This window comes from Sander vitreus, chromosome 22 (genome assembly GCF_031162955.1).
Source record: "Sander vitreus isolate 19-12246 chromosome 22, sanVit1, whole genome shotgun sequence".
In the NCBI taxonomy this organism is placed as follows: domain Eukaryota; kingdom Metazoa; phylum Chordata; class Actinopteri; order Perciformes; family Percidae; genus Sander; species Sander vitreus.
In genome coordinates this window covers 12,358,289-12,462,939 of record NC_135876.1, presented here as the reverse complement: position 1 = coordinate 12,462,939, position 104,651 = coordinate 12,358,289, and the positions used below count along the sequence as shown (strand labels likewise).

The 104,651-nt window shown below is 40.1% G+C and overlaps 6 protein-coding genes across 8 annotated transcripts; 3 read left to right on the top strand and 3 right to left on the bottom strand.

The window, feature by feature from the left end:
- Positions 1-2,658: 2,658 nt before the first annotated feature.
- On the top strand, positions 2,659-22,848 carry ppp1r16a (protein phosphatase 1, regulatory subunit 16A). Its single transcript, XM_078280622.1, has 11 exons — positions 2,659-2,760; positions 14,498-15,667; positions 16,325-16,395; positions 17,989-18,134; positions 18,504-18,607; positions 18,782-18,906; positions 19,444-19,569; positions 19,657-19,732; positions 19,971-20,100; positions 20,227-20,389; positions 20,521-22,848. The coding sequence occupies exons 2-11, from the start codon at positions 15,421-15,423 to the stop codon at positions 21,049-21,051; spliced, it is 1,719 nt and encodes a 572-aa protein (XP_078136748.1). The 5' UTR covers positions 2,659-2,760; positions 14,498-15,420; the 3' UTR covers positions 21,052-22,848.
- Positions 22,849-24,862: 2,014 nt separating this feature from the next.
- On the top strand, positions 24,863-40,465 carry LOC144536852 (alanine aminotransferase 2-like). Of its 2 annotated transcripts, none has more exons than XM_078280134.1 (12): positions 24,863-24,983; positions 25,080-25,264; positions 28,864-28,953; positions 29,103-29,211; positions 29,394-29,527; positions 31,284-31,527; positions 31,621-31,700; positions 32,241-32,377; positions 32,548-32,722; positions 38,745-38,900; positions 38,999-39,111; positions 39,358-40,465. In XM_078280134.1, the coding sequence occupies exons 2-12, from the start codon at positions 25,118-25,120 to the stop codon at positions 39,446-39,448; spliced, it is 1,476 nt and encodes a 491-aa protein (XP_078136260.1). In that variant the 5' UTR covers positions 24,863-24,983; positions 25,080-25,117; the 3' UTR covers positions 39,449-40,465. The 2 variants fall into 2 exon arrangements, with proteins under 2 accessions (XP_078136260.1, XP_078136258.1); XM_078280132.1 differs by having other exon boundaries at positions 25,076-25,264.
- Positions 40,466-40,582: 117 nt separating this feature from the next.
- pdia4 (protein disulfide isomerase family A, member 4) lies at positions 40,583-46,962 on the bottom strand. Of its 2 annotated transcripts, none has more exons than XM_078280130.1 (10): positions 46,668-46,962; positions 46,009-46,198; positions 45,684-45,889; positions 45,430-45,568; positions 44,960-45,165; positions 43,275-43,433; positions 42,931-43,082; positions 42,541-42,697; positions 41,576-41,809; positions 40,583-41,244 (listed from the first exon to the last, which is right to left on the bottom strand). In XM_078280130.1, the coding sequence occupies exons 1-10, from the start codon at positions 46,741-46,743 to the stop codon at positions 40,829-40,831; spliced, it is 1,935 nt and encodes a 644-aa protein (XP_078136256.1). In that variant the 5' UTR covers positions 46,744-46,962; the 3' UTR covers positions 40,583-40,828. The 2 variants fall into 2 exon arrangements, with proteins under 2 accessions (XP_078136256.1, XP_078136257.1); XM_078280131.1 differs by having other exon boundaries at positions 46,009-46,189.
- Positions 46,963-47,327: 365 nt separating this feature from the next.
- On the bottom strand, positions 47,328-89,675 carry pkd1l1 (polycystin 1 like 1, transient receptor potential channel interacting). The gene is made up of 56 exons (XM_078280479.1): positions 86,791-89,675; positions 85,968-86,096; positions 85,672-85,841; positions 84,515-84,676; positions 84,084-84,406; positions 82,367-82,453; positions 80,570-81,716; positions 79,847-80,012; positions 79,327-79,566; positions 78,495-78,627; positions 78,184-78,387; positions 77,899-78,080; positions 77,579-77,782; positions 77,256-77,419; positions 76,929-77,171; positions 76,721-76,774; positions 76,225-76,446; positions 70,722-70,793; positions 70,467-70,646; positions 70,308-70,385; positions 69,825-69,967; positions 69,149-69,269; positions 68,900-69,032; positions 68,375-68,567; positions 68,065-68,121; positions 67,609-67,950; positions 67,247-67,504; positions 65,788-65,901; positions 65,533-65,684; positions 65,282-65,382; positions 64,478-64,676; positions 64,231-64,314; positions 63,664-63,871; positions 56,397-56,503; positions 56,100-56,199; positions 55,870-55,998; positions 55,588-55,761; positions 55,307-55,493; positions 54,603-54,697; positions 54,036-54,520; positions 53,743-53,827; positions 53,391-53,576; positions 53,188-53,306; positions 52,989-53,099; positions 52,799-52,907; positions 52,500-52,568; positions 51,687-51,859; positions 51,306-51,534; positions 50,928-51,032; positions 50,439-50,579; positions 50,020-50,154; positions 49,259-49,471; positions 48,952-49,113; positions 48,330-48,497; positions 48,122-48,219; positions 47,328-47,994 (listed from the first exon to the last, which is right to left on the bottom strand). The coding sequence occupies exons 1-56, from the start codon at positions 86,985-86,987 to the stop codon at positions 47,634-47,636; spliced, it is 10,203 nt and encodes a 3,400-aa protein (XP_078136605.1). The 5' UTR covers positions 86,988-89,675; the 3' UTR covers positions 47,328-47,633.
- On the top strand, positions 56,940-60,329 carry LOC144537467 (complement C1q-like protein 2; the record flags this gene model as incomplete). Its single annotated transcript, XM_078281239.1, has 7 exons — positions 56,940-57,015; positions 57,363-57,425; positions 57,798-57,860; positions 58,120-58,161; positions 58,327-58,389; positions 58,919-59,047; positions 60,046-60,329. Coding segments are annotated over 7 exons (720 nt in total), but the record flags the coding sequence as incomplete, so codon positions are not given.
- Positions 89,676-98,635: 8,960 nt separating the features above from the next.
- On the bottom strand, positions 98,636-103,969 carry skida1 (SKI/DACH domain containing 1). The gene has a single exon (XM_078281214.1). It carries the CDS (start codon positions 103,967-103,969, stop codon positions 101,432-101,434), a length of 2,538 nt encoding a protein of 845 aa, XP_078137340.1. The 3' UTR covers positions 98,636-101,431.
- Positions 103,970-104,651: the final 682 nt, after the last annotated feature.

The window sequence follows — 104,651 nt, the reverse complement described above, 5'->3', positions numbered from 1 at the left end:
TTAAGCTTTACATTTCCAATTAACAGGGCAAATGGTAGACTCTGTTTATCAGGTGATTGCAGAAATAGAGAAGACTATTTAGATTTGAGTTGTCTTGCACAGAAGCATCTTTTCATAAATAATTCCCCTGTGTGGAAAAACTTACCAAGAGGATTCAAGCTTTTGTAATTACTGCAGTGAAACACAAAATGTTTGAACTTGTTTTCCAGGTCAGATGGCGTCCCTACCATGGTGAGCAACAAACCTCTTTCACCTGCTGCAATTTGCATCAGTGGTTTTCTTCTCTGGTTGCCACACACTCTGTTGCATGGTCAGAAAGTGTGTCCCCCTCTAGTGGTTTCACTCAAAATGAAGTGAGAAGCTTGACACTTGCAGAGGGCCTTCTCTGTTAAAAAAGTGAATTTGATGAAGTTTCACATCAATGAGAATTTTCTTTTTTTTAAATGAGATGGAAAGTTAAACATGTACAGGCAAACCCCTTACCCATCATACACAATATTTGGACCTGATTTACATGCCCTCTTGGTGTATAACACACTGATTTAAATACAAACTGTCAATCTATCTCTTCCTGTCTACTGGAGTGCCAGTTAATAGGTTGCGCCTGGATTAGTGAGCCACGCATGAGAAGAATGGGACACTATGAATAGAATAGCATCCAGGACAAGGCTGTTCATATAGGCTGATTGTGTCTGGACAAATCCCTCCTAAGCTGCCCTGGGATGCATCCTGAAACTTAGATGGAGAGGAAGACTAAAGTTTAGTCCTTTGTGATAGAGACAGAGAAAGTGAGAGTAGGTTTTTATTGTGCTGTCACAGCTTTATTGCTGCAAGAGCGTTATAATCTAATAAACCTTTCCCCCTGTTTCACAATTTTTTTGTTTTATTGTATTGTATTTAACATCGACAATGAACAATACATTTACGGCACCAGATATAGCTAAAAGCTGCTGCAGTAGCTGAGATGCCACCAGTGATGTGCAGGTTGACAAAGTATTATGATAAACACCAAAAATATGATGTTCTGGGTATTAAAAATCTACATCAAATGTTCTTGATTTTTTTTCTCTAAAATTAAGAGACATTTGTGGAAAAAGGTTAGTTTGAGGTACCTGGCAGATGCATCTGCATCTTGCACACTCTATTAGGCTCCATTGTAAGAGTCGGTTCACTCAGATTATGAAAAAAACAACTCCTTTTTTGCTTTCACCTCAGTCTCTCAATCTATTTTTGCCAGTAGAAATGTAGGTAGTCAGAGCGTTAAAAGGTCACTTTATTTAAAAAATTCAACAGCAGCATCTCTTCTGAGACATAGTGTCCCAGTTTATCCGGACAAGCCACATACCACATACTCATAGTCACTATTTCTTCAAAGTTCCATTGAAGTAAAGTCTGTAGATTATTTAGAGTACTCTAGACAAAGATGCATTGCTGTTGAATTTTTTAGATGTCATTTTTAAATGCTGTGAGCGCCAAAAAATGTAATTCCATTTACCTCCATTCTGTTGCAGGGAATGCAGACATCTCAAAGATGGATATCTAAAAAAGTCTGGGCACATAAAACCAACACTATGCGCACAAATCGGTAAAGACCACCCTTTAAAAAAAAACAAAAAAAAGCATCAATATGTTTTCTTTGGTCTTTTGTTTGATATCACATTTCATGCAAATGTTCATACATTTCTAACACTATAAAGGCAATGCATTGTATCTGATCCTGAGGACCAGAGATGTAACAGTAGCATGCTCCCAAGCTGTTTCCTCATTGCGTCTCTGCAGAGTGTCACTGCTGGTTGGCCACTGTCTATCTGTTTAGCAGCTGATTCTGATGCTGCATCCTTTGGATTAAGAAACCAGTCAGACAATCCGACTACTTTGTTCAAAATTGTGCTTCAGTGATATAACAATTGTTTGTGTACATTTGTTGCAGAATGCAGTAGCTAGGCTTTTGACAAACTCTAGATAAAGAGAACATCAATGCCTCTTCAGTCTGGATTACATCAGCTCCCTATTCATTTTTTATTTCAATTTTTTTGAAATTACTTTTTAAGCCCTACATGGTTCACTTCCATTATATCTGATCCTTCAACTCCTTATTCTGCACCAATACCCCTAAGGTCTGGCAACAAAATGTTGTAATTATGTTAAGTTCCACAGTCCAGGTTTGTTTTTTTTGAAGACAAAGGGGAATTATGCTTTTCCTGTTTTGGCTCAAACTATGTGGTACAAACTCACCCTTAGTATCAGATCAGTGGAGTGAGTCTGTATATTAAAACCCTCTATAGGCTGGTATTTTCTATAATGTATTACTCCAACAGTTTTAAGTTGCTCCTTTTGCTTTTGTTTCTATGTTTGGCCATTCCCTGAAATTTTTGTTTTATTTCATGGTATTGTATTTTATATTTATTTTATGCAGGGTTTTTTTTTATTTTGAAAGGTGCAATATGAATAAAGTGTATTTACTTAGCATAGGCCCACTTAAATATCAGTGGACTAAATTGACACTCAATTGAAAAAGCAGCATACATAGCCTACAGGAATTTCACCAGTGTGAGATTAATAAAGTCTACCTTATCTTACATCCATAGACTGTTAATATTAAGGCTTGCAGACTTTGCCGCCCTCTGGTGGAGTGTGTCCTGCGGGAGGAGAGGGCGCAGCTCCGGTTGTTATGGTGAAGCATTTCCCCAGAGGGCTGGCAGGAGCAGGAGCAGGAGCTGGGGACAGCAGCAGACCTGCAACTTTCAGTCAACTCAACAGGTAAGGTGTCGCCACATTGTTTTCTATCATTTCACGTCGATATTGTACACCCTGCTCGGTTTAACTTGTGTCAGTCAAAGTAAATTGTCGTTGAGGCGACGTAACGTTTAATTCACTTCACGTTAAACACCAGCACGACTCTGGCTGTCGTGTAGCTGAAAAGTAGGCTAACCTGAGGCTAAGGTAACGTTAGCATGACACAACATCAAAGGTAGCCGACTTTATCGCTGCTCAACAAGTGTTCTTACCATTTTAACAATTAAGACACAGGCAACATGCTAGGGTAAACCCGCCGGTGTTAACTTGATCTGCACCTGGACACGATTAATGAAGCCAGGTAGCTTAACGTTAAACGAACTGCTTCCTGTCAGATCACCTGTTGAGCCTGTCTGTGGACCACAAGGTAGGTTAGCTAATCTGTTGCTCACAGTTAATCCTACACAGAATGGGGACAAGAAAAGCAAACGCATCTGTTGTCGCTGTCTTTTTATTTACTGTGATCGTGCCACACTGTTAAAGTAAAAAGTTACATAGAAATTTCCGGTATCTAATCTAGTAGCTATATCACAGGTTCGTGATAGGGCAATGAGTGCAAAGTACTATCAGGTACAGGCTGACATAAATCTACAGGATGACTTTTGTAGTACAAGCTGCTCAGCTAGCTAGGTCATTGTCAAATGGGTCCAATGCCAGCCAGTGCTATAGTCCTGTTGTTATATTATAAGGTGGGTGGGGAAATTATATAAAACGAGAGCATGCAGTTCAAATAAACAGTTTTTATAGCATGATTATTGTATTGTTCTTGTGCCAACTATTATCTTCTGTAGGGCTGAAACAAATATTGGATTCATCAAGTAGTCATTTGACAGAAAATTTATCAGCAATTATGTTGATAACATTGTCGTTTCATACCAGTCATTTATTCAGCAAAAATGCCAATCATTCTCTGGTTATAGTAAGGTTGCTGTCTTTCTTTGTCATGATTAAACTCACTCAATTAGTTGATTGATCAAGAAAATAATGAACACATTAATTGATAATGAATTGGTTGCAAACCTAATCTTCTATGGAGATATGTTGTAAGTAAAGAAATATTGATTTTTGTTTGTCTTGGTGCTTGTTTTCCCTCTGATGATCACTGACTGCAGGATATCTATATCCTGAGGCTACTCACTGACTATTTGACTTGAAACACTGAATCACTGACTTATTAACCTAAATAAATTCACAGTCATCAATTCTTGTCAAGCCAGTCTTGCGGTCTTGTTCACAAGTATTTCCATGTGTGATCAAAGTACTTCTTCAATAGCATTTCCCTGTATGATAAAATATTTGCAGGTTTCACAATATAGGTCAAGATTAGCTTGTGTAGACCCCTTAATAGTCTTAATATTTCAACATTGTACTTGAATTGTACTTGGGTAGCAGTAGCTCAGTCAGTAGGGAGTTGGGTTGGGAACCGGAGGGGTTGCTGATTCAAGTCCCCATACGGACCAAAGTATGGTGGTGGACTGGTAGCTGGAGAGGTGCCAGTTAACCTCCTGGGCACTGCCAAGGTTCTCTCTTGAGCAAGGCACCGAACCCCCAACTGCTCAGGGCGTATTTCCATGGGCAGCCCCCTCACTCTGACATCTCTCCATTAGTGCATATAGGTACTGAGCATGTGTGTGTAATTCAGGCCTGAGTGTGATGTATATAATTAACCGAGTGAAAACATTGTAATTTCCCTTGCAGGATTAATAAAGTATACATTATTATTATTATTATTATTATTATTATTATTATTACTTATACTCAACCATTGTGATCTTGCACTGAATTTAGATCCAAGGTGTGCATTCTCCATTGCGGCAACGATAGGTTATCTCAACTGAACAAGCACTTATTCTGTAGAAGGACAAAAACCTGAACTTCGTGTGTAACTTGAGTTAATCATTATAAAAAGATTTCTTAGTCATCCTAATATAGTTTTCTTTCTTCATGATAAGATAATTCCAACAAGTCAAATGACTCAAGCAGTTTTTTTTAAAGGTCAAACTGAAACGTTTGGCTCTCTGTTACATTCCTCCTCTTGTATAAACTCCCCCTTGTTTTTCGCTGTCTTTTTGTACTAAGACATTTCTTTACCATCACATGTGTTTTAAATGTGAGAGATTCTGCCTGCAGATGTTGTATACATCATCTCATCATGTGGCACTATTTAAATATTCTTTATCCCTATTTTTCTCTCCACCTCTGTGCCTGCATGACACGACCCTACTTCCTGATTCGAAGCAGTCAGTGGAGTAACGTCTGTCTCCTCCCCATCCTTCCTCCTCCTGCTCATACTTTCCTCTATCTCCTTCACATTCTTTCCTCCACATCCTCTTGCCCTTTTATTCCATATCCTGTTCTCCAGAAAAATCAGCAGCTCTTTGTCTATATATCCTCCAAATCTCCTTTATATCTCCATTAAACATGTACACTCTCTGTTTTTTCCCATGCTCCCTTGCTCTCTCCCTACTCTGGCTACTCTGTGGCATTACTGAGATTGCTGAGTGCTTATATGGAGCAGCTCAAACCATGACACATGACAGGACTTAAAGTGCCCACCTCTTCTCAAGTAGATCCCCCTCCCACTCTCTTTTGCAGTCATTTGCATTCTGTCCTTCCCACGAGGGCTGCAACTAATGTGAGGATTATTTTCTCGATTCATTGATTACAGTTTGGTCTATACTATGTGCCAAGGTGTCATCTTAAAATACTTGCGAACCATTTAAGCTCTACTTCCTTTATACGTTAATTTTAAGTTGCACATTAACAGAAAACAAAAACAAAAAACCTTGTGAATATTAGGCAGGCAGTTTAGGTCACTTGGCATTGGTTCAGATAGCATATGGGATCATTCCAGAATTATCTAGCAGCTTTGACTCAGCATTGTTTGTTTCAATCAACAGGAAGGTTCCGCAGGTCACATCAAACAGCACACTGGGCTGCTGGTCGTACATAACAACAGCTGAGCAATGTTATTTCATGATGGCAAACGATGAATGAAGCAGCACATAGCGCTGTTTGCCTATTTCCAGTATAACCAGATTCAGGGCTGAGCACACATTTTTTGTGTTGTGTTCTTGCATGTTCAAGCACAAGCTTTTACACTTCTCTTAATACATCCATAGGTAACACCCACTTGATGAATGTATGAGCCTCAGTTTGTTTTAATACTGGTCTACTCATTCCAGCTGTTGAATGATATATTGATGTATATGTTTCTCAGCAGCTGTAGACAGCCCTTCCTGTTAGGTCATGAGGTGGAAAAAGTCGACAAATGTCAGATTGATGCAGAGGCATTTTTCCAAAGACACAAAATGTTTAGTTGTATTTCCCACGTGTGCGTGTGGTGCCGTGCCAGAGTTTGTATAATATCAGTGATCTCGCCTCGTCTTTTCCCGTCTGTCTGGGCTCTGCCTGACTCACAGAATCACAGGGCTCTTACACAGTTTAGCCACCAACAAATTCCCCATTCTGCATTTGTGCAGGGGCTTAATTTATAAGGGACAAAACTAACTCAGACTGATGAATTGCTAGCTTAGCACACACAAGTTAGACCACAAGTTCTCATCGACCTTAGGGTACAGACTGTTGATAAGAGCTACATTTGTCAGCCACAGACAGATGAATGAGGTAAGATCTCAATATCACAATGTTGACAATTAAATTTTTTTGTTGTATTTTTACCCTTTACTGTTGAATTGATTGAATTACTTTCACTCAAAGTAAGGAACCATATGTTATCGTTATGTGTGGGTTTATAATATAATGTTTATAATATAGTTTGCTAATAATAACCTTTGATGTATTGTTGGTGTTGAAAAAGCCATTTTGGCTTCATTTGTGGTGGTTTGTTGAATATTTTCAGCAAATTCCAGATTTAGAAAAGAAACTCAGGCTTTTTGATTTTGAGCATCTGACTTTTAAACCTGATTGAATTGAATCACTGTTGTTGTGCTGGGAATATTTTAGCATGGCATTGTGACCACAACCAACCTTAATGTACCCAGAAGTGTGTGTGTGGGTGTGGGTGTGGCGAGTGGGTGTGGGTGTGGCGAGTGAGAGATGTAATTTAGCTCCGGAGCGAGTAGCGACTCTAGAGTCATAGTGAGAGAAATAAAGTGTCTCCCCCGTGCTTTCTGACCACGGTGGGAAATCTGTAGCAGGAAAAGTCAACCATCTCATTGATTTCATGTTGTTTATGGAGAAGGAGAACCAGGAAATGTGTCGGGGGGGGGGGGGAATGTAGTATCGCTTTGCCAAACCCTCCTCCAAAGCGCGCTGAAGGAGGGTCTGGCTACTCCACATAGCATTCCAGGATGGGAGGAAAACATGCTCTGGTTTATTGGCATTTCTTAAAACCAATCAGAATCGTCATGGGCGGTGCTAAACTCTGCACAAAGCCGCTGCAAAATAGTTGTGCGAGAGAAAACTCAGATTGGACAGATAGTCTAGCTAGCTGTCTCAATATACCATGGAGAGATCTGAGAAGCAGTCAACAATAGTCCTCATAAATCCACCGAATTTAAAATTCCAACACAAAGAAAGCGGAAGGAAACGGAAAATACATGCATCCGGCGGAATTTCCTGCAGCACCGGCGCAATCCCCGAAGTGGAACGCGAAGGATATAGACAAGGGCGGATTGGCCATCTGGCATACCGGGCATTTTCCCAGTGGGCTGGCGTGCTTTTTGGGCGACGTCAGGCTACGGCGTAGGGTCTGGCGTAGCGTAGGTCCGTGTCTCCTCGTACTTGCGTAGCCACGCCATAGATGTTACACAGAAGCATAAATAACTCTTCCAGTTTGCTGCTTTAAGTGAGGTAGAGTAGGCTGATTAGTGCCAGACAGCAGGCTGAGACTGACTGAGCTGCTAATCTGTCAGACCAAGACACAGGCCTTTAACAACTATTACATAATTGTCTAACTGTCAATTTTTTTTACATATTCGCGGTTTCTTTGTTTAACCTCAATTAATTGCTAACATTAGCTATGGTCTTAAGGCGTTTGACTGGTAATTGTTGATTTTGTTTAGATATGCCAAATTGTAATTATATAAGTGATTATTGGTCGGACTATATGTTTTTATTATTATTTGAATTGTTAGTTGTTGCCACTTGACCCTATTCACGTTCATAGCAGCAAAAATGACAAGGAGGGATACATTTGGGAAAAAATGTTTTATTATAATAAAGAGTTGTGGTTTACTTTCTAGACTGTGTATTTGTGTTATTACATTATCTGGGTCACATAACAGTGATATATAGCCAAAAGATGTAGGCTATCCTGGAATTCATTCAAAACTTCAATTTGTTTAAAAAAGTAATACGTGAATACATATTTTTGAATTTGACTGAAGGAGACAATTATATTGTTGATCGCAATTATTTCTGAGACAATTGTACAGCAAAATTTGGAATTATTACAGCTCTACCAAGACAACAATCTCATGCTGAGAGGCTCTTGAAGCTTTTATTTATTCTTTTTCACCACACCCTGGCTTTCACTTTGTTTATTTACGCCCAAATGATGGCCTGCAACTCCAACTCCAAGAGGCTACTTTCAGACTGCTCTCAACTGTCAGGCCAGAGCACATACGGTTCTGAAGTTAAAGGTTATAGTTAAGAGAGAGAAAAATAAGAACACATGGCACTTTTGATGCAAACACTTGTGTTAAGTATTGGTTTACACAGACAGAGCCCACAGAGGAGAGAGAGAGAGGATGAGTTGTTAAAGGCTCCTACGCACAGCCGGAGTGTTTAACAAGTTACACAGATACACACCAGTAGTATGCTTTCAGGTAGTTGTCAGCATCACCCCCAACGACTTCATATTGCTTGTTATTTACATTTGAATACGTTTATTTCATGTATGTGTTCTTGACTATGTAAAAATAAAATATTTGCTCTAATTCTTAAATTCATCAAATTCAGTGCTGTCTTTCAGCTGTCATGTAGACCCCCAGTGCTGGGTCTAACCTGTTTAACCTGATCCGGCGGGGAAGTCATTTCAGTAATCCAAGTGTACTCAAGTTTATCGAGGATTCGTTACTTTCAGCCCTATTTGATACTACTTTCATGTTTGGATACATAATGTTGTGTATAAGGATTTGTTTGGTGGTGAAAATTCTGGTTTGCAGTCCATCACTTCTGAGTCAGTGTGGAAGCAATGACAGTGTGTGGTTCATATACAGTGGGGAGAACAAATATTTGATACACTGCCGATTTTGCAGGTTTTCCCACTTACAAAGCATGTAGAAGTCTATAATTGATATCATAGGTACTCTTCAACTGTGAGTGACGGAATCTAAAACAAAAATCCAGAAAATCACATTGTATGATTTTGAAGTAATTAATTTGCATTTTATTGCATGACATAAGTATTTGATACATCAGAAAAGCAGAACTTAATATTTGGTACAGAAACCTTTGTTTGCAATTACAGAGATCATACGTTTCCTGTAGTTCTTGACCAGGTTTGCACATACTGCAGCAGGGATTTTGGCCCACTCCTCCATACAGACCTTCTCCAGATCCTTCAGGTTTCGGGGCTGTCGCTGGGCAATACGGACTCCCTCCAAAGATTTTCTATTGGGTTCAGGTCTGGAGACTGGACCTTGAGATGCTTCTTACGGAGCCACTCCTTAGTTGCCCTGGCTGTGTGTTTCGGGTCGTTGTCCTGCTGGATGACCCAGCCACGACCCATCTTCTGCAAAATCGGCAGTGTATCAAATACTTGTTCTCCCCACTGTATATAGACAGTAGTAGAGTCCTGTTTAAGGCATGTCCAGGGAAGAATATTAGTATATTTATATTACTTCCTGCTACAGTGTGTGTGTGAAAGCAGAGCTGGTGTACTTCCATGATGATGGTGATGCCTGGATTGTAGGATTGGGTCGACCTGACAGTTAAACAACAAATAAGTGTGTTTATTTGGACCTGTGTTCTTGGTAGGACGTGATATGTCTTTCATGTTTGTGTACATGGACTAGCCATGTCTCCGCTTCTGTCTCAGCTCCATTTCCCCGATACCCTGCACTGATTGGCTTTGGCCGAGATTTAAGTTGTCTTGCTCGCTCTGCCAAAATGGCTAATTAGAAGATATTTGTTTGTTTGTTTGTTTGCATGCAAATGTATCATGAGTGGGAGAATGAGAGTAAGTTTGACTTTGCATGTGTGTATGTGTCAAAGTTGGCCTATATGTAAGCAAGCAGGGGTCGGTCAAAAATGTAAATTTTGCACCTTTAAAAAAAATTAACTATTAAATTAATAATTATTAAATAATAAATTATTAAATATTTTTCCTCCTTAAAACATCTAAAAACATTTTCAGTGCTAATAAAATGCATATTCAGTTTTAGTTGGTCAAATCAAATTACCCTTACAAAATCATTACTGGCATGGTGGGATGCTGTTTTTTTGTGTGCAATTTTTTGTTGCTGCTGTGTTTTTAAGGCGCTGACACACCAACCCGATTATCGGCCGCCGGACAGTCTGGCGAGGTCGGTGACTTGAGTCTGTTCGGTGTGTTCCGTGCCGTCGTCAGTTGGAGGAGCTGTCTGCTTTAATTTGGGCCAATTTGACCTGTTGAATCGGCCAGTGGGCAGTCGGACTCAATGACCAATCTGATTGGTGGAGTGCTAGCCCTTGACTAGCGAAGCAGTGCACGTATGTTAAAACACTTACTGGAAATGACGAGCAGGATGAGCGTGACAAACGCCTCTCAAAATCTGACGAAAATCTTTCAAACTGACCTTTGTCGATCAACAAAACAGACAGATTCAGCAACTGCATGGCCCGTTTCTCGCTTAAAATGTTTTCAGAAACACGTTTCGGTGAACTATTTTCGTAAAATACGACATCGTATTCCGAACGAGCCGCCAATATGGTCGGCTTTGAGAAGTCAGACCCATGTGACGCGTTCGTCATTTCCGGTTTTCATTTTTTGAGCGACAGTACAGATTAGCGCCGCCTGCTGTTATGGAGACATATTACGTCTCACGCACGAGCAGAATATACACTCAAGTCGGCATCGCTTTGGTGTGTCCGAGGTACTTTTTGGACCGACGGGAGCCGAATGATCAGTCCGACTGCCTTTTCTGCCGACGGTCAGCCATCGGGCTGGTGTGTCAGAGCCTGTAATCAAAGGCCTCATGGAGGACTTTGCTCTTGTAACGCAAGATTCAAGATGTTCATCTTTCATGTTCAATGTAAATAAAAAGGCATAAAAGCTCCATTATCCATAAATCATCATTAAAAAAACAAAATATTTTAAAGAAGTAATCAAAAATATAATCAAGTAATCCTTGACAATTTTACTATAATCTAATTGCAAATCTTTTCAAACGCAATTTGTGTTGATTATAGTTACTTATTTTTGTAATCTGATCATGTAATCCTGATTACAGGTAAACCGTTACTACCCAGCCCTGTAAGGGTGCATGTCTCGTAACTTTTTCCCGTTAAAATTTTACTTTTTGCAATATGTAAGCCTATTTAGTGTTGCCACTTACCTAACCAATGACCCATGAAATGATTTTAGAGATCCACATTCTTTGAAGGCTCTAATGCCTGATTTATGCGATGTACCAGCAAATCGATGTACCAGCATATTAACAGGTATAATCTACCTTGGTTTGCTGACACAGCCTCTGTGAGAAACGCTTAAAGGAGTCTATGGCTTTTAAACTAAAAAACTTGAGTTCTTGATGAGATTTTTGTCAGTCAAGTAAATCCAGAATAAGATTGTTTGAAACATGATATTTGGACCAAAGATTGTTCAAATGGACAGATAGAAAAGATCTGTGTTGGTTGTTGCTGTCATTTAGATTATCCGGATGCTTTTAACACAGGGCCAGAAATTAGTTTATATGTAAAGGACTTATCGGGTCAGGGTGGAAACACTGTAAACCGGTTTAATTGTCATGATCACATGATTGGCACTAAAAGAAAAGTAGATGGAGACAATGGAACAGCGTCCCATTTCAGTCTCCAAGCTACTTTATGTACGTTTGTAGTAAGTTTATTTTAGATGTAGAACACAGAAATCTCATTCACTTCTAACAGAACTTTATATATTTCCAATAAAGGCAGCCCTTATTGTCACAGTGGTCACAGGTAATATTACAAATCAAAGTAAGGTAATATTACAAATCCACATCAGGCACACTATGCCAATGCAAGGCCATCAAATGAAAGGAGAGATTTTCTAAAATTCCTGTGTGCACATGTCATTAAAATGAAGCGGAAACGACATTTAACACTGCTTGCTTGTTATAATCCATTCATCTGAAATGATAATGTACTCCAGTCAAACAATATAGTTAGCATTGGATGAGTCTTGTTTGCCAAAATGTAAAGATTTATTGAATTTTCTGATTTGCACAAATCAACAAAAGTGCAGATGACCTAAGCGGTCGTATTTTAAGTTGCAGATGACTCAATCCGTTTTTGTTTATGTCTGGGTCTGTTTGCAAGCTATTTTTCACTTTTGTATTTGACATGAACTCTAATAAAACACATTTTGTTATATTAATAAAGTCTGAGTCATCTGAAATATGAGTCAAATGCAGAGAATGAATTCTTTAAAAAAAAATGAGTAGTTGAATTTGTGAGCCACACAATACTAACATTTAGGATTGGGATCTTTACTCCACTGATCTTTCAGATTGTGTCTAGCATTATCCCACTAATGCAGCAGTTAAGTTCCTGCAGATATTTTCCCTATTTCTCCAATCCTTTCTCCCTTTTAAAGCCTCTTAAAATGCCACAAAACATGTTCCCCTTTTCATTTGTTAACTGTGGTTGAAAACACCGACCAAAAATAGGTCAGGCTACTAGGACTAGCCTTAATTGTTCCTTAAGGGTTCCTTAAGGGTTCCTTGTTTCCTGTTGACCTTTTAACAAGCACATGGACTTTGGACACCATGTTTTTTTCTTGTAGGAGGAAGACAGGTTGAAGAATTTACCACATGGATTATTGGCATTATAAATTAACCTTACAGCATTCATCATCCATGTATGATCCTGTGCATTCTTAGTCCATGTTTATGTATTGTTTGAATGAATGATCCATGTAGTAGCCTGCAGTCTATGGGGGAGAATTAAGCTTCAAGCCTCAATCTAAGGAAATCCTAACATTGTAGCTAGTTACAGATATCGGTAGTTATGCTGCAGATACTACATGTTATTCTTTAAGTAATATTAGTGTCTCATGTAATAGTACTACTTTTAAATAAGTCACCATTTACAAAAGATTTATAATTTGTAACTACTGACTTTATGGTTAATAACTCGTATACTAATGCTATATATATATATATATATATATATATATATATATATATATATATATATATATATATATAAGCCATCAGTAAGAAAAGGTTTTGGGGTTGCTGGATTGTGAAAAATCCCATTACCTGGTTTCTAAACTCCTCCAGCAGGACACTTCATTTATATTTCTTAGATAGTTAGTTATTTAGTTCATCAGGTAAACATTTTAATTGACCATGTGCCTTTTTGGAAAAACCTGAAAAGTTACTGGACTAAAATAAATGTATTAACAACAATTAACACGTATTAGTGTACGTAACTGCATTATTACCAAACGGGATAAACAGCAGCCAGAGATAATTCTTAATAGTGGTTTATAACTGGACTATAAACCATTAGTAAATGATTTGTTAACCATAGTAAAGTCATTAGTTAGAACTTTTAAACTCTTTATATAGTTGTACCTACCAATTGTATTGACTTGCTGCTCGGTTTGCATCCCCACCAGTCCAGTTATCAGCCACCAAACAGAGTAGATGAATCACCAGGTGGAACTTATTCCACCTGGTGAAATTTGGATGCTGGTTGATCTAGATGTCTCTAACAACCTACAGTAAGTTCCATGTGATTATAGTTTTAGCAGGCTACACTAGAATTGTATTATTTTAAATTCATCTGTTTTTATTCAAACATCTGAAAATGAAGCACAAAAGTCAACAAATGGCTTTATTTGTTGAGAAAGAATCGTTGGAAAACTCCATTAAATGTAATTTGTTAAAAACAATCTTAAATCTGTTAACTGGGATATAAACCAAACCCTGTAACTGCTACCTGGTTGTTATGAATCGTCCTGCATCCGTTTGCTGTGTAATCTGCTGATTTATAGAGCGCTGTGGTCTACCTCCCAACTTCTCAGGTAGTTGGCTGCTTGCTGCAGTGGCTCTGTGGCCCAGGACTACTGTCTTGTCAGTCACTCTCTCTATCTCACTGAGTGCATCTAGTTAACCTTCCTCTCAGCGCTCACAGGCCCGGGCCTAAATAATAAATGAGTAGCCTGGAAAGAACCAAGTGCGTGAGCCACGTAACTCGCCTGGGAAGTTAACGAAAGGTAACAAGAGCAAGGTTGCCAGAGTTAGTACTTAAAGCACTGAAACATGTCTCATACCAGCTATTTAACCGGTTCTCCACCACATCACTCTCTCAGTCTTGCCCCGTGTGTATGCCAATAGCAGCAAAGTGTGTGTCGTGCTGCAGCGTTTGTCAATCATTAATGAAAAGCCTCCCAACGTCTCAGGTTTCCTTCGGGACAGGAATGGGAGAGAAGGGAGTAGGTGGAAGGAGCTCAAGGGTTGAAGATAACGGGTTAGGAGAGCAGCGTGTGTACATTATACTGTAACAGCACTCACATTTTCTTTTCCTGCCTTTTCCCTTACAGTTTGAAGACAGAAGACAATGTTGTTGAGGGACGGATCATTGAAACCTTCGTTCACAGCGCTCTTCTTCTGAAGACCTGCCAAAAAAGTGCAACAACAACAATAAGAAGGAGAAGTTGACTTTGGAATAGTCTCAACTCACCACTATGGGATACATTCATCCTGTCACTTAAAGTAGGCCTTATGTAAATCCTACAGATGCCCCTTTTTGTTGTTGTTGCTTAAACTCACTACTTCTTCCTACCATGTGGATTTCTTGTCCACTGGCACCATATACTCACTATTGATTCTCAAGGTCTTGCCCCTCTATTGGATCCAATTCTTGGACACAGTCACCACCACTTTGGATTAGAAGCTCAGATGGCGCATCCAACCTGGAGAATAGTTTGACTCTGCCTTTCTAGCACTACCTTTTCTCTCTCTGTCTCTCTTTTCCCTCAGTGGATCATTGGCCACGGCCCAACAGTTGATATGGATGGGAGAACTGACAGTTGGTTACAATCCACAGCTTGGATGATAATGTTTTGGACATCTTTCTCTATCCTTTTCCCCATTACACCATAAGAGTTGTTATCATGAAAGACGGGAAAGAGACATTGCAAAAATTCTACATGTTGCTTACTTCTGAAAGCATGGTGATATCTGTCACCTGATTGCGCAACATACGTTGTTTTGTTTCATCATACTTTACATTTTTGCTGCTTTGTCCATACATTTACAGATAAACTGCATTATCTGTTTGTGCTCTTCCACAGGCCCTAACGTAGGCCTGTTTGGCCTTACAGAAGGGCCTCTTTGGGAGGCATAAAGGAAGTATATGATACATTTAGAAACCTGAAACATTTTATATTGAATATCCTTTTGGACTAAGAGAAACAAACAGTAACAGAGAAGCCACTGTGACAGTTCATAGTGTTGTGGTGGCATGGCATCAGAGCACAGCGAGCTGCTGGCTGAGATGGCCACAATCGGGCGTCTGAGTGCCACCGAACGCCTAAAGCATGCCCAGAAGCGGCGCACTCAGCAGCTGAAAGGATGGGCGCAGATGGAAAAGGATGCAACACGAGGGTCAAGGGCCAAAGCAGATAAGAAGAAGCCCCGCACCACCAAAGTTACGTTCCCAAAGGCCATCACCCTGCTAGATGCAGCTGCACGCAATGACCTGGACGAGGGTTGGTAGAAACACACACACACTCTCTCTCTCTCTCTCTCTCTCTCTCACAGAGAAAAGTCATTTAGAGAGCCTTAAATGTTGTGGACTGAAGAGCTTTAACACTAATCTTTAATAAATTGGAAGTAAATCAGTCAAGAGAACTCAAGACAGGATGACAAGTGATTTCAGACTATTCTAAAACAGACTAATGCACAACCTTCCTGCCTAGACCAATCAAACTCCTATAACTTGTAAAAGCAGCCTCACTCTAAAAGTCAGGGGATACTATGACCTCTACATTTGGCTCCTTTGTCTTGTGTTGCTGTTGGCCTTTCCTGAGACATAAAGCCCTTATCAGCTGGTGCATTGTGCTCCGTAAAATGTGATTCAAAGAAAGTTTTTCATGCATAATTTATACTTGATACGTCAAACTTAATTGTAATGAGAAAGGCGTTTTGTGTTCAATCGCGTTATTGTGAGCTGCAGGATCAAGGCTAATTATTGTGGCAAACATTGTAAGTTAACACACACACAAACACACAGACACGCACCCCGCATGGGTATCATTTCTTAATATATTTAGGGCAGACAGATATGTGCCAAGTGTATATGTTTATGTTATGTAGGTGTTTGTGTTTGTCTATAATGTCAATGTGTATGCTTGTGTTGCTTCTAGTGAGGGAGCTACTTAACAGTGGTGTCAGCCCAGATCTGGTCAACGAGGATGGACTGACAGCTCTACATCAGGTACACACACACACACACACACACACACACACACACACACACACACACACACACACACACCTAGCGTGAGTTCACGTGCTGGATGTCCCTCTGCTTCCGCTCTCTGTGTGTTGCAGTTCTCAAACTCCCTTCACTTCGGGAAACAACAACATACTTCGAGCTAGCAAGCTACACGCTGAAAATGGCAAGTTTTAAAGGTAATCTGGATCATGCAATAAGGAAGGTCTGCTTAGTTCTTTCAGGGAATGATTGTAAAGATTTACAAAGAATATGTTTACGACATTTACTATCTAATGTTTTGGAATCCATTGGTGGGGATTGCTGTGGACGAAGTAAACAGCGATACACTGGTAAGAGCAAATTACATTTAACCATGTATCCAGCTAATTTAAATAGCTCACATTACTCTATTGTGTTAGCAGTTAACAGTTAACTATATTTAATATTTTATGTGGCTTTTTCTTTTGCGCGGTGCAAATGTTCCACCAAAACAAGTTCCTTCCTTGACCATTTTGCAGAGGCACCGTCTATGTGTCCGGAGCTTATTGCCGCCCAAGACGATTGATTTGAGTGTTTTTTTTTCTCCTATCCCAGAATGTATCTGTGGTGTAGCCAAACATTACTCCACAGCGCTGTGGAGATAGGTCTGGCAATGCGAGAAAAAAAAAGACAGGGAATCAAAATGTAGCCCCTGTGCCACTTGTGTGCCCCACCTAATTATTCCCTTATACTCATCAAGCACTTCACTCACAGTGCACCAGAAAAACTACAACGTCACACATACTGTACACACACAACTGCCTGCATTTAGGCCATTTAAGTGCCTACTCAGGTACCCACTCACAACAGCAGCTTACACAAGCACAGCCTTGCAATAGATGGGACAAGGTTACCCATACAGTTTAACACCAACACTTGACCGAGTATGTTTATGTAATGTGTGGTCACAGCTCTGAGCTCACCAAGTAATGTTTCCCTTTATTTTGTCTGAACCGTAACTTATCTTAAGTTAGTTTACATCCGTTTACAACACACTGATTCATTCCCACCATTTTAGTTTGAGGGCCAAAGAGTGTGGGCAACTTGCTTAGGGTTACATTCCTTTCCTGGACATGCACAGTCAGATTTAAAAGAAACCATGATAATATTCCTGTGTTTTGTTTCCCGTGACCTTGAAGGACACACATCTATAGCTACACACAGATCTTTACAGTTCAGATGGCCACTTCTCTTGTGTCATTTATTTCTCTTTTATAAGTGACATACACATGCTACTATAAATTCATGGGAGGGGTATTTGAGGGCACAGAGAACTCTTTATGAAAGCAGTTGACTTTGCTCTTACTCTTGGAAAATGTGCTGTTTACACAGCAGAGGGCTGGGCCATGCAAGCAAATGTTTTCTTTTACTCAAGACAGTGTATTAGTTACCATAAATAATTATGCAATGGTCTATCCATGTCTCTTTATGCTTGTTTGCCTATAGTATAGGTTTTCTATCATTGTCTATGCCTGTTTTGTGCTGTCTGTTCTTCCTTTTGTATTCATACACATTTTCATACATGCAGTATCTACATCTGCTCTCTATTCTCAGTGCTGCATTGATGACTTTGTGGAGATAGTGCAGTGCCTGCTGGATGCTGGTGCCTGTGTGAATGCCTGTGACAGTGAGCTGTGGACACCACTGCATGCTGCTGCCACCTGTGGACACACTGGATTGGTGCAGCTCCTGATCCAGGCGTGAGTTTTCCCTTGAATTTCAGCCCCGCATTTATGCATCTGTCATATCATAGAATGTTTCTCCTGCTTCTGGTGGGTAATCCAAAGTGTAGAAATGAATGAGCTGATATATTGTGGAGTTTTGTCTCAACTGTATTATAATACATGTTGCTATATCCTTACATCCAGGCAAAGTGGAAATTTAATTTTAGACAAAAGTGTATATATAGACTGAGATCCTGCTTGAGACAAGTTTACATAAACAATGCAAATATGGCTGCAGCTTGACCTAATACACTTTGCAAGTGTATGAATATTCTTGAGTGGCTGAGCACATCAGGGTGTGTCACAGTATGGCACTCAAATCTGTGTGTGTGCGTGTGTTTCTAGTGGGGCTGACCTGCTGGCTGTCAATGCGGATGGCAACATGCCCTATGACCTCTGTGAGGATGAGGCCACCCTCGAGCTGCTGGAGATGGTTATGGCTGAACAAGGTCAGTAAGATGAGTCGAATCCAAGCTGCAGAAATTGTTGTAGTTTATTTTAATGGCATTTATTTAAAAGTAATGTAGTCTTCCTCTTAAAAAAGAAGGAACATGTAATATATTTCTTTCAAAGTTAACACATCTCCATCGTGTGTGTGTGTGTGTGTGTGTGTGTGTGTGTAGGGATAACTCAGGACCGCATAGATGAATGTCGAGGGGCTAAAGAGGCGGCAATGCTCGCTGACGTTCAGGCTCTGGTTCACAGCGAAGCAGACTTGAATGCACAGGACACTAATGGAACAGCACTGGTGAGACGGGGGCATGTACTATATACATTAAGAAAATTAAAGAAGGCCAGGGATTTTAATCATACTTATGATCCTAGGGTACATTCACAGATGTTTGAATAACCAATCAATCTCTGCCAAGAAATTACAGGCTAGACAAAGTCTGGACTTTTGAAATGAATGATTGGTGTATTTTGGTTAATTTTTCATTCAAGATCTTGAACAGGGAAAACACAAAGCTTACCTTACATTTTAAAAATCAATATCAAAACAAGGTAGTGTTATTAGTCAGCAGCTTAGTCAGTATCTTACTTTGAATGTCTCCAAAGAAGGTCTAAATCAGGAGTATACATGTAGTTTACATTTGCAGTAGAGCTTGCAGCAATGCTCTTTCTATTAAAGAGTTTGATCCCGTTTTCTAGCTTTTTCTGAATGCATTTGGACATAGTATTTTACTTTTAAGTGGTTTTTTTCTGGTGAATTTAGTAAAACCCAAACTTTTGAAGTGCCTCCCCCTAGGTCAGCACTTTAATGATCAATGTTGAACGTCTCTCCCAGCTCCATATAGCGTCTGCTAATGGCTACATGTCTGTGGCGGAATTATTGCTAGAGCACAGAGCTCTGGTGGAGGTGAAGGACTCTGATGGCTGGACGCCACTACACGCCGCTTCCTGCTGGGGACAAGTAAGTGCTGCACACGGACCAAAAGATAAGAACCTTCCCCTTTTCTTAAATGACCCATTAATAGGGTTCATTGTATGTGTTCCATAGATCCAAATGGTGGAACTGTTGGTGGCCCATGGAGCCAGTTTAAACACCAAGTCTGTCCTGGAGGAGACACCTCTGGGTAAGACCAGAAAGGCCTTTTTGGTCCTGTATTGCCTAATGGCAAAATTATGTAATTGACAGTACCTTTCACCTTTAGTGATATAATGCTAATCCCCTGCTTCAAGTGTAATACAGCCTCTTTTAGGAACTAATTATCCTGATCCATTCCTTAATTGTCTCTCAATTATAGCTTTCTTGTTAGCATCTTTCCTTTCATACTTTCCAGTGTCTAACCTTTGCTGCTGCTGCCATTTCAGACGTGTGTATGGATGAAGAGGTCAGAGCCAAACTGATGGACCTGAAGCACAAACATGATGCCATCATGAAGAGCCAGGACCGGCAGAAGGGCACACTGCAAAGACGAGCCTCTAGTACTGGCAGCAGAGGGTGAGAGGGGACACTAGGCCAGCGAACTCAAGGGAACCAGAGGGGGAAAAACATACACATAAAATTGAAGCCGGTTAGCTTCACTGTTCCCCTTTTCTATCGTTTGTCTGTACGTTGTTTGTACAGTAAGGTGGTACGTCGTGTCAGTGTGAACGAGCGCTCCAGTCTGTACCGGCGGGAGCACCACAAAGAGGCCATGGTGTGGCAGGAGCGCGGCCGACAGCCAGAGCCACATGACGACGACGAGGACAGACAAACAGACAATGAGCTGAACCAGCATGCCACCGTGGTGAGCGAGCTCAGTGTTGTAGAAAGAGAAAATTTTAAGAAAATGTGTCTGGTTATTGCTGTTTTTGTCACATTTTAGAGTTAAAGCTGATTAAACTAGTATGTGTTCTTTAAAGTTCTCTTTTGTTTCAGGTTGCTAGTGGTGGAGCCACATCACGTTTAGAGGAACTGGAGGCTGCAGACAGGAAAATCATGTCCAGCCTAGGTAATGGAGGCACCTCTGTTTCTCTGTCCTCCTCTGTACCTGGAGAGCTGAGGACTGGTGGAGGTGGTCTCATGGATCGCAGCGCCTCGTACCAGCTCAGCCCTGCATCTGGGTCAGGGTCTACAGAGGGAGAGGGGGCAGACAGTATGACTAGAGCGAAATCACACCATACCCTGGCTGACCTGAAACGCCAGCGGGCAGCTGCCAAGCTCAATAAGTACCCAGCGCCTCCCCCGCCGCTGCCCCCTTCCTTGGAGGAGGAGCCTTCTGTTGCAGTGGCCGAGGTGACAAACACTCAGGCCCAGCCAGAGCTCCAAATGACCCCCAATGCAGAGGAGGTAGCCTCCCCGAGCCAGGTGTACTTCACCCCAGCCAGCGGAGACCCTCCGCTGCTGAAACTCAGAGCCCCTGAGGAGGACCAGTCTAACAATAAGGAGCCTTGCTGTGGACTCATGTAGACAGCCTGGCACACACAAAGACGCACAATTTTTTTTTTTATTCTAGAAGGCACGGAACTCTCCAGATGCCTCTCCGTCAGCTCCGCAAAATGTATGCTGAATTGTCTGTTTTACAAATTAGTTGTGCTTTATATGGTTGACGTTACACGGTGATGGCCTGTGGCGATAAGTCCCTCATCAAAATCGGGAAATCAACTTTCCAGTCTCCTGCCGACTCTGCTAGCCTGGGCTAGCTAGCCTGCTGGCCCATGAAGTTTTCAAATGTAAACATCAGAGTAAACGCAGTAAAAGGGGAAGATGGCTAACAGCTACGACCTATGGCTACGATCCCGACTACATGGACAAGCAAGACCATCTCTGCGTCCATCTCTACATCAGAGTGGGCACCGAGGCAAGCGTGGAGGAATTAAACACCGACTGGCCATCTCTCTGCTGGGCATCCTGCTAGCCAGTGTGCAGGCGTCGGATGGTGAGCTAGGTGGCCTCTGTCAGTTTCCAGCAAGATGTCCGGAGCTATAGTGTCCTTTCGCCGAGACTTTGGCTGGATCCAGGAGTGCCATTTAACTAGGGGGACTATTTTTGTGTGTGCCGATCTGACGGCCACATTCTACTTAATGATGAATCATGCACAAGTTTAAGGAGCTGAGTGGATAACATTTCATTGGAATTGTATCTTGTACGATTTCATGTGACAAATACAATGGATTGATTGATTGACACATAGTGCCTATAGAGTATAGAAGCTGGGCATTTTACACTCCAAAAGTGGCAAAAACCTTTCAAAACAGAAATGCTTGAAATTAATCATTGAAGACTGTAAGTTAAGGCGACATGCCAACGAGGGGTTGATCTACACTGCATTTCAATGAACTGAAGTGCAATCTTTTTGCTTATTTCCTATTTTGCTTATCTTTTTTCAATATGATACACACTTTACACTAAAGGTCCTACCATTCACTGTTGCTCCCTCTTATTTATCGACTGACCCTCTGTTGGACGGCAGGTGTCCATCTAGTGACGCAGTGAACTACAGATTCCGGTTTTGCTGTCACAAGAAAATATTTACTTTCCTCAGTCTTTATTCAATACTTTATTTATATCTTACTACACCACTCAACTAAATTGACATTTCATTAAAAAGCCTTAGAATTGTGTAAAAGTTGATTTATCCATATAAAGCTGAATGAAATTGAATAGCTAATAATATAAGATGATCTGTTTTAAATTAAGAATGAGGTTAAAGTTCTGTTTTCTTCACTGAGTGCTATAAAGGGTACGTGATCTACATTCATATACATTTACATTATAAGCCAGTTTTTTCTGGTTGGGAGATTTCTTAGTCACGGGATAGTTTCAGTATACAGTAGAGCTACAGTACTCTGAATGTACACATTCACACAAAGATGAAAACAAGGACTGTTTCCTTGCTTGATTTTTTTCTTGGATTGAAAATATACTGAATTATTTTTTTCTCCAGTGCACAGAAAAGCCTACATTTCAATATTTCTAATGGTGCAATTTGTAAATTAAATGTTTGTCTCTAAAAGAATGTGAGATCATCTACAAATATTTAAATCAGTAGATAATTTACTCAGCCCATCATTATCATTTCTAGATTTCTGTCAATATTTCAATTTTTCTACCCTCTGAATGGAATCACATTATTTATTGGATCTGATACTGTATATTGCTGATGGTGTACAGTTCTATTTTTTAAAGATAAAAGTGTGAAGGCAAGATTGTGAAGGCAAGATATTTATCAAAGATAATATATAGTTCTATTGTCAAACCTGGTAATCTTGTCATGTGATTATTTGTCAAAGTTTGGGGCCTTCTTTAGTGCAATGCTTGCACAAAGTCCCACATGTAAATTTGGTGAGCAGTGGGATAAAATGATCGAACGGACATGGACTCCAACCTGATGTGCATTCTAATTGCTGTATTGCATTTCAGTTTTGATAGTGAGTTTTACTGAGCCCTGTTTAGAAAAAAACAAACATAAAAACAATGCTTTCACAAATGATTTTTGTATTTTTTTTTAATGCAAAATTATTTATTGAATGGATCTAGACATCATAGTTGTTTATGTCTCTTATGGTATTGTTTATAGGAAGTTGACTCAGATGAAGATGTTTGTAAAGAAACATCACATTTAAGCTTTTTATACATTAGATAGGGTCAAATAATAGTCTTATGGTTAGAGAAAGGAGCCAAGACACTGACGTTTATTCCTGGACTGTCTTGTTCACATAAAGTTAAGGATGTCTTCCCCTTGTGGTAAAATTGTGCACTACACTACATCCCCCCCCAATGTGTTTTCCCTTCCTCTTACGTCAAGTGCTGTGAATGACTGTCACAGTCCGTTCTAATCCATCTGCCAGGGCAGCACGTGATACTCATAGTAAACACTCCAGTACACAAAAGTTATAAATAATTATAATATATTACATTCAGATAAAACTTGAGAACCTTTGTTTCAGGTTATTAATAACATTTTTACATTATCTTTGAAAACTTGTTTTAGTGTTTTTTCCTTTAAGGTGCACTTACCTAGAATTTCACTTTTACTCAGAATTTCGGCTCTATACACACACACACACACACACACACACACACACATGAACTGAAAGCAGGTGTACTAACAACAGGAACAACAGTACATGACAGTGACATACAGATAAGAATGAAAGCATCGTATTGCGACATGCATAGAGAGCATCAGCTTCATACAGTAAATTAGTGACCATTTAAAGCATTAATGGTACAACTGATACTCTAAACTCTAAGATATGCCCACACACACACGCACACACACATTTGAAGAACATGGCCACACAGCAAAACATATTTTAGCCACCTAAAAAAAAGGCCCACCTAAAAAAAATCAATATTGGCTTAGGTGTACGCTATATTAAGAATATTTTCACCCCTTCACCTTGCCTTTTTAAGTACCTCATGCAACCCCACTTCAACACCATCCAGGACATGGATGATGAAACCTGCTTTTGTTTAGACATGTTTGGACTGTGAGCCAAGGCTGCTGAGTGACTAAGAAAGAGCTGTGTTATATATTATGTGATGTTGATTTGACTTTTTAAATTAGGTATAGGCTTAATGCAACAGACACCGTCGTGTGATGCTGCGATATTACACATTGCATGTGTATGACACATGACGGTGGCCGGGACATCACATGCTTGTAGGTGAACTGTTTTAGTTTGGGATATCAAATGTCTTTCCCAAACCCTTTCCAAGACATCTGGGGGGGGTTATCTGTCTCACACTCACAGTGACAGTCACAGAGCTCTAAATGTAAAGCTCCTCAGTGTTCATGTTTGTACAAATCAGCCAGTTTGACTTGTTAACATTATAGGCTACAATGTTGGGTTTTTGGATGCTTTCAAGTGAAAAAAAAAAAAAAAAAATCAATGTGATAAAAGTTTTGAATGCAGCAGTGTTTCTAAATTGTTGTATTAGTACTTTTACTTTAGCTATAATGAGGTGCTTTGCAATACTTACTACTTACTTACCTACTTACTTACCTACTCAACACGACTGCAAAACACTAATAGAATAGGCCGTTTCATCTATTTTGCAGTGACAGCTGGATCTCATTGCTCAAGTATGCCAATCTTTCAGTCCTAAAAGTTGCCTCCTAAAGTGTATCTGTCCCATTGCTGTACGCGAAGGGCCCTTGAGATAAGCGTTTATCCGACAGCATATAAAGGCGTCATTTGGCACGCTGATGCTGATAAGAGTCACATGCGAAGTCACTGAAGAAATACAGCCAACCACGAGCAAAGGCGAGCGAAGGCGTGGCGGTCGGGTGGGAATATGAACTCTGCTCAACGGTGTCTGCCGGACCTCAGAGGAGTTCGAGTAAACGCACGAGCCGGACTGACTCCTACTCCGCTGTTCCTGCTGAAAAACTGGTAACAGCAGATGATACACTTTTACCTGCTCATGTATGTAAGGTTAGTTAAGGTTCATTCTTAAAAATGTTAAATCTTCTTTTATGTTTCAGATAGCCAGTCCAGTGTGACGGAGTGCGCGTGACATAACAAACATGTCCCAGCAGGCAGCGAACGGGGTCCCGTGCAGGGGCAAGGTGCTTACTTTGGACAACATGAACCCCAATGTGAGGCGGGTCGAGTACGCGGTCCGAGGTGCTATAGTCCAGCGGGCTGGGCAGATAGAGAAGGAGCTGAAAGAGGTAAAGCCAATTAAGTGTGGGGGTGCAACATATGTACGCCTTGGTGCACGCGGACCGGAGTTAAGTTTGATAATGCACGAAGAAAAAGAAAAAAACGCGAGAAAAAAAGACATTTGGCTAGTGTATTGTGGCACACTTAGGGAGTTAGGTTTTAGTTTTGAAAAGCTGTTTTATTTATTTAAATCATGATATCAATGACAATATGCGGCACATCACATTTGGGTTGGGTGGGTTATTCATAGCGGTAAAAGCGAATATATAGTAAATCAAAGAAAATTGTGAATTCAAATAGTGAGTATAGGCCTATGTGTATGTGACAGATGGATGATAACGACAAATATTGAACCACTTCAACAGCTGGAATTTGACTTCAGCAAACAGCCAGATACTCGTCAGATACTAGATACTAGTTGCTTTTTTTGTTGCATGAAGCTTTTTCCGTTACGTATTTCCAAACACCTTTTGTAAATTAGTTCCCCCCCCAAGTAAAAACACTGCAGCTCCAAAAACATTAAAAGTGCCTCAGCTTTATTTTGGTACACATCCAGCTACTGTGGACAGTTAGCAAAACAAGTTAGTTTCCTGCTCTGTTTCCTCAAGATATGGTCCTCAAGAAATAGAAAAGGGAAATAGGTAGGCCTGATCAATAAGATGCTTGCCTTGGACAGTTTTTGCTGACGGACTGAGAGAGTGGGATATAGTAGGTTGACTTTTAAAAGCCTGCATGACGTCAGTGGTGGGCGTTAGTTCTGTGCAGCACTGCTCATCTCATATTACACTCTGCTGTGGTAACATGGATCCACCATGCTTTCTTAAGGAAGGGCAAGAATGTTGAACAGGGAGTCTTTAAAAGGCTGTAATGCAACCTCTCTGCAGAGACACATAGTTCAGACTGCTAACTCTAGCCTGAAGTGGCCTGAGAGGATGTGTATGTCGTGGAGAGTTATTATGTAAGATGAGAGGGTACATTCTCTATCCAACTCTTTTGTCTCTCTGAGTTTGCTTACCTCCTCCCCAATGGGGAAAGAGTTCATTGGACAAAGCTGCAGCTGTGAGGCCCAGCAGTGTCACAGGCATTTCTCTGCAAGGAGGTTTAGTACAAGCAGCCCCAGTTCTGTTGAAAGTGCCCGAGTTCTTGGAATCCACTTTTTCTTGTACTTAAAAAAGGAAAAGAACAAAAACGGAACCTATGCTCAATGTTTGCCTGGAATAACTAGAATTATTTGCTGCAGCACCATAAAATGTTTGCTTATGAATTATACCAGTTTATGTTAGACAGGTCAAATCCAAAGACCAGAAGAGAGTGTAATTTAGACACATACATGAGCTTAGATAAACCTGCTTTATACATTAGTTACACTTGCCGCAATGCAAATGAAAACAATCTGCAATGTGAATTCCAGGAGTTTTCTGGGATCAGAAGAAGGGTTTAATTACTGCAGTTGCCTTGTCATCTGTTGGTGTGCTTCCTGTCCGATCTCTGACTGGAACACTTTTACTGATGGCTCAGCAGGTTTATACAAGTTTGTGTGTGTTTTTGCATGCATGCGCTGGTGTGATGATGACTCTTATAAATCCTTGCCCAGACATCTGGCATGACAGAGCCTGCACTGCAGTAAGCTTTTTCAGGCTTTGGATCTAAACTGCTGGCAAGTCTACATTATCAGCGACAATAGACCAAGAGATCAGAAAGTAATTCATGTTAACTGTGGTATTGGGAGGGTTACTTTCATGTCTATTTGTATCTTGTTAAAAATAGTATTGAGCAAAGCAGCAGTGGTTATTCATCAATCTGCATCAGATACATTTTAAATAGTACAGGTCACATTATTCTAGCGTGACTGAACATTGTTGGAGGGATGGGAGTTTGACATTATATCATAAGACTAAATGAAACATGAATTCAGGTCAGGCTCTATTCAGCCTGGTGACCTAGAGGGTTTCTTGGCCTGGCGGGCTGGTCTGGCTTGTGTAATCCGTGCTGGGCGCGCTGCAGAACGCAGCGCTGAGCCGGGGAACCGACTGGCTTCTCTATTTCCCAGAGAACAGAAGCCTCTTTGTTGCTCGAGGACAAGGCAGGGACGGGGACTAAAAAGGAAACTTGCTGCGTCCAGTTACTTAGATTTCAAACAAGCTCGTATCTGACTTAATGCTAACCCAAAGAACCGTGTAGGCCTTGCTCTTTCTGTCATGCAAGGACATGGAAATGTTAATATTGATACAGTTCTACCTGTGCCCTTGGATGCCTTTTGCCTGGTATTTTATCATGTAGAAAATCATATTGCATTGTAGTTTTTGTTTTTGCTGTCCCAACCTCTCTGGAGTGACTCGATAGACAAGTATTCTTAAATGTAGCTTGCTATATTGGTGAGAGCAGTTCCTACTGTAGCTTTCTGTTGGTTTGACTGGATCAAATGAGGCGTGAGTTTGATAACCCCCATGACATGTTTTCACTCACAGCAAAGAGATGGTTACATCAAGTTCAGATCAAGGGCATCCACAACAGTCGGGCACGATATGCAAATCCATTATGACAATATAATGTCCTCTGCAATAGCGTTTACTTCACAATATGTCCATTGTGAATTTCTTTGGACATATTTAGTTTTGTTGGACATTGTAATTCCACTGTATTTCACATCAGCATGCAGTGAAATGTAATAAATATATTGACTATAATTCACAAAAGCCCAGAATTATCAATGCTCAGCCCCGGTTAAAAGTAACAGGGAATAAAGCGTGACTATCTATTGTCACATTACCTCATGTGATAAACAGCAACAGGTGCAGCACGTTGTGACCAGCAAACAGACGTACAGGCACCAAACAAGAGTTTGCCGGTCCAATTAGGCCAAAGAGATGAAAGGCTTTCTAAATCCATAAAGATGAATAGTGAGTTGAGAAGAGAAATGTAATAGAAAAGGACTCAAGCTTGTCACGCAATTGGATTAAGCCAGCAATTCTTCTGGAAATACATGACAAGAAACGGAAGGGTGCTCTGTCTCCGTGAGCCCCAGCAGCAGCAGCAGCGTCCTCTCTGCCCAGGCCAGCACTTCCTGCTGCGCATGCCAAACCAGACCCTTTGCCAGGATGCTACTGAGTTTAGGTGCATGTGTGAAATGAATATAGTTGTCTTTGGTTTGATTTACATGCTGAGCCATCAGGTGGTGTACACAGATGTGATGTAGTTATTAACCATCTGTGTCTGGAAGATATTATTTTCCCACAACCGAAGTCCTGTAAGGGACAATTTGAGGCTCTACAAATGCAAAAAGTTCCTTATCGTGATAGCCTTTTACAATTTGAAGCCTAATTTGTTAGGTTAGTAATGTAGCCCGGCGGTAATAGTAGTTTTTCTTTATCATATAAAGACGGCAAAAGGGAGAAAGCGGGACATATGAGGGGAAAAGGAAGTCTAACTCTCAGTGTAGAGAGAAGTTTCAACTGTATCTCAACTCATATGTCTCCCACTTACAGTACTCCTTGTTACATGTTCACACACACTCCGGTTGTTGAGGAGCTGTTGCTTTTGATGTAAGATCAAGACTTGTTCCTTTAATTTCTGCTTCGAGATTCACCTGACCAGTTCTCTGTCCTAGGGAGTCAAGAAACCTTTCACAGAAGTCATCAAGGCTAACATAGGCGATGCGCACGCCATGGGTCAGAAACCAATCTCATTTCTCAGACAGGTAGGACAACTTTCTACCGTTTTGAGTGTTTGTATTTAATAATCAGGTAGCATTCATTGTTCCACGTGAAATGGGACTTACTATATCCATACATACTGAATGTACCATGGTGCCTGTTCTTTTTTTTTTTTACCCTCCTCCTTTCTCAGGTCTTGGCTCTGTGTTCTTACCCTGAACTCCTGGAAGACAACAAGTTTCCAGAGGATGCCAAGCACAGAGCGCGGCGTATTCTCGAGGCCTGTGGTGGCCACAGTATAGGTCAGTCATCTCCCCCTCGCTCCACCAACCACATTTATACCCCCTCCTTCCAACACACACGTCACCAGCATCCACCTTCATTAATCATTCATTTGGACATTCTGTACACTATTGAAACCGAGCATCAACTGATCAATGTAGTGTGTTTTGTTTGAATCAAAGTTCATTTTCATGTGTTCAAGGGGCCTACAGTGCTAGCCAGGGCATAGAGTGTGTCCGTCAGGATGTGGCGCGCTACATAGAGAAGAGAGATGGTGGAATCCCCTCCAACCCTGACAACATCTACCTCTCCACTGGAGCCAGTGATGCCATTGTGGTATGGGTTTACACTTTTTAAATTGTCTCTTCTCCTGAGTCAGACCTCGAGTTCCAGCACATTAGACAGTCACATACTTTTGGTATAATTGGCCAATGGCTCTCTTCTTTGTTCAACTTCTGTTAATTATATACTCAGCTGTACTTTGCACATCTATGACTTTACTCCACCCACAGACCTTTGTAACTGTCAATACAGCTTTCTCTCGTTTTATGCAACCTAATCAGGCTACTGAATGACCTTAAGATACACTCAACTGTATAATTACAAGATATCTACTGTTGACTGCCTGCAGTGTTACTGTGACATTTTGGCCCTCAGTGTAGGTGTGTTTGTTTATTCTGCTGTCCTTAAGTAGATCTGCCCATCTCCAGCAAGTTTGTCTTGTATTATGTAACTGTCTACGTGCAAAATCACCAAACGTGATTGGTTATACATATACCTGCTTTAATAAATACTGTACAGGGCTCCAGACTAATTATTTTTATTGGTTGCACTGATGCACCTATCTTTTTCATTTAGATGCACCAAAGATTTTTCACTATGGCTTTTGGGTAGCCTGGTCCTACCAGACTCTCGTACATTTCAATTGTACAGAGTCTGGCCACTCTCCATTGACAAGTGTTAACTTCCTTGAAGACGGGTACTCTGTTGAAGTCTTTGTTGGATCTGCCCAGAGCCACTCTGGTAGCCTGGCTCCGCCCTCCTACGTACTGTCTGGTAGGACCAGGTTAACGAGGGGGGACGACGACGACGACAATAACTATCGGCTTAGCATCGCTAACGTTCGCCTTAGCCAACTCCTTCACCACTAACGGAGCGAGCTGGAAAATCAAACTTTTCCCGAACCCCGTGGGGAGGAGGGCCATGACATCATGGCCACCAACAAAACTCAGCAAAGATTGTTCTTGCTCGGGCTTTAACGTTGCGTTGCCACAACGGACCAAACCCAAACCCAGACAGAGTGCTGAAGGAAAATGAAAATTGAGTGGAAGTACATAGGAGGGCGGAGCCAGGCTAGCTTTTGGGTGCTGCAATAAACTCAACTTCAGCTGAAAGGCTGTGCTAACTCTGTTAAAGTGATCAATAAAGCGTTCAGAACTTTAGTGGCATCCTCTTGTTTCTGTTGTGGACAGCATGTCTAACCACTTCATATCTGTTTAATCTAGAATAGAAAATGGATCTTTCGTATCATTTGAATGATTACTATTTTAAATGTTGTGCATGTCTTATTTCTGCTTAAACCATTACTTTACTTATTACTTGTGACGCATAGTCTATTTATTTTTTTGCGGAGCCCCGGCACGATGCACCGAGCAGATCGAGCTGGGCAATGGTTTAGGAGGTGGTAAGGGCCGCAAAGCGCCACAAACAATTAAGTTCTCGGGTGAGGAGTAGCCTGGCTGTTCACGGCAGAATTGCAATTATTCAACGGCGGTTAGCAAGCGAATCGCTTCTCTGTACTTTTCTAATTGCACATAGAGCTCTCTGTCGGGCAGCGCTTTGGGGCACATCAGCCTCCTGTCTGGACCCAACTCTACACACACATGCACACAGAGACAGACCAACGAAAATGTTGGGTCGCACTCTGGAGCCCTGCTGTAGATACTTTTCCGACACTGAAGGGAACATCCTGCCAGTCCATATACTGTATGTTCTTCCACATTTTGTCCTCCAGTACTACTACCACCTCAACTTTCATCATTTCTCTTTTCCCCTCCTTTCCTATCTTCCTCCCTACACCTCCTAATCCCAGACCATGCTGAAGTTGCTGGTGTGTGGCGAGGGCCGTGACCGGACAGGAGTGATGATCTCCATCCCCCAGTACCCTCTGTACTCGGCCGCCTTGGCAGACCTGGGTGCCGTGCAGATCAGTTACTATCTGGACGAGGACAAGTGTTGGAGTCTGGATGTCGCGGAGCTCAAGAGAGCCGTCGATGCAGCCAGGCAGCACTGCAATCCCCGCGTCCTCTGCATCATCAACCCCGGAAACCCCACCGGTATGTGCGGTGATAGCAGTTTATGTGGGTTTTTAAATGCTGTGTGTATACGTCCAACTTGCATCATAAACTTCTGGTTGCCCTGTGTGATAGGTCAGGTCCAGAGCAGACAGTGCATCGAAGATGTGATCCGATTTGCTAAAGAGGAGCATCTCTTCCTCATGGCTGATGAAGTAATACGTCATTTCACTCCGATTCTTCTGCGTTTTTAAGAGCAAAAATTTTTTTTCGCCTTCTTTCACATCCCTGTTTGGGATTCGACCACAATTATAAGAACCTTCAGAATTTCAACCCACACACAGAGCAGGGTAACAATTTTCTGATAGTTATCTGATGCATTTACACTGAATAGTGGTTGACAAAAACACCTCAACATAATGCCGTCCGGTACAGCACCACCACTAACTACAGCTTTGAAAATGATCATACAGCTTTGAAAAAGTAACTAGACAAAACTGTACGTATCTATCATCCTTGTTGATGACTGAATACACTTCAAATTGATTTCAAAAATAATTAAGGGTAATTTATGAACATGGTAACCTATTCTCATTTAATTCATTACTACAGAAGTTAAATACAGTAAATTTGTTATGAGCACATTTGCTCTTCATGACCCCTTTTCAGTAAACTATTGAAGATATACTAATTGCACATTTCAGTTTAATCTTTTTGGATAATGTGTTTTTTAATAAGCTGTTTTTCTATGTCAGGTCTACCAGGATAATGTGTATGCAGAGGGCTGTAAGTTTCACTCCTTTAAGAAGGTGTTGTTTGAGATGGGACCAGCATACTCCAGTACAGTGGAGATGGCCTCCTTCCACTCTACCTCCAAATGCTACATGGGAGAGTGAGTAGCTAGAAACACACACGGACAAGACTTTCTTGTATATTTATACTTAAAGACACTTGGAGGTGTTACTTCTACAAACTAAGCTCCCATTGGTGACGTGTACATCACCTGTACTAAGAGTATGCTTTGTATTTGACTTATTCTTTACCTCTGTTTGCTTTTGTCAGATGTGGATTCCGTGGAGGCTACATGGAAGTGATTAACATGGACCCTGAAGTGAAGGCTCAACTTACAAAACTGGTGTCTGTGCGTCTTTGCCCCCCCGTTCCAGGACAGGCTCTCCTGGACCTTGTGGTCAACCCCCCGCAGCCTGATGAACCCTCCTACAACACATTTATGAAGGTCTGCAAAACACAAAATGTATTTATGTAAACACTAATATACACCACAGCATATAATCTCTGCACACACAGCCTGCATTCAGTGTAAAGAGGTTTGAGTTTTGTTAAGAGGAGTATGTATGTATGTGACTTAAACGTAATTTACTATGACTTTTTATGACATTTTAATGGCATATTATACTATGACTGTTTTGACAGGGTTAGTGTGAGTGAGGGTTGTTGACATTGTTTTTTTTTGACATACTTTTCAATTTATCTATAGTGTAAAATCATAACCGAAGTTATCTCAGGACACTTTTCATATAGAGCAGAGGCCTGTACTACGAATCAAGATCAACATGCCTGCCTGGATTGATTTCAGTTACCCGGCTTCACCTAGCCTAACAACCGCGGTCCCACATAACCTGTGTCTGCCTATATGTAATTCCCTCCCATTAAAATCTATATATTTCATAAAAATTCCCATCAGGGAATGTTAACGGGGTTGTCGGTCTCTAAATGTTTTAACTTTTATGAGCGCATCCCTCTTTCCCTCTCTCTCTCCCTCTCCGCGCACCGAGCTCCGCCTGATCTTCTAAGAACGGTGACGCCGTTATCAATCGAGTATTGATTGGTCAGTAGGCGGTGCTTTTACACCGGTTGATCTCTAATCTCCAACATAACCTGCTCCCGACCAGATTAGGTGTTCAGCATAACTTACCACGGCGATTGAACCCGGTAACAAGTGATCCACCATCGTGGTACAGAAAATCCTGGGTTGAACCTGAAGTTACCTCGTTGACGCCAAATCTTGCTTCGTAGTACAGGCCTCAGGTTAAGACCATACTATAATTTACAGACACCCTCGTTCCCTCATATCCAAGCACTTGGACTGACGGTGGCGAGGAAAAACTGCAGGACTTTTTTCGACATCCTATACTATGAGCTTTTTCGACGTACTATATAACTTTTTTTCGACATACAATACTATGACCTTTTGACATACTATGACTTTGTTTCCACTTTATTTTTATTTTTTCTTGAATTTTCCACTTTTTCGACATACAATACTATGACCTTTTGACATTCTATAATGACTCTTTAACATATTACAGTCATGTGAAAAAATTATTACACCCATTCTAAAGTTGACTAAAAAGAGGAATAAAAAAAATCATCTTTTGGAAAGTAATCTTAATGCCTTAATTAAAAAAATTAGGAAAAATCCAATCTTTAAGGACACCAATTTTCTTTGTGAATGAATAATGTATCATAAATAAATAAATGTTCTTCCTTAAAATACAGGGGGCATAAGTAAGTACACCCCTATGTTAAATTCCCATAGAGACGTGCAGATTTTTATTTTTAAAGGCCAGTTATTTCATGGATCCAGGATACTATGCATCCTGATAAAGTTCCCTTGGCCTTTTGGAATTAAAATAGCCCCACATCATCACATACCCTTCACCATACCTAGAGATTGGCATGGGGTACTTTCCATAAAATCATCTCTCAATGCAAATCAAACCAGCTATTCGGCTAACTGAAATAAAACCATTGGTGTCCTTAAAGATTGGATTTTTCCTCTTTTTTTTTTTTTAATTAAGGCATTAAGATCAATTTCCTAAAGATGGATTTTTATTTTTTTTTAAGTTTTTTTTAATTAAGGCATTAAGATCAATTTCCTAAAGATGGATTTTTTTTTTATTTTTATTTTTTTATAAATATTCCTCTCTTTAGTCAACTTTAGCATGGGTGTCCTAATCTGTTCACATGACTGACTTTTTTCAACATCCTATACTATGACTTTTTTTTTTCCACTTTTTCGACGTACTATGACTTTTTTTTCGACATACTATACTATGACACTTTTTTATACTATAGTATATATTCAGTTTTTTTTACTTTTTTCAAAATGCTATTTTGTTTTTTTCCGACATACTATACTATGACTTTTTCCACTTTATTCAACATACTATGACTCTTTTTTTGACTTTTTTCCACATACTATACTATGACTTTCTTTCCACTTTTTTCGATATACTGTACTATTGACAGACTTTTTTTCGACAACTATACTATGACCTTTTGACATACTACACTAAGACTCTTTTCATCATACTATACTATATACTAAACTTTTTTCCACTTTATTCAACATACTATACTGTAACTCTTTTATGACTTTTTTTCCACATAAAATACTATGACTTTTTATCACTTTTTTCGACATGGTATACTATTTTTTTTTTGTTTGTTTTTTTACTTTTTTCAAAATGCTATTTTTTTTCTTTTTTTTTTCGACTTACTATACTATGACTCTTTTCAACATACTATGACTTTCTTCCACTTTTTTGACATGCTATACTATGACTTTTTCCACTTTATTCAACATACTATAGTACGACTGTTTTCGACATACAATACTATGACTTTTTTTTTCGACATACTATGACTTTTTTCTACATACTATACTATGACTTTTTTCGACTTACTATACTATGACTTTTTTCCACTTTATTCAACGTACTATTACTTTCTTTCCACTTTTTTCGACATACTATAACTTATTTCGACTTTTTTTGACATGCTATACTATGACCTTTTGAAATACTAAACTGACTCTTTTTATCATACTAAATACTACACTTTTTTGACATACTATGACTTTTTTCGACATACTATACTGACTTTTTTCCACATACTATACTATGACTTTTTTCCACTTTTTTTTGACATACTATACTATGACTGACTTTTTTTGACATACTATAACTCTTTTAAACGTACTATACTTTTACTTTCTTTCCAGTTTTTTCGACATACTATAACTTATTTCCACTTTTTTCGACATAAATACAGCATAACTTTTTTCCACTTTTTCGATGTACTATGACTTTTTTTATACTTTTTTTCGACATGCTATACTATTACCTTTTGATATACTAAACTTTTTTTCTCACTTTTTTGACATACTATGACTTTTTTCCACATACAATACTATGACTTTTTGACATACTGTACTATGACTTTTTTCAACATACTGTTGTGTACAGAATAATAGCAGTGTGTTTTAAAACAGTGAATAATGCCCAAAATCCTTTAGAATAGCTTTTAATTCCATAATATCAATGCATTGGGAACACTGCACATTCAATTCCAAATCAAAATATCAAAATCAAAATCATGTTTGTGCTATACCTTTACAGAAAGTGAAGAAGGAATATTAGGCTGTTCAAAGAAATAGCAGTATTTGCATTTTTCTTTACTATCTCAAACATTTTACTGTATAAACTGAAAAATGTTTCAAGGGTTTGCTTTACTTTGAATCACTGCACTAATATTTAGTTGCATAACCATTATTTCTGAGAACTGCTTCACATCTGTGTTGCATGGAGTCGACCAACTTCTGGCACCTGTGAACAGGTATTCCAGCCCAGGACGATTGAACTACATTCCACAATTCCTCTGCATTACTGGGTTTTGCCTCAGAAACAGCATTTTTGATGTCACCCCACAAGTTTTCTATAGGGTTTACTGGTGTGTTTTGGGTCATTGGCTTGTTGAAAGACCCATTTCAAAGGCATTTCCTCTTCAGCATAAGGCAACATGACCTCTTCAAGTATTTTGATGTATTGAAACTGATCCATGATCCCTGGTATGCGATTAAAAAAGCCCAACACCACGGTATGAGAAACCTCCCCTTAACAAGATCTTTGCACCACCGTGCTTTATTGTCTTCACAGTGTACTGTGGCTTGAATTCAGTGCATGGGGGTCGTCGGACAAACTGTCTGCTGCCCCTAGACCCAAAAAGAACAATTTTGCTCTCATCAGTCCACTGAATGTTGCCCCATTTCTCCTTTGGCCAGTCAATGTCCTTTGGCAAATCTCAACCTATTCAGTACATCATCGTCTTTTTTTCAGCAATGGGACTTTGCGGGGGCTTCTAGCTGATAGCTTTGCTTCACATAGCCTTCTTCTGATCATAACAGTACTCACAGGTAACTTTTTAAGTCTTCTTTGATTTTCCTGGAGCTGATCATTAGTTGAGCCTTTGCCATTTTGGCTATTCTTTGATCCATTTGAATGGTAGTTGACCGTTTTTTCCCACGTTGTTCAGGCTTTGGATGCCATTTCAAGGCATTTGAAATCATTTTGGCTGAGCAGCCTATAATTTTCTGCACTTCTTTAGGTTTTCCCCTCTCCAACCAACTTTTTAATCAGTCCGCTGTTCCTCAGAGCAATGTCTGGAATGACCCATTTTGCTGAGTATTTCAGTGTGAAATGCACTATCACCAGCATGCCAAACATTTGCCTCCTTCCTTCCTTCCTTCCTTCAATATGGGCCATAATTGACACCGGTTTCTTCACAGAATCGATCACCTCACTAATTAAACAACACTGCTATTATTTTGAACATGCCCCTTCAATTACAGATTCAATTACACATAATGAGCAGCATTCATGTCATGACTGTTGGGTCTGTTGGTTTTCTATGACTCTACAACACTTACTAGTAAATTATTTGCCATGTAGAAATATCACTTCTACCAAAAAATGTGATTTATGAGGTTAGTGATGTTGGACTGCTATTATTTTGAACACAACTGTACTATACTATGACTTTTTTTCCACTTTATTCGACATACTATATAGTACGACTGTTTGACATACGATACTATGACTTTTTTCCACATACTATACTATGACTTTTTTCCACTTTTTTTGACATACTATACTATGACTGACTTTTTTCCACATACTATAACTCTTTTAAACATCCTATACTATTGCTTTCTTTCCACTTTTTCGACGTACTATACTATAACTTATTTTCCACTTTTTTGACATACTATGACTATTTTCGACATACTATCCTGACTTTTTCCCCACTTTTTTTGACATACTATCCTGACTTTTTCCCCACTTTTTTTGACCTACCATCCTGACTTTTTCCCCACTTTTTTTGACATACTATCCTGACTTTTTCCCCACTTTTTTTGACATACCATCCTGACTTTTTCCCCACTTTTTTTTTGACATACTATACTTTGACTTTTTCCCCACTTTTTTTCAATGTACTATACTGTGACTTTTTTCCACTTTATTTGACATACTATATAGTACGACTGTTTTCGACATACAATACTATGACCTTTTGACCTACTACATTATGACTCCTTATACTATAATATATACTAAACTTTTTTTTCCACTTTTTGTCATACTATGACTTTTTCCAAACATTCTATACTATGACGTTTTTCCACATACAATACTATGACTTTTTTCGACATAATGTACTGTTACTTTTTTCAAAATGCTATTTTGTTTTTGACATACTATACTTTTTTTTTAATACTTTTTCCCCACTTTTTTCAACATACTATACTTTGATTTTTTTTTTTCCCACATGCAATACTATGACTTTTTCCACACCTTATTCAACGTACTATACTATTACTTACTTTCCACTTTTTTTCGACATACTATAACTTATTTCGACATAAAAAATATAGTATGACTTTTTTCCACTTTTTCGACATGCTATACTATGACCTTTTGACATATTACAATAGGACTTTTTTTTTTTATCATGCTATGTACTAAACTTTTTTCCACTTTTTTGACATACTATGACTTTTTTTCAACATACAATACTATGACTTTTTCCACATAATATACTATTGACTGACTGCTTTCCACATACTGACTCATTTGTGACTTTTCCGACATACTTTACTATGACGTTTTTGTCCATAACATTTTTGGGACTTTTTAACATGACTTTTTAATGACATTCTATACTTTTTATGGCAAACTATACTATGGATTTTTTTATAACATGTTTCACAAGAGATTTGGTTTAAGTGGTAGTATACAGTATCACACTGACATAACTGTTAAACCCACTTTAGAATGTAAAAATTGGAAGCAAGACAATATTTTTATTACCAGCATGGATATGTTAACCACACGATGTTGAAGATAATCATAAGAATATACACCATAAACCTTTTTAAACTTTTGCTTTCCCTTCAGGAGCGGACAGCAGTGTTAGCAGCTTTAGCAGAGAAGGCCAGGCTGACGGAGCAGATCTTCAATGAAGTACCCGGCATCACCTGTAACCCTGTGCAGGGGGCCATGTACACCTTCCCCCGCATCGCTCTGCCGCAGAAGGCCATCGACGAGGCAAAGGTCTGATAGACACACACCCCTACCTCTCAAGAATAAGCCTCATCCTGATTTACTCCTGTGTTTTAAAAAAAAGTGTGTGTGTGTGTGTCCATCCGTAGGAGGAAGGCCAGGTCCCAGACATGTTCTACTGCATGAGGTTGCTGGAGGAGGAGGGTATCTGCCTGGTGCCAGGTAGTGGCTTTGGCCAGAGAGAGGGAACCTTCCACTTTAGGTTAGCACAGCTAAACCATCTCTGTTCAGGGTCAAAGTGTTTGTTCTTCCTTAACTTCATGGTGGAAAAAGCCTATTGCAAGCATTCTGTGCTATAATCAGTACATACAAGATCATGTTTTTTTTAGGTCATTTAAACCTGACAAGATATTGTTTCCTTTCTACTTATACTGCACCATTTTGTCTTGTTGTAAAAAGTGTATTTTTTGCTAATAACTCACATCCTTCTTCCTGCCATTGTGTCCAGGATGACCATATTGCCTCCTACTGAGAAGCTGAAGATTGTGCTGCAGAAGATCAGTGACTTCCACGTGCGGTTCACACAAGAGTTTTCATAACGATCAGGAGACCAACTCATTCAGTGCCAGTATCTTTAAGTGCCTTTTTGTTAAGGAGGCAGCAGTAAGGCTGCAGTCGAATAGTAAAAAAAAACAACCTTTTCCTTGACGTAGATGGAAAATGTCCGAGCCGTGTTACTGTGTCGTTCCATGCAGGCTATATAACCGGGACAACCCAGTGCAAAATATTACTTCATTACCAAAATTGGAATTAAAATGATTATAGGCTACCAGTCCCATTTTAGAATGGTTGCTCAAGCTCACCCTACTGTCCTCATATTTACCTGCATAAATCCAAATTAGGATTGTCTGAAAAATTGTTAACTTTACGCAAGATCGGCATATATATATTCTTACCAGCCGAATGAGGCAGCGCTTTAAATGTTGGGACAAGATTATCATCTTTCGTAAGAATGGTCTGGTTTATCCTATGCTGAAGAAGATAAGAAAGCATTGATGCACCTTTCCAGAATTCAACCATCTCTGATCATTGCTGCCAGTTAGATACTTCCTTTCACTCAGCTAGAAACCTTTCCAAGCAAAAAAGACTATTCGACTGCAGCACGTCACCTCCTGCAATACACATCTCTCACCTCAATGCTGTAATTCACTGAATCAGATGTTTTTACTGTTTTGCATCAGTGAAGAACCTTGAACGCTTTGTTTAGACTAGTGAGAGATGGATGCCCTGCTCATGTGTATGTACAGCATGTGAAGATGTTATGTTCAGTAAAATATATACTTTCATAAAGCATTACCGAGCCAGGTTTGTAATGATCAAATGTGCCTAGTGCTGCTGATTGTATGTTATATAAAGAGTTTAAGATAACTTGCATGTCCTTGTCACAACAGGTGCATCCCTGTCCTGCCAAGACTCATACAGCCAAATTAGTTGAAAGTATATTTAATAACTTGACTAGCTGTAGCGAATGCATCATGCTGAGGCCTAAATTGTAGCCATTTGTATTACTGATATGTAAACTGTTAAATGTGATTAAAACACTTGAATTTCTACAACACCCATTATGTGAAATGTATGCAATGTCAGCTGTTACATTTGGAATATATTTGCAAAACATTTTCTAGCTTATGATTTACAGTAACAAGTCACATTTGAGCGCTGGCCCACAAAGCTGTCATCATTTTTAGTTTTATTTAAAAAGACTGAAATCTTTGATAGTGCTTAAATGCTTTTAGAAACAGAAGAAAGCTGAATCTCTTGGAATGAACAGAAACTAAAAAAAAAAAAAAAGATTAATCAATCACAGCAACTCAGTAACACCATTCAACTCCAGTGTTCCCTTCACCTTCCCAGAGGACTCATAAGACAGCCCGAGCACTGTTCAAGTTCTTGGCTACTACTCGTCGAGAGAGATGCTTTCAAAGTTCGTCTCTCTTCTGTGATAGCTTTGTGGCATGCTTTTCCAAGAACTTGCTTAAGGCCTCTACTGTTCTGTCTCCACTTTCAAATTTGATGGGGCTCTGCTTGCTGTTGCTTGGGGCAAAGTATATGGTGGGGAAGCCTTCCGCTTTGTAGCTCTCGTTTGGCACATCGTTGGCGGTGCTGTCCATCTTGGCGATGACCAGGTTCTTCTCCCCCTTGTACTTCTTGCCCAGAGCTAAATAGTCAGGCTCCAATTTCTTACAGTGGCCACACCAGGGAGCATAAAACTCAATCAGGACATCCTTCTGGGTATCCAGGACGATCTCATCAAAGGTCTTTCCTACTACAACCTTAACTGGTCCTTTGTTGTTCTTTGGCACTGGCTGGGACTTGATGATAGGTTTGAGCTTTCCTGTAGACATGAGAAAGCATTTTTAGTGGGAACAGTTTATACTGAGCACAACATTATTCTCTTAACATTTCTGTAGATTTTCCTTCACGTTTATAATTCACTTTGAGTGTAATTCAAGGTTTTGGTCAGCCCTAGACTAAAGTGTCAATTACACCATATTGTATAAGATGATTCTGAATTATATGATCAAATGAAATAGATTATGGCAGTGAATCTAATTAAATTTGGCACTTTCAAAAGTAAAAGTTGGGCTTTCATAAAATTGTTTTAATGCAAGCCACGCTCCTTTTAAAATTTAAATAATTTCCTAAGACAACAACTCAACCCTCACCTTTCTTGAAAGCCATAACAAAGTCTCTCAGCACGTCAGAGTCAAACTCCTCTGGCTGCATGGCAAACTTTTTGCCTCCATCTGCCAGAATTCCCACATTCACTTCCTCTCCACTGTCGCTAAGGCCCAGGCTCTTCAGCTCTTCTGCGTAGTCCTCCTCATCACCGATGGCAAATGTGTACTCTGGGAAGTCCTTGGCCACCTCAAGCACCTTGGACCTCCAGAACTGCGTAGCTAAAAAATTAAAGACTGCATTGTAAATCCTCCACAGGTGGTAATTGAAAAGTCATAAAAATGTCAAAGTGTAGTATGTCAAAATAAATAAATTCATAGTACAGTAAGGTGTTAAAGTGTAGTAAAAAACAGTCATAAAAATGTCTAAAAGGTCATGGTGTGTCATAAAAATATGTCATAGTATAGTATGTTGAAAAACGTATAAAGTATAACGTTAAAGTCAGTAAAAAGTCAGTTTGTCGAAAAATATTTTTAAAAAAGTCAGTCGAAAAACATGTCATAGTATGTCAAAATAAACAGAAAACAGTTATGTCGACAAAAGTCAGTTTGTGGAAAATAGCATGTTTCTAAAGTCATAGATAGTAAGTCGAAAAATATAAGTCATAGTATGTCAAAATAAACAGAAGAAAGTCAGTATGTTGAAAAAAAAGTTATAGTATGTCATAAATCATAGTATGTCGAAAAACATTAAAAAGTCAAAGTATAGTATCTTGAAATAAGTCATACAAAGTAATAGTATGTTAAAAGTCATGTTATAGTATGCCAGAAAAAAAAATGGTGTAGTATGTTGAAACAGTCAAAGTATAGTATTTCAAAAAAGTCAGAATAGTATGGCGAAAAAGTCATAAAAAAGACATAGTATAGTTTGTCATAAAAATGCCATATTAGATTACTAGCTGTTTAGCAAGATCCCAGTCAAAACTATTAACATAAAAATAAGAGAATCTCACCTTTCCTGAAGTCAAAGCTAAAGTCAACTCCATAGTACACAACCACCAGGGGTCTTTTGGTGTAGCGCTTGGCATCATTGCTTGGTTTTCTGTGGCCCACCAGAGGAGTCACATGCTTTTTGAAGAACTCCTGCACTTCTGACACCAATGTAGAGTCCTATGTAATAAATGAATGTGTTTAGATCAAACGCAACTCTTCTAAATAAATAAAAAAAAAAGTGTAAGAGTCTCAAGCACTTGTCAGGTTAAACCCCTTATTGCTATTCTAGTCTTTTTCCCACTGATACTAGAACTGAAAGAAAGCAGTCACGTATGATTGAGTTTCACACCCTATGACACCAATTCTAATCACAACCAGTGGGGGAAAAAAAAAAAAAAAAAAAACAGTACCTCGACTGCGAGTGTGTGCGACGCTGGCTCGTGCTTTGAGCGGAACTTTTCAGGCTGAACGATGACAATCTGACTGGGCGAAGCTTTGAGCAGTTTGGCCACTTCAGAGCTGAAGGAGTGACGGAAGGTGAAGTCTTCCCTCAGTGTATTACCTGCAGGACAGACAGACAGCATTGAGAATACTAGCCACATGTCCAACAGCTTTCAAGACAGTCAGGCAGAGATATTAGAACTTTGACATTATGATCGATTACTCAACTCAAGCAAAGTTTGATTTATGTCGCACACACACAGGCATGAAGTGAAGAATAACTTGAACGTAACTCCAAGCTCATGGTACTTACAGGCCTCAATGTAGATCTCATAGGCTGCATCCTGTTCACTGGAGAACACACCAACTATGACTGCATCGTCACCATCCTTGATGAGTTCCTGCACCTGTTTTATTGCCTGGACCTGCTTGGACGGAGGCCCTGCCTGCTCACTCATGTAGTCAACAATGCCTAGAAGGAAAGAAGGTGGATCAACTGAGATGGATAACTAGAGATAAGATGTGCACACAGGCTTGCATGCATACAAACTAGGGCAAATGGCAAAATGAACGAGATAATATTGAGTTAACGCAAATTCCTTTTAACCTGTTTTTACACAGATTAACAAACACGCATCCTGTTATTCGGGCCTCAGGCCACTCAGTAGTGTGGAAAACCAGGAAGCGATGCAGTAGTAACGTTGTGGATGGCTAGCAGAAACCGTTAAGTGCTACATGATAACATCCAGGGCATCGCCAAACCCGCCATCCACCGTCTGGCTCGCTCGCTGTGGCGGACTTAAGCACGTCTCCGGTCTGATCTACGAGGAGACCGGCTGTGTGCTCTGTGTTTCTGGAGGATGTGATCTGTGATGCCGTTACCTAACGCCGTGCACGCCAAGAGGATGACGGTGACTGCCGTGGCTGTGGTCTACGCTCTAAAGAGGCAGCCTGCATCCTGTACGGCTTCTGAGTTTAAGCCCGATCCTGAATCACAAATAAAAGGCTCTTTTAAGAGCCACACACTTAATCTAAAGATCAAGATACAAAAAAGGAAACAAACCTCCTTGCCATTCAAGAGACCCTTTTCTTAATCCATTTCTACGCAAGTTCCGTTTCAAAGCCCTTCCGGATGGTTCTCTTGACTTAAAGTGCTCATATTATGCTTTCCTTTATTGTAATTGTATGTATATATATATATATATATATATATATATATATATATATATATATATATATATATATATATATATATATATATATATATATATATATATAATCTATTATCTATCTTTTTTGTGCATGTAATAGGTTTACAAAGTGAAAAAACCCAAAGTCCACCCCAAAGGGACTTACCATCTCCAACAGAAAACACTGTTCACAAACTCCTCCAAACAGCTCTATTGTAGTCCAGCCTTTACTTCAGAGACAAACATGCGTCACTTTGTAACACGTTATAATGCTCGCCTAGCTGCTAGCATGGCACGCCCTCATACTCTGCTTCTGACTGGCTGGTAGTGCTGACCTAGGTACTGCGCATGTGCGACTCCCAACAAAGATGGAACAGAAGTGAGATGCCTCACTCTGTAGCTAAAACAGAGAGCTCAACACACAGGGGGAAAAGAGGAGTTGCAGCAATGTGCAGTACAACAAAAATAGTGGTTTTTTAAAACCACATAAACCTATTATGGTATAACCTCTAAATACAATTCTGAACCTGAAAATGAGCATAATCTGACACTAAGTTATTTGCATGTACTGTCGATGTGAATTGAGTTACCACTGGAGTACATAAAGTCTCAAAAATCACTTGAGCATTACAAACTTGAAAAATATTCCTTTTAAAGTACATTTAGAACGGATAACAAATGTGCAATTAATCGTGAGTTTACTACGGAAAAAATCATGCGATTCGATATTTCCGATCGATTTACAGCCCTTATACAAAGAATACATGGAAAACAGCGGCTCATATTAGTGACCATGGTGTCCACCTACCACGCTGCTCTCTGGGCCCGTTGTAGTCGAACATCTTGCCTTTCCTGAAGATCTTGATGGTGGGATAGCCCGTTACGTCAAAACGTGTGGCTATCTCACTCTCAACAGTGGCGTCCACCTTGGCCAGAGGAATGGGAGGAGAGCGCGTGCTCAACTCCTTGGCTGCCTTCTCGTACTCTGGAGCCAAATGCTTACAGTGTCCGCACCTGAAGGGGAGTTATACAGGCAGCCAATGATGAACGTTTTTTAGTCTTAACAGCAGCTATTGGAAAAACTCAACTACCACTGCAAAGGATGTCAGTGTCTCACTTTAAAGCAACACTAGAGAACTTCTATGTAATGTAATGTAATGGACAATTCCACTTCCAACCTGTAGGGGGACCGAAGTGGGAAAAGTTCTCTAGTGTTGCTTTAAAGCCAACAAAACAGTGACTATTGACGTTTGTATCTTATAACAGACAGTGACTGACCATGGAGCGTAGAACTCCACCAGGATGATGTCAGCATTGTTAACCGTCTCATCAAAGTTGTCCTTGGTCAGCACCAGAGTCGCCTCAGGAGGGGGCTTCCAATCTGGCTGAGCTACCTCTTTTACCCGGGCGACAATAGCTGTAACACACAGGCATTCAACATATTACAGCCAAAAATAAAAAATAAAATAAAAAGGAGGTCAGGTTTGGTTTAAAAGGACGTGATGACGATTAAAATAATTAAATGTCCCTACCCTTCTCTGTCCTTTCTCCGTCGTAGTCCACAGCTTCCCCATTTTTCATGATCTTAATGGTGGGATAGCCAGACACGTCAAACCTGCTCGCTATGTCACTGGCTACTGTTGCATCCACTTTGGCCACAGGTATAGGAGGGTCATTCTCCTTAAGAGTCTGAGCAATTTTTTCATACTCTGGGGCAAACTGTTTGCAGTGGCCACACCTAAAAGGATAAACAAAGAATACAGACATATTACAAAGTTTGCAGGGATATGGAAAGTAAGAGGGATGCTGTAAAATCTTTGCGAATGGGGAAAGGCCAGGAGGAATACCAAGACGCACCATGGTGCATAAAACTCAATCAGAACTGTGTCTCTGCCCTCCATGAAAGTGTCATAGTTGTTGTTGGTCAAAACCAGCACTCCATTCTCTTCTTTCACCTCTGTGCCGTCATCATCCTCCTCCTCCTCCTCCTCCTCATCATCGTCGTCACTGTCCTCTTCATCAGAATCCGCCTTCTCCTCTGCAACATCTCACAGCAGACAAGAAAAGGACACAGATTGATTTCAGGAGTACAAGCTCAGACAATGTTTTCCATCACAATGCTGCTTGTTTTAAAATATGTGATAACATGTAGAAAGTGTTAGCAACATATATCCTGTTTGTACATGAGAGATACACCTGTCCTTTCACAATGCTGCACATTAACAATGTAACGTTACGACAGAAACAGCTAACGTTAACCATTAAGATTTTGAATATGCCCAAGACTCGCAATCCTGGCGCATGCGTACGTGTGTGGCAGCCCTGATAACATTAGCTTTATCTGTCCTGTTAGCTAACGTGCTAACAGAACTAGCAGAGTTTCTACAGTAACTTAGCTAGCTAGTTTGCATAATAATGAATAGCAGGAAACACCGCGCAGCTGCGACCTTGTTCCACTTAAATAACTCTTTCAGATGCAATAAACACATTAGGTTGTAAAAATTACTAAGACTTACCATCTTCACATCTGCTGAGAGTTGCAAAATGTGCAACGCCGAGCAACACAATCAACAGCAGAGCAACCTTCTTCATTGTGCACAAATGATGAGGCCCGGTGTTAACGACGTGTTTCTCCGAAGTAGCCGGCAGCTAATTAACTTAGCTAATAACGCTGATGAATGTCATCAAAATACTGTCGGCTGAATAGACCCACTGTCCGGATCAATACTGACGTGTAGCTGTAAACGCCTTTGGCTAGTGCTTTCATACAAACTAATCACATCCGAAATTACTCACACCGCCTCCTTAGTCTGGAACTTGTCTGACTTGCCACGTTGTGATTGGTCCTCATCATCGGCTATCCTCCAATCACAACTCGCCACTCAATTCTACGTTTAACTATGCTATTGGATACTTCTATTGATCGTTTCTCTCTTTCTATGTGTATATAGGCTAGTGGGTTAGAGAGACCAAATTTGATTTAAAAACCTTGTTTTGTGATAGACCCTATGTCTTATGTCAGCTCTTAGTGAATCAGGATGGTCAATGCAAAGCATCTAACCAAAAGACATTTATTGATAGCTAATTAATATGCCTAATTGCATATTTGATTCCCTATTGTAAAAGGTAGAATAATAACTTTATGAATGACTTTTTACCCCCACCTTGCAACCAAAAACATTGCAGAGGTTTATTTGAGTTTGGTAAACCATTAATAAAATGGTCATTACTAAACTACGAAGTCATGAAGTATACTGAGCAACAATGCAAATACTAAGTCTCAAAAACTCTTGGAAAACTTATTTCAAATGGTTATGTGATCCCGGTAATATTATTTGCAAAAAAAGGAGATGAAATAAGATGCTGGGCACATACAGTAAAATACAGTATATGTTAATAGAATAGAAAATACAGACTTTGCAGATCTTGTTTTTTGAAATGCTTGCAGTGTCCCAGACACAACTGTTATCTCCATAAGGACCCTATTGTTCATCCGGCTCTACACTCCCAGGCTTCTCATGGATCAGAACTTCCACCACCACCTCTGTATGTGTGGCCTGCGTTTTACTTAAGCAGCAACTGTCATTTGTTTTAGTCCATTGGTCAACTTGCTTGTCCAGAACATCTTCCGTCCAAACCCTGATGAGTGATGCCGACTCTGGGAGGGGTAGGTAGTCCTGTGCCTTTAAATAAATCTGGAGCTCTCGATCTTTTGTTTTTTTTTCAGCTCTTGTTCCAGGTTGTTGCAATTTATCCGATGCCACTACGATGTCTGAGGGGGAATGGTCACCGCTTTGGCCTCTCTGCTTCAGGAACTGCAGTGTCTCCAGTTCAAGCTTGGACCTGGTAATGCAGTGAGTGGTATGCACAAAAACGGGGAAATTATTATCATTTTGTAATTTAGGATATTTAAATGTTTGCTTAATTATGGCTTATAGCCTTATAGTAGACTCTCGATAAATGTCATTACCCGAGCAGGTGAGATGCAGGAAGGGTTTCTTCATGGCCACTGACATCTGTGTAATCTTTCACCTTTGTCTCCTCTGTCATTTGTGTTCTTACCAAATCCTGTAACAGAATCAGTGTTCAAACAGCATCGGCTTTCCACAGTACACCTTTTTCAAATAATGTATTGTATGTGAGAAATAGGTATGGGTGTATGCATGTATCGGGCTCACCTGTGTGTCCATGTTGGAGGGCTCCTGTATCATGGGTGAGATGACAGGACTGTCCTCCCTGTAGCGATGGGCATTCGGGGTCAGAGTGTGGTGCAGACTGTTTGAGAGGGTGTTAAGTCTGAACAATAGTTCATCTACTAAGCTTTCAAACTCCTCAAAGTAATACGTCTGAAAAACCAGAAAGCATAAGTACAAATAGAATTAGGTGGTATGATGTGTAACATTTGAGGAACTATGATAACAGATAACAGGATAATAATCCTCACCATAGTCACAGATGGTCACACCAAGGTTATTTAACAATGATATACGTACATGTATCTATATATTTTTTTTAAGATTATTTTTGGCCATTTTAGGCCTTTATATATAAAGGACAGCTGAAGACATGAAAGGGGAGAGAGAGGGAGAATGACATGCAGTAAAGGGCCGCAGGGCGGAGTCAAACCCACGGCCGCTGCGTCGAGGAGTAAACCTCTATATAGGGGCGCCTGCTCTACCAGGTGAGCTTGCCAGGCGCCCGACAATGATACATATTTAAAATGATACACAGAAACTTGAATCGTCTGTTAAATGTATTTTAACAGTGCTGATTTTTTGGACTGAGCAGCGTTTTCCTTACCCTCCCTTGCTCGTGATTTTCAATCCATGCTCGTCTATGCTGCCCAGTAAACTCAGAGATCCTCCGTCTGATGTAGCTGGCTAATTCTGCTACGGTGAAGACATTCCTCCAGCTTTGAGATCTTTTGGCACTTCTGACCAATGAGGACACCACACTTATCACCTACAAGAAACAAAGATGGCTGTTCAAACACAACTCTGCAATAAGTTGTGCAAAGACTTAATGTATGCACAAATCAGCCAATCACATCTATTCAGTTACAATTCTTACAAAGAAAATAAAACTTAATTATATAGTATATATGTACCACTGCTGTCCACACCACAGAGGACAGATAGAGAACTCCACGGTAAAGAAAATCCCACCCAGAGAAGAGGAGGCCCCTCGCGGCCCTGAGACCCCAGCAGTGACAGAGCAGGGTCTGAAGGGAGCGAGACAGTGAGCTGAAGGCCCAGGAGCTTTGTGTGAACAGGAGATTCCCCATGCAGGACAGCGCTACCATCAGGATAAGACCTGAAACCTAGGATAGTATGAGATAAGATCATTCTTATATATTATAGCTTGCTTTTTGTTTCTTACTAAATGCCCACTTTAGAATAATAACATCCTGACATTTTAGTGGGAAATACTCATATAAACAGGTCTTTGACAGCTGCTTTAAGAGGGTGAGAATCTAGAATAATAATATCAGCATTTCATGTGTAGGGAGGACACTTCATCCACAGATGAACATTTTCCAAGTCCTCCAACTGGACAGGAATGTAGTATATTAATACGGCTAATGACAATCTGGCAGAGACAACATACACCATTATGTTATCATTGCCACAGGAACGATCTCACACTGTAGCACACCTAAAGGCAAAACATGTGTCATACCACATTGATGGTTATTATTTATTATTTCCCTACGAACAGCACTATTTCTGATGATATAATCATACATCATTTGTAAACTGGGACCTATGCCTGTGAGCTACCTAATACTGTTTAAAATAATATTTCAACAGGTAGTGCTTGGAATGAAGACCATTCCTAACTGCTGGTATTGCTACACAATGTGTTTACCGTTGGCCAGAAAAGGCGGGAGAGTGATCGGGTGATCAGTGCAGCAGAGGTGGCCAAGGTCCTGTTCACCCTCAACACAGTCACACACTTCATGGTGAGAAGGAAGAGCGTAACGCCACGCAGAGTACGAACACACTGCAGACACAAAAGACATCTTAATCCCTTTTAATCATTGCCGTCATCTTTAAAACCCTCACCATGACCCCTAGGACTTCTCAACCTTAAAGCTGGGCTTCCCCTTAGTATTTGCCTACAATGTTGTATTAAATGTAACATTTTAATCATGTTAAGTACTCATAATTATCTCCTTAAAGCTAAGGCTCTTTCATTTACCAAGGGAGGGTACTGTAACAAACTTAAGCAGGACAGACAGTTCTTAACATTAAATATTTCTGTTCCTGTCTCTTTCTTTCTCTCACTTGTTCCCAGGTAGCCAGGAGGCTGACATCGACATGTCCTCTGTAGTTGTGTCTCTGCAGCTGCTGCGCAACCTCCATGATAATAATGGAGTGATAGATGTAATAAACATAGTACATTAAAGATACCGTCAGCAAAATGACCTGCAAAACGCAAAGAGAGAGAGAGAGAGAGAGAAAGTAAGGTATCAGTAACAACATTATCAGGTACATTTCATGATTCTCTGCAGTTAAAACCATGCTGTGTGTTTGACCTCCAAATTCACAGGTATGTTAGTTTAAGAGCTACAGGTTACTTTAACCTTTCAGCGAGGGCCTTGTGATCTTGTTTGCATTGGTGTGTGGCCGAGTGCGTGTGCGGCCTGTGCCTGTTTCCATGTGTCTAATGTATCTTCAAGCTGAGTGCATGCAAGTCTTTTACTCTTTTTTTGAATTATGTTGGTATTAATATTTTTGCCTGTGTGTGTGTTTCTGTATATGTGATAGACTCACTTCCAGCCAGTTGCAGGGTGTCCTCAAGTATCCTGTCAGCCCTTGCTGCCCTATAGCGTACACTTGACCCCAGAGTTGAAGCAGAGACAAAAGAAGGAAGAGGAGCTGAAGGGGAGAAAGAAAAAACTCAGTAACCTTAGGGCTTCTGACAAAAACTGACAAATAATCTCATGAGATGTTGCATGTACAAAATGTACAGTGTTAGTACAGAGTTAGAGTGTGATTAAGTCCAATTTGTTTTTCCTTTTAAAAATCAACTCAATCATTAGTATTTCATTTAGTAAATCATTGTCTGTAGATTTAGCTTCTTCAGCTGTTGAGTAGCTTTATGATGGTGTTGAAGTCTAATTGTTTTTACAGATAAAAGGTCATTTTTACCTGGCACAACATGACAACATAGTCCCTTACAGTAGGAATGTGATACACCCTAACTGACTGGACTTTGGCAGAGGGCAGCAGGACACCGGTGGGGCTCTGCTCAGCGAGCATGGTCACACTGGTGAACAGGTTGGGTGCAGGGCTGAACAAGGTGAAGTGGATGGCCACCGTCTGTCTGCCCAGCCAGCCACCTGCATGCAGGAGCTTTAGTTTGGATGCTGCGCCAGACCTGCAGAAGAGCAACGCACAACTGAACGATGATCGGTGACAATATTACAGACATTAGAGTTGATACCGCAGGAAATCATTTCAGCAAAGATCACATTTGGAAAAACTCAAATAACGAGCATTTCCACTATGTGTTCCACTATATGTTCTCACTTCATGTGGCCCAAGCCAAGTGTGGCACTTGGTCCAAAGTAGCAGCCTAGGTGACCACATGTCCTTGGAGGCGTTGCAATAGTAACTAAGTCTTTAGATTGTGGGTGAGTGGATGTTTTGCAGCCAGACATGAACAAGCGAAGACATTCTGGCACAAGAGTCCCACTAGAGACCTGAGCAGCCAAACACAGTGCATAGACAGTCAGAATACAAACAAGTCAGAACAAAAGCATACATCAAGGTAACACTTGAAGTAACTGTGACACAATGGTAGCTTTTATAAACAATACAACAATAATGAATTCATCTGTCAATGTAATAAATTCTGAACCTTGACAAATGACTCAAATCCATCACTGGACTACTACAGTACATGTGGCCTGGGCCCATGTATGTCAAACAGCGCTCTCTACAGGGGGAGTTAGAGCAAAACACAGCAGTCTACTGATGTCTTGAGTGAGAATACCATGTGATTGATTATTTGCTTTGATTAAAATCAAAGCAGTACACTGGATCATTTACGAAAGATGTGGTTGTTTTGCTGTTATTTCACAACACAGAGAATATTAAAATATTACAAACTTTAGTTATTATGAAAAACCACTACCAATATGTTTTCATTGTGTGCAAAATCAGAATTGTTTCCTCTTCAAGCACATTTGTGTCAATCTAACATTTAAAAAAAAATCATCATAATCATTTTCCCAGTAACTGAATTAATGATGGCACATGTTTGTAATGACATTAGTGAATTTAGTCTAAACAGGTGGTGGAATACCGCATGTGAATGCATGTCTCATTTTTGTTACTTACCTGGCCCTGAAATGAGCTGGACACCTTCGTCTTCCACAGGATTGGATCTCCAATCAAAATGTGCGAGTGCTGGTGAAAATGTTTGGTTTCATAATGATGAAATATAAAATCAGATATTTCCTTCACAAGGACATTCTTTTGAGTGGGTCATAGAGACTTTCATAGATTGCCATGGTCAATTCTTTTCATATTTCACTGAATGACATTGGATGGATGAATCCTTTTCATTGTATTTTATGAATGTGAATTCATGAATGTTTCATGGAGTGATGAATCACTACAGAGCTTTTGTAGCTTACCTCAGTTGCGGCTGATGAATTCTTGTACAGTACATTAAGAAGACTGGTCTGTGCCCACTTCCACCAGTGCTCATGCTTTTGTATGGACATAAATGCATTATCATGACCCCTGTTGAAAGAAAATAAATATATTTTGGAGTGTGTCAAAGAGCAATAGGGACAAAGAGAGAGATGTGTATGCACACAATACCTTATAAACTGTTTTCTGACAGCTTTATTGAGGTGGTAATGGTCAGTGAATGAGCTGCCATGATTTATACACAGCATCAGGATGAGCATGGAGCCACAGACAGACAAATCCCTGGATGAAAAGAGAATATAATTCCTTATACAGCTTTAAAGTAGGCGCACACACACACACACACACACACACACACACACACACACACCTGAGAGTGTTATGGATAAGTGTCTCTCTTCTTTTCTTTCTGCGGGTTTTCCTCAGCTCTGCTGGTGTCGGCGGCCGCACAAAACGGAGGTATCGGGCTCGCTGACGAGCTCCAAGCAGCTGTCAATCAGAGATAATTGACTATGTTTTAACAGAAAAATACAGGCGAGAACACGATAAAATATAATAGAGTCGGGCTATCACCTTTTCAAGGTATGAGCATCTTTCCTGGGGAAAGGCAGATGTCCCAAACTGCTCTTCTGTCGGCTTAGAACCAAGGTGGCTCTGAAGTTTTGAAGTCTCTATCTCAAACTCTCTTATACTGAAGAAAGTATGAAAGTCTGATCTTTTCCTGTACCAAAAGGAGACAGTCACTGCCATTGTAATTATCTGGAAAAGAAAAATAACATGCTTTTTTTATGTACAGTGCAAAGCGTAGTTGTAGTAAGTGTATTTAAGAGTAAATTGCTTTTATTTTCTAGGTAAATTTCATACAGGATTATGAAATATGTTTATTTATTGTAATATAGTTTACAAAAGGCTGGTATTAGTTTACCACGGCTGGCTGGATGAGGAAGATGCAAAACATCAGGGAGAAAAAAAGAGAGTGTATCCATAACAGAGCCTCGCTGCTGCTGAAACTGACACATGAAAACACACACACACACACACACACACACACACACACACACACACACACACATATATATATAGTTTTGACTGTGAGATACAGATATAACACAAGATTATGTTTCCAAAAGTCAGTGTTAAAAATAAATAAAGCATAATCCACACCACAGTTCATACATCTTCACAATCATCCATTTAATGCCATCACATGTCTACTACCTCATTCCCAGCACTGCAGAAAGCAGCAGACAGGAGACAGACAACAGCAGACACAACGACCAGGCCAGATAGTGACACCACAGAGACACTGGTCTGAATCCTCTCCCTTTCAGCATGGCGATGAGATAATAAATGCTGTGACCAGCAGCCTGGTGATGGCCGTCTTCCTCAAAGCTGCAGTCTAAAGAACACTTTCCTTGAAGATCTTTCTCCTTCTGAATAGCTTGACCTCCATCCCTCGTACCGGACAAAAGAGCACTCTGGGTTCCGTGAAACCAGCTGCTTTCACTTATAAGATCAAATTCTTTTCCCTGAGGTGCTTGATCAACATTGTTCCCCTCAGTAATCAGCAACACCTTTTTAAGCGTTGGTCCCATGTTGTTCTCAACTGCTAGAGCTTCCTCCTTTCTTATGATCACATCAGGTTCTTTATCTGCGTTTTTATTTTCCAGAATCATAGAGGACACTGACAGCAGGTCTGTGCCCTACAAACACAAGAAGAACAGTCAGATAGGGATGAAAAATGTTGTGGGAACAACTATGATATTGAGAAAGAGCGAGTGTAACCTGGTATTTCTTCCTCCAGGCTTCCTGTGCCCACTGCTGGAGACTACTCCAAGAGAGATGGGGCTCAAATATACTGCCATTCACTGAAAGGGCATCTGTGAGGAGACAAAACAACAATGAAATAAGGAGAAATAGAAAGGGAGGTGAGCAGACAAGAAGAAGAAAAATGCAAAATTCTTATTACAAAAATCAAATTGGTAATTTGTCAAACTGTTAGCAAACTTATAGAAGATATTCTGTGTTGAACTTAAAGGTGTGGTGCAAAACGTTTGTCTCCCCCCTCTGGCAGTGAAAGTAATTACACAAACACTGTCGACGTGCTTTAGAAAAGCAGTGGGAGAGTACTAATCCTGCGATGTGGTCACTCCTGTGAAGAACTGTTAGTGAGTGAGTAAGGTTGGTTGACAGCACTTTGTGTACTGCTCATGTAACAAAGTTAATAAACTACTTGTTCTGAGTAGAAATAAGCTGTATCGGCATCCTATCGGTGCACCAGTGTGGGAATGTTGGCACAGACACCACAACTCCTGCATACTGAGAAATACAGAGAGCTTTCTCTGGCGGTGATAGCCTAATCAGCATTGCGTGAACCCATTCGTTTGGCCAGATTGTTTGGCAAGGGCTTGAATGTAACAAACGATTATTTCCATGTAAAAGTCCTGCACACTAGCTTTAATCTCCCTCTATGTAAGTACAAACCTCACCTTCAAAAAAGTCCTTTTCAGTCTTTCTGCCCTTCGTGTGTTGGACTCCTGACCCCGTCAGCCTGACCTCACACAGTCGGAACAGGAAGGATATAATTGCTGCTGCTGGCAATGCTGCCACCACACTTAATACTCCTGTTGTCACAGAAACAGCTGATACATCTATAATGCCCAAGTCCAATGGCGACTGCAAGCAAGGGATAAGGAACAACAGCATTATGGGTAACATTTTGGAACTCTTGTACCCTGAATCTCAAACATTGAAGGTTTTATTAACCTACCGGATTATTAATTTGTGATATGATTACTGTGTTGACACATGCGTATCCCAGCAGTAGCAACAGGCTCACGCCAAGTCTTTGAGTGCGTGTGAACGAGTTAGGGCAGGGGCAGCTGTACACAGACAACCAGACGTGGTGGTCGGCCAAGTAGTCAGATAGCTTGAGACACAATATCTGCAAGCATACAGGCGGAGACCCAGGGTCACATGGGAGAAGAGATTAAAAGATGTTTTAATTTTGTTTTTTTATCCAAGTGTTCATATGGGTACGTGAGCGCTCTACCTTAGCAAAGCCTATTCCCTTAGTGCAAACTCGCAGCATTCTCTCCACCCGGCCATCACCTTTGTTCACAGCCAACCAGCATCGAGCAACAAAGAGCCAAGCACGTCCCTCCACATGCCCTCTAGTCACCTGTATTCAAAGTAGACAAAAAAAACATCTTGATGGTCAAATTAAAAGTCCACGCACAGAAGACATAACACATTCACAAACACTTCATAGGTGGATCTTACCTCAGATACCTCCACTTGTTTGAGGTACCAGTTCGGGGAGGGTCCAGAGTTGTCATGCCAGATGTGAACCCCCCACACTGGGCCCAGGCTGTCTGCTGCACTGTGGCGTCAGAGAACGAGAATACATCAAAGTAAGAGTTTAGCTTTAAGTTTGGTTTGCTCTGAATGAGCAAACCAAACTTAAAGCTACTAAGTATGATTGCATTGTGTATTGAGTTTAAGCAAACTAAAAACATGAACACATTGTCTTTTGTCTTGTTTTCAATGTCTCCAAATTTGGAGATATTTGGATTTTACCTGAATATAAAGGTATCTTTAGAGTTCCTCCTGAACAGAGTACATCCTGGGACTTGTAGTTCTCTTGTCTGCGAGAACCCATCATCACCATGCAGCACCATGTAAACCTGGTAAACATGTAGAGAAGGTTTCCCAGACACATTAGTTCTGGACTTAACTGGCTTTTAATAAGGATAACTTAGTTGAATCCAAGTCTGGGAAATCAACCGACACATACTTGGAAAAAGATTGAACACTTTACTCATTAATGTTATGTTGAAAATATCCATTAGAAATGTTCTGTAAAGAACATAACTCAAATGAGTTTAGTGTTCACGGATGTTTGGAGGTATTTTTAAATGTGTTATCAAAGACACCTGTTTGATTCTCATACGCCTCTTCAGTGACCTGTTTTTCGCATATATAAAGACGGGAATTGAGCGATTCGTGTCAGACTGCATTTTGCGGTCCAAACAGGTGATATTTCAGAATGAGGAGTGCTGCAGTTTCATGTAGACTCATGTAGTGTTTTTATATTACAAAAGAATTCAATATTAACTTTAAAATCGCTTCGCAGTTTTGAAGGCCAGAATGAGCTCCAGTGAAAACCAGGTGAAGGAACTCAAGAGAGAGAATGCAGGTAAGTTACAAAAATCAAGAAAATGTAAATACAGTCACAGTGTATAGAGATTTACATTAAAGTAAGAATTATAATCAACCTTTTGGTGAAAGGATTATCTAAAGCTCCAGTTTTGTGGTTCATATCCTCAGTTGGATATTCTCTATCTATTTAGCATCTGGCTGTTGATCAAGTATTAACTTACTTTTTAATTTGTTTTGCCCTCTATTGCAGATCTTCTAGCCAGAGTAACAGCAAGTGAAAATAAGAACATAGGTAAGATTGTTTTTTAAAAGTAATCGACAAAAAAAGGGGAAACTGATGATCATAATTCTATTTTACAAGAAAAATGTTAAATGTGTTCACAGTATTGGCGGCCAGAATGAGATCCAGTGAAAACCAGGTGAAGGAACTCAAGAGAGAGAATGCAGGTAAGTTATAAAAATCAAGAAAAAGTAAATACAGTCACAGTGTATTCTATGCTAGCAATGAGATTACATTGAGATTTACATTAAAGTAAGATTTATAATTAACCTTTTGGTGAAAAGATTGTCTAAAGCTCCAGTTTTGTGGTTCATATCCTCAGTTGGATATTCTCTATCTATTTAGCATCTGGCTGTTGATCAAGTATTAACTTACTTTTTAAATTTGTTTTGCCCTCTATTGCAGATCTTCTAGCCAGAGTAACAGCAAGTGAAAATAAGAACATAGGTAAGATTTTTTTTTAAAAGTAATCAACAAAAAAAGGGGAAACTGATGATCATAATTCTATTTTACAAGAAAAATGTTGAATGTGTTCACAGTATTGGAGGCCAGAATGAGCTCCAGTGAAAATGAGGTGGAGGAGCTCAAGAGAGAGAATGCAGGTAAGTTATAAAAATCAAGAAAAAGTAAATACAGTCACAGTGTATTCTATGCTAGCAATGAGATTACATTGAGATTTACATTAAAGTAAGATTTATAATTAACCTTTTGGTGAAAAGATTATCTAAAGCTCCAGCAAGAGAACACAGGTGACACACATCATAAAACATATGATTGTCAGTCACATAGTGCTGCAGATTCATGCAATGCTAATTAATGACATTAATTACTTCCAGGACTAATTTATTAATTCAAACCCAGCCACACAGGTCAGACTGACAGCCAGTGAAAGCAAGAATGCAGGTAAATATTTTGTTTACTATCCCTATTTGGTCAGCACCAGATTAAAATGTAACTACACATAAGGTTTACAGTGTGTATCTACTGAGATTAAGATCTAAGATTCAAATTAAACATTTTGGTCACTATAAACCTACTTTGCAATAACAATGTTGAATGTATTCACAGTTTTAGAGGCCAGAATCAGCTCCAGTGAAAAAGAGGTGGAGGAACTCAGGAGAGAGAATGCAGGTAAGCTACATTAACTATAACTATTAAGTCTAAATGTCTTAGCAGTGAGAATGGAACTGGTAAACTGATGAGCATATTTAAAGCTGCAGAATGCTGTTACTGATTCTACTGGAATGGCTGACTATCAGCATCCAAATGACTGCATTGTCACTAAGCTGTATGGTTGAATATTAATATGTCAATGAGGATATATGTATACAATGTTTTATTAAACAAAAGATGTAAATGTCAAAATATGTTAGCAGTGAGAATGGAACTGGCAAACTAAGAAATATATATAGAGGAGCTAATAATCAGTGACAAAATGTACGACTGTTGTTATTAAATTAGGTACAAATTATGTTATTCAGCTGATTCTACTGGAATTCAAAGCCTGCTAGCTGCATCCAAATGACTGCAGTGACACTATGCTGTATGGTTGAATATCATATCAATGAGGAAATATTCTTTCAACAAGAGATGAACAGTTACATTTGTTTATAGACTGTACATCGGTGAAGTTTTCTCTGCACCTTCTACATTCACACAGAGCGTCCAAAGGTGGCGTTCTCAGTTGGTCTTACTGATGCGGGAGCAGTTGGACCCTTCAATACTGATACTACACTTAAGTTCAGTAAAGTCTTCACCAATATTGGCCAGACCTACAACCCAACTACAGGTACTCACCTGTTTTACCTACACACACACTTGAATTATTTTATTTTTACTAAATGATGGACTTATAATAATGTTGTTTGACTTAGTTTGTACCAATTTTTTGTTAAATTTTTAGAATGTTTGTCCTCTTTTTATACAATACAAATTTCTCAAAATAGAAAAAATATCCTTGCTTATATTGAGAGATATGTTACAGTTTATGAGCTTTAATCCATTTCTCTGTGGAATGCTCCAAAATTGGACCGGTATTTGTGCATGGTACACTTTTATGTGACAATGCCTCCATTGGCATCTGATTCTATGCAAGTTTATTACCATTTATATTATTCCAATGTTAAGCCAACTTTGCCATTTAAAATTACATTCTATACAATTCTAAATTGTCTAATGCCAGTCTTCCTAAATTCCTGGTAGTGTATAGTTTGTGCATGTTTATTTCAGGGATTCTTCCATTTCCACATACAGTTTCTAATCAACTGATTGAACTGTTTAAAAATCTCTGGATGAGTGTTGACTGACATCATCATTGAAATATAATGAAACTGAGATGCAACTATGTTCTTAATAATGCTTATCTTTGCATATAAACTCAAATGCATTAGTTATAGCTGTTTTATTCTATTTAAAAACATGTATTAATGGGTTGGTTTGTGAAAGCTTTGACTCACTACTTTTTTGTTTTGTGTTTTCATTGAACTCACTACATTAACATGACTATTTACTATATCGTTTATTTTCAGTCTACCACACAGGGATTTGGGAAGGCAACAAAACCAAATCAAGAGCTTTTGCAGACAATTCCTATAGAGTTAAAGAGGCTATATGAGTGTATATAATAATAATAATAATAGCTTTTATTTATATAGCACCTTTCATAAAACCCAAGGACACTTATATATGGTAAAAGACATTAGAAACACTTTTCCTACTGAATTAACAGAAGATGTAGTTTATCCGTGAGAAGGGCCAAAGACTCAATGAATTTATCTGTTGTTGCAGGTATCTTCACAGCCCCAGTCAGAGGAGCCTACTACTTCAGATTAACTGGGTGGGGTATACATTCTTCAACTTATATCAGCTTTACACTGTATCACAATGACAAGCAAATTACTAGGTTGTACGATGCAAATGATACCACTGGTTATATTTCTGTGTCTAATGCATTTGTTCTTCAACTGGAAAAGGGAGATGTGGTCTACACGGTTCTCAACTCAGGCTACCATATTTTTGATGATTCATTCAATCGTACCACTTTTAGTGGATTTCCACTTTTTGCTCTGTGAAGTCAGCTGTAGTAACACCTACAGTCAATTGCAACATCACACTATTAAAAATATGTGTGCTAATTAATCCAAATAACCCTGCTGTATATGTCTATTTTTGTCTGGTTACATTAACAAGACACAGGAATTAGGATAAGAAAGTCCTCTACTGACAATAACAAACAAAGTCCATATTTTAAAATAAGTTCTGCACAACATTATTCTATGAATTAATTCGTGCACCAAACCTCATTAGAGCCATAAAGCAAACATCGCAACGGTTTCATGAAGGGAGACAAACACATAACTCAGTGGTCACTGCAAGAATATCCTGGTATCAAATTACTGTGAAAATATAATAACAATTACCATAATGAAATCCCTGGCCATGATTGATCATGCTCAGTTATTTAAGAACCTCAGTTTTAATATTATTCATAAAAATTTGATGTCTATGTACAGTTGAAACCAAAATGGAAAATGCTGGTTTTGTAGAACAAACTAAAATTACCGTCTTGCTGTTGTATGCCTCTGCCAACCAATCAAGTTGCATGTTACATCCATGTCTGTCCAGAATCATAACATACGTAGTGAAGACTTTGAATTAATTTAAAAAAAGGTATTAAGTGTAATTTTTGGAAGAGGTCGAGCCAAGAGACAAGTCCGAGTCACGGGTCCAGAGAATAGCGACTCAAGTTGGACTCGAGTCCAGGACTCCAGTACTCCATCACTGCCGTGAACACACAAGTTGTAACACTGTGCATAATAGAGCTTTTCAATCTTTTTTGAGAGTCCATACATTTACTTTAGTTTTGGCCATTAGTGGAGATATGGGATGGAAACCTTCAAACATCAGACATATAAGTCAAATGTTTTGGCTAATAAATAGAATTGTGAAGATTTCTGATCAGAGGGTCACTAAAAGGATATTTAATTGGGAACTTTCGCATGGTCATCCCTGGGCTTTTGAGTTAAAATTCTTATTTTATTTGAACGATTTGCCATTCATTTTTTTCGTGCAGGTAAGTTATAAAAATCAAGAAAAAGTAAAAGAAGTTCCTTTGTTATTTTCATCAGGAGCAAAATATTTCTCATGTATAAACAAAAATGGTTTTGTTGATATATGGTATAAATAAAAATTACAACTTTATGTCTCAAAGAATAGCTAAAGTGTAGAACTTTATGTGAAGTATACTTTAAAACGAAAGACAAAGATCCCCATGTGCACAATTACAGTACGCTCAGAAACATCACCATTCACCTTAGAGACCAGCAGGTTTAATGGAGGACAGACTTGTTTGTTTGGTAAGTTAGGTGAAATTAAGAATTATGTTAATTCTTTTTTATTTTTACTTTTCTTTTATTTATGTAATATAACATATACACATATAACATGTAATTAATTATGTAATTAATCTGACAACCATAATGGGCTCCTGTGAAAACGAGATGGAGGATCTCAAAAGAGAGAAAGCAGGGAAGTTACATAAACCACTAATAAAGGACAAAATGTCATTAAGTTGGCAGTGAGAATGGAACCAGTAAACAAATGAATGTATTTAGAGTGAACGTTATTTCTTGTGGTGGCTTTGTTCTACTGAACATTCGATGTGAAATAAAATATGGACAATAAGGTTAAACGACAGCATGACTGTCTCTAATTTGAAGATATTTAAATTCACATCTGGCGAGGCATCTCCTCATTTTAAATCTTTTAAGTACCTGAATTCTGAAATTATTGTTATTTTGAATGCATGCATTACACATTATTTTAAAAGATCATCATTCTAACTACTTGCTGTTTACTTTTAAATCAGCTCCCTGTTCAAGAATGTTTGGAAGTATTTTGAAATTTGTTATCAAAGACACCGGTTTAATTCTCATACGCCTCTTCAGTGACCCGTTTTACATGTATATAAAGACAGGAATTAAGCAATACGTCACGTGTCAGACTGCATTTTGCTGTCTAAACGTGATATTTCGAAATGAGGAGTGCTGCAGTTTTTCTGGCGTTGCTGCTCTGTCTGCACGGGAAGTGGGCTCAGGGGGAGAGTGGAGGGGAGACAGGGAACCATATCACTGAGACAGAGGAGGAAAACAGGAAGAAAGAGGTTCAGTTTGAGATACAGGATGTCAAAGCAACCCATGATCAGAGCAGCAGCCAGACCAACATCAGCCCTGACATCTGGGCTGAGCTGAAGGAGCTGAGAGACATGGCCATCGAACAAATGGTGGAGCTCAGGAACAGCAAGAGCAAGATAGAGAAGCTGGAGCAAGAGAATACAGGTGACACACATTATAAACCACACTGACTAATGTCAGTGCTGCATAGACTCATGTAGTGTTTTTATATTACAAAAGAATTCAATATTAACTTTAAAATCGCTTCGCAGTTTTGAAGGCCAGAATGAGCTCCAGTGAAAACCAGGTGAAGGAACTCAAGAGAGAGAATGCAGGTAAGTTACAAAAATCAAGAAAATGTAAATACAGTCACAGTGTATAGAGATTTACATTAAAGTAAGAATTATAATCAACCTTTTGGTGAAAAGATTATCTAAAGCTCCAGTTTTGTGGTTCATATCCTCAGTTGGATATTCTCTATCTATTTAGCGTCTGGCTGTTGATCAAGTATTAACTTACTTTTTAAATTTGTTTTGCCCTCTATTGCATAAACCATAACTATCAAATGTCAAATTGTCATATTATGTTGTCATGTGTATAAAGAAAATATTTTATAGATATCTTCTACATTCACACATTGGAGCGTCCAAAGGTGGCGTTCTCAGTTGGTCTTACTGATGCGGGAGCAGTTGGACCCTTCAATACTGATACTACACTTAAGTTCAGTAAAGTCTTCACCAATATCGGCCAGACCTACAACCCAACTACAGGTACTCACCTCTATCACCTACACACTGATTTTATTTTAATTATTATATTGGTCTTATGAATCCTCTTCAGATTCATTGGGTGGGAGGCACGGCCTTCAATACATATTACACTGTATCACAATGACAAGATAATTACTACGTGTTTTGACAATAAGGATGTGTATAATCTCACTGTGTCTAATGCATTTGTTCTTCAACTGGAAAAGGGAGATGTGGTCTACATGGTTCTCAACTCAGGCTACAGTATTTATGATAATTCGGAAAATCGTACCACTTTTAGTGGATTTTTACTTTTTGCTGTGTGAAGTTAGCTGCAAAAAATCCAGTCAATTTCTTCAACTTTCAAAATCACATTATTATATAATACATGTGCTAATTAAATCAAGACAACAGTTGTATGTGTGTTATTTTGTCACGTCGGTTTGAACATGATTCATCAAAATTTGACAAAAAAACAACCTTACCTTTGCACTCATACAAGCTGCAGAGCAGAGACCAGTGTGGATTGTAACAGCATAGAGATATGGGTCACACGGAGAGTTGTCAGAAAGGTAGTGGACTCTCCGATTCGCCTCAGAGACGACGTCAGCTCGCTTACACACCACCAACCCCGGGACGTACAGGCACACACACAGCACCAGCACACCCAGCACTGTCAGATCACCAGACACACTGAGGTGACAGAGAGGGAGAGAGGAGCCACTGGTGGATGTTATACTCAAAAAAAGCCTCTAAACAACAGAGAAAAATGAACAGAGTGACTGTGTAAGACAAATGTCTGCTTCCCAGTCAGTTCATAGCAGCAGAAAAGTAATGTACAAAAAACAAAACAATGAAAGCAACGTTTCTCTCTGTTTACTTTGGATTAATAACATTTCAAAACTCATCACCAAATGATTATGCTACAGTATATGTGTTGTACAGGACCATGTACTCCAAAGTCCACAATCTAAATTACTGCTGCAGTTTAGGTAGCAGAGAGATTTTTTTTCTCTGGTTAAATACATCAAGTTTAACGAGAATGAGGTCACCTTAGGAACGGGTCCAGATCGGTTGTGTCATGGCTGCTCTGGATCTGCTGCTGCACCACAGTCAGCGGCCTCAACTGGTGACAACTGAGACAAACAGCAAACAACACACCCAAAAGCAAGAAGTGATTATTTATATGAACCATGTACAGTATATAGTATACTATGCACAAGTATTTCTAGCATGTGTGTGTTTCCCTCTGTGAAGGTCTCATGTTCCCATGCCCATACACACTAATCGATGCCTGACCTGCAGTTGACTGCAGTAGTTGTGTCTGCTTGCTGTGTCCTGCAGCCGTGGTGAGTCCAGGCCCCCTGGTGGCCGTCCCAGGACAAACACAGGCTGCTCTCCACTGTGAGACTGTAGCTGACCTGTTCACTCAGGGGCTTGTGCCGGGGTCCTTTCCCGAAATCAGCATTCAACAGGGCCAGGTGACCAAGCCCTGCAGCTAGAAATTTTTAAGATTTTGGCAATCCAGTTTTTTTAAACAACCACAGAAAGTACACGATACATTTATAAACAAGTAAATATTGGATTGCGGGATGGATAGAGTACTTTGTTAATACCAGCGGGAAATTGTACAGTTGTATTCTAATAAACTTATTGATCATCCTTGGCCTTTTTAATAACACACAGTAAATGGGCTTTTAACATTTTCATTACTACCATGAAAATGTCCACCGCTAAAACTGAGATTAGCTCTCATATTCAAGTTTATTTTCTGCTTGTTCAACAGTTGTTTGGTAAATTGCTCTTAAACACATTTAGAGAGGATTTGAATTGCTATTTTTATTCTCAATTTTTATCATTTTGGTGCTGGGGATTTTCCTTTGGGGTTGGCTAAATCTCTTTTTTTTGGGGGGGGGGGGGACGACTGTCAGCATTACACGTAACACATTCTGTTTAAAAACTTAAGTAGAGCTGAGGTTGCATTTTAATGGATAATTCATTTTAACTCTATAGAATGATCAGTAATTTGACAGTTTGAAAGACCAGATGGGAGGGGGAGGAACAGAGCTAAACATGGATAGATAGAACCAAGAAATTGTTTACCACTGAGATAGGATGGGGGCACAGTCAAGCGTGTAATGTTGCTCCCCCAGTGGTGGATACTATGCAGATGGTGCATGCTGGGAGTCGGCCTCTCAAACATCCTGCCACAACAGAGACTTCTGATTTGGTTTTGTGTCACATTCTTGCCTTTTATACAAACACTAGTAAAATGATTTTGTTGTGTTATTGAGTTGCTCTAACTATCAGATGATAATGACTATTAAACACAACCCAAGTCACTGCATGTCTACCTGAAGAGCAGCATGATGGGAAACGCCTTGTTGAGCGGTGGGGTGAACACCACACACAGTTGGATGGCCTGCTGCAAGTGCTCCTGGGTAATGTTGAAGCTGTGGTAGTTGACCTGGCTGCGCAGGAGGATGTACTCATCCACAGAGCTCTTCTGCAGAATGATGTGTCAGATGGTCACCCACTCTCATTTAACAAGTGATATGTGCAAATGGAGTCAATTTGCAGCAGACAGAAAAGAAGATATAGCAACATACATTTCTTGATGGTTGTTGCAGCTCAATGGTTATTGGCTGAATGAGGGAGCGAACTGGTATCTTTCTCCTCGTGCTGCACTTGTACAGACTCAGGTCAACCACTGGTCCACTCAGCTGGAAATCAGCAGAAAAAAATGCCTTGCTGTTCAATCACGTATACCCCTTTCATACCTATGGCTCTTCCATGGTTATACCAAGGTTGATTGTGTGTTCAAACAAAGAGAAATGGCGGCCGGGTTGGTTCAGTGGGTAGAGCAGGCGCACATACAGTATACTGAGAGGTTTATGCAGAGGTTCAGGTTCAAATCCGACCTGTGACGATTTCCTGCATGTCTTCCCCTTTCTCACCTAGCTGTCCTGTCAAATTAAAGGTGGAAAAGCCCCAAAAAAATAATCTCCCTTCTAAAATAGTCAATCATACTCATTCTAGAGTAACCTTTTTCCTTTTCCAGCTGCTGCAATAAATATGCAAAGGAGGAGAAATCAGTCTACACAAAATTATCTGAGAAGTGTTGATGGTTATTTATTTGTGCTTACGTTCTAAAAAAATCATGCAATAAGCTTTATTTCTCTCTCCCTACTGTACAATGACAGATTCAAGTAGCTACAAAACATTAATTATTGTGATATACAGCTGGACTTGAGTAGCCTATGTGATTGTTAGCTGTTCACTAAATATGACATGTAAAGCCCTGCCCATTTCTAGCACGTAAGGTAATTGTTATGCATTGCTCCCGGGTTGTGACCCAGGTGATCTCTGAATTGTCATGACCAGGGATTTACCCATGTTGACTGGCTTGGTTTGAATTTCCAAAAGGAGGGTTGAATCCTGATCAGACAACCCTGGCCCAACCCTGGTAGGTGGTGTGAAAGAGGTAGTATACCTTTTCACAACGAAGGCTCAATTAGGGTTGAACCAGGGTTGGCTGTGTGTTTTAATGTGTTAACCCTCGTCCATCGACTCGGCTCCGCGACCCAGGTCGAGAGGTGGGTCGGACAAGGGCCGGACAAGGGTTGATTTCAATGTGAATTGCACATGACCGGGGCGGGACAAACTATGTGACTGGTTGGAAATGAGAGTAGGGCAGTCGTCACAGGTCGCGGCACACTTTAAAATAATAACAACATAGCTTTTGTCATACTGCGCTTTACGCTTTGTTTTCACAGGCAGCTTCAACAACAGCAGAGTGGAGTGGTTCAACTCATTCCCCATGAACAGCCGTGTATGAGCAAAGACCGCTGACAGTGAGTGTTCACTAGCCTTAGGGTAATTATTACGCATTGCTCCCTGGTTGTGACCCAGGTCATATCTGAATTTTCATGACCATGATCAACCCTTGTTGACTGGCTTGGTTTGAATTGCCAAGAGAAGGGTTGAACACTGGTCAGATAACCCTTGTCCAACCCTGGTCCTTGGTGTGAAAGAGGTATCAGTGTCATCATATCATGCCGGTCTTACCCTTCCAGGATAGTGGGCCCAGGTGTAAGGGCTGTGGGTGAGCTCAGTCAGCATGCTGAGCACACACGGTTGATGCGGTCTGCTCTCAGTCTCTCTACTGTGATGAAGAAACAGAAGCTGGATCAGGGCGGCAGGCATGTAGAAGGTGGTAGAGCCACTGCTGATTACTGGGGAGGTTTGGTTTTGGTATGTGGCATATAAGGCGATAAGACCGGTGCTGACTCTGTGCTCCCCAACCTTGTGGAACAAGATGTACTTCTGAAAATGAGAGAATTGACAGTAAAGAGATTAATGTGAGACACAAATATAAAAAAACAAGTTCATGAGTAGATATGCACAAGAAAATGTTTGTTTTCTCTCACCAGCATCAGATCTGAAGCAGTCTGCAAAATTTCAGCAACAAGCTGCGCTGCATGCTTTGTTGAAATCGATTCTCCTTGTTTCATGTAAACACCACTGGGTGAGTCTTGTATTTCATCGTGTGAGTCTGATTCTAATGTCAGTGTAATGTCAGAACTGGTAGACATTTCAGCTGTGATGTCATTACTAGTGACAGCAACTTGCAGGCTGTATGAGAGCAGGGCCAACAGGGTGTTGAGTGTCTTCTGCTCCAGATAGTAGCGGACTGGAGCACTGGACTCCGAGAACTGCTCTGAGATGACCTGAACGTGAACTGTCACTCGTCTTGCACTCGCTAAAGTCACCTAAACAGGATAAAGTGTTGTAAGAGAAACTATTTTTACCTTTCAGCGTGCATCTTTCAGTGTCTCTTTGTCAATGAAAATCAATGAAAGATGAAAAGATGACCTTCCACCTACCTGACTTGAAACTTGTAAAAGGTTTTTGAGAATGCAGATGTTGTCCACCATTGATGCCTAGGATTAAATGACATGTCATTAAAATACTGTAAAAGGGGGAAATGTTTGTTGAAATCCAGCTGTGACTAAGAAACAGAAATGGAGAGTAAAGTGGAGAGTATATGGTTCTGTTAATCCTGAGGTTTAGTATAGGTCTCTGTGTGTGTGTGTGTGTGTGTGTGTGTGTGTGTGTGTGTGTGTGTGTGTATGTGTATGTATGTATGTGTGTGTGTGTGTGTGTGTGTGTGTGTGTGTGTGTGTGTGTGTGTACCTGTCCACTGCTCTCAAGCTCACACAATGTGCTAATGAGCACACTGCGTGTGTGTCTCTGTGCGTGTGTGTTGGCCTCGGTGTCCAGGCTGAGTCTGTTCAGGATGCTGGAGAGGAGACTGACGTAGTAACGAATCTCAACACTGTTTCCAAGATGCACTAGAGCTGACAGGTTCCTCAGACCTGACTCTGAACTGGAGAGAAAGAGATATTAATAACAAAACAATATACTGTAAAATAGTACTTAATAATAATAATAATAATAATAATAATAACAAACTACAGACATGATGGCCCTGTGTTATGAAAATATAATACATTGATAAGATTTTTTTCCTCTCATTAATATGTAGTAAACTCCAGCTTTCTGGCTCTTAAATTATTCCACTGAAATTGTCCATTATGGTCTGCAAAAACTATTGTATCTCGGTCTGTAGCATAGTTCACAGAGTACACCTCTTATAAAACCCTGCAACATACACATAACCATAATGCTGATGTGATGTAGTGACATAGTGATTCTTACAGCTCCAGATCAGGATCAAGATGGGAAGAAGATGAGGTTTCTCTGAAGAAGCTTGGTTGGACTCGAACAGTAACAGGACAGGGTTTAGTGGCCGTCCGATACGTGCTGCTTCTGATCTGTGTGTAAATAGTTACTACAAGCACAAAAATCAATCACTCACTGAATAAAAAGGAAATCTCTGCAATAAGTTGTCATGATAATAATTAAATAAATCTGAATAAATCGGTGTATCTGTGTGTTTGAGTTTACCTTTATGGTCATCATTGGGGTCACCAGGAGGAAGGCTGAAATAGTACTGGAAGTCTCGCCCCTGATACAGCATCCTGGGAGGTCCGTCTCCTACACTGATGCTGTACTCATACAAAAAGTCCTTCAGCACACACACACACACACACACACACACACACACACACACACACAGACATGAAGGAACAGTGTTAACAAATCAAAGAGGGAGTGAAAAGGTGGATACATTTGTAGTTTGTCAAGGTACTTGTTTCTGTGTATGTTGTAATTATATGATGGACTCAGAGAAACTCGCTCACTTACACAAAGTTAGAGTCCCTGTCCCATTTTTCTTCATTATTATATTATTTATACGAACCTAAACTGTCCCACTGAATTGTATGGCCCACACAGAATTACAATGAAACAATGAAAAGAGCAAGAGATGTGGAGGCGCAGTAAAAAATGAATTACAAAAAAATATTGCCTTTTTCAATAACAAAATGTCACTACATCATAGCATTTACTTGCATCTTTAAGCATTCACAACAGTACAATGAGTGACATTATCTCCTTTAAATGATCTAAATATGGATCACATACAAAGAGCCATAATTAACACCCATCTGGTACAGTATGCAGGGTCAAATAAGCAATATGATTATGAGAGTGTGTGTTTACTGTATGAGACAGGAGATACCTCTTTCCCCGAGGTGCAGAAGATGCTGAAGTGTGTATATAACTCCATTCCTTTGACTGGTTGCACCTGGCACGTCATGCCTTTAGGAGCAGGGTTGGTTTTTAAGAATAGCTGAGTCCGGCCCAAGAAACTATTAGGAGATTCTGAGTAAAATAAGTAACAATCACATTAGGATGAAGATCCATCCCTTCAATTTTTATGAAAAAAAACGATGTTCTTACAAAAGGCTGATGTTGTCATAATTATTTTAAGTTTCAACACCACTATAAACGTAGTCCACACTCCAGAAAATTACATTACATCTGTTCTGGGTTCAAACCCCTTCCTCATCTGGATTATAACTAATTTAGGATTTATATTGGACTGTACATAATCTGTATTTCAAGTTTATGTTTGTCATCCCATCTATTCATTCTGCCATGATTCAGTACTGATAACACATTACATTTTGGCAAAAATGTCAGTTAATGTTGTAAAACTTACTGGCAGTGACCTCCAACATGTATCTGCTCCCAGACCTCAGACTGAACGGTCGGAAGCTGATTAAAGGGGAGGAAATACCTAAAAAAAGAGCGAGAAATATAACTAAAGGCTTGTGGATAGAGAGAGGAAATGTGTGTCTGTGTTTCCTGAATAATGTACCTGTATAAGTGTAGGCCTCAAAAAGGCCTCTGTCAATGGGGTCTCGAAGTAAATCAAGCAGGATTGGCTCCTGGATCACAACAGATGGCCTGGAATGTACTAGATTACTCCCCTCATCTTCATATAATGACGGATCAAACACTGAATCATCTCCTGGACTGAAGCTCTCACCATCCACACCTGGGGATATGCATGGCATTAACACACAACCTCCCACACTAGTGACACTGGTGAAATTACAGACATTTACTGTACCTGTGGGTCTTCCTGCTGAAATCCCTGGGTCTCCTTCCTCTGCGCTCATCAAGGGAACATCATAATCTGAATCTGTCATAAAATCAGCTTTAATGCACATTATAATATAGCCTGGAAATCCAGACCCAAATCCGAGCAAATTCAAATTGTGCTCTCACAAGACGTCTGGATTTCCAGGCTAATTATAATACACACTGAGAACCATATATAAATATAAAAAGATACTAAATGTGTTATGATCAGATAAGGAATTATCGTATTGGTTGTTTCCTTTTAATCTTCATTATTTTCATTGGATTGGTTGCAGTTTGAAAAACTTTCATAAACTGGCCACAAGCATCTTTTAGCTCATTCTAGTTTTACAGTCCAAAACATTACTCAATCAGTCCCACCGCTTTCATTGGCATCGTTTCTAGACACATCAGGCAACTGTTTTCAGCCCAATAGCTCTGCTTTACCAAACCTACTTTATGCTAACAGCACTAAACGGCAGATGGACAAAGTTAGCACCTATGGTTAGCACTATAAAAGCTAGCTAGTAAACAGTGGAACATTTAGCCGCTAAAGAGCAAGAGATATTTGCCTCAAGAGTTGGTAGAGACCAAAAACAAAGCTAAAAGAATGAATATTGGAATTACATTCAACAGGTAAACAGACAAACGACTCCATGCAATTGTTTTGGCATTATTACAATGTCAGTACTTTTAGCTAAGAAGCATTATTTCTTTTATTTACCTACATTTAAAGCTATAGTGCGTAGTTTCTGTCGCTCCCACGAGGAGTTATTAGTAATGACAACAACACTGTCGACGCGTCCACATGATACAGCCTTCTGTGACCACGCACCGCCCCCAGCCCTCCTCCACGCAGTTGCTAGTAGCCAAGGAGGACACGGAGGATTAAAAAACATGATGGACTCTTCTCAGAAGAGGTAATTAAATTCACTTGAGTTTCTGCGAGGGAAAGTCACCGGACGAGACAATCTTCTGAACATAGCCATACTGAGAAATACAGAGAGAGTTGTGGAGCTGATAGTCTTAATTAGCTTTGTAGCAACTCATTTGGCAATGGCTTGAATGTAACGGACTTTCATTAATATAAAAAAGTTACTCACTAAAGCTTTTTGTGCATTGAAGAAATACTCGTAAGTAATGACATCTATTCATTGCAAATTATGTGATGAATATTGCACAATTCAATATGCAGTGCTTATGAAATATGTTATTTTTCCTAGGTGTGATGGATGCATGGAAATAATCCATACATTCTTCTTTCCAAAGTTGGGCCCTACAAACGTGCAGATATTGCATAAACAGGCCCAAATATGCAGTTAGAGAGTGAGGTATAGTCAATCGGGGTTTACATAGTGAATTTATGCAGTTATATGCAGAAAACGGATCCTATTTGATATGTCATTTCATCTCAGGTTATTAATGGCTACTTGGAGCTCCTGGTCAAAGAGCACAATGGGCGAATAAGGGAAAAGGCAATTGCTGTGGACACATTTGCCATGACTGATATTTGGAATAATAAAAGCAAACTGCGTAACATATGTGGAGATTTTACAGTACATATAGACTCACTCAAGTATTTATTTATGCAAGCATCTTTGAGTTAGTCCTTCCAAGTGATGTATAAATATACCTTTTCTACCCATGCTTTCTAATTTTAGCTTGATCCACTGATGTTTAAATTAATCATTGGCATTGTCAATAAGAACAACCACTGGATGTTGATGGTGAGTTAAAAAGTGTCATGGTTAGAATTGTGCTTTTGACTCTGCATTTCAATATTCCCTCTGTTGAGCCTTTTCATGTTAGCATGTATACAAACTTTGCAAACATCTGGATGAAAAGGGTGACAATCTATTAATGAATATGAAAATAGCAAGATGTACTTTTCCCCTCTGTACAATTGGTTATGCTTCCATCAGAGAATAAGTCGTTCCTTGATCCTCTTGGGGAAAAGGCAAAGGATATAAAACATTGTCAAGGTGTGACAAGGTAACTTGTATAACACACACACAAACACACTGTAAAACCATGCTGTAGTTCATCCTTTACATATATTGATGTACTTTATTTCTGTTTGATTAAGAGCATTCATGAGACAAAGGGGCCTCAATATCTCGAAATGGTCATGCACCTCTTTCCCTCACCCTCTGCAAAAAGATGTTACATCTTATGGAGTATTCACATTAAAGGTTGGTATAGAGATTTAAAATTAAAATGGTTGCATACCAGCAAATTACAAAGTTCATCTAAACAAGTGTAAGAATTGTTGTGCACTTTAATGTCATTGTTTCATTTCTCTTGAGATTTCAAAAAACACTGTTTATGTAAACTTGTGATTTTACTAAACCTTTTTAATAGATGCTTTATACTAACACAAATACACCATTTATTTAGTTTGCATTTTAAAAGGGCAGAGCATCTCTTTTGGAACATCTAAAAAACACAGTGAGGGACTAAGAAAGGTCATTGCAACCACTCTACTGGAAAACAGCGGTATGTTGGTGACATGCTGGAGTATTGCATGGATAGCTTATTTTAGTTCAATCGATTATATAAGTCCTATAACAATAACATAAAACTGAGCTGTTATGGTTCTTTGATTTTGTCAGATGGCCTCAGTGAACTCTGCCACATCTGTGGTAACGTGGAGGATGACCAGGATTTCCTGGGTAGCCCAAATTCTTTGTTGTCAGTATAGGATTTCAAAAGATTTTAAGAGAGAAAGCCTATGGACACTATGTTAATTTATGTTTAATTCTCTTTTGTAAAATGTTCAGATGTCCTGTGACTCATGTCATCGGTGGTACCACCAGCGATGTGCAAAATGTATCACTACTGACAGTGACTACATGTGTGAGGCTTGCAAGTAGTGATTTGGCTCAAGCGTGGCCAGTGTGCTCCATAGCGCCCACAAACACAAGCCATGGTTTGAATAAAGTTCCATTGAAGTTCATGAATTGTGGTTGGAACATTGTTCCCATCTTTAGGAATTTTGTTTTGGCATGGGTTCATGGGAGCCTGCGAAAAGTTTGTCTTTGTCAGCCTTTGCAATCCTGAGTTAGGGGGTATAGTCCTTTTTTGGCATGGGTTCATGGAGCCTGCCGAAATGTGACTGCCCCCTCCCCCCCAACTCAGGACAGCAACGTCTGACAATCACCTAATTTGCTATACTTGCATGGTATGAGGTCTACTAAAAGTCTGGAAAAGTTTGTCTTTGTCAGCCTTTGCAATCCTGAGTTAGGCGGGCGCAGTCCTTTTTTGGCATGGGTTCATGGAGCCTGCCGAAATGTGACTGCCCCCCTCCTAACTCAGGACAGCAAAGTCTGACAATCACCCAATTTGTTATACTTGCATGGTATGAGGTCTAGTAAAAGTCCTGAAAAGTTTGTCTTTGTCAGCCTTTGCAATCATGAGTTAGGGGGGCGCAGTCCTTTTTTGGCATGGATTTGAGCCTGCTGAAATGTGACTGCCCCCCCCAACTCAGCACAGCAAAGTCTGACAATCACCCAATTTGCTATACTTGCACTGTATGAGGTCTAGTAAAAGTCCTGAAAAGTTTGTTTTTGTCAGCCTTTGCAATCCTGAGTTAGGGGGGCGCAGTCCTTTTTTGGCATGGGTTCATGGAGCCTGCTGAAATGTGCTTCTGTATTTCTTTTCGCCTATCTATTCTCCTGTAGATCAATTAATGTCGTTTATTGTTATCTCTGCTGAGTCAACACACATTTTTCATGTGAAAAAATATTGTCAAATATCTGAATATTGCTGATCTGTAGTCCAGTATTATTGCTACTAGTATTCCAGTAGCAGTCAGACTCTTTAATACAACATCATAATGTAGCACTGCTAGCTGTTTCTGCAATATGAACTATCACTGGACAATATTCTGCACTATACATATTTATCTATTTATTACTCTCTGTTACCTTCAACTGTGCAATATGTCATTTCTACTCATCTGCACCTTACTCATCTGTACATATGCATTTATATACTGTCAATATGTAATAATATATTACTGTGTAAATGTTTGTTTTATTACTATTATTATTATAACTAATTCTATTTTTTCTATTTCTTATACTTTATGTATATTTTTTCTCCTATGTCTACTTAATGTGTAGCCTATTTGTGTTATTCTGATGTGTGTAAATGTTTCTCTTTTGAGCTGCTGTAGCACAGGAATTTTCCTAGTGTGGGATTAATAAAGTCTAATTTATCTTGGGTCTCTGGTCTCTGAATGAGACAAATTAACTGAAGCTGCTACTGTACAGCCGGGCTGCTCATCTTTTATTTTTACAGAACGGACACAAAGCGACGCACGGGTCTGCTCCAGAGCTCCGTGTGTTTGAGCCTGAACCATATAGAGTGTTAACGTCACGTCACGGGGACACGGGAACTTAAACTTTGTGTTGCCTACAACAACTAGGCTAATGACATTCGGGGCTAAAATAAAAACATTCGGGGCTGAAGCCCTTCAAAAATGACCTGGTTAATATTGGTGCACATAACTTTTTAGACTGACCAACATTGCCCTCTAGCGGCGTGCAGTAGTATTTCGGCAGGCAGTCTGTTTTCGGCACAACACCGGAAGCCGTGCAGCTGAAGGAGTTGCTAACGAAATTGTGACGCTTCAGTAGAAAGGACGTCTAATCTCTCAAAACAACCGTTGCCTCTCTCCCCATATTACACCATACATATTACACCATATTACTTTTATTGGTACGTAGTTTTTATTGGTATGCTACTACACGTAGTTTGCAGTGGTTAAAAAAAATATTTTAGGCTATTTATGTAAAGTAGCAATACCACCTTGTAGAAATACTCTGCTACAAGTAAAAGTCCTGCATTCAAAGTTCACTCAAGTAAAAGTACAAAAGTTAACGCAACAAAATATACTTAAGGGACAAAGAATAGGCTACATTTTTAAAGCTCCCATATTATGCTCATTTTCAGGTTCATAATTGTATTTTAAGGTTGTACCAGAATAGGTTTACATGGTTTAATTTTCAAAAAACACCATATTTTTATTGTACTGCACAGCTCTCTCTCACTGCTGCAGCTCCTCTTTTCACCTTGTGTTCAGGTCTCCGTTTTAGCTACAGAGTGAGACATCTTTTCTTCTGTACTATCTTTGTTTGCACTCGCACATGCGCAGTAGCTCAGATCATAGATCATGTCAGCTAGCTCCATGATAGACAGTTTGTATGCATGTGGAAGCACCAGAGACACAAAATAACACTCCAAATCCCAGAAAAGGGGATTTTTTCATAATATGGGCACTTTAAATAATATATCATATTATTGGATGATACCCTATTTATTGATGTATTCATGTGTACATCACTTTAATGTTGGTAAATGTGGGGCTAACTTTAGTTAGGCCTACTTTATATGCTAATGAGTTGCTTGTGAATGAATGAAATATTTTTTTTGTTACTGCCAGACCAGAGAAGCTTCACAGTCAAAGTTTCATGTCATTTTTGTCTTACCTAGTCGACCTCCCAAGTCATCACTCTCCACAGGAAAAGAAGACTCCCAGTCAGCAGAGGAGTCTGAATCTATTGGGAATTCACTGATAATGTCTCTCTGGTCAAAGTGGTCTGAATATAGGATGCCACTGTTGTCAAAGGCAAGTGGTGGGTATTCAGTGGAGGAGTACAAAGGCTTTGGAGGGTGAAACTCTCCCAGACGGTGATAAAAGGGCTCCTCTCCTGGACATAAAGAGGAAAAGCTGTTAAATAATTCATCCTTTTTACTGTAACTATGACCTTTGTACAGTATTGCTTCTTGTTGATTTTCCCTATTGATATCCATGTCTTTAAATGCTTTTAAGTTTTCTTTGAACATTGCGTTATGTTAAATGTAACATAATCACACTTTTCTTCACAACATTTGATTCCAATTTACCTGCAGTATAAGATCATTTCCATTTTAAACAGTAAATGCTAGAAGCACTAGGCAGTATACACAGCTGCCCGGGCTTACCTGATCCTGCTGTTTCTATGTTGGCTAGAGAAGAGATAGGTGAGGGCTTGAGTTCTGTGTGAGGATGAAAAGAGGGAAGTCAAGTTTAGTGAAGTGGTGTTATCTTCTAATTCAGTATGCAGAGTTATGCCGTTCGTCTCCTCAAGATCTGTTTTTACAAAGGCAAGCATGTGGGAAGCACACAAGCCAGTCACATTTAATTACACACCAGCCATAGTCGACTTCTTTCTGTTGTTTGATAATTTTCTTCCGCTGTCTGTCACGTCAACTCCACTTTCAGAGACAATCTCAATAGGATAGACAGAAGTAGATATATCGGCAGCATGAGTGTACTGTGAAGCATCTGTAGCAGGTGGATGCAGGGTGGAAGTCGCAGGAGTCTGAGGGGAAGAGGCAGGACTCTCCATGATGGTGGACGGAGCACTGAGATCCACTTTGTAACAAAACGGGACTATAATAGAAAAGAAGGGAATAGAAAATAATGGCAGCTTACTGTCCAAGTGCATTCATCCTTTTTTTAAATGTATCTTTTTACCTTCTATGACAGGCTTGGACGATGCATTGACCGAGTACAGACTCCAGGTGTACTGGATGTACTTTGGAGAAATATCACAGCCTTCACACAAGGCGCTGACAGAGAAAGACTGATCCCAGTTCAGCTGGTCTCCCTGGCACTGAGGGCAGTGAACTGACACCTTCCTGGATTGGAAACATTCCGATACATGGTAACAACAAGGTGTTTCAAGGTACAGTACAATCTTTAATGGTGGCAAATATATATTTTTTAAAAATTCTATTCATCCAAATTGTATCTGTCCTTTGATGTCCTGGGACATAGAGATTTTGTATGACTCTCACCCCATCACGTTTGATGTTAACGTAATGAAGGTCTCTGTTGAAGCTGAACGCTCACCGCTGTGGATGGTGAGCGTGAACTGGAACTGGTCAAAGGTGTGTTTTAGGAAACTAGCAGGAAATACGAGCACAGAGGATGAAGTAGGAACGTCATGGTGGAAACAGGAGCTGGTGATGGAGCTGACTGGTTTGCATGTCCAGCTGAAGCTGTGAAGAAATAAAAATCAGAAACAATGTTAGGATTGAATGAATATTTGAGTCAAATCTTTCCAAAATATAAAAACCTTATATGGGTTCATGCATGCATTACACTGTTTCTGTACCTGACTGGGTTCATGGGGAAGTCTCGGTCATAAGATCTCTTCCCGTCCAGGGTTACCACAGTGGTGTTCCTGTTGGTAATGAAGATGTTGGTGCTGCCCTGGATGAAGGCCACAGGAGGGCTAGGTATCACCTGCACCCTCACACTGTAGTTACTGTACACCACACTGCCAATGACCTGAGCCTGCAGATATTAAGAGTCAAAACACTCAATTCTGTATATTCAGGAGTGGGACATCAATAGCCCTAGGTCCCAGTGGGCCATATGTGACAGTTGTCGTACTTACCCTAGCTATGGCAGTGTAGGTGTCATAGTGCAGGAGATGGCTGGGCAGTATGAGGCTCTGTCTATGTGTGTCTATAAAAGGCAAAGGGAAGACCCGTCCTGCAGAGTCAAACAAGGTCCAGGTGTAGTGAAGGCCTCCTGAAATGTCACAGTCAACTTCCGACTCATAGGTTACCCCCAGACGGACAACCTCATATCTTCGCACCTTGAAGAGAGAAGAGGACAAGAGAGAGGATGAATAAGATGAAGGGGGAAATGTAGTTTTAGCTATACTTTAGTACACGCATGTTAATGTTGAGGTAGCACATGTACCTGAAGTTTGAGAGGCCCCATGTTTTTCACTGGTGGAGGCTGACAAGGCCAGTCCACAACAAAGATGTGACCACTTAGAGAGGCAGAACTGACCAGGTTAGACACAGTTACTTCCACTCTGAACTCTCCTGTCCTGCAGAGAGTAAAAACACATCCACTCAATGTACACACGCAAAATACACACACACACACACACACACACACACACACACACACACACACACATACATACATACAGTGCAATGTCCAATGCAGATTGGTCATTTTAAGATTTACAGGTAAGTGAAGAATAAAGAATAGACAGATGTCAACAAAAGATTTTTTTATTTGGAAATAACACTCCCTTATTAATGTTAAGATGAAGATTAAGGAGAAGAAATTCAAGTTAGAATTGGTCCATAAGAAATAATTAGAAACTATAGCTCAACCAATGTCAATATTGATATTTGAGAGTTTTAAAAATAAAATGATATATCGACCAATAATCTTTACCCTTAAACGTTTTTTTACATATCACATAACAGAAACATACACTTTCAATAAGCATCCTTCAAATTAGTATTATTGTGACCAAACTATGTACTGGGAGAAACATTTTTCAGTTTACGAATAAACTTCTCAGTCTATGTAATGAAAACACTGTTTCTGAATTACGTAACATTTTTTTAGTGTTTCTGTAGCAGACTTTTTTGTAATACAGTATATCTACCAACATATTCATCAAAACTGATATATTTCTGCAATATTTCTAGCTCTATTAGAATCATCTACCTCTGAATTAACTTGAGCTACCAAGCTAATTCAAATAAACAATAATGATAGTGAAACTCACGTGTGGAAGACGTGCTGCTCTGTGCTCTGTCCCAGCTTGGATGATCCGTCTCCAAAGCTCCACAGGAAGGAGACGTCAGTCCCCACGTTGACCCGGCAGCTCACCGTCACTGTTTGGTTCTGCAGGACAGAAGCCTGGTGGAGCAGCCTGTTGAGCTTCACTGCTCTCTGGACTACCAGCGGGAACACATCTGAGGTAAGGGAGGTCTGGCCACTTAACACGACTACAACTACATCATACCTACACGGAAGAGAGGGGGTGTAAGTGGTGCAGAGTTTGGTTTGGTTTTGGTTTTATTGGTTTGCACACATTCATAGAAAACGATACAACATAAATCACAACATATGTCTATCACATGGAAAGAGAATGACCCGTGGGGGGCTTATAGTGAAACCCCACCAGGTTACTAAAACATAGATTTACAATACAAAAAAGGACATACACATACATACAGCTCAAACTCAATATGGCGAGAATAGAATAACAAGCAGGAGTTTGTCTTCTTTTTTTTGTCTCATACCTGCCAGGTTGGTTGTATCTTTTGGTGATAGTCTTTGAGGTGGTTCTGTCTGATCTCGAGTCTCCAAAGTGCCAGAGGAACTCCACAGGGTCTGGTACTTCAGCCACAGCCAGGAAAGTCACGTCGGTATTTGTGGGATAAGCTTGCTTTGCTGCATGAATCCGCACTGTTAGTGGACAAAACAGCTTTGCTTCATGAACTTCTTAATGTGCATATAAAAAAAAGCATAATTGGATGATTCAATGTGCAAAAAATATATATTGTGGATTTATTTATCAAAGATGAAAATCCCAGGCAAAAAAATAGTATACTTTAGTGTATTAGAAATATATTAGTATAAATAAACAATAGTTATAAGTATACTTTTTCTTTTTGTGCTTCATTTTAAGTATATTTAAACATGTACCCCTAAAGGTCAACTTCAATGTTCTAAAATTAACTAATTCTGCAATTGTTATTACAGTGTACTATAAAGTGTACTTTATTGTAAGTGTATTGTTAATTGTATGCAAGTGCACTTTTAAAACATAGACTAAATCACAAATACGTATAGCAGTAATTTAGTGTAAGGAAGATATACTTATTTTTGACACTGATTAAATCTAAAAAATCTCATGTACTGAACATTTACAAGAAAAGAAAGTCACACTTGTTTTCTAAAATGCTTAGTTGTTCAAATATTTTGTACTGCTCAGTATGCGTTATTAAATACCACTTCCTCACCATTGTCTGCCAGGTTGCAAACGGGACTTTGACTGGTGGGTGGTTGCCACGTTTGATGAATTCTAACGTGTGGTGGCTCCTTCCTGTTCCTCTCAACACAAACTCTCACGCTTTTGTTCTGAGAAGACACTTGATTCTCAGCTCGAAGCTCAACCACAACGGTCCCGGTGTGGTTGAAAAGCCAAATCGCCATTGCCTCCTCTCCTGTAGTGTAGCTGCTGTTTCTGTAAACCAGTGTTGCATTCACCAGCAGAGAGACAGTCACATTTGACCCTACTGTGACGCTAAATAAAACAGAGTGTTTTTGATGTGTTGTGATCACACTTGGAACATTCAAAACCAACTCTCCAACTGGCTCTTGAACGAGGATGTGCGTGCAGAATGAGGCCCAGCTGATCGGGTTAAAGGCCCTAACTGTCACTGTATAACGGCCTGCTATTGAAAGAGACACATCTACGTTCCACTCTTCAGTTGTCCTGTTCATCACTGTAACATTATTCAAACTGAAAGTCCAAATAACTCTCGACCCCATGCGGCTGGCAGGGCTGACAACCTCCAGGCTGAATTCTGCGTGTGTTAAAACTGCTGACTTCCAACTCCCATAAGGCCTCAGGGCCCATATATGCTCGTACACCATCAAGGTTTGAGGCAGGACAGCGGCGAGCAGCACTGATGAAGGGTCAGAGGTGGGGAGAAGAGACGCCATGAGCCAATACTGTCCTGCAGCGGTAGGGAGGCGGCAGTGAAGCTGGAGGTGCAAATGACAGCTGGAGCTGTTGGAGGCGCGGGGGAGATGAAAAGGGACGAAGTGGTGCGTATCTGAGCTGTGATTGCCACCATGACAATAGATGTTATTGTGGTTTTGAATGAGACTCTGATCATAGCTGCTGTTGCCATGGTTGCTGTTATTACAGTCGTGATTATTGCTGTTTTCTTGGTGAGTCATTTCAATGCTGTCACTGATGTTTTTATTGTCATTGTCCTTCATGTCAGTGCTGCCAGACTCAGCGTTCAGTGTGAGGTTGAGTACAAGTAGGTGCTTCATGGTGGTGAACAGCAGCACATCCACAGAAACCTCCTCTCCAGAAGTCAGCTGATTCCCCGATACACTCAGTCTGAGGTCAGAGACGGCGAGAGGCACGACCACCTGCAAGTACGTGTACACACACACACACGTGCCATTAAAGGATAAGTCTTGTCATATTTTAGATTTCTCTTAATGTCAACAAATCCCATTAAAAGACCAAAACCATCAAGTAAATGATTCCACTAACAAGTATTGAATGCCAAAATTTGATATATCTTATTCCTCTGTGCCGTATTTCTCCACTATTGTCCAAAACCATTCCCCTATAGGGCAATAAAGGTTTCATTGTTTTTCAGTTTATTTTGAGTCAATCCTACATATGTACCTCATCCTGCTGTACTTTCATTCTCAGCAAACGTGTATTAATACGCAGCTGAAAATAGTCCCGAAAGAAATGCTCCATTTAAGCCTGTTTGAGTAACATTTGCTAAAAACTACAGTGCCCAGCTGTTTGAGGACATTACTGAGTCTTTTTTTAAAACTGAGAGTTTATTTGTGAGTCATTTAAAAAAAAGATTAACATCCTCAAGTGAAAACCAATGGGCTTGGTGCTGAGAGCCAAAGACAGGGTGTGTAAGCCAGAAAGTGTTAAGAGACAGATTGTTAGTTTTGGTCTTTACAATAAGACACATTTGAAATACCACCCTTATCCTTTAATCATTAATAAACATGAGGATGACATTTTCAGCGAATGAAAGCAGAGTACTCACAACATGTATAGTCTCCTGTGTCCATCCATAGGCACTGGAGGCGTTCACTGACACCATGTAAACTCCCTCTGTTTCAAAGGTCCAGTTCTGGAGGGTATTTAGAATTCTTTTTTTTTAATTCATCAGATTAAAAACATGACGATGAAGATTTGAGATTAAACATTTTTCACTTCAATTCCTTTTCTGACATATTTTTATATAACAAAAAGACCTTTTTATTTGTCATCTTGAATCACTAAATTATCAAATCACCAACAACAGCATTCCCCATGAATTCTCACTATTTGCTTAAATGCGTTTTTGGAGTATTCCTTTACCTAAATAACGATTAATCAAAAGTAAATTCTTTTATACAGCACTAAATGGATCTGGATCCACCTCACCAATATTACAGCATTTCTCTTTTTTAATCTTATCAGTCCCTGCAGAATGCTGGAGTTCCACACACTGTTTAAATAAGGTTTGCAAATGAACTGATCGGTGTAGGCTATCTCTCTATAAGTCAACACATCAGAAGCTCTGGTTCTTACAAGACAAATGAGCTATCACACTTGCTTCTAACCCACCCATGTGTGTTGTTATGGTGATCTAAACGTGTGTGCACCCTTTCTCCTTCATGGAGGAAGAGGCTAAAAAAGAGTCAATAAATGATTCACTAAAAAGTTGCTTAATATGTTACTGATGGGTTATGATGCTTTTTAAGGACTTTTCACATGCTAGGTGTTAACCCTTGACCCCTTTTAAACAAGAAATAATAATATAATTTAATGTGAGTACATGTTTATTGTTGCATTTTATCATTTTTTTTGTGTTGTAAAACCACAGTTGGTGTCAGTTTCACCAAAAATCCACCAGATTTCACAGATTACTTGGATTGTTGTTCTCTAATGAGCTACCAGATGAGACGCCTTCATCATTCTAATAAAATGCATATTGTAACATAATTTTTCTCACCAAACCTAAATCCTACATGTATATAATCCATCATTAACCTTGAATGTCTAGAATTATCTAAACTCAAAACGTATCTGTTTAGAAAGGCTTTTAATACATAGTAGTGGTGTGACAATTTCCCTCTCCTATTTATATGTAACCTTTTCTGATTTTATTGTTTCTATGTGTCATTCTTTTTATTGTATGATATGTTATATGATGTGTGTTTTAGTCTTGGTTTCTGATGTGAAGCACTTTGGATACCTTTTGGTTACTGTAAAGTGCTATATAAATAAATGTTGATTGATTGATTGATTGAATGCAAATACTACCATCATTCAACAGTCCTGGTTATTTAAAAGGAAAATGTTCAATCCCTCCCTATATGAAGCTGCTAAGAGACTTTGAGAGGCAGATAATGAAAGTAGGACAAAAATGCCATTTTTAGCTTGGTATTGAAAGGGTTATAATCTTTTTGATATTCTTTGTTATGAAGCAGTCACCAGGCTGTAAACATGAGCATGCTGACCTTAACATCATTGATTGATTGTAATGTAAAAACTGGTTTTAATCGGCTAACTCTTGTTGTTATTGAAGACCACCAATGGGCCAAAGTTGCTCCATTTAGCTTAAACTACGAGATGGTGTTGATCCATGTTGGTAAATATTAAAAATGCATGGTGATCAATTAAAAAGAGGGTACTTCAGCCCTAAATGCTGTAAACATTTAATTTTGAGACACGTCTGCATCACATAGCCGTGCTACTTTCTCCGCTCTACTTACCACAGTGCTGTTCAGACAGTCTGTGTTGGGAAGGCAAGTTGTCTTTACACCCTCCATGTTTTTGTCTTTTTCCTTGGCAGTAAACCACCAAAAGAACTCTACTGCCAGACCATCACGTATGTATGCCTGCAGTGTGACAGGGTGGTCCAGGTAAACTGCCTCCACAGTCACACTGTTGGAGTGCGTCTGTGGGGAAGGGATGCAGGAGGGGACAGTCAGGGGGCCATGAAGCACAGAGAGCAGCAAGCTGTGTGCAGAGGGCTGCAAGACGGAGAGGTGGAGGATGGAGGAGAGTGTGGAGAGGGGATTGGAAACGCTGACATCTAAACAGAAAATAAGGAGAGAGAGATAGAGGGTGACATTATAATACATATTTTTCATGAATTAATCATTCACCATTTAACTACATTTGTTAGCTCTTGTTAACTTACTGAGTTCATATTTTCCTGGAGTTTCCAAAATCCAATCAGATGACATAAGAAAGGAGCCATCATCCAACACGTTGACATGATGTGAACTTTGACCTTTAGGGCTCGTTTCCTGAAACTCAACATCGACGTAAGAGAGGTCTTGCCCTCCCAGACCCGGAATCCCTAAAATTCACAACAACAAAAAAATCATAATTTGAAACAGGAAAATGGAAACACTAATATGTGCTACAAATATATTTTTTTAAGATTTTGTTAACATTAATCAAATATCCTGATATTTTTTCTCTGAGCGTAAATATATTCTATCACATATAAACTCATGTCCACATATAAAACAAGCCCATTCTGAAAGAAATATTGGTCAGCACAACATAAATAGAATATGTTTTCATTATTCTAGAATCAGATCTAGAGCTTATTCTTACTTTGTATAGCATCGTTGTTCATATGTACAATTATAAAACAAATTTAAATATATAATATAAATTCATTATGATCACTTTTAACCTCATTACACAATACATCGCAAACAAACAATAATGTGTGACACAACTTCATGTAGCCTAGTTTGTTTTAGTTTGTATCTTTGTATGTATGTATATACAGTATGTATGTATGTATGTATGTAAACGTATTTTTGTTAGGTGGCTCTTACTTTTTTTTTGCAAGTATGTCATTTATTTGTAAAATAAAATTGAAGTTAAAATAAATACATAAACACTGATAACTCAAATGCTGTCTTTCTAAAATATAGTCTACAGTTGGAGTAACGCTGAGCATGGATAGCTCTTATTCTATAATAATTTTAATAAAAGTGATAATAATAATTTACAATAATAAATAATAGGATAAAATTAATATAATTATAAATACATTGCACTTATAAATAATATAAATCATGATATTATTCAAGCAAAAACTCAAAGTTATTTGTGTAAAACCATGAAGAACATACAAAAAAATGAATGTACACAATTACAAACAATGTAAACTATTAGAAAAAAGAATTTCTTACTTATACATTAAGGAGAAAACATCTTTAATCAAAACGAACCTCTTTGCCAGGGGACACTATTTTTAACACAGGAGTCAAGCTATATGTGCAACTGGAAGTGTCATATTTCCAAGAACCTGTGTGAATTACAGTAGCAGCTGACCTGTGGGCTGGTTGGGACGTCCAGCCAGGTTTCCAGAAACTTCCACAACAAAAGTCTTCCCAGCCTGCACTCTGTCTGGAGACGTAGACAGACGGACGCTGTGCAGAAATGGCCCTTCAGTTTTGTAGAGTGCCACACTTCCTTGTCCACCTCCAATAGGCAAGAGGACACTAGAAAAAAAAAGAAAAGAAAAGAAATGAAAAGAAAAGATTCACAGTAAAAGCATCCAGCACAGGTCAAACACAAAAAGCCACTTATGGATCAGGAAACAGCCAGGCAGCAGCAGTCTGTCTCACCTTTGTCTTTCTCCTCTGACATCCTTTGTCCCTCCATTGGAAGATGTGTTGAAACACTCACTGGCCACCAAACCATGTTGCCGGTTGCCACAGTAACAAGCCTCTGAGGTCAACGCTGCAACCTGGTACCTTCAACAACAAATACTGAAAGTTAATGAAATACTGTCTGATTGTTACACATGCATCCAGCTCATCTAAACACACTTATACAAAACTCAATACTCATGTTAAGATGTGTGTGACACTTGTGTTTTACAAAGAGGTTTGCGCTGCTAAAAATCCAAGTTGTGTTACATTCAAATTTGGTACAAGTCTTTGCAGCATGACATGTTATTGCAAACAACAACAACAATATGTCCAGCATAATGTCTGAGTTATGCAAAGTTCAGCCAATATCTCTGACTGAGCCCAGAGACTAAAGCACACATTTTATTCTAATGTTTAAGGCTTTTTGCTGATTTAAAAAAAAACGTTTTAAACCCCTTGAATTTATTTTTTAGATTGTTCTCATAAGAAGAATCCAATGCAGGAAATTATGGACTTGCATGTCATATATATATATAATATATTTTAAAAAACTGACCTGGTGTTTGAAAAACAATTTTATTATCTTACATATTTCAGAATGAGAGCATTAGTGTTTGAGTAATTTATGTATAAATAATAGGAGGTTACTCTAATGCAAGCTCAAGTACTGGTCTCAATAGAAATGATTGAAAAAAATCATAAAATGAATTTTACACAAATGCCTGCCTATACCAACTGGCGTTTAGCTGAAATGCAACTGACTCAACGTGCTCTTTTCCAGTTTCCCCCGACTTACCCTTCATCCAGGCAGCGCACAGAGCAGGTCACCGGGTCAAGACCACGGGCACCTTTGGGTGCAGAAAGTCTGCTGCTGGCGTTGACACAGCCCATGAACCACGGTGAATTCTCCTGATCCGGTGGAGGAAACGCCACAGACGAGCGGTGAAAAAACGGATGCAATGTAATGAGCGTGTAGACAAAAGCAAGGAACATGTCTGATCCGTGAGATCTCCGGACACAGGCCGCAGCACGAGCACGAGCTCAGCAGAGCAGCTGGATGGACACCCTGCTGTTTGATGAGGAGGACGCACACGTTTCAGACTGAGGAGAGGTGAGGAGTGCAAAGCAGGTGCAGTGGCAGCACGGACTCTGAGCTTACCGAGGTGTGTGTGAGAACAGAGAGGGACTGTATGCAAATGAGGAACCAGAACGGGTGAGACAGGGGAGGAAGTTGGGATCAAAAAGAGAAACGACCTTCAAATTACAGGCCAGTTAATACGCTGTTATTCAATACAATTATCCTGGTCCTGAAATAAGCAGCCTACGCTATCACTTATTTGTGACGGTTATAATTAAATGTTGGTAAGATTTTGATTAAAGGCCGCAGTGTTGTGTATTTCGTCTGTATAGTGCAGTGTTCCTGTATTTTATGTAGCCTATTGCAACATGATGTATAAGAATTTAAATAAATGTGCATCTACCCTTTAACTATGATTATGCTCCTTCAAACTTAATATCCAGTTTCAATCCCAAGTGTTGTCTTTTACGCTCTCGTGAAAATCCCAAAGGTCACCAGTCAGTTACAAAAAGTTGAATAGGCTACCAATTTACTTTTTTATTTTTTATTTTTTACCGGAGTTAGGGCTTTAATCAGGTGTTTTCCATGCAAAAATAAAGCAACTTACAGAAGCATGTGTTGCTGTCTGAAACACTGCAAAAATGATGAAGCCTAATGTGGCAAAGAAAAAGTCAACACCAGAATACTGTAGTATAAAAGATGAACGTTTTGTTTCTGTTATTTTATACTAGCCTATATTGTCTGCCCCTTACAGCCTACACTTGTAATCCAAAGAAATGTGAAATCATTCTGTCTGTTGTTATTAAATCGTTTCATAGAGTTAAATTGAACTAGCCTACAGTGACATCTGCACGCGCCTATGACTACATAGACCTACATTATTTATCATAAGGAGATGAATTATTTCTTTACAGCCACGTTTGGGAGCCCAAAGCTGCGTCGAGCCACGAAGCCCATTTGAAGCGGGTCGGACCACTTGAGGGTCACAGACTGATCTCTATTCTTTCATCAACATTAAAAATCTGGAATCTTCAAAAGTAGCTATACCCAAAAGTCAAATCTATGTTTTATATCAACAGAAATATGGTGCCACAGCCACGGACTAGCCTTATTATCTGTCAGCCGACCTGATCGTGCCATTGTATCACTATAAAGCGAGATCTAACACATAATAAGCTGCAGTATGAAAAATATGAATCGTATTGACCATTTCGTTGTATTCTAAGTCCTAAAATATTTTATTCCCCTAAAAAGTATAAAAGGACAACGGGGAGACACATCCTACAACTGAGTTTCAACTGTGTGGATTAGTGTCTTAAGTCACACTGCTTGGGTCCTGATCGCCACTTAATTGTTTAAATCAAGGAAATTCTTGAAGAACGTCGTTTGAAACTGAAAGAGAGAAAAATGATCTCACCAGCTGTGGTATTTTTGTACTTAGTTTAACAAAGGTGAGATTGTAAGTTCCAGCGCGAATGCCCTTTCAATATGCATATTTTTGCAGAGCAACTGTGAGCTGTCAGAGTGAGAAATGCAAAAACACAACGGAACCGGTGAAAGTGTTGCGTCTGAGTCCAGCTTTGCCCTATGAGCCCTTTAGTGGAAAAAAGCGTCCTCGCAGTGAAGCTAACTCCACCGCTCCACCTTAAAAAACTCTTCCGGTTTCCCAGACATCCCCTTTAAGAGAATTTCCCCTTATTCCTTGCGGTCAGCGGGGGGCGCTGTCAGACCGCAGCATCTCCTCGAGCCGACTGTAGCAGACAGAGGCACAGCAGAGGGAAATCAAACACATTTTTCTGTCCATTTTTTATACGGAATACGCGCATATTTTCGCGATTTCGTTTCGTCTCTCCACTCGGGGACTCACAGACGTCTTCACATCATAAAAACACCAAGTCAAGTGATGCGAGATCACAACAAACACAAACAAAGCTTACTTGATTTTCATAAAAACTAAATAGCGGGATTGTTATTGTTGATTCAATAGCTTATAGATTCAATATGAAAACAAAACAGTCGGGGAGTGAAACCTATATTTGAACCCATATAGGCTATTCAATTGGAAGCATTCACTGTGAATGAAATTATAGTGAAAATAGCCTAAATAATGCTTTATTTGGAGCGGCACCTCCCGGAGCCCATCAAGGCGCCCGGGAGGTGCCCGGATCACACTTTGAGAAGCATTTTCTAACTAAACCCGAAACATCAATATGTAGCGCTGTAGTCGTGACGGTACGTGAAGCACACCGCGGGCCTTTAACTCTAATAACAGGCTTAATTCGTTAAGCGCGTGCTGTGTTTTCAACGTGTGCGCGTGGTGAGACAACTCACAAATGATTAAGTCAACGAAATCTTTCAAAAGAAGCCGCTAGATGAGCGTTATGGCGCTGCGTAACGGAGAGTCGTTATATCGAGACGAAGCGTTATGGAAGCTCCGCAGTCTGCGCCCCTACCGAGGACAGCGAGCCCGCTGGGGAAACCCGCACAGTTGACTCCGGTAGACTGGGAAGTCGCTTGGGGTGGAGCGGTATTAAAAATAGATATAGTCATGAGGGTTTTGTTATAAAAGCAGGGATGTAGTGAAGGGAAATCAGCCCATCAATTCAGTTTACTTTTAATTTGCATAATGTAACGCGTGTATCGGGTGACTTTATGAGAGGGAATAAAAGAAGGGGTTAGACTTCATCTTGTCATGTGCTACGAAGATATGCACTTTAAACTGAAGAGAAAATTTTATATATATATATATATATATATATATATATATATATATATATATATATATATATATATATATAGCAAAGTTAAAGTTTTTGGAGGTCATATTTGACCCACCTTTTTATTCGCCACCACACCATAAACAGAAGAAAGTTCTCCTCATCTGAGAATAAAGTAGTTGAGACATTTTAATAAAAACATGATTGTATGATTGCCCCAGTCTATGTTTGGCTGTCTGATCAAGCCGAGTGCAACTTCCTCTTTTCTAACCAAATTATTTTAGGTTTTCTGGAGGAATATTAACCCCTTACACCCGTTTCTTTTTGCTCACTCGTCAGAGGTCTTTGTACAAATTAAAGTATGTTTTAGTACTTTATTTGGAAGATACATAGGCCTGTTCTCACCAGACCCCTTCTCTGTCAACAATATTAATAAATGAGCCATACAACTTGAATACTTTTCTTTTTAACCAATTACTGTTTTATAAAGGAGTCTTGTTCAGGCAGTGGTTTGGTGAACATGTTCCAATATATTTTTAGTTTCTCAGAGACAAAAATAAATTCAGCACACATGTAATCTTCTGACAGCCACACTCACCCTAAAGCAAGGATCAATGTAACATCTACAAATTGAATATCTACAAAAGATAAATAATTTGTAGATAATGTCAGATAACTTAAAAAGAAAAAGAAGAAAAAAGGTTCAGGTGTGCCCACAGAGATTTCTTATTCATCAACTTCATGGCGCTTTGAGTAAAGCTTTCTAAATATGAGTAGGTCTGTGATTACAAGCAGCCCCCCCTCTCTCACTTCATCAGTTTGTGATTTTGAAATAGATGCAGTGGAACATTTTCTATTTGGTAGGAGCCCAGAGAGGCAAACCGCTGCATCATGTTGCAAAACATAAATGAAACAAGATAAGCAGATTGGGCAGTCATGGCAGCCAGTTTCCACAGGAGAAGAGAGACAGCTCAATCCTCAATCAGCAAAAATAAAATCGGTTTTATTTGAAGAAAGAAGATATTTTTGTTGTATCATGTTTTAAAAACTTCTTTAACTTTATTCTATTCCCACATATATCGTTTTTAAGTAGCACTTTGTATTTCAAGCAGCTGTTGATCGTGGCTTTGCAGCACGCTAGTTGGGGTATCTTGTGTAATCTAGGATAGATTTCATCTTTCTAAGCTGGAAAACAATTAATAGCACAAAACTTTTGATGGGCAACTAATGGAAGACTTATATAAAACATTGATTGGCCTATATTAAAGCCATGTGTCTCAATATTAATACAAACGCATGTCCCTTTATTCATTAATGAGGCCTATCTCGCAGTTAAGTCAAACATTAATGTCATCCAATCAGCTGCATTAACAAAAGCTCCTCGGACCTGTCTGTCTGATGATCCCCTCAACAAGCACAAAACTACCCGAGTCAACTCTCTTTGCACGGAGCTTGTTAATAAAGGGACTTCAGCAATGCATAGGTTACTTGAGTTGTTGCGTGCCATGAAACTCCCTGCATCCCGTCCTTATTCAATGCATTTACAAATTCATTTGCACGCTGCTCAGACACGAATCCATCAATGGGGGTCTGGAAACGCAAAAGGGAAATTTGGAGGGTCATGATAAACCAGAAGTAAGCCGCAGTTCTAGTATCATATCTGAGAGAGGGCAACGCAGAGCGAATGTGACTGGAGAAAAGTTTTAAAAAAACAAAAAAAAAAAAAACATGGTGATATATTGCATGATTTAGCAGGGACCTAAAGTTCATTCATGGTTAATTCGGCTAAAAAACGGGTTAGGTAATCACACAGAAAAACAGTGTATGGATCCATTAGAACACACGAGGTAATCATGTATTTATTAGATCTAAAGCTTCATTAAAGCATTGCGCGCCCTTATAATAACGTTTTAGCCTTGACTGGAGTCCCCTCTATGCTTAAACACATAGCCTAAGTGAAACATCCTTATTTAAAAGCTATTTGACGGTGCTCTGTGGCTGTTTCCCCCCGGGGGGAGGAGAGGCTCAGATTACTCTCCAAACAAGCCTCAATCAGGCCAAATTATTAACGAGGATTCACTGTAACATGCAGATCTTATCTGAGCTGGGTCAGCAGGAGCAATCTCCTGTGTTTGACAACCACAAACACAGGAAACACCAGGAAATAAAAATATCTAAATGAAACAACATTTTACATCAGAATAATATTCTGTTGATGCTACACAAGATAAAAAAAAAAAAAAAAATGTCTTAAGTGCGATTAAGTCACTATAGGAACTGACAATTAAGCAATAAAAATGAGATAAAAACACAATACAGGCCAACCTGTAAACTTAAATCACTTTGTAAGTCTTAATACAAATCAAACTGAAGGAAGCCATAAAGGTAAGCTTATTGTAAACTTACTGTTAAACATACCAGCCACATTTTAAATCTACATAGCATACAATACCATACAGGATAAACTGATAAAGCATATTAGTATATTAATAGAGGAAAGTTCCTCTGCTTTTTCATCTGAAGTTGAATACACCTCCTAACTCCTTAGTGAAATTAGGCCTAAATAAAGAGTTAGTTACAAAAAGTCTGGCTTTCCCCTTTGTCCCACATCCTGAATACTCTATTAAGAAGTGGGTGAAAAAAGTTGGCTGAAACCTTATCTGGCAAAGGCAAAGACAGCCTTCCAAAAAGTGTCCTATTGTATTTCCCTCTCAATTTAAGAAACTTCACTCATTCGCTAAAATCTGGTTTTGACACATCATGTGTCCTGCCTGCGTGCCCTGCAGCAAGGCAATATGCTGTGTTTTTCATCGGTCTGACGTTTGACATACAGCCCCAACTGAGGTGAAAATATCTGTCGACTTAGGCAAAGGGCAATGGCACTGACATAGTGATCAATAATCAACAAGCTGTGGCCTGAATGCATGCAGGCCAATGCAGAACCAACACTCTACAGTAACTCGTCTTCTGCCAGTGTTATGGTCATATCCCAATGATTATTCTGTTTTATATGGTAATAATACAACTTATATAGATTTTTGATGTGTCTCTGTATTAGCAGTGCAGGAGGTTCTCTGTTTGTGTGTGTGTGTGTGTGTGTGTGTGTGTGTGTGTGTGTGTGTGTGTGTGTGTGTGTGTGTGTGTGTGTGTGTGTATGTGTGTGTGTGAGAGAGAGTGTTGATGGCTTTTATCCTCGATCCAGCCTGGGCTCCTTGTCCTAACTCCCTGGTATGAGGGGTCAAAGGTCACCGCTGCTTGTGGCCGTGTTCAAATCCCCCTCTAGTGTGTAATGTTCTCAACTGATCTGTCGTTTTATAAAGGGATCTAGTGTCCAGATATTAGTTTTCAGGCTGTGGAACATTTCAATCAGCTGATATAAAGGATGAACACATAGGAGCTTTAAATTGTCATCTAATCTCGTGCCCTATAGGACTACATTGTATGGCTGCTTATATCAAATGTATCCAAATAGACAGCAAAAATATGCATTTAAATTGTATAATTGTAAATAGGTTCATTTATGGGACAGTACTTTTTTCTTCTTTTTAGTGAAAACACAAAATACCTTTTGAAGGACAGTTCTCCAGCATGTTTTAGGTCAACCTCTAAAGAATGTCGCTATGGAAAACCAGTGAAATTAGACCAAATACATTGTGAAAGCTTGATAAGTTTTTGCATAAATAATATAAAGGTGTAAATGAATGTGAAGATGTACTTTAAAATGCAAATAATGTGTCCTTGTCAGAAAAAGTAGCTTACAACAAAGTTATGAGTTCTGGGTGTGTGAGTGTGTGTGTGTGTGTGTGTGTGTGTGTGTGTGTGTGTGTGTGTGTGTGTGTAAGAGGGGTTCAGTTTAAAGGCAAATCATTTAATGTTTTAACACAACAACTTTCGAAAAGGGCATTTATAAAAAGTCTCACAATTTCATATTATTTCATTGCCAAGGAGTTTGATTTTTATGTATATTTTTTCATTTAAAAAAAACTAATAATATAGCCTACATTAGGCCTAATTCTAATAATGATTGATGAGGATGATGATAATAATAATAATAATTATAAGTTAAGGATGGAAGTTGAAACATGCTCATATATGCACATGTTCAATCATTCATGTAATAGGATTAGGCAATTAAAAAAAATGGAACAGGAATTTCAAATTTGAACTTAAAAATAACTTTATAACAATGCATTTGGGGTTAGATTTTGTCTTATTTTATGTTCATGGAACTAACACGGTTTTAGCTTGGCTGCATATCTTTTCTATTTCCAACTGAAGACAACATTTTTCTATGTCACATTTATGAATGAATTCATGAATTTTGGGAAGGTTTGAAAGCTAGGCTACAGTTTTTAGTTAAAGTGCAATTTTTCACCAGTAATAATAAAAACAAAGTTATATTAATTTCTAATAAAAATCAGCTCCACAAACCCACCAGTGTTGGAGCTTAAACACTTTTGCATATAGGTAATGTGTAAAGCAGGTTTGTGTCGGTCTATAAATGGTCTAATAAAATAGGTATAACAATGGTCTAGTTCAAACTAATGAATAATTCATAAATAAACCTCTGATGGGAGGCTATTTAAACACAATATAGGCCAACAGAAAAAAGAGACGGGTGGCATAGGTTTAACTAATGATATGTTGATACATAGCAACACAACAGCCTAAATGAGAAGACTATGAAATGCCTTGCTGTGATTCTGATCAGTGTTGAGTGGGCTCACACTGATCGCCATAACACCGGCCTTAGAGCTGCACTCGAGGCCAACACACGTCATAGAAGCGGGCTTGTTGGTAACTGATTGAATTGTATGTTTAAAGTTGCTCCAGTCTCCATGCAACATTAGGCTACATCTGGCTCTCTCCTGCCCGCAGAAAAGCCTTTACAAATGGAGTTGAGCTCCATGACCGAGCAGAAGCCCTCTGGTGCTGCTTTTCCCCTTCCTCCCCCATGCAGTCCCTCTGGCCAGGGAATCTCACCACACATCGGCCCTGTGGGCTCCCTGTGTCCTTTCTTAACGTGTTTTCAGCGCTTTGGGGTCAGTTATTAACTCGAGAGCATTTGATTTTAATTAGCACATGGAGGCTGGGAAATGCAGTCACTTCAGCAGAGATATCCTCACTAAATCGAGAATCATACATTTTGGTCAGAATGCTGACTATTCTAAATAATAATAATAATAATAATAATACAACCCACTTTGACATTTAGCATATACATCATTTTTGTTAATATAATGTGTTGTTGTGTTACCAGGAGCCCAAACAAATAGAGGTATGATATGCAGCATTTCAAAAGATTTTTTTTAAACGCGTGTGGCTGCACAGTTAAAGTAGGCTACAATCATTTTTAATTGTTTAAATTGCAGTGACAAACTAACCAATTAAATATTCAGTAATACTCTATTTGATATTTTGGTGGGGTTTTTTTTGTTTTTTTTTAAGGAAATGTTACAGCAGCAGTGTTGTTCCCATCTCCTCTCTACACATGCCGCCATCCCTCCCTCTGACCCCGGGTCTGTGCAGGGGGATGCCGGGTAAAACCCAGCAGAGGCAGCGCTGTTTCTCCCGCTGTTTCCTCCTTCATGTTAAGCCACGATTGTGGTGATGGAGGCTACAATGAAATGCATACACATGACTTCAGCGGAAATGTTAATGAATATGTGGGAACGTCAGGTATTATAGGAACCATGCAGTGACCTAAACTTCGGGAAAGGTTGTTGAAGACGATTAAAAATCCCTTAATTCTTATTTGTGCTTTTGTATCACTCCGGTCTTACGTTATGGCTGCATGATTATATTAATATAATAATGTAATGAGCCCCTGACCTACTTATTTTTAATTCATGGAGGTCTTTAAGGTATATCGATTGATTGCCAGTCACCATACACTTAAAATGTAATAGCAACATGCCCATAGGCTGTAAATGGGGCTGTAAATTACTAAAAGATTCTAACAGAATTTGTATGAAATTAAGGTTGTAAATAAAAATGGAAATCTTGGGATACAATAAAGCTCTCGATAGTTCTGTAGCCTCACTCCGAGGGCCCTTTATGTAACTCAAACTCTAAAGTCACAACTGTTGAAGCATGAAAGTGCTTATATAGCTCAAACCTCAAAAAGGTCAAAACATTAAAACCAGGAAGAAAAAGATGGGGAGAGAAATGTGTTTTGTTCTTTTAATCCACCCTTTCTCATATAGTTTGTAGCCTACAAATTCACGTTAAAGAGGGAAAAGCACATGGGTGCCACAGAGGAGCACTCTCAGTTCAGCGCATGGAGGAGCCATTCGTTTATAATACCGACTTCTCATGGGGAAAGTTTGTTTTACACCTTAAACAGAAGCTCTGCTCTCAATTTAGTTTGACTCACATGGGGACAGCCGCACACCTAAACTCCGCGTGGTGTTTCACTTAATTAAAGGAGTAAGCTTTTGTTTTGGAATTATGCACTTAATTACAATAAATGTATCCATCCCCCCCTTCTATTAGCACCACACAGTCGGCTGACTGCCATAATTATTGAACCGATAGAGGTTGCATGTCACTCATCTAAACGTCCAGAGTGTATACGTGCAGGCACGCCGATTGGTTTGTTGCACATGCAGTGTCTGAGTGTTACCAGGAGCCCAAACCAAAATACTGTGATCATCTCGTGGATGACGCTGTTAAGTGGGGTTTGCATTGTGTGTTTAGACTCTGTGGGACGCACTATGCCAGCATTATTTCAGTATGAACTGAAAAGTATCTCTTACTAATCACTGTCCTTGCAGCAATAACATTTGGAATTTGGAAAAGTGCAGAATTAATTTAATAATGTATTACATTTTTTATAATTAAATAGCTTGACCTTCCCTTAATTCTAGATAAATATGAGAGTTTATTTCAGACTTATGTTAATATTTTATATTCACAATGCAAATGGTATTTCATCCACAGCAGGTCAGTCCTGCAGCAGCAGCTTTCCCGTACAGGCTTCATGGCAAAAAATAAAAAAGTGTGTGTTTCACCGTTACACAGCGAGGTTCAGTGCTAATTTTGTGCTAAGCTATTTTATTATGCAGAGAGCCGTTTTCGTGCTCTCTTGCTCAAGAGACTCAAAAATTCATTCAAACAGAGAAAGAAAAAAGGCTACGCGTAATTGTTAGTGCGCGAGCGCGCGCGCACACACACACACACACACACACACACACACACACACACACACATTTGACTAATTTTCCTCTTGTTTTGTTTATTAATATTTTACACCATAATATTATGAGCTTGTGAGTGACTTTGTGTGTGAAGGGGCGAGTGACAGGCAAATACTTTACAGTTGAGAGATTAAACATACAAACGTCCTGACAGCTTTTATCGGTCTCCGTGTATTTAAGTGTCTCAGAGATCAATGCAAATTGCTGACCTTAACGCGGCATGTGTCTGTCAGCATTACCCATAACTTCGTTTTCCCAAACATGTAGTCAGCCACAAATATAATTTTGAGTGCAATAAGCTGGGCTCAGGTTAGATTTAGAAAACCTTTTGTTTTTATTAAAACCAAATTGTGTTACGGCTTGTTTTGTTCTTTTTCACGTATTATTTCTATTGGTATTCTATAGAAGTTACAGTCTACTGGTTCCCAATCCGCACTGGAATTTAACCCTGAAACGCCAGCAGTAGAATGGCTTGTCTCTGCTCCCAGTATGGCCCCTCCAGGCTCCAGCAGCAGCAGCCCCGGCTCCCCTGATCAACCTCGGGGCTCAGATTGATCGAAGAGCAAAAGCTTCTTAGAAAAGTTGCATGGTCCTGCGCATACACAATATTGTGAATAGCCTTTGGGCGAGTTTAGCTGTATTCCTGTGCGTCAATACAGGTCCCTATGGCTGTGAATTATTAGTTCATTTTATTGTATTTTATCCACTATGGTATCCCTATAGCCTACTCTAGATGTGGCTATTCCCGCTATATAGTTGCTGCTGGACTAATACTTAAATAAGTATTTGTCGAAGGGAATAAAGATGTTTCACTCGACACGTTGGCCATCTCTGCGCACAAGCTTCCTGCAAATGCATGCAAGTTAAATATTGTTTGTTTTAGGAGTTGCACACATGTTCAGCTTCCCTGCAAGTCTTGTTCAGGCCAGCCTTTTGGGGTTTCTCTCTGCTTCATCATGTATTAAAGCGAGTAGGCTTGCACCACCTCGTGCAGTGGTTGGAAATGCTGCATGCGTAAATGTCTGCGGTTTGCCTCTTTTAATTATTGCAGGCTCCTCAGGCCTACCACTTCTTCCGCCACACACCCCTGAAAAACACCGGGGAAGGGATTCCCTCACTGCTATAAGAGTTCAACCAAACTGAAGATACTGCATGCAGCCATGTTTGAGGGGTATTTACCATCAGTCATCATTAGTTCTATTGTTAGTTTAAACTGCCCACAGTGTGGATCAGCACTAGTGTAGATCTATTTGGGGTTTATTCCCTTATTTATCTGAAACCTTTTGGCCTCAGGACAGAACCCTATCTGTAATTTAATTGAAGACATATATGTCTAATTTCCCTAAACGCCTTTAAACATTTATGAAATTACTCGTGTTACAGAGTAAATTGAAAGGTCGAGGACATTTAATGGTAAAGTAGTGCAACATATATCCATGATGAAAAGCAGCTGTGTTCCCCAAATATAAGATTAAAAAAAGAAAAAGGGAAAACCCCATTGAAAAGTTTAAAACTCACTTTACTTCTTTGTTATCATAACCTTCTCCTAACGCCAATCCCTCCATCATTAAATCTGTTAACCCCCCCCACCCCCCTCCAAAACAACAAATGATTGTCCAACTCAAAGCAAAGAGAAAGAGTCTGATAATTACACTCAGTCGCGTTTAATGAATGCTTCATAATTAAAAAAGAAAAAGAAAGGGAAAGTGCTTCAGAAATCCAACGTTCAAGTTTCCATTTCGAGTGCAGTTGTTCTATATATATCCACAACAACAAGATCAATATACAAGAAACCCCAGAAAGAAAAAAAAATCACAAAAATAAATATTCAGTTTCACAAAACAACCAGTGACTTCAAATTCCATGTCAAAAACCTGACCTCAAGTATTGTATTAAAAAAAGAGAAGTGAATGAGGAGGGCAGGGAAGTAAGGGAAGAGGAGGAGGAAGGGGGGAGAGAGTGCACGCAGCCTCTAGCTGCTGCACGATGCAATTGTTTACATTGATAGCGTCACTGTCAGAGAGCTATTTGTCTTAACGGTGGAAAGACCCTCCCAACAGGCCATTACCACCATCTCTGTCCCTCAGCCGTGCATTGTGAGTACTGCGTGAGAATAGGCTGGTGCGTCAGGGGGGCAAACCCGCACTGCTTTGGGCGCAAGCTATTCCTCTTCTTCCTGTGCCGTGCAGCCTATGCGGATTAAAGGTTGAAAGCTTCGCTCTTGCAACACAGCAACTCCCCCTCTCAACCCTGTGCAACCCCCTCCGTTTTTACTGCTGGTCTGCTCATATACCAGCTTATGTCACGGCTGCAAAAATAGCCAGTTTACAGGCTGAGAATATGAGTTCAAGTTTGAATTGTCGCTCCAGCCTCAGAAATAAGGCCCACGGTGAGCTTGGGGCTTCATGGCTGTAGAGTGGTGCTTTAAACATCTACCATATGTATCCACACTAGTTTAGGCAGAGTGAAACTCACTTTTTGTACATTTCTTTCTCTTTTTACAATCACCCATTAAATAGTTTCTATAATCCTCTGAATGAATGCACCCTTTACTGTGCTTGTGAGGGTCTGACATCATTCACGGGCTTTGGGTTTGTTGTTATCTGGCTCGCTATAAGATGGGCCTCTCTTTGTCGCAGACAGAAAACCCTGCCAATTAGTAGAGCGCGTCCTGCACTGCCATTAAAAACATCTACGCATTTACTTAAAAATACCCACATGTAGGTTGATTTACTTTTGCTTAGAGGTGTGTACACTGAAGTATATTACTGAATTTCGGGAGTAGGCCTAAATGAAATAGGTCTGGGATTATACTACATTCACTGAGCGGCCACATTCAAAGGCTACATTAAAGATAATGGGATGGTGATGTAGGCTCCTTAACAAATAAAGAAAGCAATATCTTAAACATTTATTGTATTTTGGTTGTCCAATAATAGGAAATAATTGGCGTTTATTTCCAGCTCAGATCGAGACAAATGACTTCAACTAAAAATAGGATAATGAACAACAGTACCTTCACGGAAATTAGCGTATTATTAAATTACAGAAAATCAGAAGACCATCATGGCATGGTTATAAACTCATATGGGTGAGTCCTAAATATTCAAATAGCAGTCAAATGAATGCAGTTTGGCCTTTGTGTCTACAACCAAATGTCTTTTTTTTTCTATCAGCATCTCTCAGACATAATTTCACAGGCTAAACCCCTAAAGCTGAAACAAGACCCCCCAACAGTATCAAAGTGCAATGCATTTAAGCCTATCTCTTGTGCTTTGTCGCATTGTTTCTGAGTAGCCAGAGTAGCTAGGTGTTCCACGCTGTTTTGGTGCTGTTTTCCCCACTGTGACTCCTGAACCTCATATCCATAGCCAATCTTGGACATTGTCATTATGTCTGTCTTTTACTACTACTACTACTCAAACTTTCGTGCTCTAAATGCAAATACAGACTGCACTTGGCACAAACATGGTGTGCAGGAGAAATCGGTGGCCAAGTGGACCAGGAGGGACATAACTCGAGTCTATCGTGGGACCTAACATGCTATGAAGGTCTGAGCCTTATTATTTTTGATTGTCTGTACATAAGGCCTGTGTTGTGTCTGGGCCTGCGTCTGTGCACAATCACACATTTGCAAACCAGGAAATACTCCGCAGAAATAAAAACAAGACTGAAAACCGTAACACAAGCACTCTAGGAAAAAAAAAAAAAACCCACAACCACCAGGAATTAATTCCTGTCAATTCTAATAAAGGCTTAACTGTGAGCATGTATATATATATATATAGGCTACATTAATAAACCATTTTTTTAAATAATTTTCTAAAGTTGAACACTTGGACACATGGGCCGTTGTGGCTAAACTGGTCAGCATTACAGCAATGAAAGAAAACACAGCTTTGATATATAAAATATAGGCTACCAGGTGGCACAGAATGGGAAACCCTGATTTTCTTTTATTTACCAAGTCAAACCCAGCTAGATTAAGAGTAGGCTCTTCTCAAGGAATCCTGTAAGTTTTTTTCACCCCCTTCCTCTTTCAGACAAAGCACAGCCCACTGAAACCCTGCACCATACAACCCAACAGGTCAGCATAGAAAAGCGAAGACAAAATAATCAGAAAAAGTCAAGTAAACACAATAACGAGAACCTTACATAGGCCTATTGCTTAGGATTGAAAGCTTATTTCAAAGTTTTTAAGCATATAAATCCACGAGCGGTGTCTCACAGTTCTGTGGGCGTTTTCTGAGGCTACAAAAGGGGGATCTTATGGGGTTTCCTCGATCAAACTTCAAAACAAAGCGGAATGTAAACCCATTCACAGAAAATAACAATAAACACCGATAAAGTTGCGAGCAATTTGGCCGGCTCGCTTTAAGACTACGATTAGGTTGGAAATGGACACGTTGGGGGCTTTTGTTTTTTTTTTGCTTAAAAAACAGCTCAGCATTTCCTAGTTCTCTGAGCGTGTGGGGGAGGGAGAATCTGGCCGCCTGGCTGCCACCTCCACACGGGGTGGGACGGAGGGGGAGGCCCGGGGCCCCTCAGCGAGTTCAGGGAGTAAGCAGGGCACAAATCCCCGTCGCTGCCAACAACCAGCGACGGCGGGGATGGGAAATTTGCCATCAGGCTGAAAGGCATTTTTGCAGGCGTTGCTACGGTGCTGCGTTTGCGTCTGCTCGGTAAATCCACCGTGGATACCTCCTCGCAGCCCGCGGGACGAGAAGAAGACGAAGAAGAAGAAGAAGAAGAAGAAGAAGAAGAAGAAGAAGAAGAAGAAGAAGACGAAGAAGATGAAGAAGATGAAGTCTTGTTGACCCTGGGCACGTTTTGTTTTGTTTGCGTCCTGGAAACTCGGGGTTTTTTTCTCCCCAGCACAGGAACCCTGCAGGTTTTGTTCCTGTGCTCCCACTCCTCTATACATGGGCTGTCCTGGGTGCTCCTGTATTCCTGAGGACCACACGGGGACCTGGGGGGCACATCAGGGCTCTTCTCTGTGGCTTTAATCCCGCTGTTGAAAAAATCCCCGTGTTTGATGGGATATTGGCCATTGCGGCTCTCTGTCTTATCTTCTTTACATTTGACTACAGTGGCCTGGCTCTGGTATTCATATTCATCACAGCTTTCCTCCACTTTAACTTTCACATTGTGGAGGTTGAAGGGTGGCGTCCTGGCTGTCCTACCGCTGTCCGAGTGGGGGGCCGCGGTCACAGAGAGCTCCTCTGGCTCGATCTTTATTTTTTTCAGTGGAGTGGGCGGTTTTAGGCTGCTGGCTTTCGCCTCCCTTTTGTCGGTACATTTGGGGAGCTTGGCTTCTTTGTCCTGGTCACACTGTGCGCTCAGTCCCGGGGGGCACTTGGTGGGATGGCCCGGTGTCCTGCGTGAGGGGTGAAAGGCCTTATTCCGGTTGGGTCCCGGTGAATAAGGGGCCAGCTCGACCACACGGCCAGCCCTGTTTGGATCAGCCTCAAACGCTTTCCCCCTTTTGGACTCAGTGAAAAAGCTCTCCCCCGTGACAGTTGAGTTAAATGTTGGTGGCTGTACGGGTCCATAGTCCTTTCTAGTTTCACTGCATATAAATTCACATTTCTGACGTTTCTCCTGTCTGTCCCCTGGCTGTAAAGCGGCAACATGGCCCAGTGTCCTGTGCGGTTTCTCGCGTTGATGCTGGTTGTTGTAGTGAAACGTGGGCTGCAGGACCAAAGGTGCTTTACTAGTGTTGAGAGTTTTGGCGAGAGAACCAACCCGGGCCCGTCTGAACCTGATGCTCTGGACCGAAACACGGCTTGAAACAGAGCTCGAGTCGGACTGAGAGGAGCTTTCCTCCTCGTCTGAGCTGACCTCTGAACTCTCTGACTGCGTGTCATCTTCGTCCTCGCCCTCCTCTTCCTCCTCCTCGGAGCTCCCGGAGTTGCTGGAGGTGGAGAGGCCAGACCCAAAGTCCGAGTCGGGGTACGCCCGGTCAGAGTAGGTGCTGGACTCGGTGTCGCTGCTGTAACTCTCCGGGAAGCTCGGCTCGTGGTGGTGGTGATGATGATGATGGTGATGCTGGTGGTGATGATGATGGTGAGGTCTGGGGTCAAGATAGAAATCCGGACCGAGGTGGAAAGCACCAAAAGAAGTCCCGTGACTGCCGGGTGATTTGGGTTGTACGAGCAGCACTGGCGGTACGTGGTGGTGCGCGTATCTGCTCCTGCTCCACGAGTGCCTCGCGCTGTCCCTGCCGCCTCCCCCCTCGCGCCTCCTCTTCCTTTTGTGAAGTAGGTCGCCGGCTGTGCGCGAGAGCCTGGACTGAGCAGCTATGGCGGACTGAAGCACTACCGGCTGCCGGCTCACCGCGCTCCTGAAAAACGAGTGCCTTTGGCTCAAAGTAACACGATTCCCTGCTATTTTAGCTGTTTCATAGTTTTTAAAGTGTTTGTGACTGGGCTTAGTCACCGAACGGTGCTCCCGTCCGTTGGTTTTGTGGTAAAATTGAGGTAGTTTGGAGTCGGTAAGGCAAGGAGTCAGCTCCCTCTTCCTGCCTGTTTTGTTGTGAAGTGTGAGAGTCTCCGGGACACCGTGCAAACTAAACCAAACTTTTTCCTTCCACAGTTCGGCGTCCGCATGGAGGAGCCCCGGGGACGCATCCTCATCCCCGGGGGAACACACCGCTTTCGCTTTCCTTTTGTTGGACTTCAACACCCGCTCCGTCTTGCAGGAGAAATACAGAGCCTCCACGTCCTCCCGCGATATGAGGGTGCATTTAGCGGCATGGAAAGCTATAGAGTTTATTGCTTTAAGCTTCCGCAGCTCCTCCAGGTCGCAGTGGTGCTTTTTCACGTTCAGGTGGTCCATGCGCTTGTGCACCGTGGTCCGGGGGATGTTCTTCAGCAGGTCGGTGAAGACCTGAGACAAAGCAAACATTTGCTTGCCTTTGATGAGCAGGTATCCCAATCTCACCCCTTGCATTTCTTCAAAGCCACACTCCAGGTCTCCCATATTTTATGTTTGCGCTCCGATGTATTAATCCATGTAGTCACTCTCAGTATATTATGGATTTACCAGTAAATGGCATGGGGTGGCGAGCTCAAGGCATCCTGCTCATACCTTTAATCCATCCACACTGCTGCTGCGTCATGAACATGCAAACTTTGACATGCGGACTTAAATTGAGCTGCCGGTGGCTAATAGCTTGAATGATCTGACAGCATCCACTTGTCGCCTCTTGCCCCGGTCCGGCATGGTGGAGGAATGCGACGGATGCGTCCACCTAGCCGGGGCTGCTGCTACCTGCCTCTGCCGGCTCCACTCCCCTCTGGTCGGCAGCAGGACGAGGGGTAGGTGTACACCACTGCCTCAGCCAGACGGATAAAATAGTGAGAAGAGAGAGAGAGGGAGGGAGGGAGGGAATAGTGAGGTTGGAGGGGAGGGAGAAAGAGAGAGAGAGTCAGAGAGAAACAGAATAAGAGCTAAAATGCAGCTGCTATTCTGGCTGCTGGTTGAGCCACAAATAAAATGACAGAGAGGGGAGGTGCGCCAGTCTGGAGACACCTTCATCAATTAATGCCCCTCGGAGTCGACGCCCATTGGACGCCGCTGACAGGTGATGCAATAAAAATGGATATTCCATCCCCACCCCCTCACACACCCACCATCACAGTAGTTTAAAATTGTGCACACA

Coding starts and splice junctions, on each gene's coding strand:
- pkd1l1 (XM_078280479.1), bottom strand. CDS start 86,987: ATGTTCCTTGCTTTTGTCTACACGCTCATTACATTGCATCCGTTTTTT. Junction 85,842..85,967: donor GTCAGAGGAGAAAGACAAAG/GTGAGACAGACT, acceptor TTTTTTTTCTAG/TGTCCTCTTGCCTATTGGAG. Junction 81,717..82,366: donor CACAGGAGACTATACATGTT/GTGAGTACTCTG, acceptor ACGTACTTGCAG/GTGGTCGTGCCTCTCGCCGT.
- skida1 (XM_078281214.1), bottom strand. CDS start 103,969: ATGGGAGACCTGGAGTGTGGCTTTGAAGAAATGCAAGGGGTGAGATTG.
- pdia4 (XM_078280130.1), bottom strand. CDS start 46,743: ATGAAGAAGGTTGCTCTGCTGTTGATTGTGTTGCTCGGCGTTGCACAT. Junction 46,199..46,667: donor TCTCAGCAGATGTGAAGATG/GTAAGTCTTAGT, acceptor GTCTGCTGTGAG/ATGTTGCAGAGGAGAAGGCG. Junction 41,810..42,540: donor TAGCTTTGACTTCAGGAAAG/GTGAGATTCTCT, acceptor TTAATTTTTTAG/CTACGCAGTTCTGGAGGTCC.
- LOC144536852 (XM_078280134.1), top strand. CDS start 25,118: ATGTCCCAGCAGGCAGCGAACGGGGTCCCGTGCAGGGGCAAGGTGCTT. Junction 29,528..31,283: donor GAGCCAGTGATGCCATTGTG/GTATGGGTTTAC, acceptor TCCTAATCCCAG/ACCATGCTGAAGTTGCTGGT. Junction 31,701..32,240: donor TCTTCCTCATGGCTGATGAA/GTAATACGTCAT, acceptor TTTCTATGTCAG/GTCTACCAGGATAATGTGTA.
- ppp1r16a (XM_078280622.1), top strand. CDS start 15,421: ATGGCATCAGAGCACAGCGAGCTGCTGGCTGAGATGGCCACAATCGGG. Junction 16,396..17,988: donor GACTGACAGCTCTACATCAG/GTACACACACAC, acceptor CTCTATTCTCAG/TGCTGCATTGATGACTTTGT. Junction 18,907..19,443: donor ACACTAATGGAACAGCACTG/GTGAGACGGGGG, acceptor CGTCTCTCCCAG/CTCCATATAGCGTCTGCTAA.